This window comes from Astyanax mexicanus, chromosome 1, assembly GCF_023375975.1.
Source record: "Astyanax mexicanus isolate ESR-SI-001 chromosome 1, AstMex3_surface, whole genome shotgun sequence".
NCBI lineage: Eukaryota > Metazoa > Chordata > Actinopteri > Characiformes > Acestrorhamphidae > Astyanax > Astyanax mexicanus.
In genome coordinates, this window is record NC_064408.1 from 58592387 (window position 1) to 58695075 (window position 102689).

General features: G+C 39.0%; 1 protein-coding gene across 6 annotated transcripts; it reads left to right on the top strand.

The window, feature by feature from the left end:
* The first annotated feature begins 28856 nt into the window (after window positions 1-28856).
* Window positions 28857-95742, top strand: enah (ENAH actin regulator). 6 transcript variants are annotated; one of them, XM_015604835.3, is made up of 15 exons: window positions 28857-29294; window positions 45046-45211; window positions 52625-52802; window positions 69642-69714; window positions 80188-80543; window positions 84138-84869; window positions 86940-87274; window positions 87477-87613; window positions 87719-87767; window positions 88349-88400; window positions 88807-88873; window positions 89678-89737; window positions 92457-92541; window positions 92632-92689; window positions 92987-95742. In XM_015604835.3, exons 1-15 carry the CDS (start codon window positions 29206-29208, stop codon window positions 93022-93024), a joined length of 2475 nt encoding a protein of 824 aa, XP_015460321.2. In that variant the 5' UTR covers window positions 28857-29205; the 3' UTR covers window positions 93025-95742. The 6 variants fall into 6 exon arrangements, with proteins under 6 accessions (XP_015460321.2, XP_022522022.1, XP_049336708.1 ...); XM_049480751.1 differs by having other exon boundaries at window positions 29083-29294; window positions 84768-84869; XM_022666301.2 differs by lacking the exon at window positions 89678-89737 and having other exon boundaries at window positions 29065-29294.
* Window positions 95743-102689: the final 6947 nt, after the last annotated feature.

Here is a 102689-nt window from a genome sequence, read left to right on the forward strand (position 1 = left end):
CCTTCGAGCACGAGAGGTTTGCAGGTGGGAAGTGTGTTTGTGTATCTTGTTGTTTTTGCTCTGAAATGCAACATTTATTTTATTATTTTGTTTTTTTGTTCTTACTAAGCAAAATATTTTTATACATAAAGCAGCTAGACATTTGAAGCTTCAACAGCCTGTTTCTTGGTATTTTCATCAAAGTAAAGTTCCATAAAGCAATGGTTACCAAAATATCTAATTAATACTTTTTTGTATTATTATTATTTTTTTTACTTATCTTGGATGCTGATAATTATTAGCAAAACATGTCGAGTAATGACATGTGCTTCTCTAGTTTAGAACAAGAGATGCTAGGTTAATCTTGCGAACAAACTCTGTCACATTTGCTGTATTTTACCAGTCTTATCTCTTCGGTATATGGTATGATTTTTCATAGAAGACTGTGTTAGCTTGTTTAGCTTAGCATCTTTTTTTTTTAACTAATTAAGTATACTCAGATGTGAAACATGTCTTGTTGTATGTGGGGTCAGTGGTAGGGGTGAGCATTATTAATTTGATTTTATTATGAATTATTATTTAAATGTGATGCATTGCCAGTGGAGCATACTTCTTTTACATGTAAAATTTTGGAAGCATTGGCTATTTCAGAGTAATTATAAATGGTACCAATAACTGATTGTATGAAACACTGCATGTGTCCTGTAATGCTTCTATGCAAAGGTATTTCAATTCTGGTAGGAGTGATCTTACTAGAGGCCTTCAAATTATTTGCAAGGAATGAAAATGATGCAAACCATATGGTGTAGTACTCCCTGATCCCTCATTTTAGCCCAGCTGAAAGAAAAATAGAGAGAATCTGTCCCAACCACCAAAACAGTGTTTTCCATCATGATCAACAAACCGTCTAAAATATAATCTTCTGTGGTGAAGTATCTAGATTGTTTTTCTTGTACCAGTCTTTAAAAGCTCCATTGTTCCACAAGACATACTGTTATAAACAGTTGAATGACTGTGGAAAATAACATGCATTTAGCTTTGATGCCAGATGACAATAGCAGATATTTAAAATCCATTTTCATATGCATCAAGTCATTCAATCTTTGGTTTGAAGGCATAAACGGTAAATGACTAAAGTTTATCTCAATGCGATCCAATGGGTCGAGTTTAAATGGACAATTATTGGAATGTTTATTATTTACATGCATAATATGTTAAAAATATAACTAAAACCGAAATCCCAGTTCAGTTCTGATCGTCCTCTGGGTGCCTTTATCAGACATTATTCACAGACCAGTGTAGTAGTAAAATGTTTGAGTGGAATCAGGGAGGTTGGTCAGGCTATATTGATATTATTAAAATTTTTGTTGTGCAGTAAGTTGAATTATAAAAACAAATGAACAAAATTGTGCAGTGAAGACATGTATTGCTATATGTAACATCAGTCTGAGTGGTATTTAAAAAATCTTTAATTATGCGCTTCTCTAGTCTTTCCAAGGTGACTGTGTGGAAAAATGTATTTCTGTGGTTGATGAACTTGCTTGTGCTGAATTAGCCTTGTATCCCCCTAAGCCCTCGTTCTGTTGCTGGGCATTCTTGTGCTTGGTTTTTATATCTCAACTATAAGATCTTGGTCAGAGAAATGACTTCTGCTGCATTGTGGGAGTTTGAAGACAGATAAGAGCATGGCCTGTCTCAGAGGTATATCAAAGAGACTGAGAGAAAGATTGGGGTGTCCAGCTGACAGGTTCTGATTACCTTCCTAGGCTGCGTTGTCCAGAGCTCTACAGGTCAGGGGCAGTTTATGACCCCTGTATCCGATGAATCTGCTCAGACCATTGTTCTACAAACTTTCTCTTGTCTCATTACTCCTCTCCTGGCACTTTGCTGACTGCACATCATGGGCTGCTAGGTGTCAAGAAGAGTAAGCAAACTGTTAGCTGCCTTTACTTTGTTTCCACTCAATTTGCTCATTGCCAGTAGTGTTGCAGTCTTTATAATGGACACCTGTTTACTGTCAGGCTGAGCAAGACTTTTTTACATGGACTACTTATACCACCAGCATAGTTTATCATATTTTATGTGCTTTAAACCTGAAAATCTGTGAAATAAAATGTTTTTTTTTTTGTAACTGACAACTGCTGCAGCATGTCCATATACTACATTACTGTTAAGTTCCAACCTCACATTTTGATTTTTTAAAAAGGCTTTCTATAAGTGGAGTGCAGATTTCTATTTTTATTTTTTATTTGTTGTACTTATTTGCCTCTAACCAAGCAGAGACCACCAGCTGCTAAACAGTCACAGCCAAGTATAAATTAATAAGAACTGTAGCCTAACAAATCATTGCCTAAAAGAATGTAATGTGATGGAAAATAAAAACAGCATAGGAGCATAATTATTTGATGGGCATTCCATTATGCTGATGTTCCTAATGGTCAAAACTGCAGTTAAGCCGGCTGGGGATGAAGAGTAGTGATGTTTTTACAATCATTGAAAACTAAAATCTTAATCAAAACTAATTTAATTAACCATCCTATTTTATTTTTGACAATCCATGCAAAATAATTGCTTAATTGGAAGCACCTTTAGTTTTTTTTTTTGTCCATATAAACCAGAGAATGGTCCAAAGCAATAATGTTTTGATCAGTAATTGTGTAGCTGCAGCTTACTTAATGATGCAATAAGTAGATTTGGGCTACACATTTTAAAGACAATTGCTTGACCTTCAGTGAGCTCACTGTGGGAAAAAAACATCACCAAGTCAGTGCCCTATTGTCCCTCAAGCTAGATGCATACGCTCACTGCCCAGTGAATGCTGCCTGGCTAAATCTGCCCTGACAACTCATGAATGCAAATATTCAGGGTTTTGCTTTTGTTCTTTTTCATTTGAGACTTATTTAATAAAGAAATGTATCTTCTCTATTCAGATCTGTCAGTCTGCCATCAGTTGAGATAGACCGATCACAGATTTTCGAGCCGGTACCGATTGTAATTGATTGTTATGCAGGATATTATAAAAGTACTTCACTTTTTGAAATGAATCATCTTTTAAAAAGCTGTCAAACTCCAGCCACCAGTTAAGTTAATCTAGAAATCAAAGTGGAAACACAGTAAAAAAGATCTGCTTATCTAGTTCTATCACACAGTGTGCCATACCTAAGCTTTTTGTTGGTTGCTACTGTACTTTTGGTTGTGGTTGTTGTCTGCACTGTTTGCAGTTTTGTGTTGCTGTTTGGTGTTTGTTAGCTCTGCTGTGTTCCGATAGTCACTGTATTGGTTCAGTGATACACTCTTCAGAGGGGAGAGTGTTAAAAGCTTTTATTCTGCCTTCTCCACGAGGCATGTTGGTTTTACATACTCTACAAATATTTGAAATATTTACAACCAAAAATGTAGCGGCATCATGGCAGAGTACAACACTAGTCATAATGAGTGTCTTTAGCCATGCGCTATCTTTGCAGTACCATCTAGGTGTTGAACAAGAAACTCTAGTCTCATACAAACAAGTAACCTGATTGGGAGCTGCTGTAATCCTTAACTCACAAGTATGATTCTTTTTGGCTCTTAGGATCACATATTTTAGGTGAAAATGGGCGGATACTGATACGTGGTTTTAGGCTGGTGTGTGGCTGGTACATTCAGTGTGGCAGTTCAATAAACCACATTTTGAGTAGGTTAATTTGAGCACTGTTGAAAACTAATTGTCTTCAAGTGTAATTCTATGAACTTCATTATGTATTCTCCCTTTTCCCTTTTCACATGCTAAATCTGTGTTGATTTCCCAGAAAAGGCAGTAGGCATAACCCAGGCTGTAAAAAAAAAAAAAAAAAAAAAAAAAAGCGCACACAAAGTTTGCATTTAATCTTGCTTAATTGAAACCTGTAATGGTGAATCATGGTAAAGAAGAGATGCTAAGGATGATTTAGCCTTTTTTCTGTTTTTGCTTTCTTACTGTAGATATAACTGTTTGCAGATGAGGTTGGTTTGTACCACCTTGTGTTAGGACCTATTTAATCTCTCTTGTATTCAGTAAATCTCCAGTTTCAGAGGACCTTGTCTTGTTTGCGTCACGTGAGCAGTACTGCTCCGTGCCTGTTGGGAGTAAAGCTGGCCTACCATGTGCTGCTGCTGTGCTGCCCCACTGCTGCGCTGGGACAGATGTGCACGTGAATCTGCAATGGGATTATCCAGCAGTGATCTGTTTTGGTTGAGCCCTGTCAGAGTGAACTGATGGACAGGAAAATTGCAGCCCTGCAACATAACATGGAGGAAACACTGGCAGTGTGTCTAAAAGGTTGTGGCTCATTCATGGTGTCTTATTTGCAAGCACAAGGTCAGTAGCCCTTATGTCTTCAAGACACGTACCCCTGCAGGTGTGGGTCTGCAGGAGGTCTCTGATATCCCACACTCTTTTTATCCCACACTCCTCCTTTTTTTTTTTTTTTTTCCCTCACCAGCCATGACTCATCATTTCCAGGACTGAAAATTGATGAGTCGCTGCTCTGTGACTCAAAACAAAGCCAAGTCATTCTTCTTTTCCCAAGCATGAAATACATGTGTCAACAGACATGCACCAGCTCAGGGAATAGCCAGCAGGCCTAATTTTGGCTTTGCGCCCAGCCCCCTCAAAGAACCACCCCCTTCCTCAGTTAATGCCAGCAGTACTGGCGAGCTGCTACTGTTCGCCAGTATCTTCGGCTGCTTTTGGACGTGTCCCTCAGTCCACAGCCACGCACGCTGTTTGCCCAATTTGAGCTGGAGCTGATCCTGACTTACTTATCCCAGTGGTAATGCTTCTGCTTAATGTATAGTCTGTGACTAGGAAGGGTTAATGTGCGGATCCTGAGTAATTTCGTGTCACACGGCAAGTGCATGGAAACAATAAAAGATTGCAGCAATTGGTATTCCTTTGTATTTTTTTAATCACCCCCCCCCCACCCCCCCCCCCCCCCCCCCAATTTGTCCGCTAAGTTAATTATAATCCAGTAGTTTGGATTTCCTGCATCACATGATGCCACCAGTGCTGGAACAGTGAAGGCTATGCACATTCAGACACTGTGCATATGGCGCTGCCCATACTGTTACATGCAAAGTGACACTAGAGTACAGTTTGCAGTAGCATCATAAGGGATTGAACTGTTGCTCCAAATCATGGTAACGCTACTTAAGACTGTGGTCTCACTAAAATACACACAGGCATTAGGGATGTAATTGTGACCATGTTGAAATTCAGCTTTTAGTTATTCCAGAATCAGAATTGGCTGAATTGTCCATAACATATATCTTTTATTTGTTTAGAAGAATCCGTAAATGCACAGGAACAGACAATGAACAAATTGTATAATTGTCTCATATATATTCTTAATATAAGAATGTTTCTGTATATGTACTAAGTTTGTACAGATATTCAGAATTATAGCATATTGATTATATAAATTATGTGTTTTATGAGGTGAACAGTAAAATAAGCTTAAATCTAAATAGACATATGTAAAACCACATTGCAAAAAGGCAATGGTTGATGTAACTGGCTGGTTGATTAGAAAATATGGTATTTTTGCATTGTTGAAGACCATCACCTAGACTTCTTGCTCTGCATTTCAGCAGCATCTGCATTAAGAACAAACTGTTTAATCAGTGTAAGTGCGCACCATCAAGGGTGCTGGCAAGGCTTGTTCTGCAACGGATGTGAAAAACGGCGGATGCTTCGCTGCCTTCCCGCCTCCATCCCTGCAAACGCGTGAAGCCGCTCCTGCAGCTGGACTCGCAGCGCAGTAGTCAGCCTCCCTTAAGGCTGCTGTCACTATATAAGGCTGTGTTTTCAATGCCCGATCGCTCATTGCTAAGAAGCTTAAGGGCAGTGCGTGGGGCTTGCGTTGTGCTGGATGAAGGAGGATATGGATAATTGTCACCATGAGTGTGTATATATACAGGGCATGTAGAGCCCTACATATGATCACAGCAGATTGTGTTTAGTTGCATTTGTGCAGTGTACGTCTCAGGAGACCCATATCTTTTAAAACCAAACCGATAATACAAAAGCCTTGTTGGATAACATTTTGGTTCTTGCATCTATTGCCTTGCAGAAACTGCCACAATGGCGAATACCATGTTCTTCCTTGCTATTGCTTTGTTGCCTTGGCAACAAAACGTGAAAGGAAATCACAGTTCTGTGATAGATTTACGTTTGCTAATGCAAAAAAGAAGTGCATCTAAAGCCCCAGCTCTGGTAAAATCTTTGAAGTTAGTGAGGCAGTGAGACAGCATTCCTTGTGGAGCCCCCAGTGCCCTAGATAATAAACTGTTCTGAATAAACATCTCCCCTTTGTCTCTGCAACAATGGAGCTGGACCCTGAAAGTGGATCATTTGACACTGGTTTCAAAACCTTTCCTGACTGAGAAAAACGCTGCTTTTGTGTCCATTCAGTGCACTGACCCAAACCTTGTGTAGAAAAAGAAGAGCAGGACTAAATCAATGTGGTGGAGACCAGAACAGACCTTCAAAAAGCCACATATTCCTAAAAATATGCATCTACTAGCTCTCAACAGTATTCATTTACTTATTTTCTGCCTGCTTTTTATTATTTGCTTGTTTGCTTCTAAGCAAAGTGCCTGATTAACAGGTCACCATCCATGTTTGTTATAAAATGGCGGTTAAAACCATATTGAAGTCAGGGTTCCTGCAAAAGAATGGAAAGTATGTGATTTGATTTGATAAGTTTCCTGAAGTATGGAAACTGGAAAAAGAATATTTACATTTCCAAGACCACTAGTAGATCAATATGGTTCCTCAAAGCACAAGTGGAGTGCCCAGCCCCCTCCTCCAACCCACTTTAAGCTTCACTGCTGCTTTGACAGACAGGTGATGTTCACACTGTTCTCACTTTCGCAAATTTCAATTTTCTACAGAGATGTCTGGAATTTAGGGTCTGAAAAATGGTAGAATTTTGAAATTTCAGATGTGTAGAAACTCTCTGTAAAAACTCTCTATAAAGCTGTAGCCATTAGCAGGTTAGTAATATGCCACAAAGCTGATTGCTGTCTGACTATAGTGAATGTAAATGACAGACTGAAGCAAGAAAGCCTGCCTGCTGAGAATTTTTCTCTTTGTTGAGAGGATTGGGCATGGGTTTCCAGATTACTCTTGTTTTTGTTATGTTTTATTTTGCCCTTTGTAAAAATATGACCAGTCCCTTATAATATAAAGGCTCTACCAACATGGTAGAACAAATGTAGCCTTATGCATAGAATTATGGACACAAATACTGCAAGAGAACCGCTCTGCTGTTATCGCTGTGCTTTAATGTAAAAAATGTGTTAGAAAGAAGAATAGGCCTGAAAAGTGTTGAGTCCAGCAAACCTGTCATCAGTTGGTGGATGGGAATGCTGACCACTGATTTCCTCTCAGCTCTGGCACGACTTGCACTGGATACAGTCTGGCAGGAAAAAGGTCTGCTTTGTAATTTGATCTGCAAATTAAATGTCTATAACAAATTGCACTGAAAATGCTTGATCTACAAATACAATAGAAGAATGTTGCCTTTGTGTTGTGTGTTGTAGTAAGCCCTCACTTTTTGGTTTAGAACTGTGTGCATTAGTATCCTTTTGAGCAGGGGCAGAATACATGGTACCGTATAGTCAAGCTTTTTTTATTGTGATGTTGGTTGTCCCAATGTCTTAACATCTTTTTATATATCCACACCTTACATCTCAAAATCCTGTTTAAATCATTCGGAAGGCATCAACAGGGGTTATCATATGTCTTGTTTTCAACCAAAAAAGTTGATGGATATATTTCAGGCTTAGTTACCTTGAAATACTTCAGTTCTTTTGGGATCTGTAACCAGTTGCTGTCTCACTGGACTGCTGATCATTCACAGCGGTTCATGATTGTCTGTTTCTGTAGTCTTTCTACAGAAACACCCAGTCTACCACCCAGGATGCCCTAGTTTTAAACAAAAAATAGGTGCATTCATATTCAAGCTGAAGTGTGAGATTTTAGTACTTAAGCCCTAAATATTTAATCTGAACAGCATTTCTTAGTGGGCTTTCAGTTAAAAGGTGCATTTGTAAGTTGCCAGAATTTGTCCAGAAAGATTTCTTTCTTTGTGAGATCTTTCAGTTGTTAACAGCTTGGCCTTTTATGTTCGGAGTGGGTTTTAGTGCTAAGCTAATACCTTGAAGTGTCCTTTCTCATGTGATTGGGCCTGCATGTTTTTATAGCTTGTTTAACGGATGTGGCACAGTTTATATAGGCTTGTAGCAATTAGACAAGTCAATTATGGGAAAGGGGTATTTACTTAAGAGTGCAGTAATGTTTGTTACCACAATGATCAGTGGTGTGAAATAAAATCTATTGATTTTCATTGCACCATAAAAAAACACCATGCCTGCCTCACATAGAATCTTAAACTGCGGTGGTGCTGTGATGAAGCCGAGTAAAGGGAAATGGCAGAGGTTATAATGGTTCAATTATTTGAATATACACATTACATTCTAGGTTTTAATAAACTGAAATGCACCAATATATGAAATTGTGAACACAGTTGGTTTGGTTTAGATATCTATTGCAATACATAAACATTCTTAGAATTTTTAAGGCAGATATCTTCTCATTTAATAATTATTATGTGTTTCTATACAATGTTTTTTCTACCTAATGTGTCCGCAATGTCTTTCTATTTGCAGTAAGTCCTCTAAAGGGGGCTATTATAGTTACTGGTCTTGTATTTTGGTTGTTGTGGTTTCTATGTACAGTTTTGTCTGACTTTTAATTATTTGCTTTCCCTTTGGCTTTATCGCCTTCTCTACAACCCCCAACTGCCTCCTGAGGAGGGGAAAACCTTGCTCCTTTTGGTCTGTTCCGCTAGGGTCTCGAACAGGTGGTGACTGTGTCGTCCCATATGTCTGGAGAACAGCTGCCCTCTGTTTACTGCCTGTGTTCCCTTCTAACGTCTTTATCCTACACCCTGTGGCTCTCATTACGTTACTGCTGGAGCAGGGCTTTCCTTGCTTTTTACTGCTGATTGCTGAGCTCACAATCATGCGTTAGATAGGGGATTATTAACTCTAACCCTCCTTATCTCCAACAGAGGAAATCTTAATTTCTCAACTCTGAACATCAGTGAAAGTCTCTAGTTGTTACATCTGCGGAAAAGCTAACTAATAAAATAGATGTGTAGTTAAAAACAAAGCACTTACAGGTTGTGAATAATCCTTACATTTTTGGTTTGAGTATTTTGTAGGTGGTTATATTGGATTATCTGCCAATATGATTCAGGATTTTGTCCTAATCTACCGGGTTTCCTTTTTCTGCTAACTGTACACAGAGAAAATGACATTTGGCGTTTCAGCTGTCCTTGTCCTTTTAAGCTTTATCACAGTTGCTGGCTGTAAGGAGGGGATGAACAGGTGAGCATCAGTAAACACAATCCATCATGGTCCTGTTTTTTCGCATGCTGGTAATACAGTCATGGGCACACCTGCCTGACTATTTTACCCTGCTGTGGCAGCGACTGTCTCTTGGCCACTTGACGCGTCATGTCTCCTAAATACTTGCAGCACTTAGTTACAACCTAACAGTCTAATTGGCTGAAAAGCATTCTAACTATCCTATCACATGCTTTGTGTTTTTTATTTTATGTTATGTTGGTTCCTTTGTCAGGCTTGTCATTTAATGTGTTACAGGTTCTCATTGTTGCTTGGCAAATGTATCCATGTAGTAATTAAGTGCTGTTATGGGATATTGGCTTTTATAAGAATGCATCACATCCAGTCACATTGCGAGATCTGAAGTATTTAGGGTTTAATGTGCACTGACAGTACTTCCTGCTGTGGTAGTATTTACATCATGGCCACTTTTAAATCAGTGTTTTCTCATGCTTCTCTGAGCTTTGTGTGCATTTTAAACCGGACCTCAGGGACTGCAGTAAGGTCACTGCAGCTCCTTTCCTCCTCTTTGGTTGGTGACAGCATACTAAACACTCGTTCACAGCATCCAGCCTGACTTTGCTGTGCTTTCAGAATACTAACAAAGAGCCTCTCCTCTTTCTATTGCTCCCTCTCTCCTCCCATCTTCCTCCTGGTCATGTGCTGAAAGGGCCTCAGGGCTGGTTTCATGGCCTAATGCCAACCAAAGAGTGCATGTTAAGAATCTCCTGTCTCTCTCTTGCTCCGACATCCTTTTTTTGTGCTGTGTCACAAAGTGACTAGTTCTAGCTGATAACTCTGTCTATGTTTATTTCTAATCATTCCTCTGTTCTTAAGGGCCTATACTGCCTCGCAAAAGCAGTTCTATTTACTACATTCCTAGAGCCAGAGGGTGGCATGACCTATGGATTCACATCCTCTTTGCTTAAAGTGGACCCACACTTAATACCACCATGGTCATGTGTGGCACTGCTCAGCCTAAAAGGTGTGTTCACACTGGAATCGTCCCTTTTTAGATTAAAGCAGCTGCACAGATTATCTGTTGGGTATAAAACTTTGGAACTTTGATCTAGCAAATCTGCATGGCACTCTGGTTTGGTAGCAGTGTGTATGACTGCAAATGTGTCATTCTTAGGCAAGGTGTGACAACACATGGCGATTCATTGCTCAGGAGGACCACCACATTTTTTCCAAGCACATATCTCTTGTAGATTACAGGGTTGCCATGTCCGTTTATTTGGCAAAATGTTAGTGGTATACAGCTTCATCCACCAGGACAGGACCCGTTCCCTGCCAGCTCTGCACCTTTCATGCCAGCTGTTGAAGTGGACATTTCCCAGGTTTGCTGAGGGCAGTTCATCTGTTAGGAGAACTCTTCTCAAATCTTTGTAGCAGACTCCTTTTCATGGCAGATGCTTGACCTCAGAAAGTGGAGGCTGCCCCTTAAAAAGTTTTTCTCTATGATCAACAGGGCAAACACATTGTGACATGCTCTTTTCCACCACCTCCTTTTCAAGTGGAACCCTGGCATTTATCATGCAAGGCAGATTTTATTTTGTAGCCGAGGAAAGATGACTTGAAGTGTGTTTTTTCCTTATTTTTAGACACTATTTCGGCAAAGCAAGTTGACAAGAGTGCTACTTACATTATGCCACCCTGTGGAACCCTGTATAACCCTGTGGGATCAGTCCATAAAAGACAATCTTACTACCAAGAAAAGAACATACCTTTTTGAAAACAAAAAAAAAAAAAACGCCTGGGAAGTTCATATCGCATCGTAACCTCAAACACTTAATTAAATACATATTTAACTAAATATAATTCCCTTATTGTGCCAAAACTTTTGAACAACTTTGCTCTGTCTGGACATATAAAACCACAAATAGCCAAATATGTGCTGAAGTGGCTGAAATTTTCTTTTTCATATTTTTAGATGAGCATCTGTCACATTTGTGCCCCTTTCGAATGTTTAGGTATAGTGTTCATGCCTGAACTTTTTGCCACATTGACCAGCCCTTTCTGTGATGCAAATGCACATAGCTTTGCTCTCAATTCAGCTTTACTTCTCTGATTGAATAGTATGTATTATTTTGGTTTAACCATTTGCTAAGCTTAAACAGCTGTCACAAGGCATTTCACAACTAGACCAGGTTATTGAATGGTAATTCATAAATGCACTTTCAAGTCCTTAAATAAAAATCTTTAAATTGGCTGGAAAGTGTAGTGGAAAATGGTTCAGTTTCATACCAGCTTTACCAATGAGATTCTTGCTGCAAACTGTTTCATTCTGCCTGTTTTTTTTTAACCAAACATGTTCCCAAGTGAACCTTTTATTATATACTTGCTAATTCTGACGTTCATTCATTTAGTTCATCATTAGTTAATTTTGTAGCTCTAGTCAAAGACTTGTGAAAGATTGAAGGATTGCTACAAACTATCATTTAAAAAAACGCAGTATTGATGTATAAAATGGGCATATAGAAAACCTCAGCCTTATGAGGTGGCAGAGGACTTTTTGTGGTGTCCGATATCAGCTGCTGGAACAAGGCTTGAGTGTAAGTGCTCATTTGTAAGTAAATACAGATTCTGAATTGGGTTGCCCACGCTTCACCAGGGACTCGCATTTTAATGACTCAAAACTCAGTCTTGATTAATACCCTCAAGCTGACTCTTTGGCTGACTTCAGTGTCTTGGCCGACTTTTAAGAGCCTTGCAACTCGCGGCTTGATTAACTGCGTCTTGCCTGCCATAGGAGCAGAGTTGGAGCGAGACTGCATGCTCTGGGTGTTTCCCAAATAAACAACTCAAAGAGAAGTTTTACCTGCTCCTTATTTACAGCATCAGTGGTTGTCAGGTAAGGCTTTGGTAACTCAGAGGCTACTGGCAAGTAAATAGTCAACATGGCAAAAAACATTTATTATTTATGAATTAGTCTTTTGTCTGAAAGTTGTATACATTTTTAGGTAATAGTCAGAGTGTGAAAAATATGGTAGAGTGAGATCCCTTTGAGATGTCTTACCAGTTTACTACTTTCATAAATTACATTGTGATCTGCTCTTGTCCAGTTTGTATCCACTTATAATTATGCTTTGCTGTTAATACTAAGTGATCAATTTTAAATAGCATACTTTAACTTCAGTTGTGTTTGTTGCTCATCTTTAGTCTCTTTTGTGCGTCCAGGGTGCTACACTTCCACATTTCTGAATTAGGCCTTTTGGCTCCAGTGATTGTTTTCAGTTAAAGTCTAGAAAATAGATTTGTCATTTGTAAATTGATTTAGAATTGTCCACATCCGAATCGAGATTAATCTAAGAATTGAAAAATCTACAGCAGGAATGGCTCAAACTTGAAACATGCTAGATTTCAGCACTAATGACCTGATGCAGAAAGTGCAGCGCTGAGCAGTCGGGGCTGTGTAGCTTCCCGCTGAGAGATTATGAGTTGCTGGGTGAGTGCAGAATTCTGCTCTCCCTGGGGACTGCTGCAGCGCATTCAGCGCAGGGCCAAGTTGAGGTCACATGGCCTCTACTGGCTATTGTTTTGTAACAAATCCTACAGTCGGCTAACTGCTTTGAAGATATACAGGCTGCTAGTCCCTATAGAGGATTGGCTCTTGTATCCCTAACCTGACAGTCCTACCTTGCCTCCCTGTGGTCACCTTCTTAATAGGCGCTCTTTGACTTCCGTGCAGCAGGTTAAAGTAAACAAAAACATCATTCCACACTTGCTGCTCTGTGAAGCACTTTGCTGCTGAGAGGTTGTGTGTGTAAGTAGGCCAAACAGTAATGTACATTACTGTAATTAAAACCACAGTATATTTGGTGCTTTTAAATTAGTTTTGGAACCAAGGAAGAGGCTGGTCACAACAAGTGGATATCTTCAGTCAGTGGCAATGAAGTTTTGAAGAATGTGTGGGTTTTTGAGTTTTCCTTATTATATTTTCCTGCCTCAGACCTTGGCCTCACTGACTGATGGTCTGATGGTCTGGAAAGAATGTGGTGATGTTGGGGGTGAAGGGAGGGTTAGAGAAAAATCCACATAAGATCTAATATGGAAAGTGGCTTGCTGTATTCAGTTCTGTGACGAGCTGAGTGGAATTTAGACAGCACACATTTACGCTCAGACACGAAGGATAGAGGCCTCTGTGCCAAGTGGCACGGGTCCACTCAGAAAGCAGAGAAAGAGGGAGAAAAAGTTGGGAAGGACTGAACCTGAGGGGTTAAGGCAGCTTAACCGAGAGCATGACTCATCACACACTGATTGCCATGTTTGGTACCGAAGCTCTGTTTCACCTCCATGTGGACTTAATTAGCTCAGAAAAGGCAGGAGAGCAGGACACATCTCTGGAATCTGAGGCATAAAACAGACATTTGAAAGTGTGAAGTCATTGTTTCCAGTCATTCCTCATATAGTGTTCTCTTGTCATTGTAATTCGAGACTTCTCTTCATACTTGGTATGATAGTGCCTGTATGTATTCTTATTGAGTATTTTTATCATAAAAATAAGTGTTTTGATCCGTTGAGGGTAAATTGTTTAAGTGTTTAGCATTCCAGAGGTGTACCATAAACATCTGAAATCTCAGCTGGGGTTCTGACTTGGATCTCAATGTGTGCCTTGCTGTTTCTTTGATCTTTTAAAAATGTTAAATATGGCCCTTTTCCTTTACTCTAGCCGTTTTTTAAGTAGTTGAGTTTTTCATGACTTTAGATTTGGTGAATACTTTCAGCCAGTAGGTGTACTAGAAACATCTACAGGCCATAATGTGTGCAGAATGTTATGTTTTTTTAAGTATTTTATTTATTAACTACAATTAATTACATTTTCTGGAAAAACATCTCTTTTGGGATGCTCTGCTGGAGAGTTCACACAAGCTCTGTGAATGCTATTATCTGTTAACTAAATACAAAGGAAGAGGTTTAATGTAAATCATGTCTTAATGGCTCAGTGTATGTCAATTCATATGGAACTGGCAGAAAAGCATTCTCTTGAGGAGAAAAATGCCCAGATTTGATTTTACAGGCATTTAGTATGAAAGGCATTTAGAATGAAATTATACATTAAATTTATTATTTAAAACTGGCATTTTTAAAACACAGTAAAACAACTAATTTTGGGCATTTATTTTCAGAAAATGAGAAATGACTGAAATAAAAAAAAGATGCAGAGCTTTCAGACTTCAAATAGTGCAAAGAAAATAAGTTTTAAGAGTTCAGAAATCAATATTGGGTGAAATAGTTATTAATCACAGTTTTCATGTGTCTTGTCCTGTTCTCCTCCACCAGTCTTATACACTGCTTTTGGATAACTTTATGCCACTCCTGCTGCAAAAATTAAAGCAGTTCAGTTTGGTTTAATGGCTTGTGATCTTCAATCTTCTTCTTGATTATATTCTAAAGGTTTTCAATTTGGTAAAATCAAAGAAACTCACCAATTTTAGGTAGTCTCTTTTTTTTTTTCCAGAGCTGTATATGCAAAACATGAAGTGTGTTTTTATATCTGTAGCTTATGCTATGGTTATCTGCTCATGTATCAACCATTGTCTCAAATGATTAAGGACAGTGCACGTAAAGACCATGCATTTATTATTATTTTTTTTTGTCATGTAGCTGCATTTTTCTCATAATGTACCGTTTACATAAAAAGCACAGTAACAGCACATAGGGTTTGGCGTAGGGGTGAGCATTTATCTTGTTTTGTGAATATTATATCCTGAAATATTTTGACACATCACTCACCCCTAATTATCACATCAGGGTACTACTTTTTTTACTTTTTTTTTTGTTGTTTTTAGCAAAATGAAAATTCCCACTCTTCTCATTTGCCATTATATATCTACTAGAGACAGATTATATCTGTCCAGTATCGTTTATTTTATTTTAATCCGGGATATTTGGAGAAATTTGCAGTGCATTATTACAACTAACTTCACAAGTAACTTCTGTTACCAATCTGAAAATTTTCTTGTATTTTATTTTTAATATTTCAGTTAGGGGTGTGCCATATCATATCGTATGCAACAATAGAAATAAAATTTTTATTTTGTTGCGGTAGTGTATCTTTTGAAATACTTTTTTTAATTCAGTGTTTTGTCATATCGCCAAGAGTATTGTTATCACGAAAATAGCATGAAATATTCTAATATTATTTTGTCCACCCCTAGTTGGGCAGTATTAACTTTTTTTAAAGCCATACCTATAGATCAGTGTTTTTCGGGAGCAATACAGATCTTGGGCCACATTAATTTATGTCTAAGCCGACATAAATAAATGGAAGTGCTTTACTCATCAAAATAAACTGTTTTCAGGAGATGTTATATGGGTAAATAGCTTTATATATATATATATATATATGTGTGTGTATGTATGTTTTCGTTTATTTAGACGCCAATACCGCAAGAACGCCATTTTACTGCTTAAAATAACCTGTATTGACAGTTAGAAATATATAAATACGTTATCCATCCCTGACCAGAATTGCAATCAAAAATCAAAAAAGTTCTGCTCATCACGCACTAAAAACTGTTTAAATGGGATTCTTTTAGCTTTCTGGTAGCTGGTGCTGCTGTATTTTAGTTGGGTTGTTGGGTTAAATGTGCTGTGCAGTGTTTAGTGAGTGAGGGGCTGCTGACTAACAGGTCAAGATGGCAGGTTTCTTGTGTGAGTATCTGCAGCTGTGCTCCAGCTCTAGAGTTCCGTCTAGAGGTTGGACGATGAACCTGCAGTTTCCTGGGAGCGAGCAGCTTCAACATGGATTTAGCCAATCCGATACATGATGCGGCTTCAGAGAAATATCGGTCTAACGCTGATTTGCATATTTTGGCTGAAAATCGGCTGATACTGATACTGATACATATCAATCTTACCATCTCTAGTTGTATTATCTGGCAGCCTGTCCGGTGTCTGTCAAATACTGAAAATGTTCAAAGTTTTGTTAACAGAATAACTGCATATAATGCACACAATTAAGTCTGATAATTAAAAAATGTTTAGCACTGCTAATCAGAGCACTTCACCTAGCTACATGATCACTAGCATTCTGTTCCCCACAGAATATACTAACATCTGTGTGACTGAAACTTTAGAGGAGAATGATGAGCCATCCTCTAGTACAGATACAGAATTACACAGAGCTCAGTACAGTTGTTTTTAACTGAGTACTGATGATAAAAACCTGTCTGAGAGTGAAGTCTTAGCCTTTCAGCTACTAATTATCTAACTAACCAACAGCTAACACCACAACACAGACTGTGTTCAAATCATGCACGTTCAGAAGATAAAGGTCCAAACCTGCGCAGTGCGCACACAGTCTTCTTTAGAGTCAGGTTGTCATCGTCTCTCATGGCTGATTCCTCCATTCGGTGGGACCTCATCTTTTTTGGTTCCCTGGATGAACATTTTCAGCATGATATTAAAAGATTTAGGGATTATAGTCTCAGCGTTAGTGAGCAGTAGATCCAGCTTGTGCCTGTTGAAAGCTGCTGATAAATTGAACCCGAATGGAACCCAAAAAAGCAGTCTAATTTCTTCTTTTTTTATGTATTTACTTTGTTTATTTTTACTTACTGGGGCAGGTCTTACTAGCTGAAAGAATAATGAATGCCTGTATATCTTTTGATGTCAGGATGCCAACTCATAGGAATTGTAATTGAGTGGTTTCCCTTAAATTTAACTTGATTTTAGTAAAGGTAAAATCGAAAAACAGTCAGTATGATTTAAGAATTTACTCTTTCAATAGCAAACATACAAACACACAGATACACATACACACACATTTTGTATAACTTTGCTAAAGATATTGTGTATATATTATTTATTGCCGTTTTACAGCCTGTTAAGTTAAAATAATCCTCCTTCCTTTTCTCATCACAGTAAGTATCACCTGTAAAGCTGTTTCCTTAATTGTCAATCAGTGGCCATGTCCAGTTACTTAGCCCTGTCTTTCACGCTTATTTGCTGCATGAATGATTGACAATATACAAATAAAGAATGCCACTTTATGTATTCAAAAATAGTAAAAGTAAATTGCATGTGTCCTGAACTTACATTTCTATTTTTAACTGATTGCACCAGCAATGATTGAATGTTGTTGAGGATCTTCTGATGATTGCAGCATATTTCCTATGAGAGATGTTCGTCTTTGATAATCCATACACAAAGCCAAGTCAAAATAAAAGCCCTGCCCAGAGGCTGTTCCCATTTTCGGGAGATAAGACTAAAGGCCAGAGGGTGTTTTTGCAGTGTGGAATCCAGTGCACTCAACAAGTGTTCACAACAAGAGGGGATTTTGAAAGATTCTTTTAAAAGATTTTGTGAATACCATTCTCTTCAACGTGTCAAAATAAGCTGAAATGACCTTTCTTTGTGCTCATTTTATTAGGTCTTTCACTTCGACTGTCTAATTGGGGGAGTATTAAACTGGTTTAGCTACATTCACAAGCCCAGAGAAACCAAACTGCATCTCCCAGTGCTTGCTTGTGACACGCTGTTGCTACAACAGGTTAAAAACAAATGAAAGTTTCCCATGGTTGAAACTTGGACTGATTTATTTAAAAATTTAAGCCACTGATGTGCTGAACTACTGACTCTGGGTGAGGGGACCATGTTGTTGCTCCTTGGCAATCGAAACTTGCAATTTTCTCCCCTTCGTGATCTGCAAGGCTCAATGCCTCGATTAAGTATCATCTGGTGCTGCTTTGGGACTTGGCCCCTCAGTTGAGTTTAGCTGACTGCCCAGACCACTAAATTATACAGTGGTCCAAACCAGAACTGAGGGAGAACTAGCTTGGCTTCTGCAGTGTTTTGGCTCGGCTGAATTTGTCTGGGAACTCCGTTCTCTTCCCTTGTCCTGCTAATCCTGTGAATCCACTGGCCCATGTCTCTCCACCAAACTGCTAGAGCCAGGTCACCATAGAGACTAGATCAACAAAAGCTGTGGATGTAAGGTGAGCTGCAGCGAGACAGAAGAGGCCTCTGTTTGGATCCTGGTTTTGTTTGGTGTTACTGCTTTGTTTTTGTGGCTCTTCAGTTGTCTTTCAAGGATAGACTTTCCCCACTGTGCTCCTCTCCATAGTTACTAAAGAAAATCCTCCACAGACCAAAGCACAAACTGGACAACGCTTCTCTCTTGCTTCTCTCTCTCTTTTCTCCACAGCCTATATTGATGGTGAAAAAGTAGTTATGTGACGAAGGTAAGAGTTTTTTTTTTCCCCGTCCCCTCAATTTTTAACATTTGGGCACTGTAGTGGTTTGCTTATTTTAGAGGTGATTTCGAAACTGGCAGGGCCTGTAATGTAGTCCATGAGACAGGGGCCTTCTAATTGTCAGATTTTACAAATTATGAATGCCGTGCATCACAAAAAGGCTGGGTATTTAATGTGGCTGACATCTAAAATCTTATACACTGCATGATGCCCAGTCATGTCAGTGTTTATTTATAATATAAATTTATTTCTCCCCATTTTCTTCCAATTTGGTTATCCAATTGTCCCACCCATTTGTGCGTCCCCATCACCAGTGGCACCTGCGACTCTTTGAGGATGCGGACGAGCACACGCCTCCTCCGACACGTGTGAAGTCAATCACCCCTTTTTTTTGAGCTGCTGCTGATGAATCATTGCCTTAGCAGCTAGCGCGCTCGGAGAAAACACAGCGGCCAGGTTCCGATTCCTTTAAGCGTGATGGGAAGAGAGCGCCATCTACCCACCCCAGAGAACCATGGTTCATATGGTTATTAAATTGTATAAATTTTGTCTGTTTAGTTTTGGTTTTATGCTGTAGTATAGCAAGTGGACTAAAGAACTTTTGTATATCATCTGTGTGGACTGTGTCCCTATACTTGATACTGATTGATTAACCTGTAGAATGTTGTCTGTTCAGCATGTTGATTTTCTTGGTGGTGTGCTTGGTGTTCTTTTATGCAATGGTTGATGGACCAATTACAATAAGTTGAGGCAATTGATCAACATACGAACCATATGAAAATGTGCTTTCACCACCTCGATTGGTTTGACCAAAAGTTGGTCCTTTAGTGCAGGCTTCACTTTGAGGCACCTTTCACAACTGCTATTTTGTTTTTGACCAGTCTGAGATGTCTGAAAAAAATCCCAAACAAGGTAAGAAAACACTGAGTCAATATAAGAGAAAGGGAGAGATTTTCTAAATTTGTGCCCCAGCTGTCATTCATGCTCTTTTCTTTCAACACACAGTCCTTCAACTGGGTTGTCTTCAGCAGGCAGTGGCTGAACTCTTTGACTGTTGCATTGGCCCAGTTGGGAAATGGATGAGATGTGGTGACAGGCAGAGTGATCCTGAGACTCCCCCAAAAATAAAATGAGCTCATGACGCCTTTTGGTCAGCAGGTTTATTCTGGTGCGAGGGGACATTCTTTAGGGGACTGCCCAGGCTGCCAGATTTAGCCCTGAAGGGTGGGGTTCTACTGGGGCGCTTGGAGACTCGTTCAGGAGCTCGTTCACAGATCTAGCTGGGAGCCTTTTGGAGACACAGGAGACGGCAACGTAGAACGAGGACGGGAGCAGACTGTCTCCTCACAGGTGGAGATTGGGAACACGCAGCAATGACGCGTGATGTGTAAGTTGACAGCGATAGACAGATCAGCTGTGCTGTTAGATGTTCAGAGGTCACTGTTTTCATTATGCTCTTTCATACAAACCGTGCTCTCCCATTCATGATTGTCCTTTTAAACCAGTTTCTTTATTAACAGTAGTTTAATTCTTAAATAGTTAATTAATTCTTCGTTAGATTCTGTCTGTGGCTAGGCCTATTTTTTTGCACATATGTTGTTTGATCCCAGAGCATTTTATTTTTTTGTGTGTGTGTGTGTGTGTGTGTGTGTGTGTGTGTGTGTGTGTGTGTATGTGTGTGTGTATGTGTGTGTGTGTATAAACAACCTGTTCCCTTTGCAGCAATGTGGCTTATAAGTGTGTGACCAATAAAAAAAAAAGCTTTATTGGTCTACGTGCTTTATTTATATGTTAAGTTTAAAAAAAACTAAGCTGGGCTGAAGCCAAACATAGTGGAATGTTGTTCTCATTAGATAGTCCTAACTGTTTGGAGACTATAACTATATTCCAGCACTTACAAAAAATATCAAGACCATATGCCTGTAGCATAAACACAGGGAATCAAGTGATTAGGATGCTGCCTTGAAGTTTCTGCGATGCCCATGGCTGTAGTTAAGGAAAGACATTTGTAATAAATTGATCTGTAACAAAACACCACAACTTAATACACAATGTCTTAATCATGTTTGAGACCTCTTGATCTCGGATTTTGTCTTTTTTTATTTCAGTTGTTGAAAGCATTGTTGTTGACTCCTAGTAAAGAAATGAAGATATTAAATAAATAGATGTGTGGTGGAGACTGTCTCCTCTACCACTATCTTTCTGTGATTCATCTGGATCAGGTTACTCTCAAACCTTAAGCCCCATGAAAGCTAAGCTGTTGGCCTCCTTGATGATGACTGACACCCTAATGTCGCTTAAAAAATAAGGTCTGGCCGGTCTCGAATTGTTGATTGTATGTGACCAATCAAGACAAAATCAACTTCAAAGTTGTCTTGAAGCTCAAACATAATATAACATTTATGTGTCTGGACATTAGTTTGCTTAATTATTTGGTGCAGATTGAGTTTAATGTTGAGAAGTTGCCTTTTGATCCTCATACACCTTTCTGGTAGTACAACTTGCATTCATTTGTAGTAGACATTCGAGTAAAACATCTGTTTTGGATAAGAATTTTTGTGGAGTGAGGTGAGCAGCAAAGCTTATGTTTGAGCATGCGCATACGCATGCATGTTTCAGGGTCATATTTTCACGTTCATTGTTCTTAGAAATTACACCCTACACATACTTTAAACAGTTAAACTTTAAACTTAAAAGTAGTAAAATGTACTTTATTTAGACATATGTCTTAATTCAAGCTATAATTCAAATAAAAACTGAATTATCTTAATAATAAAAACAAAAAGAGAGAAATATAAAAAAAATTTTGAATGGCTGTATAAATGCAATATTTCACATTTTAACAGTTTATATATTGTGACCTTTTGTCTTGACTATAACATGGACAGACTTCATGTTTAGAGTGTTCTAAACACAGAGGACAGTTCAAAATTCAGAGACAGTTTTAAAAGTCATATTGCTGAGCAGAGCAGTTTGAATTAGGCAATACTTTTGCATTGCAGTTTCCAGTAAATGTGATTTTGAAGAAGTAATCTGTATTAAGCTGTGATTCAAATCAGTCATGTAAGCAGTCATGCAAAGTTCATGGCTGTCGTTTTAGGAAAATGTGACCCTTTGCATTTTTAAGGGGAACATTAGCTAATCAAGTGAATGGACTGTTGAGCAGAAAAATATTCAGTTTATGTCTTACTTTAATAAAATATACGTTTAATATTTTTGCTTCCGATTCAACTTACTTGACACTTAATGGGGTTTTTCTTCCAAGAGATTTGACATAATAGAGAGAGGTGGTATTTTTCTTTACAGCCAACAGCCAAGTTTCTGCAGGTGATACTGGTCTAGGCTGTGGCACCAGTGTGACTAGTTTCTGTAATTTTGTAACTTGAAGTGATACAGGGAGACCAGTCACTTGGACTGGTTTTAGGTATTGTTTTCATCATCTCTGCTGACTACTTGATCAAACATCATGTGCTGCTTTGTAGAGAAATTAATTATTTACTAAAAGAAATTGAAAAGTTAATCATAGGTCATTAATTCTGACACGCTGGTGTTGTTTGCTTTAGTTCAGCATAAATCAGATGCTATTTTAAAATATGAAATATTTTTGATTAAAACTCTATTCTGGACAGATCACTCTATGCAACATAGTTTTATCCATCAAGATTTGATTGTGCTGTGTGAAGTGGGTGTTTCAAAACAGACAGAAATTCTCTAACTCCTCTGATCAGACAGGAGAAGGATAAGATGAGAAAATATGCTGTGGTGATTATCATTTTTGTGCACAGACCACTTGGAGGACAGCACTTGCAGAATAATTGTTGGATATAGTGTCTAATGTATCCTCTGCTCAACTTTACTTGTGCTATCTATGCTCTAAATAGTATGAAATTGTGTGTGTGTGTGTGTGTGTGTGTGTGTGTGTGTGTGTGTGTGTGTGTGTGTGTGTGTGTGTTTGTGTGTTTGTGTGTTTGTGTGTGTGTGTGTGTGTGTGTGTGTGTGTGTGTGTGTGTGTGTGTGTGTGTGTGTGTGTGTGTGTGTGTGTGTGTGTGTGTGTGTGTGTGTGTGTGTGTGTGTGTGTACATATTTATAGTTCTCTATAGCTTTATCTTTTGTTAAGACTAACATTCTAGCATTACCTACCATGCAGTTAGTCTGTAAAATCTTTTAGATAGAATCATTAAACTACATTAAAAAAATCAATTGTAGCTGGTTTAGTTAAATGCTTCAGAAATTGATTCTGGCAACTTACTCTGCTTTCTTCATGCCCATTGAAGAGGTCACAAGTGTAAAAGCACTTTGTTACTAGTTGATTATAAAAAAAAATAATAATAATAAAAAAAATAAGTTCAATTTTTTTTAATACCAGGAAATAGAAGGCACAGAAGTGTAATCTCAAATATATGGAAAAATATGAAAAAAATAAAAAGTAGCAAAATATGCTACTTACCTGTAATCTGTGCATTTTATAATGCAGCAACAAATACGCTTTGAATTATGGTTTAAAGAATGTACATTGCTGCCAGCTGTGATAACCTAATGCATCCTAATTTTAATATTAACATATTAAGTATTACATTTACATTAAAAATCTAGTTAAACATTTATTTTGTTTGGTGATATTTACCTGAAAGCCTTGCTGTAATTAGAGGGGAGGGTTAATTTTGTTCTAGTAACACACATTTGACCTGTACTGTAGCTTTGAATAAAGTACCAGTAGGGAAGACCTGACCTATTGGCCCTGGACACAAACATTATGTGTTGGCCAGTAAACGTGCAGGTGCTGTGTAGGGAGTATTTTGGGGGTAATGCTGATATCTGATATTGCACATATATCTGCTGATATAAAAAAAACAATAACTTAAAGAGAGACTACACACCTGGTATAACTTTAAAACTTTGATTATAAAGTTTTATGAAAAATCTAACTAATGTAAGTAAACAAAAATTAACTTAACTTAAAACTTAACTTTTATATTATAGTGGCACAACCATTGGCTGGTTCTTTTCTGGCATGCAATAGATACATAAGCAAATGTTTGAAATATTGGCCGAATCTCTAATAACCTAAAAGTTTCTTTAAAAAAAAGTTACTGTAAACAATAGACCTTAAAAATAGATACGCTTACAAAATTAACACTGCTCCCTTTACAAAATTAAATATTTAAATACTCAATGTTTAAGTGTTCAAAGAGATATTTCTCAAAAGTTCTATTGCACAAGTTAGATACAAGTTTAATAACAATTTACTATGTAATTCCTAAAGCCATTATAGGCATTACAGTATTAAAATCAGCTATAGTTCCTTTCTTTTTTCCAGTTAACAAATACATTCAGTTCAGTGTGCATTAAAATGATCCTTCAAGCTACAGTTTTAATATATTTAAACAGAGGTTTAGTTACTGCTCACCTTGTATCCTTGAGTTATAGGAAGTTTTATCTCCTGCTGAATAAATGATTCTATCCTTCTACACGGCGCTTCACTGCGCCTCTAGCGGTATGACTGTATGTGAAAAATCCACACCGGGTTTAAACTGATGCACCGTATGAACTGGTATACTGCCCTGCACTGAAATCATGCATTCCTAGTTTTGTGACTTGTGCAACCACCTGCTTTTTACTTCCTCACTTTTTGTTCCCTGTTTGGTCAGAACTATGTCCATATAATCAGATTTTGTAGCAGTTCATTAATTGTAACCACTCAATGTTATGATGTGCTATGGTAGTCCCCTCTGTCAAGCTGGTCTTTCTGACATAACAGAATCTCTTCTATTGGCTGAAGGTTGAGACCATTCTAAGAAATAAGTCTGTAAGAAAATAAGGTGTTCTATAAAGAGGATGTAGTTTGCAGCTATACAGTATAATGCAGTAACGTAGTTCAGTAGTTCCAGACTTGATCTTTAAATTTGGTCACAAGATAGAGTAGTTTGAGTGGCCAGTGGTATATTCCTGCTCTGAGCACTTTACTGTATGGAGTGGTGTAAATATCCCTCTGAGGAGAAATGCATCTGTTCCATGTGGCAGCTCTCCATTACCAAAGTCTCAGCCAGTTACAGCTCTAGGGTAATTCTCCTTACAGATTTGGATTCCACAGCCAGTTACCGTCTTTTCCCTCTTTCTTGGTCTGTCTGTCTGTCTGTCTGTCTATACAGCATGTCTGTATGTCACTCCTGTCCTGCTGGCTATGATATACGGATACACTTGTGACATTAAGTGACTGAGCAGCCGCCTGGCACCAGCAGTCACTGTGATTTACAAAGCTGATTTGGTTAGGGCTAAATTTAGTCTCTCTAGAGTTGTGTGCATGAGAGCATGGGATGTGGACTCTGGGATATAAATGTGTGTGCCCGAGTTTGATGCTGCAGTGGATCACTGTTGCCACTCACTAAACAGCTTGCTGTAATCCATGCAAGTCTCCCGGGCATGGCTGCTGATGGTTTGTGTTACATATGGTCGAACATCTCTTTGCCTTGTTGCTATGAAGTTAAAAAGAAAAGTGTCGGGTGTTGACGTTGAGCTTGTACTGCTTTGTTCTGTTCTGATACACAAATTCAAATAAAGGCTGTTTTTTTTCCTCTGGCTGTAGGTGTAGCCGGGATGAAATGACATCAGTTTTTTCTATTTTAGATTTAACAGATAACTTTTTTCGTAACCTGTGGTTTAATGCTTAAGATCTAAATGCGGACCACCGTTGCTCATTAAGCAGAGATGCTCTTTTATGTTTTGCTACATATTTGGTTTGAGGGAGGACGTGCAGTGTTTGGCACACAAGCTTGATGTATATCCTTTTAGCAGCTCGGGATAAGGGGCCATCTCAGAGTGATATTGGTTTCCCTGAAGTTTTAGGACTATAATGGAAATGACCTTTCCCATGTGAGATTAGATGATGCCATCTCTTTTGGCAGACCGTGATCTAATCACCCCCCACTCAACGCTTCCAAAAAAGCTGTTTTCATATGAACAGCAGTTCTGGCTAGACACCGGTTGAAATATGAATGGGAGCACTTATTACGCTCACCATGGCATCTGTTTACATCATTTATGAAAAAGAGCCAATCAGCGTGCAAGGAGGGTCAGCGTGTTAATGTGAACTCCCTTCAATGTGGAGATAAGTGAAAGCACAGTAGCCGCAAGCTTTTTTTAGTGTATATTGAGCCAAACGCTATAAAGCTTTTGATATTTATCAGTTTTAAGACTATTAGCAAATGTTTATTTACCCTTCAGTGTTCAGTCAGTGTTGTGGTCTCTTCCCATTTCTACAGTTTTAGAGGTCCCAAAACAGCTATGACCAGTCGAGCCATGGACTCTATAAAAAGGCCAGCATTAACATATTTAGTAAATCATGCTACATGAATCCTTTTGGGATCAGAACAGGCAGGATATTTACTCCCGTCATACATTGGACAGTGAGCCATCACCTTGTTATGGGTTCACTGGTTATTCCTTATTCTGTTAGATACTGACAGTTGTATACCAGAAATACTAGCTGGTTTTCAGGAACAGGGAATGGGAATGTAAGGATTATAGTTTTTTTAAACAGTTCTTGTTAAAAACCTTGGTTTTGACCAGTTTTTTGGACTCGTTTAAAAACCTATTTTGATTGCTGTTTGCTTGTAAACACAGGTCATTCTGATGTTTAAACCACATCAATCACTCTCTGGAGTTACAGTCTGGTACTCCGGACAGAGACAGCCAGATAGCCAGACAGACCGACAGACACTCATATGCTTCCAAATATGGCAGGGCACTGTGGAGTTGGTGAGATGATCTGTGGAATCTATCACAGTTGCTTCACAGTGGAGTGACAGAAGCTTTGTGGTTGTTGGACACAAGCAGGACATTGACTGATGGGCTCTTCATTTGAATCCCAAGAGCGTGTTTTGAACTGAGTTGCCAAGACGAGAAATACCATTACCCAATGAGTTATTAATAGGAAAGAGCAGATCCTGATCTATTCTAGATCCCATATTGTTTTCAAAAGAGGCTAGAACTGCTTTATGAATGAACAATTATAAAATACTTTAACTTTTGCCTATTTTGTACACAATGGTGACTTACCAAGACCTGAGTTTGTACAGAATACTTAATGTACTAATGTAACAAAATAAATGTACCACAAAAGTGCAGAATATATAATGGATGCTTTTAAACTGAAAACAGAAACAGTTACACCAAAAATACAGTGAAGCTTCACAGTAGATAGCAAAATCAATACCAAATAGACTGCTTTTAAGATAAAATACTACTATTATCACAACATGTACTTTTAGTGTTTCAAATCTTGTGATGTTATTGTGTATGATATGAGTTGGCTTCTGTAACAAATGTGCCCGCCTGTCCGCCCACTTCCTGAGATTCCAAAATTGTAGGTGTTGTTACCATCCTCCCATGCACCATGTGTGCTGCCGATGCTACGCTCCAGGTCTCAATCTCGCATGCTCCCTCTGACCTGCTGCTACTCCTTATTTACGAACTCCCTGATTGTGCAGGTGGCTTTCACTGCTTCCGGTAGGTCTTCCCTCTTCATGGGTGAAAGCTTTTTTTTGTTTTTCTCTTTCCTTGATTAATTTGTGCATTTATTGCACAGCACTTAAAACTTTGTCCTTCTAATTGTACTAACTGACTTGGGGAATCACATCATTTTTGATGATGAACAGTGCCTATGATGAATATGATAAAGTTGGCCCAGCCTGTGTTTTATAATTTAAATTAATCACTCATAGAGCTGTGATTTGGGCTGGGTCATAAGTAGGGCTGCCCCATTAGCCATACTGTTTTACACAGCGCCTGTGTTATTAATGGTGGTGTTTATAGCCTGGATCCATTTAGAGCGGCTGCTTTATTGCAAGGAAGCATCTGCAGAGTGAACTTCTTCTGCGGCCCGACAAACCCCTTGTCCCGCAGCTGACCTGTCACTCACGCCCATCTGTTCCCGTGGAGACGAAGCAAGCCACTTTCAGGCTACGGGAGCTGGACATGCTCCTAACTGCCTCCCACCACCCTGCATGAACCCAGAGTGCATCTGTCACATATATAATGCTCTGTAAGCATGAATTTGTAGGTCCTCTGAGAAGGAAAAAAGGCACACCAGTTTCCCTTAACACTCTGGTGCCACGGTTTATCTTGGATTTACCGGTTACCTTGTATTGGATGACTTAGAGGCTTGTCTACAGAGTTTGAAAGCCTGTTGCATTGTCCAAGTGCTGTTAACATTTCTGATGAAGTTGTTGGAGCGTGAGGTGTGTACATATCCTGTCATTTCATTTTGGTCTGTGTGTGTAAATATAACTTTTATTAGGGGACTCCTCTTCACCTGTGTGTTATCACAGTTACCTAATCAGCCAGTCTTTTGGCAGGAGTGCAGTTCTTACAATTATGGAGATATGGTCCAGCAGCATCAGCTAATGTTTACCCCAACTATCAGAATGAAAAAAGGTATGATTTCAGTGATTTTGCAAGTTACGTAATTGCTGATGCCAGACAACCTTGTTGAAGTGTTTGTGGACCTACTTATCTCCTGGGATTTTAATGAACAGTATAGTTTACTTAATGATACAATAAAAAGTATATGGCGGGTTCTATGGATGCTTTGTTAGGCGAGATCAACAGAGTGGCCCAACTGGTACAAACTGATATAAGGCTATAATAAAAAAATTTAGAACGCTAGAAAGTTAAAGACTATAGAAACGCAGCATGTGGTCTAATGAATCTGATAAGTCTGCTAAGGCACACATGGACATAACCTGCCATTACTAAACAGTGAGGCTGGAGGGTTTTACCTGTCTTCTAATGCTACTTAGCATATTGGTGAATATATGAAAGACAAGCTCCGCCTACAAGCTTACATGCTAGTCATGAAACCGCAATATAGTGCAATGTGTTGCGATAAAATATAATGGCAGCAAGTTAGAAGGTCAGAATGTCATCGAGTTATATTGCCTAACCTTAGCAAACTCTAAAGACCTTTTTTTGAATTGAAACCTGCAGCTTTTTACAGTAGCAGGTGCCACTAATTACAGACTCGTGTGTCTTTACCACCCCACCCTCCATTAGACGACACATGCCATGTGAAAAGCCCTGCCCAGAATAGTGCCTGGCTCAGGCTGTACTGAAACAAAGAGAATGCATCATAACGGGTAGAGATTTCTCTTTTCAAAACAGAGCAGCGGAGGAGACTGGGGAGAGCGCGGGTGGGAGAGAAAAAGAGCAAAGGAGGGAGAGATTGTTGGAAGGATGGTGTGTCTGTGTGTGAGGGAGAAAGAGAGAGGGAGAGAGAGGAGATTAGAAAAAAACTGCTTAGTTGAGCAGTAATAACACAGCGTAGCGATTTCATCTTCCCTGAACGTGATCTTCAACAACTGTGAGCGCTCAAATGCCTGTTGCCAGGTTACCGGCCGATACTGTGAAAAGCGGGATTGTGTACGCGAGCGGCATGGGGAAGCGCCATTGACTCGCGCCCGTCTCTAAATAATGAATCACTGATGCGTCCAGAGCCGGGCAAAGGCGATGAATAGGAGAGCGTGATCGGGATCGAAACCGCAGCGTCCGAGGAGTCGCCCTGGGGGGCTTCTGGTAAAAGGGGTGGGGGGTTTTGGCCATGCAGCTCCAGTCTGCGACGCATTGCAAGTTGTCTGGCTTCATCCTGGGTGAAAAATGCTCGGCATCTTCAAAAATGGAAGCGCACCGGTACGTAGGCACTGGGTTTCCGTGGGCTTCCGTCTGGCCGGGGGTGTGTGGATCAAAGCAATCTGTTGCATATTTGGAAGGGGGAGCATCTGGCTCATTGCATTCATAATGCTGCTCTAACGCTCAGGCTCCAGTGTTGCATAATGTGGTGTCGAAAATGGGGGGGGAAAAATCCGTCCATATGATACAGGGATTGGCACTGCTGCTGCTAACACTGGTTTGATTGTAGCTGTAGATTTGTTTAATAGTGCCACTGCTCTGTCATAACTGTGCTTTATGGAGGATGAGCTCACTAATGGAAGCAGAGCTGATGTCTTCAGTAAGATTATTGCATTTCCTCTAATAGCTCCTCGTGGCGTGATTGTAATTGGCCTTCGAACCATTAGGCGAGCTATAAACATTTGTGTACTGCGGAATTCTGCCATCAAACATTGATCAAGATTTCAGCAATTTGAACATGCTACGCTGCAATCCAGACTGGAACCTCCTTTCATTTGTTGATTTCCTTATTCTGTCTGTAAGAAGTGTTATAACCTAAAGTCAGTACATAAATGCTTTTATCCAGCAGGAACAGTGCTGCCAGTCACAGCCATGATTAACAGCAAACGCTTAAGATCATTTTCCTCAAGGCAGCCTCAAGTAATGAGTGTATAAGTGATGGATGTGTGCGTGTTGGGTGTAAAGTCGTGTGTGTGTGTGTGTGTGTGTATGGGATAGTGTGGAGGAGAAGAGTGTATGAATGGGTGCTCAATGGGAGGCTTCAGTAAAGTGCCGGCTCAGGGAGAACTGGTCTCAGTCAGCACTCACCTGCCACTTTCTCATTTCCCTGCCACTCTGTAAAAAGAGAAATTGAGCTGACTTCCACAAACAAGGTAGCATTGTCAAACCCATCGCAACCTCTGTGTTTGCCTCAGGCCTTGTCCACTGCTGCCATTTTCACTAGCCAACATGGCACTGAATGAGGACACTTTAAGAAGTGTGTGAAGGACCAGAGTTTTTTTTTTTTGTGTGTCTGTTTGTTTTGAAGTCTGAGCTCTTGTTTCGTGGATCCTGTTGAGAGAGACCTGTCAGACCAGACTTTTTAATGACCTACTTGCTGACTTAAGATAACTTAAGAAGTTTTTAGAAAATTGTGCATTCTTGTCTTCCACTGGTGTCTAAAAAGACTGCGAGCTCAGGCTGTATGGATTTCCAACACAACAAGCAGTCCAGTATGATTTACTCTATATTCCAAAATAATTTGCACATTTTTAATGTAAACATTATACTGTATCATGGAATAAAACTTTAAACAAGTGCTTTATTGGTTGTCTGTTTAATTTCCATCTTAACTCTTTTCATAGCATAAATATTAGTTACTAATCAGTTACAGTTACTCAGTTTAAAATTGTACACACTTTTAACTATTGCTTTCCTTATTTTCTTGATTCAGTGTAAAATGATAACTTCTCAAATGGTGCCAATAGACATAGACATCCTTCCAAGTTTTGTTAGCACTGCCCTAATCAGCTTTTTGGTATGTTACAATTATAGTAAGGTTAACAAAATATTACATCTTATAAACACATTTTTCTTTCTCTTTTTTCAGAACACAAGCTTTAGTCAAAAACAGAAGCTGTTTGGCTGTTTACTGCTAATTTGAGGGTGCTTTTGCTGTGGTGATGATGCTTGTCAAATAGTCCTCTCCTCTAGTCTGTGAGCTTGTAGACTGTAACAGTGTGGTTCCTAATGAACCCAGGAAAATGTGAGTGTGTGTGTGTGCAGTGGCAGCAGCAGTAGCAGTAGCTAGCGGCAGGTGGGAAGGTGCTTTTCTCAAGGGGTTTGTGGTTGCCATGCTACTGTCCTAGGTCAGACTAATTACTGTCAGTTGTAAGAGAGTGACCTGTTGATCGCAGTTAGGAAGCTCTCTAATGTGCTTTTGCACACGTGCTGTTTTTCCTGTGCAGTAGTTTATCTTTGTCATCTGAAAAAAGGCCAGTTTACACACAGCCATTAACCTACTTCCCTTTTTTAGACTTGTTTTTGTGAATCATTCATTCTTCAGTTTATCTTGCAGAGATATCTTGCAGAGATATTGCTCCCAAAGTCTTTTACATATCCAAATAAATGTAATAACAGCTCTCAATCCTCAGTTGTCTTCTTATTGTTATCAGACCAGATCAGAAAAAAATTACTACTCCTGTAGCAATTTATTTTTACCTCTGCTTAAACAAAATTGCAAATTAGAAACTGAATTGCAGTAACTATGTTAGAAGACAGTGATACTAGTATATGTATTTTTTACAATAAAACAATGAGACATTACATTCTACAGCAGCAGAATTTATTGGTATATTTGTCCACTTAGAGCCTACAAGGGAACCAAATTGTGATCGGTAGACTAGTAACACACCCACAACTTTACATTTAGTGGAATTATTATTATTATCTGAAATGTTTTCTTACTTTTTTCCTTCCATGACTTATTCTTTTAAATGTTAAATGCTGGGGGCTCTGAGTGGTCCAGGGGACTAAGCGCTACCACTATTATACCACAGTAGATCGTTGGGTCGAATCCTGTTTATGTAGCTTGCCATCAGCTACCTGAGAGAGCACAATTGGCCCTCTGGGTGGGTAGATGTCGCTCTCTATCCCCCATTACTCCAAAGGGTGATGTCTGCATCACAAGCTGTCTGTGAGCTGATGTATCAGAACTGAGTCGCTGCTCTTTCTTCCGGGTGCTCTGTGATGCTACTCAGCAATGCTGCATCAGCAGCAGTTTAAGAAGAGGTGGTGGCTGACTTCACATGTATCAAAGGAAGCATGTGCTAGTCTTCTGGTGTTGGCATCACTAGTGATAGCAGGATTCCTAATGTGTGGGTTGGGTAATTGTAATTGTAATAAGACACTTTTAGATTATTTTCACACCAGCACTTTTTGGTCTTATTTGGCATTGAGTATTAAAGCAGCTTTACACTGCACAGGTATATGTGCTAGTCTGAAAAATATAATTTTGATTTGCTAAGTTTACTTTCTTGCTCCCGCTTCAGACAGCTCTGACCAAGCAGAGTAGATGGCGTGCTCGCGTGGTTTGTTGATTGCGCATTTTTGTGCGTTTAGGTTTTTGCATGTGTGAAAACAAATCAAACCGAAGAGGAAAACGCTCAGTCAACACACTCATCAACTGATCCGGACCAGAGAAACAAACTACGGGTGTGAAAATGCCATTAATGTTATTAACATTATTTTAGACTTATTTTGATTTATTTAGTCTGGTTCAGAAGGTGAAAATTAAATTAAATTACCTAAGGTAGTTTTTACAATTTATTGGGCTTAAAGATGTAAGAGGTTTGTAATGTTAAATACAGTGACTAACTAAACCGCTAAATTATGATAATCAGGCAGTGTTCTTGTTCATGTTCAGCTGTGTTTCTTTGAAAAGGTTTCCTTATGTCCCTGCTGTGAGCTAAAAGTTACCAGGTCTGGCATGTAGAATGCGGTCACCAAAACTACTGTTGGAACAATGATGCATTGCCTTGTCCTGCAAAGCATAGCATGAAAAGAATGTGCTCAGCTTCTACTGTGTGTGTGTTGTGTTTGTGTGTGTGTTGGTCTGTGAGTGGAGTGTATTTTTGAGCCTTGTTTGCTGTTGCTGTGGAGGAGGTGAGGTGTTTGCAGTGTAGGGGACCCTCCAGCTCTCCTGTGGCATCATCCTCAGTCATAATAATTACTGCAAGATAGCCTCATGCTAACATAGTGGCATATTGGCACTGGGGTCTCCAAAAGCATGTAGAAGACACAGTGAAGTGTTGGCCTGAGAGTTTTCATCAACTGCTTGTGGTGTGCAGTGTATCGGTGGCCATGATACTCATGATGACTCCAGTCTCTAATCTCAGGCTCTGGCCCAGGTTTTTTGCATACAGCAGCATTAAAATGGGCAGTTCTCTCAAGTCGAAAACAGTAGCTGGCATCCATGCCCCACACTCAAAGCTGATGAATATGTTCCTGTTGCAGGCAATTATATCATAACCAGGTTTAAAAAAATATTTATGAACATTTATTTTTCATAGGAAATGCACAGCTAAAATCAATTAACTGTGGTTAGTTATGTGTTAAGATGCAAGCTGCACTGTCTGATGTTACCTAGATGTTTACTACTCTGGCTGATGTTACTTGGGTGTAAACTATTCTGTCTGATATTCTGTATGACCTTAACTGCTCTAGTTAATATTAGCTAGAAGTTGTTGCACTAGTTAAGTTTTTGCCTTTTGACACTTGTTAGTGCTGCCACATTAATGTTCATATTAGATGATTAATATATACAGTATATTTGTACAATATTATCTGCACAGTTTATGGCAGTGATTTATGGAGGTGATGTATAATGTGGCCTACTGTCATTCTCATCACCAACTATCTTTATTTGTTCATGAATGGCAGGCAGCTTGTCTGGATTGTGTGTAACATTTACATTTTGAACAGTTTGAGCTTTAGCCCAAGAGACAAGTCCCCCACAGTAACATTTTTTGTTGTGTGGAAATCACAAAGCACCTCCTGTCTATCATTTAAACTGATTTCTTATCCTGTGTGACTGAATCAGTCGTAAACATTTATAGACCTGCAGGAAAATTAGCTTGCCCTTCCTCCCTATGGAAAGCTGATCTCATCAGTACTTTATGCTCACTCTACTTGATGGATTATAACATAAACTTGTTTTAAAATAGTAATTCATTTGTTGTGCAGCAATGCTATATGAATGTGTCCCTGATCGTTACACACTTAGCAGCTTTTTTAAACCACCTCTTCTGGGACAGAGATTGTCTCAAGTAACACATGTGCCAGGTTCACGTCTACATCCACAATACGTGTTGGAGGTGTGGGAGGTGGACGAGCCACGAGGAGAAGGGTGATTGGCTTTTTCTTTTGTCCTTACACAATATCTCTCTCCCAGTATTACGGAGGAGCCACGCACAAAACCCGCCCACATACAGTGTTGCTAAGGTGATGGCTGTAATTCCTCAGCCTATAAAAAGACCAGAGGAGAGCGAGACTCACCAGTGAAGGCTTGTGACTTATGAGGATGCTTCTCTTGGCCTTCATGCGGGCGAATGCCTGGCATTGTCCAACTGTTACTACCGTAATTATGCTCTAAGGCTAATTTCAGCACATTGGTGTAATGTTGATATTTTTATTTATTTATTTATTTTTGGAGTTCTGAGTTAGACCCCACCAATCCCATCCTCATGATGAGCAGCACATGATGTCTCTGCAGGGTTATCAAAGCCTTAAAGCTTAACTAATGCAATATTCACACATTCCAGTCTTCTCCCTTCTGCATCCCAAGAGTGCCTGCACTTAAAAATGTCTGTAATTAAATTGTAGAATATAAGTCCCGGAGTTTTTCCTATTCTGATGGTTTCGGATCCAGTGACTGAGGAGAACAGTGAGTAGGCCGGTCACAATAACTGTTTTTAATGGGAGATACATTTTCCTAGTATTTATTGTGATAAATGTTTATACTGTAATTTTAAAATATTTTTATGCGACTAGTATATGAATGTATGTATATACATAGACCCATACAATTTAGCACTTTATTTGAAAAGTGTACATAGCTCATTCCAGTTAATGGGATCGCAAACTCAGCATTCAGAAAGGATCACTCTGGGGTTTGGGATCAGATCATAGAGTGATAGACTGGGGAGATAAGTCTACTCTGCTTCTCCGCACAAAGCTCATTTGAATGTTCAGCAGCAGCTCTGGTTGAGTTAGAGTCAGATAGGGTAAATAGCTGGCTGAGTGTAGCAGGTTCAGATTGAAGGTCTGGAACTTTCCTGTGCTGCTGTATAGCATATGCATTTTTGACTTAAGCGTTATGAAATTTGAGGTGGGGTGGGGTGGCCTTCTCTCCCTCTTCTCTCTGGTTAAACACATTGACAATATCAAGGTCATCAAAAACAATAAACATCATATTCATTTATTGTACGATAAGCGTAACAAAATAATCACAGCAGGTCTAACTGAGAAATCCTCATGGTCATGCTGGTGAACCAGATTGAGACAACATTGGATTGTAACGCTTTGCATTATGCTGCAGTAGCTGTTAGAAGGTGGCCAAAATGTGATCAATTCAGGTGACCACCTGAAGGTACTGTCTGAGCTTATACATTTAATTGCTGCCACTTGATTTGCAGATTACCTAATTGCACATATCAGTATCTAATGAAGATCTCTGAGAGTATACATTTTCACTGAGCAGTTGTGGATCAGCATGCATCTCACAGTGGGAGTCTGAGCCTATTTCAAGCTCCATGCAACACCTACACCATAGCCCAGACCCTCCTGTGAGCAGTCATCCTTCTGCTAGAGCCATCTCCATGTTACAGGAGTGTGGTTTTAAAATAGCTCTTGTCTTCTTTCTCACGCTCCCAAAGGCTAGTGGAGTAGGTAAAAAGCTCTGTTAGTGTTCATTCAAAAGTCCCAAATCATTGCTAAGAGCATTTTCAGATCACCTCGGATGGAAGAAATGCATTTTTAGATCCTCTGTTGGAGTTCCACTGCTTGTTAATTCTCTGCCTTGCAGTAAAATACGGCTTTTTTTGTCTTTAACATTTTCCTAAGTGTGTGATTTCTGGGCCAGTATATGTCCTGCAGAAGTCCTCTGATAATAAATGGCTGAGGAGTTGCAGCCCCCACTCTGATATTAGCTTGTTTCTATCCAGTTTTACTTTCCCCCAATGAACATGTGCCTAACATGCATTTGTGTCAAACAATATATTGAGAAGAAAATCGATAATTCATTATCTAAACAGTTACGGAGCTTGCATTTCCATTAAATCTTAAATTTCCATCTTAAATTAAAGGTGGATTTCTGGTTTCTGTTTAATTACACTCAATGTGAACACTCAGCAGAACCTTTACCCATTCCTCTTCCCTCATAGTTCGTGATTGTGAATAAACTTATTTTTTAATGTCCATCCAAGCAGCATAGTTTTATTGCCTTATTTAGGGCATTTAAATATATTTTTTATTTGTATATTTTTGTCACACTATCCTTGGCTTAAAATGAGCAACTAAGGTACTTTGTATGTTGCTACTTTACGTAGTTATTTCATTTGATGCAGTAATATGCAGGTATTTGTGGCGTTTAATGGTAGCCTTCCATCATAACATTTTAGAGCAATCAGATTTTAGTTGAAGCTAGTTAGTCAGTTCAGGTATTATATACTTTTTTTTATATTTCTTTATTGTATTATTCTTTTATTATTCTTTTTCGAAACTAGTTATCCAGGATGCTAACTGCTAAATTGCCACTGCCTCAACAATGGCAGTTATGTAAAGTTTTATGCTAAAGCTAAATTGTGCACAATTTTGCTATTCATTTTTCCTTCTCAGCTAAGAGGATCTGGCACATATCACCAGCCGTGGCATTTATATACACTGTCTAACACATCTAATTTAAGAGCTTTTATGAACTGACTATAGATAAAAAACCCTGTATCATGAATTGAATGAATTTCTGCACCGTACATGATATATCTTGTTACAATGATCAACCTACCATACATAGAAGTTAATAAATACTTTAGCCTTGATCCTGAGCGCTAGCTACTGTTAAATTAGGCTTCTTAGAAAATGTTTGGTTTTGATATTTGTTTTACAGATCTATGTTTTACTCCTGCTGAAATGTTCTCCTGCTAATTGATAAAAGTTTAACTACTCTAGTTATTCCAATCTTTTAGTGGCACCTAAAAGATTCTGCTGTATTTTGTGCATAGTAAATCTGTTCATGAGCAGGCAGTAAAAGTAGGAGGATTTGGCTACGTCCCTGCTGGTCTCCAAACCCACAGAGGGACAGGATTAATGTGGCCTTCATGGCTTCCTGTCTCGGGCTCGGGCTCTTGCCGAAAAAACCACATTGTCGTCCATGGAAATACCATCTCCTCCTCAGTGCTGACTCACCAACTTAAATGAGTGTTCTTCGTGGACCTCGCAAAACATGGGTTTGCAGGAATGCTGAGTTAGATCCCATTTCTTGTTCTTGTTTTTCACATAGTCAGATGTTTCCACCAAAGTTTAGAAAGCAGCTTCGCTTGTGGTAAGAAAACACAGCACATAAAGATTTAGAATAGCTTCAGCCTGACCTCTTTACTTTATCCATTCAAGACTTGTTTTCCTTAGCTAAGTCTGCTTTTGTGAACAGCAATGGAAAGTAGTCATTTTGTTGTTTGCAAAGCTTGGTGGATCTCGCTTATTTACAAACAGATAAGCCGGCTGAAGAGAGAGAAAAAAAGGAATTATTCTGATTCTGACTGCATGCAGTGTGAATAACTTTTCCTGTAGCATTTTGCTTCTTCCTAGCCTAAGCCTAGACTAATGAGTATTGATGGCAGTCATTCTGACCATGTAATATACTTACTTAGAAGATCCATAACTAATTGCTTAAATAATGAGCTATTCACTGCGTCTTTGGGTGTTATTGTAATATGGTAGGATTGGGCAGTGTTTCATAAAGGAAAGCTAACAATATAATTTTCCCATACTGCATGAAGTATATTTTAAAGATTACCATTTTTTTATTTGATGCACAACAATGAAATAATGAAAATAACTAGTGTGCAATTAGAGGCCACATGAATAATTGGCTTAGCGTAATAGTGGGAAATAATAATTACCTAAGAGGCTAGATCATGTAAATTTTGCTCATTGAAAAATGATGAGTTTTTTGTTTACATTATCATCCATGTTGATCAAAATGGGAGAATACTAAACAACAGTTTCTGTAGAGTTTCTGTAGTATATGAATAATTTTGTGTGTGTGTGTATATATAAATATATGCATTTAAAGTGGCCTATAACATCGAGAACAAATATGTATGTTCAAACGTTTACCAACTCTAAGTAGGGCTGTCCCTAACGATTATTTTTTAAACGATTATTCTAACGATTATTTTTTTCGATTAGTCGACTAATCTACTCATTGAGAAACATATTTAAATAATTATTTTACGTTTTAAAGCAAACGATAAATTACTATATTTATATATAATAACAACAACAACAACAACACAAGCCTACTAAACCAAACCCCACACTTATAATCACTTACATGTACAGCACGTTGTTTAGATCTATAACGCTAAAAATGGATAAGCTCCCATACACCACAACCGAGTGTTGCACTGTTTTCTGTGACCGCTAGATTTTGTGACCACTGGCAAGTAGTTCTCAGCAGACCGGTGCACTGGCCGATTCGAAACGTGTTCGTTTCTAATGTTTACCCCGACTGGCCAAAACGGTTCAGTTTAGGGCTGAGGGTAAGGTGTAGGTATAGAAAGCTTCCGTTTTGCCAATGAATGCTCATAACCGTGAGCACTGGTCACAAAATTCCGACGGTGACAGAAAACGGTGTGACACCGCAGCGCCGACGGCGCTAGCTAAAATAACTTAAGGCAGCTAGCTTAGCTAAACACCTGAACCTATGAATAATGCTACTGTTTCTGGAAACTGCGAAATGCCATGCACAAATATAAACCAAAAATGTATAATTTCTGCCTGTGGCAGGTTTAAAACCTTTGGTAGACAGCCTTAAGTCTTTTTAAGGACACCCGCGGAGACCCTGATGTAAACGGTAACTTACTGTGTGACCCTGTTGACATAGTGCTCCTGGATGTTTGCGCTTCAAGTGCTCCTTTTGCACGTATGGCAGAGGACCACATTGTTGCCCTTTTGCGTGAAATGCTCCCAAACTTTAGATGCCCGCTGGCGTTTTTTTGTAGCTGGAGATTGCTCTCCGGAGTCCAAGCTCTCTAGAGCTTAGATTCTCTGCCCGAACCCGACATGACCCGAGGCCCGCCCGTAAATCCGACCCGGGCTCCAGAAAATAGTCCGAGATGTAGGCGTCTGTTTTTTAATTATATTTTTATTTTTAAAAAAATAACGAAAACTGAAAGTGAAACTAAACTAATTTATTTATAAGCGCTGTTTTCACTACCGCAGTTCTACAGCGGGGGTGTTGTGCCGATTCTGTCCGCGAAGCGGGAGTCAGATTCAGCAGAGAGTCGGATTCGGCACAAACGCGGCGGCACCTCGCGGTCCGCGGTGTCAGTTGTAAGCGCTCGCGCTCGCTCATTAAAACGCTCATTAAAACGCTCATTAAAACAGCCCGAAAACAGCCAGTTGGAATTTTTGGGCCCGATCTAACCTCTAATGCTCTCCACAGGCGCCGCCATGTTTACGACGCGCCGACGCACGTTATGCAAATCGATGTATTTTTGTAATCGATGACGTCGATTATGTCGACGCGTCACCCCAGCCCTAACTCTAAGGCAAATTTATACTTCTGCGTGCACATATCGGTGGTTCTGTGTCGCTCTGCAGTTTAAACCACGAAGGCAGGAATGTGTGGGCAGGAACGCGAGGCCTAGCGGACCAATCATAGCTAAGACAGTCCACATCTCACAACACGTAGTTACATTTTCAGGGAGGTGCGCGCTGAGCTACAGTATATAGGCTACATAGACTATGGTGTAGGTTTGATGCAGAAGTATAAATTGTCTTTTACAGCTGTCTGTGTAGCTTCTGGATGCATGAGACTCTGCAGTCATGTTAGTAGGCTGCATCCAGTCATATTTCAAAAAGGCTGGTATGGAGAGTTGAGAGGCTTTTATTCTCAGTAATATTTGATTGTGTTATTGAAATATATATGGGTTTTTGTTAAATAATGTAAAATGTCAGTTCAGCCCTGAAACCTTTAACTGAATATGAAAATTCATGGTCATTGCATGGTCACTGAAAAATCAAAGGTGCAAACAAATGACAATTTTGAGAAATAGGGGAGTCTAGTTACGTTTTACTAAGTTATTGTTTGTTTGAATGTATTTTAACGTTACCTAGTGAGTTTTAAAGCATTTGCGCACTTTTTATTTCCCAGATAATGGATTCTTTATTTACAAATGTAGACAACTAAAACTATATCTGCATGATCTAAAAATCTAAATATATATATATAGGATTATAATAATTGTTGAGCTGGTACTTTAACACAGTAATCCAGCATCACCTAAATGCTCTGCTCTTCTGACATACAATAAATCCGTTGAATTTTAACAAATATTTGTCTTAATTTGTTCATTTATTTTTTTGTTTAAAGCCGTTATCTGCTGATACTAACATGTTTACATGGTGTGATTGTTCAGCCTCTTTCTGAGGGGTTGTATTTTTGGTCATGATCCATTTAGGCCAACTCCCCCTCCCTTTATCCCTCTGCAGTGAGGAAGGACTTATCACACAATCTCCAGCCTGCAGGAATTGGTATTCATGAACTCATGCTGGTGTGTCCAATTTGCCACTGATGTCACTCTCCATGGTAATGTCATGGTTACCTTATCAGCTGATCATGTGATTTGCCTCGACTTTATTCTGAGACATCTTTTAAAACACTTTTATGACTATGTTTAATTCTCTTTTTATCTCTTTTTATCAGTGGATAATGCAAAGGTCTTAAAATTTGCACCTTGATTCAGTAACACACTGTCACCCCTACCATGGGCATTTTGGGCAGGAAGCCATGCTTGGGGTCTGAATTTTATAACTTCTAGTCTGTGATGATTGGTTAATGCCTAAATTTTTCTGTATGTATTTACCATGCTGTGGCTTTTGTTAACAGATTACATTTGCAGCCAGGTATGTTAGATACATTAGAGAGTTTACCTGCCTTTTTTGTCAAGTGTTCTGTTTTTAAGACTAAAATACATGTATTTGTGTCAACAGTGCTAAATAGAGCCCCGTAACATTTTCAGTTTTCTTTGGTAAGCTTTACTCATAGGTTTTGCAATTTATCTCTGTGACAAAAAAAGTGCTTAATCATTTACGTTGGACATTCATTATCCTTCACTGTTGCAAGAGAGCAAATACCCGAAGTACTGGGAACATCGCTGTGATTGAACGTTTGTTTGCTTGAGGATCATGCATATTCAGCATTATAATCAGCATAATCTGCTGATTTATTCAGCATATTTATCTCTGGGAAAATCATATATTTTAATCTTACCTCTAGTAGCAAAGCACTTTGTCATTCTGTATTTAATCTATTTTTCATAGGCCTAACAAAGAACCAGCAGAAAGATGGATGCAGAGGCTGCAAATGTTCTGGCAGCGGGCCTAAGCCTATAGTTTTGTAAATGTTGATTTGGTTTAGTAATTACACAACATAAACCAGTATAGGACTTATTCCGTGGGTTTTGCTGATAGTATCAGTGTAAAATTGTGTAAGATTCATCCTTTTTCCAGAAAGCCTTTGCTAATGAGTAGCCTTAAAGAAAACACGACAAGCTAAGCATTGACATATATTGACTTTTGGGATAGATATTTTTAAATGATGATTAATTAACTGTTATGTTTTTGAAGGAAGATTGCTGCCAGGGAAAAGCTACTAGTTATCTCACTATATTATCACATGTGGCCATGCTGTCATAAGTTTTTAATATTGAGATGTATGTGGGCTCTGTTCTGCAGTTTGCTGAGTCAAGATCCTGCCCTCCTGATTTCTGGAAGAATTTTTTGCTGAAGTGCCATTTTTTTTTTTTTTTTTTTTTTTGTAATGAGGGAAGATTTAGAGCTATGCTTGTTCATGTTGGTAAGGATCTGCAGCAAATCTATGCTATTACCCCTTTAAAGTAAACAAATGCCATACCCTTCAATTCCTAGATATATATCTACATAGCCATATATCTGCCGCCCTGCAGAGTTTAGCTCACCCTCATCGACCAAACTTGATACAGGTATTGAAGTCCTTTAGGAAAATCTAAATGTGTCGAATCTGACGTGATGGGACCCTGTGTTTCCTTTGTTTTTGCCATTCCATTTATATTGCAGGAAACTTGCAGAACCGTCTGTCCACAAAAATATATATAATGGACTGTATAGTAAACATATAATGATTATACAATGATTGTTTAATGGAAAATACCCCTTGGTAAATTTTGGCGTAGTTGTGTGCCTGTACTGTTAAACCTGGGTATCAAAAACAAGCATAAATCTTTCATAAGATTAGTGCAAATATTATTCTCACTATGATACTTCAGTTGAATGTTAATTTAAATACTAGTATTTTAGTCACTTACACTTCAAAAATGACTAAAATACTGCTTTAACCCCTTTTAAAACTGTGCTTCTTATGAAAAACACAAAAGCTGAGCTCTCTCTTTCCAAAATGTTTTTTGTCAGTCACTCGGTCAAGGATTTTCTTTTTGTTGTTTTCTATTTAAACATCCAACCAAATTAATTAATGACAAAAATATATATTTAAATATGTTTTAAATAATATTTTTATCTTTTATATAGAGATTTTCTGTACTTTTGTATGATCTGTTCGTGATACTAAGGCTTGTTCTTGCCATCAGTCTGGCTTGAAAAGACAGCAGTGTCTTCTTGAGCAGCTATGTCCTCAGTTTCTGTGTGATATGACTCTTAGATAGCGAAGGTCCAACAGTCTCCGTCTGTACGTCTGCTCCTTAATTAAAGTGCAGGGATTGGTGTCGGTGGACAATCCTGTTAGATTAGCCCTTATCTGCCAGGCGGCTGATCCAAAGATCTCATCATGGCATTTGATGAATTTTGTGATTAACATCTGTGACATCCACATATTCTGGAATCTTTTATCATGTTTAATCATAAGGCTATAACTACACTACATGCATGCTTGTGTATGTATTTTCCCTATTAAAAAGGTTAGCTGTTGCTGTTCTCTTTGCTGTTGCTGTTGCTGATCTGTTAATTTTGAATTCCGCTGGATAGTAAATGGTATTGAAGCTAATGGTCTCCTGTGAAAAATTGTTGTCAGTCTGAATCAGGCTGCAGCATAGACTGTATATAAAGATGGACGCCGTGTCGCCGTTCCCATTCATTCAATGAAAATGAAGCCAAAATCTTCCGCCATTTTGGCGATTCAGAGACCAGAGTCTGCGCAGTAGAGAGGAGGGAGAAGGAGAGGAGCGGAGCTGACGGTCTGTTATTGGTCCCGCCCATAAGCAGCCCTTTTACCATAACCACACCTTTTTTGAATAGAGCCGAATAAAGTTTTAAAAACCGAATTCTGTGAGGATATAAAAATTTGACAATATACAGTCTATGGGCTGCAGATATTTCAAACTCGTACTGTCTTTTGTCTCAGGCAGCAGGAGGGCAGTAATTAAATTGTGGCACATTTTATCAAAACTGGTCAAGGTGATTTAAGACTGGAATAAGCTCATGTTTTGTTTTGGTCTTTTAAATCAGGAACAGTAAAGTGGTTCAGGTGGTTGTGACCAATAATATAACTCAGTAAATACTGTGAAATAGACATACATTGTTCAGTCATAACAATAAAACCTCTGACTGATAAAGGGAATAACAGTGATTCTGTCAAGGGGTTAGATCTAAATATGAGGCAGCATGTGAACAATTATTTTTTGAAGCTGGTTACAAGCTGGTTATACGGTCAAGAGTAATAAGCTAAGCAACATTGACGAGCCAAATTGTAATGTTTAGATGACCATCTCAAAAACAGCAGGTCTTGTGGGTTGCAGTAATCAATATATACTGAAATTGTTTCAAAGGAGCTAATGCAGGGAACCAGCCACAGGGCTTATTGATGCGTGTGGGGAAGGAAAACTAGCCTGTCTGGTCCAATCCCACAAAAGAGCTACTCTTTTGTTTTCTGCACTGACTGCAGAAAGACAGAACTGCTTAGTGGCACGAGGGGGACCTACACAGTGCCATAGAGGTAGAATTTGTGTTAAGTCTGATCAGAATACAGAACTATCACTCTGTAGTTTAAGTGTCTGTATCCAAATAAACTTTGGTCATCATTTCATCATGCATCAATTAATGTGCAATGGGAGACAGTGCTGGGCAGTTATGGCCTAAAAAAATAATCTTAGATTTTTTTTTCACAATTTTTGATTATAAAAAATAAAATCAAACTACTAATGGTTCAAAACTAGGTTCACCTGTAAGTAAAAAGAAATTCTGTTGAGAAATGTAATTGACTGAAAATTGAGAAATAATAACGCACTAAACGAGTCACAGAAGAAACTTTGAAGGAGAGATTATTATTGTTTTCCACAATTAATCACAGATCCTCACCAGAGAGCTATGATGCTGCAATTTTTAGAAATGTTAGGAATATTTTTAGCTAAATATTCGCTTTATCCCACCGCCTGTTTGTGTCAAAAGTGCTAGAACAGTGCTGGAACTCAGACTGAGGATAATGTTTAAAATGTTTAAAATGTATAAAATATTTGTGCGTTAGTCTGTGGGAGGCGCCGGTAACCAGTGTGACACTTCAAAAATAAGTGGCTTTTTCAGATGTTTTAGGTTAAAAAGATAAAATGTCTGTATGTAAAGATGCAAAAACGCAATTACTCCATTTTTAAAAAACGCATTAAAACTGTAATTTGAATTAACCAAATTAATTGTGCCAGCACTACTGTGAGAGATGAAAAATAAATTACTCAGTCATTTCTGCCATCAAATTTTGATGACCTGTGCATGCTACTGTTCTGTGTGGCTTTCGTATCTTTTTCCTTACATGTCTTTGTGAGATGAGCTACACAACAGAAACCAATAGTGTTCTCATCCTCAGTGTACCTGTTGTAAAAGCTTTTAAATTATTATTGGATGATTCTAGTATGCGTTGGGTTTACCAGTTAAATTTATTGCAACTGAAATGTTTCCTGTATTCAGTTTACTGATTTGTTCTGTTTTCTTTCTTTTTATTGTTATTTTGCAGTGAGCAGAGCATATGTCAGGCGCGGGCTGCTGTCATGGTGTACGACGACGCCAACAAGAAATGGGTTCCGGCTGGTGGTTCCACAGGTTTCAGCAGAGTCCACATCTATCACCATACCGGCAACAACGCCTTCCGGGTGGTGGGCCGTAAAATTCAGGACCACCAAGTAAGAAAGACCAACTTTTACATTGGTGGAACGCTGAATTTCTGCTTTGTCAGCTTCACTGTGTGTGTGTGTAGAGTCGCAAATGGTTTTCACACCTACTTGAAAATCCTCTTATCTATTTTTGACAGTGCTGGACAGATAGCCCCACCATGCTGCCATGCTCATGTCATTTCAGAACGTATTTGTTTAAAGGTCAGAGTGGAGTAAAAATGTTTTTGTGAAATGTTCAGATGTTCCACAGAAGGGAGAAGAGATCTGTACAGAGTTGTGTATAAATGTTAGGGGTGGGAATCGTTTACTATCTCACGATTCGATTCGATTCCGATTTTGGGGGCCACGATTCGATTCAAAATCGATTTTTGATTCAAAACGATTTGAATTATAAAAAATTCTGCTTCTGGCTTATGAATCTTATTGAAAAAAAACCCTCCATAATATACACTGGTCCTGGAGCAGGTAATGTGTTACAAAAACAATAAAATGTGCAGGAATGTGGGTCCTCAGTGACAGAGGAATCACTGGGATATCACAATGACGTTAATGAACAATAAATAAATAATAAATAACACTGCTTTATTACCAGGCTACTAGCGGTGGTGTGTAGGTGACGCTGCTGGGCTGATGTGATGATAGCAGTGGAGCGCTAAAGTTCAGGAGCAGCTGCTGATTAACTAGTTAACTTTAAGGTCGTTGTATTTCTTCAGAAAGGGGGCAGGAGGTGGAGAAATTAATTCATATGGTCCATTCCTTAATTCCTCTGTGATGAGGAGCTGAAATTAGCTCTGATTAGCTTATTGTATTTTTCCGTTCCGCCTTAAATGCTGCAGCCCGCTGCCACCTGTAGCGTTATTTAAGGTGGAACTGGAAAGTTAGCTAGTTAGCTAGCTAACAGTTACTGAAACTAACTACTAGCGATCTTTTTTATGCTTGTTATGAAGCATTCTGCCATAAAACATTGAAACTACACGTTAATCTAATGTAATATAGTGCTTGTTCTGCCATCTTACCGGTGATTCTCAAACACCTACGCTCTGTGTGTGTCTGGAAGATCTCCGTTTGAAAGGACAAGCGCTATCCCCAGGGTTGCCAGGTCCAACAAAAATACCCAGCCCAAAATCAGTCTAAAACCCGCCCCTCAGAATCGATTTTGGGACATTTTAAATCGATTCTGAATCGTAGTAAATGAGAATCAAGATTCTTATGTGAATCGATTTTTTGGCACACCTCTAATAAATGTGTTATTTATTTAGGGAACAAAATGAATTGTCTTTTGGTTCCTAGGGGAAATATGAAGGCTTTAGAGAAGTAATGGCAACAGTTAGCCAGGTGTTTTCATGTTTCTGATTTGCGTAAGTTACTTTCATAGTTTTTAGTCAATGTGAACTACTGCCTTTTCCAGTTTAGTGTTGTCATTGGCATGTGTTATAAAAACAGTATTCTGAAAGAGAGACATGTTGACGTTTCCATGATGTGGCTCTTTGATTAGTTGACAACCAGTCCCACCTGTTCCATTCTTTGTTACTAGATTTATCCTGTGATGCTGACATCTGGCTGGGTAATGAGGAAGTGTACTGCTTTTGTAGTGTCTAGATCTTAGATGTTCAGACTTAATGACAGATAAGATGACCCCAGCATGAACCGTGTTAATAAAAAAACCCTGCTTTAGATGTTTTAGCTGTAGAACAATTTACAAGCATATATGCTATCTACATGCTGCTGTGAAATGTCACAAAATGAAAATACTTGCCTGAAGATATTGCAGTAGATGTACTGCTGCAGTGCTGGGTTGTGAACACAATTCAGAACCCCCACGGTGGCAAATGCCCTCTAGATCCAGTCTGTCATGGACCTTGTCAGGAAAGCCACGTATAACAGCAGTGGTGTTGATTTGTAACTCTCTAGGCTCTGAAGTGGTGAGCAGTGCTGCTTTCTTATTCCTCTGCAGTGAATAGTCGTATTGCACTGTAGGGGTGTGGCATAGCGTATTGTACCTAATATCACAAAAAATTCAAATGTTAAAAAAAGGTGTTATTATTGAAAACGAGAATAAGAGCTGGGCAGTTAATCTTTTTTTATCGATTAATTAAAATTTACAGTTAAGGACGATGTGTTTTTATGAAAATCGATTTTCTCTGAGTTTAAATTTTCACCACCAACGCTCCTCTGTGGGCTCCAGCTTGGCCCCGCCCCTGTATGCACAACAGTTTATGATTTTTTGCATATTAATGAGAAAAAATTATCTAATTTTATAGAACACCGGCACTTATTTAAAAGCTTTGTTTTGCAATTCAAACCCAATGGGGAAAACACTTTACTTAATAGCATATTAAATTGTACTTGTTTTCTATTTTGTACGTTTTGTCAGAAAGGGCACCATTTTATTTCTTTCTATTTGTTTTTTGAGGGTGCGTTTATTTATTTAATTTTTAAGTTTGAGGGTGCATTGTGTAAGTACCTAAACTATGTTGGAGAAAACTTTCTAAAAGTTACTAGATGTTCTTACTGTTTACAATTGTTATTTGCTTGTTTCCGGTTGCACTTTAACCACAAAGGGGACATTAAAGTGAAAACTAAAGGTATAGGAACTAGTTTTTAACCATTTCTTTATCATCTTTAATTTGATTTTTAGTAGAGAAAAAAAATCTATTTAAATCGAAAATCGGATTTATTTAAAAAAAAAATCGAAGATATCGCCCAATGTTTTTTTTTTTTTTTTTTTCTAAATATGCTATACTTTTGGTTTGTAATAGATTTTTCTTGCTAAATTATTTTTTAATTTTGTTACACTATTGTTATTTTATAAAAAAATCTTGGTAGGTTACAGTTTGCAAAACATTTGCAACAAAAAGTTTGCAGGTTAATGCTTTTGGTTGTCATCCTCAAACTTCCAGCTGAACTCTGGTTGGAATTTAAACCGCTGTTCTTAGCAGATTGACACAGTTAAATTAGTTTGTTTCTTGGCATAGCCATTAAAGCACAGTCCACATTTAGGGTTTTTGGGTAGGTCATTCTAAAACCTTATGTTTGCTTGTTGTTGTTTCATCCGTCTGGCTTATGGTTTATGGTCATGCTAAAGAATTGTCCTAAAATACAGCTGGTCACAATGTCTAATCTCCTTAGAAAATCCTAAAAATCGTCTCCTTAACAAAACACTTCCTTCCAAAAGGATTTTTCTTTGTCCATGTGGTCAGTGGTGAACTGTAGTGGAGCTTGGAGGTGTTGATTTTGAAGCAGCGAGCTGCTTGCCCATAAGACAGTCTCTCAGTCAATGGTTGTGTAAAACATACATGACCGTAGATATCAACACTGGTGTTCCAGCAACACCCAGTTTTTAGTGGTTTGCTGACTATCATAATCAATTTTCTTTAAGTTACTTTAAAGGCTGCTGTTATTTAAACCTAAATGTATTTTTCTTCCTCAGGTTGGTCAGTCCAGCGAGTGCTGTCAAACAAACCCTTTTAATTCAGGCACAGGCTGATATCATCTATACACAAAAAATCTTAATAAATAACTTCTGGACTTTAACTCTAAAATAATAAATAATTTTGACATACTGAAGTGTCTTAAAATTTAGGCACAAACTAGGTTCTTGTCACACAAACATATGGGTGTCGTTCCATTGGAGGAATAGCTTTGTAACTAGTTTTATCTAATGTTTTGGTTCTGTTTTGTTTGTTAATTTGATAGCTATATGTGCACTCCAAACACCCTTTTAAGCACAATCTAATGATCCGAGACTATTGAAAGGCTCATTTAACCTGCTTAGTTAGTGTTGTCATCTTTTACAGAAGGTTTGTGAGTGTGTTTAGCTGTGTAGCCCTCTGTTAGAGTATATTTTTAGGTCTCAGGATTACATTGCACAGAGTCATGTGCTGCAGCAGAATTAGGTGAAAAAAAAATTTCAAAGCTCAATGTCTTGAAAATTTTAGCTTGTATTTCTGAAGGGTCTAACTTAATTTTCCAAGAGTTTAATTGGGTACAGCAGCAGCACATGAGGTCTGTCTACCTGTTTCTGTCTGGAGGATTTCCAGTAAGGTCTTTGAGTTACTAATGGAGGGAGATTGGGTCTCTAAGTGTGTGTGATCTTTGCACTGTCTTTGTGCAGCTTGTGTTGATTGCTGTTGGATTAACTCTCTGTATGTTGATGCCTCTCTTTCAAAGTTGCACACTGGTGTTTAAATTTCCTTGAGTCTCATAAGTTAATCATGGTGTTTACTGAATGTGTCCTTTTTTGTACCTTTACTTTATTGATTGTGTGAACCATGATCATGTGTAGAGTTTATAAATCACATTGGCATTTATTGAACATACATAATATTTAGAATTACAGGGGTTGGACAATGAAACTGAAACACCTGGTTTTAGATCACAATAACTTATTGTGATGACGGACAGTTCTGGTGGAAACAGGAGAGTTGAGGTGCACATTGAATTCTGCCGTGATTTGGGCAGCCGTGTTTTATGTTTTTTGGATACAATCCAAAACATCCCTTTCAGACAGATTCCTCTTACAGCGTCCACAGTTAATCCTGTTGGATGTGGTTGGTTCTTCTTGGTGGTATGCTGACATTACCCTGGATACCGTGGCTCTTGATACATCACAAAGACCTGCTGTCTTGGTCACAGATGCGCCAGCAAGAAGTGCACCAACAATTTGTCCTCTTTTGAACTCTGGTATGTCACCCATAATGTTGTGTGCATTGAAATATTTTGGAGCAAAACTGTGCTCTTACCCTGCTAATTGAACCTTCACACTCTGCTCTTACTGGTACAATGTGCAATTAATGAAGATTGGCCACCAGGCTGCTCCAATTTAGCCATGAAACCTCCCACACTAAAATGACAGGTATTTCAGTTTCATTGTCCAACCCCTGTATCTTTTACTTGAAATATTTGTCCACTGTCCATATTGAGTCCACTGTAACATACAAAGTCAGCAGGGAGATTTTCACAGTGCGATAACAGTCTCAGAAAGTATCACAGTATCATAGTTTTTTACATTTATACTAAAGCAAAATAAAAATGTCATAAAATTATAAAATGTATAATGTCAGTTAGATTCAGTCACCCTTTTTGCCTTGCTTCTAATATGAGCCATGAAAATAACCTCAGGTTATATTAATACCTTGCAAAATGGTGTATTTAATAAAAACTCCATTATATCATGTGGAAAAGTTTTTTTTTGTGTGTTTGTGTTTGGAGACATGCATTTAGTTTTGTTGTGAATGGCACAGATCACTCAAATTCAGAAGATTATCCACAGAGCTACTCAGTGTTATGAACACGTAGTTATATTTAACTAAAAATGTGTTGTTGCCGTGTTATAATTAAATTTTTAACTTAAGTTGCAGTCTTTTTTTTTTTTAGTTGATGGCAGAGTGTAAATCGCGTAGCCACTACCATCTCAGTTTTTATTTATGCTGAGATTTCTTGGGTCTTGGTAAGTGACACAAGACGTTTAGATACAAAAACATTTAGCATTTGTTTTAAATGACAATGGCAGGTGTTTCTTTCTTTTTTTTTGCTCATTTTATTACAAAATCCTTTAAAGTTCTACTATATAAAACATTGTTAGGGAACTCTGTTAACTGACAGAAGGATAAATGCTTTAAGGACTTAAAGACGCCGCGCTGCACTTGACACGTCTTAATAATTCAGAATTGTCTAACGTCACTGTGGCGACAACACTACCCGTGAGTCTCTGGTATGTTTTGTGTGCTTAGGGCTATGTTGATCCCTCTTGGTTTACAAAAAGCTTTATTTTCTTTGCCTTTCAGGCACTCGTGGCCTAATAATATGCAAATGAAATGCACATTCATCATGTTGCTGTGACAGGGAGAAGTGTATCAAAACCACGGGAAGCCTGCTGACATGTTACTTGATAAGGCATCCCAGGCGCAGTTTATTAGCTAAAAAGAGTGAGGTGTTGAAGCGCGGCAAAGCATACGTGCACGCACACATGCGCGCGCACACACACACACAAACACACACACACGCACACCAGATGGTGACACATATTTCATGTTTGACACCACAATGGGGTAGTCAGTTGACTGATAAATTACCTGACATACCTGCATTGTGTGAAATGATCTATTTGAAAATATCACAGGTCATTCACAAAATGACTGGACCTTAGGATTTGCTATGTAACCAACTGGCTTCAATTGGACGGTGTTGTGATGGGCAAATACACACACTGTTTAAATCCCAAACAAAACATAAAGCTGTTGAGGCCTAAAGGATGGGGAATGGGCTTATGTTAAGACAAGTGCCCTGCTCTTGTGATAGGATGATGTCCAGTGTCTCATTAATAACACGCCATAATCACTTTCACTGCTCCTGTCAAAGGCTGGGGGAATGGCTGGGACAGCAGCCAAGCAGTGAAAGAGGTTCGTAATGATGTCGCCATGAGACTCAGGCAAAGTTCATAAAGTGTTCTTGGATAATTAAGCCAGGGCCTGTAGCTCCGTCACTGTTACTACCTAAACCGTGATTGATGATGCTGCTGTTGTGTTGAGAGGACCACTGTTGCTCATGTTGTTGTTAAAGTGTTCAGGAAAAAAAAAAAACACTTTTGTTACTGTCTGTGAGAATCCTTCCTAGAGGTGGTATAGAGCAGAATGTTTTGGGCTGTTCATTTATAGACAGCAGCTTTTAATCTCTGTGGGTCATGCTTAGGGAGTGTTTCTGCTGTGTGTATGAAGGATAAAGGGAGGTATGGTGTGGGAGCATCACAAACTGCACAGTGCTTTGTTTCTGTGGTGAAATGCAGAGTCCTCTTTCATGGCTTGTTCCTGTTTGACCCTTCTACTCTTACAGTCACAAAATCTGTACTGACCATGACAGCCATGAGGCTTCAGAGAATGACAAAAGCCTCTCACTCTGAGGACACTGGTTTAACATTTGTCTCCTAAAGCACCTTTGTAAAAGATGAGTTGTTTTTGCATGGAGCTGAAGTTTTGTAAGTAGTTGAATTTGTAAGTAGCAGATGATGATACCGGATTTCATTGTTAATACTGAATACTGGGGTTATTAATCTGCAAATGTATTTATTCCTATTGTAAAATAATATTCTGCTTTAAAATAAAATACAAAATTAAAATCTCTTCACTTTTAATGGCTACCTGAAGTACCATACTCTTCACGCAGTCATCTTGCTGGTGGAATTATTTTTAAGATATATAATGTATATCTTTATATATAAAGACAACTATCTAACAACTATGGATACTTTGTCAACATATAATTGCTTAATGAAAATAATTCATGATTAGAAAAGTTATTTATAGATATGATAATAGATATATTTCTGTAATTTTCTATAAAGTAGTCAGTAGCTTTGAGGAGTAGTGGTCTAATCTTGGAAAAAGTCCATACAGTGTTTCTCATGTTCTTCTCCTTTATCGGCAGGTGGTGATAAACTGTGCCATTCCCAAGGGGCTGAAATATAACCAGGCCACGCAGACCTTCCACCAGTGGCGCGACGCCCGGCAGGTGTACGGCCTTAACTTCGGCAGCAAGGAGGACGCTAATGTGTTTGCCAGTGCCATGATGCACGCCCTGGAGGTGCTGAACTCTCAGGATGCAGGTGAGGTGGAGCTGTTTTAGCTCCGGCAGTAGCTGAAGGATTCATACTGAGTGTTACTTGTCGAGAGTCATTTTGGGCTGTCTGAAAGCTTAGCGGAGGCTTTTTAAAAATGTTAGAAGTGAAATTACTAAAATTATTGTTCAGTTCTAAATCTGTTAAGGTCTTCTGTGTTCACTGCTTAGTAATGGAGCAAAGTAGGCCTTTTCATTGTGATTTGTGCATTTATTCTACTGCTGGAAAGTAATTAGTTTACTTTGAAAATAATCTGCAGTTGTTTGTGTTTCGTGGTGGTGTGCTCTGCAGAGCAGAATTGCACTTTTGTTTTCACTCAGTTAGTGAGGTCATATGTTTAGTTTGAGCCTGGCTCAGCCTTTTGTGCTCAATTAACTGTAATTAGGCTGACTGGGACCGGTCACTGGGACTGGGTTGCTGTTTATGTGCATGTGTGGGCTCCTTGTGCAAGTGTGTGCGTGTGTGGGGACCATGCCTGTGGTCCTCATTACCACTTCAATAACGAGAAACGGCATTTTAATGTGTGCGGTATTTAAAATCTAGAAAATTTGGTGAAATCCTTTAATTATGGCGTGTGTATGTTGCTGCATGTGTTACTGCCTGAGACAGTGCAGTGCCCACTGTTTTCGACAGGCTGACTGAGCTCATTGCTGGAAGTGCTGCTCTATCAGGAACAGAATGAGGCTTTGTTTTGGTCCAGGGCGCTCCCTGTCTGCCAAGATAGGCTTCATCAGTGAATCCTGAGCCGTAGTGTATTGCTCCGTTTTGGTGTCTCCCACATTAGCAGGCTAACGGCACAATGCAGCCGCTGCAGGAAGGCGTGTGTTGAGGCTTCTGAGCTGTGCTTAGTGTGAGATGAGCAGGGCATTATTGAATGCAAATTACTGTCGAAGTTGTTAAAATAGTGCTAGTTCACGCCCACAGCTCTACTGCTATCAATATCAAAAGGTGTTGCAGGGTTTTCTGAACAAAATTAATTAATGGAGCATTAAAACCTCTTTTTTTTCTTATTTGTCTTGTGCAATGCTGTTTTATAGCAGCATTTTTTTTTTTACCAAATACACTGCCTATTAAAAGAGGGGCACCTTTCAAAATCTTACAGCTTTAGAAAGCTGTTTGCATGTGTCAGAGGAGGTGCTCCCTCCTAGTGTCTCAGACACCACTGGTGATGGGGATGCACAAAGGAGTGGGACAATTGCCTAGCCAAATTGGAAAGTGAAAAATGTGGGGGTTGCTGCGTTTTTTGCTGTTTTTGGTCTGCACAAAAAAGGGTTAAACTGACGCACAGTGTCTCATCAGTCAAATGTAGAGCCAGACAGATACTTTTGTGTTTTTTCATGGTTACTTTATCATTTGTAAATTGTTCACTGATCAGTTACTTCAGTCTTTTAAAGAAATGTGGAGGTTTGTTTAATGGATTGTGGAGAACTTACTGGCTTTTGCACCCCTATATGACTTTTTTATAGCCTATGAAACATTAACAAGATTTATACAGTAGTTAAAGTTGTGAGCTACCAATACTGACCACTACTGATGAACCAGTAGCTAAAGGTTTGCAGTTCTCATTAACAGAGCAGTTTAATAGCAGCTCTGTATCGATTTTGAATAACACTGTGGATTCATTATGGTTTACATGTTAAGATTGGTGTCGGTGGTTCTTTTAGTGTTGTGTTTAAACCTTCACCGCTAGATAGCAGTGTTGTTCTCTGGCTTCTGATCTCACAGTTCTGGTTGCATAAAAAGTACACTTTCCTTTTACTCAGATTTTATAATAATTATACTATAGCAGTTTTTTTTCCAAAAAAAAAAAAATCACAATTTCACATTTCTTACAGTATGTTGCAATATATTAAACTAACCGCTATATTATGATACATAACATACTGTCAAGTTCTTCCCAATACACAGCCTATTTTAAGGATTTTGTAGTCATAATCTGCATACAGGTTCTAAAGTCACTTTGCTGAAAGTATGACTCTAGTCTCCTCCCATAGTGCTTCTTCACCTCTCTCACTGCATTGCTCGCTTTGTATCTGTATCTGTGATACTGTGGAGGAGTCCTTCATTGTAGGCAGCAGTGTTTTTCCCCCATCTGCAGCTTTTGGTTTGCAAATGTCATGACTGTCCTTTTAGGGACTGTATCATCCACCACTTTCACAAGTGGTTGGAACTGTTCAAGTACCAAGCAGTGAGTGCAGGGTCCCTTTGCTTTGTCTGAAACTGTGACTAGATTTAGTGGACAGTAACCGTAGCCTTTTTCAGCATTAATAAAAAAAATCTAAAAAAAAAATCCTGATTGTTTTTTTTTATTTATTTATTTGGATATTTAAAATTGAGTCAATGAAGGAAATACGGCCATCCACATGCAGCATCTCCTTCTTAGTGCCCTTTAGCTCTTCGTCACTGTTCTCTGCATGGAGAGTGATCCGTTCACTCTGCTGGGCTCCTGTTATCGCCCCAGGAAGCTGCAGATCCACACTCTGTATTACCATCTATTAATTACCTGATAGTGATGTGCTTAATTATGCAAAGTGGTGTTAATTATGCTTTCTTCATTGATGTGCTGATTATCACACAATTGAAGCCTACAGACAGAAGACATTTCTGTGGCTGTGGTAGAGTGAAGTGAGATGCTTAGCTTCATCCTGTTCTTATCTACAGCTGTCACTTAATGAGTGTGAGCCTTGGGCTGTTTTCTTTCTGTATTTCCTACTCTTGATATGTTTTCTCTCGCTCTGTTTTTCAGTGGGTGGCATGCAGCATCAGCTCTGCTGAGTTAGCAAATTGCCTTTGACTCTCTGGCATGAAGTACCCCCCTCATCCCCCCCCCCCCCGCCCCCCCCTGCAAAAAAACATTGTTTAACTAGCCTAACCAGGCAGCAGGACACTCCCAGGTGGTTCAGCCTTTGCTGGATGGCCTAATTGGCTCTCTCCCACTCGTGCGCCATTGTCTGCATTATTAAGCTGTTTACAGGCAGCTGGAGTTGGATAAAGCTCTGAGCTGGAATTAAAAAAAAAGGTTTGGAAGACCCACACTATAAGCACAATATTTTGTGACAAACTATATGGTCAAAATTGTTGGGACACCTTTTTATGTGTTTGTCACATTCCCAAAACTGGAATTGTGTCTTAGTTGCATTGCATACAATATTAACTAGCTCCAACTAGGGCTAAGTGCAGCTTCCTAAGCTAAAATGTATTTAGCAAATTAAATAATATATAGCATAACCTGTATGAGGTAGTTTATATTATGTAAATGTTTTTATAGAGCATCTTCAGTGATTTTGTATGTCTATTTATTATTTTGCTCTTGTTTGCTTATTTCTGATTCTCTTAAAACTGTCTATACATTCTATTTGAGACATTCTTAACCATAACACTTTTAACATAACACTTTTTGCAATATCCAGCAGCAGGGTGATCAATCTCCCCAATGATTGGTTTGGTGTCAGACAAAAGCTTAGCTTATGAATAAATGAAATACTCATACCACAATACCGCTATAGGCCAAAAAAGCACACTGGCAGAGCTCGCTAGCTTACGCTAGCCAGTTAGTATAACATGCTAACATACTGGAGGCTCAGCGATGTGAAACAAAACGCTCATCTCGCTTTGTCCTGTCTGAAGAGAAATAAGAACAGCACTTTATTTGAAGAGCTCCTGATGCTGTTCCTCACTGTATTAGTGTTTTTCAGTCACTCAGAAAAGTGACCCTTTTAAATATATTAATACTGTAACTTGATGGATAGTTTTAATGCACACTGAATTGAATTTATTTGTTAGCTGGCTAAAGAAGGGAATTGTAGCTGATTTTAATACTGTACTGCCTCTAATGGCTTCAGAAATAACATGTTGTAAACTGATACTAATAGGTTTGTCTTACTTGTTTGATGCTTTTGAGAAATATCTTGTTGAATACTTAGACTGATTATTTTAGGACCATTTATAGTGTTTATGGAACTATTTAAAATATTTAGTTTTGTCAAGGAGGCGGTGTTAGAGTTGTTTTTAAGGACTATTGTTTGCATTCTTTAGCTGTTTTTCTGCTAAAAAAAAAGTCTAATTCCTTCATATATTGAGTAATTTTGTTGGACACAGTTAACCCAATAATAATAAGTGCCTTACTTTCTTTATGCCTTAATTATTATATAATATGTACCCCTAGCATTAGAGCCCAGTCTTGCAAAAAATATAAAATAAAAATACTTTGAATTACCATGAAACCATCAGAATCTTGAAAAATTCTGTGATACACATTTTTGGTCATACTGTTTCAGCTGTTGGATATTCACAGAATTGCATTGTTGACTGGAGTATTTGTCCAGTGTTGTTTGTGTGGTTGGTCACCTGAGGCAGAGCCCTGAAATACTTCGGTTACACACACAAGAAGATATTTTTATTCTAGTCTGTCTAAACCCAGAGACCAGCTTGGTTAATGCTAGTAATCCGTTTCTGCAGTGGTCTCCATGCTGTGATCTGTCTCTGCAGTAGAAAAGGGAGGGGGTAAAAAGGTTACATTCATTTATTGTATCTGTGCAGCATTTATCATCCCTCCCCTGAGGGCAGAGTCTGCATGTGTGTGCCAGACTGGGGGATGAAAGGTATGTCGTGGCACTTCTTCCCAAATCCTGTTTGTGTTTGTTGGTAAGTTTAGCGAAGTCACATGCGTGGTGTGACACCAGAGATGCAAGCGTGAAACTGAGTGTGATATTTGGTGGAGATTTTAAAATAACTGCTGTTGCCAGCAGGACACAGAACCTTCTTCAAAACAAGACCCTATTTATGGTTGTTTATCACGGTGGTTTAAATAAAACACCTGAGCTGGATATGAATGTACCTCAGGTACGATGAATCATTCGATTAGTTGGTGTAGTTGAACAGGTGTTTGTGGTCTACCAACAGGATAGGAAGTTCCATGTAGTGCTGGAGGCAGATACAGGTGTATGTATACTGCAGCACACTGTGGAATGTCTTTAAAAACACCACATTTTTATATACTCCTACACAATCTCACATACTGAAAAGGAGGAAAGTGCAGCGGCTCGGTTCTGATACATCAGCCCACAGATGCCCTGTGCTGTGGATATCACCCTAGGAATGATGTGGGGAGAGAGCAGGGCAAATTGTGCTCCCTCCTGAGCGCCGGCAGCTTGATGGCAAAGCTGCATGATCGGGTGTTTAAACCTGCGACCCCCCGCTCATAGTGGCAGCACTTTAGACCGCTGGACCACTCGATGCCCCCTCCACCCGTTCTCTTTTTACCGCCCATTCTCGGGCTCCCTTTCTCCATATAAAGCTTTTTTTTCCCACCTGTATCTCAATTCACTAGCTGGGGCAGCAGTAGTTTAAAGGGCCGCGATCCTAACAACTCAGGTTCGATCCGCGCGTGAGGATCATTGTGTATTTATTTTTTCCTATTTTTTCCTACATTATTTTCCAAAACCAGATTTTTTTTGTGGCCTGCCACGTAATGGCTTGGAAAATATCTGGCCCAGGGCCAAAACTAATTGCCAATCCTTGATATAGAAGGTGTACAATTTTCAAATTTACACTGCCAATTACAACTCTATTTTATGGTGGTTTCAGGAATAATTTGAATAATATTTATGGTTGGTTTACAGCTTTGTACATTAATGACCCATGCAGAAGCAAAATTGTGCTAAGTTTAGCCTTTTACTATCATGGATTCCCTTTTGCTCCCCTGTGCCCCACTTTTGACTTTCTCTTTCCTCTACCGGGCCTCAGGCGAAGCCACTGTCCGTGTTCCAGAATCTGTCATATCTTTATCTTGAGTCTGGAGGTGCTGTGCTCTTGTGTTACCCTTGCACAGTTTTGACAACTATTTTGGCAGAATATTGACAAGTAAACACCATGGCTTCCAGTGTGGCCATTGTGGTTTACCACGTCTTAGCTTTGACTACGGCTAGCAGGGCTTCTGCTAGTGTACTGAACATGTGTACTATTTTTGGCTTGAATATAATGAGTCAGTGTTAATCATTTTGGAGATTTTAAATAGTCCTATATATATACATGATATACTCATGCTCCTGTTTGAGGCTCATTGTATGCAATAAGTGGGCGATACGGCCCTAAAATAATATCAAGATATTTCATGGTATTTGCACGATAACAATACTGTTAGTTATATGACAAAACACTGAATTAAAAAAATGTTTTAAGAATACACTACTGAAACTGTAAAATTAAATATTATTGCATATGATATGATATAGCACATCCTTAACTGAGATGTTAAAAAAAAACATTTGATCAGATTTGTAACAGAAGTCAATGATCCACAATGACATAATATAGCCAAAAAGTTGTACCCTGTTGTGGTATTTAGGGGTGGGTGATATAACACGATATTTCAGGGTATAAATCGTTCACAATATTCAAAAATGGCACATCCCTATGTCTGAGCATCTTTAGGACAAATCTTAATGTGATTTTGTTATCTCTGTGGTTCTCCCTTCAGTTCTAAAATTGTTGAATGTTGCTTAGGTGTGAGGTTAAAAATCTTTCAGCTGAACATCAGCACCTTCCTGGGATGTTTATTTTTAGGTACTGGTCACTGGCTTGCATATAGCCTCCTGCCTCAACACAAGCCACCATACACACGGACCATCATATGTCAGGAGTTAGATGTATGTGCCACTTTTGGAGATATAAATACTCTGTTGTGACGGTCTGTTGACAGCGGAGAATAAGGGTCAAGTATGTGGCATGGCATGACTTCATCTGTGTCGGGACAAAGCGGTCAGTTACAGGAGCTTCAGAGTCCCGCTGTGTCTCGAGGTCTAAGAAAAGGTCATCTTACAGTTCGAGTCTTCACAGCATCTGAGGACAGGTGTCTGACCAGTTTCTCATCTTGTGGGAAACTTAGACGTGCCATTCCTTTTAGAACAGTCTGATGGGCTGTCTCCTGGAGACTCGTAGCATTCCTGAACCAAAAAGAGTTTTTTTTTTTTTTGTCTTGGCTGCCTAATTCAGGGCATGAAACGGGAGTGGGTGTAGAGTACCCCGTGTCTGGTATGTGTTTGTTTCTTGACTTGGGACAGCACATGATCTCAGTTGCAGCAACATACCATTTTAAGATTGTGATGACGGGAAGTGACATCATGTGGTAAAGGTTTTATTGATGAGCTCATGCTTCTTGGACCCAGAGACTCTCATCACCGCGCGCTGCCCAGTCCTTTCTCTGTGTCAAAGCAACTGAGTGTCAGAACTAAGTGTGAGTTTAGCAAGGCTGCATCTCCCACCGAACTGGAGGTGGTCTTGTTTTGGTAGAACAGGGCTTAATTATAGCAGTCCTCAGATCAGCTTGAGGTGTTCGCCTGCAAAACTGCCCATTTTCTACCTTTTTGAAGAAGAACTGGAGGCAGGTTTTTACAGAGCGTGAACCAGAGCTGAAGCAGCTGGCAGTCATGCCTGCCCCCCGAGTGTGCCGCTTCCAGCAGCAGAAGATCAGCCACGCTAAGATCATCTTAAGAAGTGAGTCTGGATCAGGGGCTGAGATGAGGAACTGTGAGAATCTAATAATTTTTTTATTAAGTGCATGAAAAAAGATACTCAGGTTAATTTAGGTATCTTGGGTCTAAAAAGACCTTCTTAAAGTAATTTCATAAAAGGTATAACAGAGCTGAGTTTGGTAGACATTATCACAGTTTGAGTTGAAGTGTGACGTTAATGACCACGTACCGCGATCGTCATCAGCCTGCACAGTGGTTTCAGCGTTGTACTGTACGGATGTAAGGAATATATTTAAATGCTGATGGACCTTTTTCCTCATCATACTGGTTATCTATTACTCTTACATTTGTCCATTCTTTTTCTTTTTTTTGCCAAACTAACTTCTGTTTAAAAGGCTAAACAAAACTTTGTCTGTTTTTGTTATTTCGTGCTTTTCTCCTCCTCTATTCACTTTCTCTCTTTCACTGTCTCTCTAGCTGTATCTCTACTTTGGATGTTTGTTTGATTTAACTGTGTGCTGAGTCAGATGTTCTGAATGGGCACTCTCACACAATCTTGCTTATGCCATGCATTTTAGTCCCTGTTGAAATTCTGTTTTTTCAGAATCCCACGGCCCTAGAACCCTAGAAAATATATACTGTGCACTTTCCTGTCTGGTATTTCTTTTCTTTTCTTTTCTTTTTTTCTTTTTTTTTTTTTGAGCAAAAATACTTTTTTTTTTTTTTTTTGAGACACTCTTCTCCAAAACTAGCTTTAGGAAAAACTGTTACTCTGTGTTTAGTCTTAATAAGCCTAGCTTATATAAATATACTAAGGATAATTTCAAAGCATATTAAAATCAAATTTGAATCTGTGAATTAAAATGCAGAAGGATTTCACCAGTATGCCTCTTTGTTCTCCAGGGTCTAATTTTAAAATTAATATTACATATTAATATTTTATTATCTTTAATGGGAGTCAGTAGGGATATCTGGGTATAGTTTAATGGGTGTTGGATATTTTGGGACTGATGCAGTTCTGATCATATGATTCTGCTGTTCTGAGCAGAGTGCTCTCTGGTGGCCTCTAGGCTCCATTAACAGACATTATTTACAAAACACAGAAGTGAGGGCGGTTGTAAGAGTCTACATTATTGAATTATTATCATTGAAACAGAAATGTGACCTACTGTATGCGGTTCTAGTGCAATTGACATTTTTAAGCTTTAATTATAGTTGTTTAGAAAATACAGAACAGTAAAACTTTGGCCAGAATGGTACTTTACATAAACTGGTTACTAAAATGTGAAAAAAAATATTGGACTGCTGTTAATTAGCAGCACTTGTGACTGTATTATTTATGAAAATCAGGTCTGAAGATGTCCTATCAAATTAAATTACAAACCCGTGTTGAAAATATGATCTTTGCAAGACAGGCCACCTACTCAGGTCTGAATGCACTGAAAAAATTTCTTCAAGACGCCACCCTGTTCTCAAAATCCTGAAATGTTGGACCTGGCCTAGCATGCATGCAGGAATGGAGAGGAGTGGTTGTTTTCTGTTCTCTGTAGACAGCCTGCCATGGGGCACCTTTGACCCACAAAATAGAATGTTTTCTTTTCTTGGGGGCAGTTTTCAACCGTGCAGTCTCTAAGCAGAGCTTCTTTTATTAGGTGACTGTGCATCAGCACCCCTCCTCCCCTATGGTTTACCCTCCCTGGAGCAGAGGCAGGATCAGGTTGGTGCCTTATTTGTGGTCTCCGTGGTCTGGTCTGGAGACCACAATGGTACCTATTGGCTGCAGCAGCTGACCTTGGCGCAGGTTTTGTTGACTTGTCCTGAGTGGTCATGGTCAGGGGTGGGAATGGATGAAGTGATCCTGGATAAGTCGTGTGGGGCAGTAATTGGAACCTTGTCAGATTTTTCAGTGGTGGATGACCTCAGTTCTGGTGCTTGCTAGACTCTGTGTCTCCCCCTGTAGCCCAGAAAAGGATCAGAGTTATGTGAGGTGTTGAGGTATAGAATGTGTACCTCCTGATTCTTCCTCCACCGTATGAGATTCTTTAGACGTTTCTGATGCTGAGTGTCTCAAAAAGCAGACAGTCTGTCTCTTCAGACTTAGTAGCATTCACCACACATGCAGACACATCCTCACATATTGAGGGAGGGTTTAAGCAGGTAGTTCAACTGGATTTTCTCACAAATCAGAACAAACCATTTTTGGAATATACCTTCTAGATTATGTAGAAAAAAGAACTGCATAATTTAATTGATTTTATATTATATATTGTTTTTTGAATTGTAATAGTTTTTTTTGTTATTTTTTGTTGTTTTTTTCCCAGCGTTTCTTTTTATTAAACGATCATTATTAGATTAAGTTAAGAGAGATACCAAAATATGTATTAAACAAAATCAATTAAACAGAATCTTGTTTTTGATTTAAATTAGTTTTCAGTCTATTAATGTGCTGCAGTTTTAATTTTAATTATTCATTTTGTTTATTTATATATTTCATATATATTTTGTTGCTTTATTTTTTTATGTTTTTAGCTAAAACTAGGTTATTTAATTCATATTAAATATATTAAATAAAATTAAAGATGATTCTGACTAAATACCCTTTCATTAAATCCTAGATACTCAGATTCATTCTATACATCCAAAGAAACCATAGTAAGACCATAATAATTCAGTTCTTTGTATTTTGTGGTGCTTTGGTAAGATGGAGCACTCCAGGCTTGTGAGTAGTTCAAGAAATAAAGAAATTGTGTGAGCTGAATAGACACTTAGTTACAATCATGTTTTTTTTATGGAGAATTGTGCAAGTTGAAGGTATGGTGACTTTGAGACCTTAAATAATGGTGATGTGACTGATATTGAAGTAATGAAAACCTGAACATTGCAAATTTTTCGGTATGGTTAATGTGGCTCGATCAGTATTTGCCCCAAAAGCACTGCAGTTGCCTGAAGTACCCTAAGAATGAACTAAGCTTTAGATATAAATTAAAGTGAATGTTCTCTTTTCATGATTTGCTGTCAGCTGTTAAAGTCCTGGATTTATTCATTTGCACCAGCAGCTCACCTGATTTACTGTAATGGAGATCCTTTTGGATAAACTCTGTACTGGATGGTCTTTGTAAACACTGTGCTTTGTAAATTCCTCCAAGAGTTTTATTTATACTAATGTTGGTGTTTAGGAGTGAATAAACACTTATTGTCCACGCCTATGTACTCATAAATGCTCACTTTTATGCGCAAGCACACTCACAAAAGGCCTTCAGACTAACGTCTTGGTCTGAGCCGAATGAGATACATTTTGAGACATCATACTACAGGGATGTCAACCAGGCCTCCTCATCGCCTTATAGTAGCTGTTCATTCACGCCCCTATCACTGAATTAATGGTGAAATAAATCAGAGGACACAACAGTCAGTTTCGAGTGCCAAGATGAGAGATTCATACCAGCAATTTGGGACTCATTTTCATGTCGTACTTGCTGTGTGACAGCCTAAGGGTGTGGTAATGAGACAGTGTGCCAGAAGGTGTTACTGTCTCCCTGATTTGTTGTGTAACACTTGGGAGAATTAACACTCTTCTCGTAATTGTCAAATCAGTCTTACACAGCCCACCATATGAGCCTTGAATACAGGATTCCGACCAGAGACATTGGCATTTAATCTGACACATTCACCAGCAGGCCACAAGAGGCTTAACTGAAGTATCTCTGAGACCCATTCTGCACTAGGTGCAGGAATTTCAGTCATCGTTACAGCAAAGTCTGATAAAAGGTCTGAACTTCTTTAGTTGAATTTTTCATTTTTACTTTTCAAGGGTCTTCATCTTCATTTGTATAGGATGTAATTTAAGATGCTGTAGTCTTGGAAGTGTAGATAATGGACCATTTAAAGTTGACACATGCTCAGTTATGACTGCTTTTTGGAAGTCCAGGATAAAAGTGCTCTTTCAGGGTGATGTGAGTACATGTCTCTCAAAATCGCTATGTTGCTGCCTTTCCTAGGCTTATAATCGGCCGCTTCTGACAGCCTATCAAATGGCCCCCTGTCCATTTACTCTAACCGTAAGTGAGGCTCTGCTGACTGGTGAGGAAAGTTAATGGATGAAGGACTTCACTTCATCCTTTGACGCTCTGAAACTGCTTTTTCCCCAGAGACACAAATTCTCTTCTATGTTTGTGGTTAACTTGCACAATTCCAAGTTCATCTTTTGGCTGTGTTGTTTTTAGCTGCTCTTTGTGCACACACACAACTGTGCCAGATAAAACCACAATGTTTTTGGCTGGAAGAGTTTTTTTTTTGTTTTTGTTTGCTGGAAACAACTTATCTAATAGAATACCCCCCAGAAATAATGTGGTGATTAGTCTACTTAGTGTTGCATAAAATTGTTTGTTAGTTCACGGTTTAGTTCGTTGAAACGTCAATCTTACTTCATACATTAACAACACTTGTATAATTTTCACTGTAAAATACAGCTTGAGAGTCATTGTAATGCTTCACTTGCCTGTAATAGAGAGAGTAGTGTGTCTTTTGCTACTCTGGGGTTGGTGCACACCTGAGAACCTCAGGATGCTGCCTAAGTCATATTTATGTAACGTAGAGATGGAAAAAACTTATTATTTTGTATCAGGCTGATTTTGAGCCAGAACATGCAGTCAGCCAATGTTTTTTTTTTCTAAGTAGCTAATTTTGAGAAAAGATCAAATCATGTTTGCAAGTTAAAGGATACAACAGCTCTGTGTGAGGTACCTTGGTCTTGGTAGATGTTGGATAGTCACCACACCAACTCATCCCCAATTCCTCAACTCAGTCCAGCTAACTAAACTAAGTCCTATTGATATTACTTGACTTGATTTTATACGGTTCCAGTGGCTTGCAAAAGTATTCATACCCCTTGAACTTTTCTATATTTTGTCACATTACAACCACAAACATAAATAAATTGCATTGAAATTTAACGTGGAAGACCAACACAAAGTGGTATAAATTGTGAAATGGAAAGAAAACCTATGCATGATTTAAAATATATAAAAAATATAGATAGAGAGAGAGGGAGACAGAGCAAGAGGGGGAGAGGGAGAGGGAGACAGAGAAAGAGAGAGAGAGGGAGAGAGAGAGGGAGAGAGAGTGGTTGCTTTTCTGACTGTATATTTTTCTCTGTGCATTACTCTTTCACTGGCCATGAAGGGGTTAACCTCTCTTACAAACACATGACCTACCATCAGCCGAAGGCAGCACGGCTGATCTGATTTGAAGGGCGGCACTATTTTGCCCTTCGCCCATCCAGCCATGAATAATTGATCAGGGCCGGAAAGTGCGATGAGCAGTCTGCATCCTGCTCAGTAAACGCTGGACGTCACGGCACAAAGCCTGCTTTACTTGCCTTGCTTTACCAGGACAGGCTAGTTTGGACACCATGCTGCTGTCCCTGAGGTCGCTTAATGCCATTGAGGGTGGTTTGGGGGCTAATGCTAGTGCTGCTAGCACACTTGCTAATGGGACTTCCAAAGGCTGCCAGGATGGACTGCTACGCTACATCTGCTGTCAGAAGAGGCTTGGAATCTCCCTTCGCTCATGTATGGCAGACTTTGTTCCTTCCAAGGAACTGGATATTGAGTACATATTTCATGTGATTTGATGAGCGTTTTATCTGTGTTTTATCTTATGCTTGTTCATGGTCTTCTATAATGAGCTTGAGGGGGACTTGGGGAATGTAGGTTCTCTTGTGATGCAATTTTGTGAGTTAATGTGATTCAAACCTTTTTAATGTTTGTTTTCTAAGCCTTTATTTATAGATTACATGAAGAAAAATAAGATATAGTGATGTGTGTGATCCAGGAGTAGGGTACCACACTGATGCGATGGATTAGCAGTACCCATCTGAGATGAGGCTGAGTGCTTTTTGGATCAGAGCCATTCTCTGAGTGCTGTTGTCTCATTTGTCTGTGTTGAGTGCGTCAATTATCTAGCAGTACAGTGTAGATGTCCATTACAATCTGCTGGCTTTATAAAAGGGTTAAAATACCAAGTCGCTATTTGTCCTTGGTATTCAGGGAAAGAGTGACTGACTCATTAGCTGTCTGGCTTGGTAATTAGTGGTTACCTTGACATGGGAGTAATGCTTTGTTTTTGTGCCACGAAAGGCTGAAAAAAAAATGCACAGAAATGTATTTGTACTACAAAACAAATGAAATATTGATGTTAGCAGGTGTGTTTTAGTGTAACTGCATTTTTCTGTGCACAGATTTCATCCCATTATGACCGTGGCCTTCAGTGTGCATGGAATTCATGAGATGTGGGACTGAACAGAGCATGCTCAGGTCAAATGTGGCAACTGAGCTGATTAGTGTGCAGCTTATCCAGATGGCTCAGTTCTAACTTAATATTCTCATGTAGAGTCTTGAGTTTGAGAACTGATTTTACATCCAAGTCCACTTAATCCAATAAATGTGTATAACAGTACATCATGGACATCATGTTTGTAAGTAACAGCCCATTGACTGACTGTTCTTGTTGCTTTGGTACTCAGAATTAGATTAAAAAAAGGTTTGCTGCAGTATAAGAATTGCAATCCTTTTATAGAGTAACTCCGTTTTAGGGGGCCAAAGGTCGTTGGACATTTGGTTGCCCAGCTCTGTCATTTTGTCATTAAGTTCCTGCTTAACAACATAGCTGTTTAACAGATCAAGAACTTGTTACAGGATGTATCATCTTCCATTATGTACCGTAAGGGGGACAAACACCAGCTTTTCATCAGAGGCTTTAGAAAAAGACAGGGCCCATTGATTAGCCTGAAAAGCAGAAAGTTACAGTTTACTGAAAAGCTATTATAAAGGTCCTTCTCCGTGCATCAGGGCCACAATCTCAAACACTATGCTGCAGCAGCTGTGGAGTTTATCAGGGCTCAAAAGTGAACTTGACTGCCAAGTGACTCACCCAGACTGAGCTCCATTGAGCTTGCATTTCACATACAGCAGGCAAGCCTGAAGGCAAAAAGCCCTGAAAGCAATCAGAAACTGAAAATGGCCTCACGGGACTTGGCAGAGCATCACCACGGAAGATCTCCAGAGCATGGGGATGTCTGTCAGTCACAGGGTCTTGGATGGGAAGCATTTGCAAGGGGTTTCCAACCAAGTTCTCATATTCATTTATTTTTTTATTTTTTTTGTGTCATTCCTGTGGTTGTGAGTTTGTAGTCCTTTGTTTTTGGGTGCTGGTGGTAACAAGGACCACTGCATTGCATATATCCATATTTTTTGTTCTAATATGCTGTGCAGATGTGGCTACTTCTGTAGCGGTCTGCATTGTCTGTGAGATGTTGGCCCCCTCTCATTGGTCATTGATGAGCATATCCAGATTCTCTTTCTCTGGTCCAGTGAAGGGCTGCAGTTAAATGATCAAACACAGGCTTGTTGTGCTGGTGATGTTGGGCCATGTTTGTTTTTCTGTTGACTGGTATAAAGGCCTTGCAGGTCTTTTTCTCACAGAGGCCTTGTCCGTACCTTGTGAGGAGACCAAACAGGAAAAGGCAGAGGTTGCTGGTACTCTGGTAATGAAGTGCGGAGAAAGTCTCACCTCCACACTGGGTAAACAGACCTCTCTCACCTGTTCAATACAGCATTGATCCGGTGTTGGGGGTACAAGGCCAGCCTGTAGTTGTGTTCAGCTTTTTATTAGTCCTGCTCCCCTTACGCCTTAAGCTTTGCTTTCCAAAATGCTCCAAACACCAGCTGTTCAGCAGTGTTTAGTGGTGAACCGTCTATGTGAAATGAACGTGTCAGCTTTTTCTTATATATGCTTGTGTATGTGTGCACATGATTTAGACAGTCTATAAATATCTACATAGTGACACACACACACAAATATATATAAGAATGTCAAACTATTTTTCTGCTGGTGTCTTGTAGGGTAATTCCTCACAAATTTGCATAGGCGTCCTCCTACTTAACTGAACTAAGCTGATAATATTTTCATCAAATGCCTTCATGGTAAATCATTACAAAAGTTTTCTGTTGTGGGACGGTTAATTACATAATCTACAGAAAATACTGAGTAGTGTGCAAAACCATAACATTGAGTAACCGTAGTGCCAAGTCACATAACATTGAGTAGTCATACAGTCCGTTATTTGTAGCATGTGCTAAATCAGAACTCATGCAAATTAACTTTTTTCTTTTAAACGCAGTTTTTCTTTCTAGTTAATTTCTAGAAGAAAACTAACATTAGTTAACACTCAGGGTTTTTAGCCAAATAAATTTGGTCCTATGTAGTTTACTTGAAGTGGCTGTGAAACTTTAAAAAGGAATTCATTATGAATCTCAATCAAAATCTGTTTGAATGAATGATATTAAGTTCTTTTAAAAAAAACATTTATTTAAAGCCAAACTCGTCATTGGTGGAGCCTTCTAGCTTCTTATCTATCTTCCAAGCTAGTTCTATTTTTGTACAAAATATTTTATGCTGTTCTGTGTTGTAAGAAGTGACGTTTATTAAAACATAGTTAAAACTAAAATAAATAATAAAGATTAAGATGACATTTTTATACAAGATGAGTAATCATATGTGATTTTTTTTATTATGCCATTTTTAGTAGGTGATGTCCTTGCAGAATCATAAATGCTAGTTCTGCTAGGCTTTACAGTACTGCTGTGCTTATAACATATAAAAATAGACTATGAATCTTAAACTCGGATGCAATTAATACATTTGTTTCCACATCTGCTTCAGAGTTCAGAGTGTTACTATTATAATCCCCGCAAGAACAATCTGCTGAGCATCACTCATGATGTGTCAAAGCAGCAGCTGATGCACATAAAGACACATTGCTGCTGCTACTACAAATACGCAGTGATTGTGGGAACACTAGAACAATAGATTTCAGTGGTATATTGTAATCTTTTAGCCCAAAAAATAATTAAAATTTACTGACCACCACCGTCACCAGGCACAGGATTAGAGACAATATTTTGGAAAAATGTTTAAAATTCATTCCTGGAAAAAAAACGAGTGCAATGTTTCATCTTTGAAATTTTATCAGTTTATCAGTTTTTTTTTGGAGGGGGGGGGGGTATATTTTTCTCTATATGCAAGCATATTGTTAACCATAAGATGAGAACAAGTAAGCAGTCCAACTCTCAGGATTCTTCTTACAGAAGGTCTAGCTCCTTCAGAGTTTGGTGTGAGAACTCTGGATTCTTCTGTTCCTCTGTTTAGGTGTCATCATGTCAGGTCTGGACGGGCACATTTACGTGTCAGTGTTGCAGAAACCACTCGCTCTGCATAATTAATAGGTTTATAGTACTCTTAGTTCTAGTACTCTTAGCTAATGTTTAATGCAGATTTGTTCTGTTCTTCTGTGCAGGTCCCACGTTGCCAAGACAGAACCCTCAGGTGCAGAATGGCCCTTCGCCAGAGGAGCTGGAAATGCAAAGAAGGTGAGTGTTAGACAGTAGAGTAGAAGTTCGAACCAAATATTTATCCAACAAGACAGCTGCATTATTTGTTGTTTGCAATATTGATGGTTATTTTATTAATGATGTCAGTAATTTATTTTACAATCCCATGCTTTTCCTTTTGGTTTACTCAGCTCCAATTCTAATAGCTAGTTAGGTCTCTCCCATCAAACATGATTTTACCAAGAATGTGAAGTGGCCACATACTTGCAGGAGAACACTAACTGTTGGCAGGCATCTCAATTAGTGAGAGCCATTCTTCCTGTTTAGAGAGCATCCCACATTTTTAGGCATAGCACATGATATATCACATGATACAGTCACCTACATGATGCAGTGTTGACGATTTGATGATAATTTGCAGATGCATTGATTAGGGCTGAAGGGAAGGCTATTGCTGGCAATAAATATGATTCTCTTTTGTTAATAGCTTTGATATTATTGTTCGGTAAATCCATGCAGCTACTGAGCTGTAAAAAATATCACACTCTGATAGAAATGAATAGCTACTTATTATCTGCTTCCTGCAGAATAAAGTTTTAGCTACATCTCTCCCTTCTTGAACTGCAGTGTCACACAAGAGCGTTTAGAATGTACTTTATGTTAGCCAAAAAAAAAATCTGAAGTTACATAAAACACAATGTTTTGACATGGACTAGATTTTACTTTTTCGAATAGTGAAGTAAATTTGCAGTGTTCCACTAAGTTTTAATGACCTCCCACAGATGGCCAGCAGTGGGAGGACATTTATCTCTGTAAGACCAAATGGTTTTTAAAGTAATTTAAAACTGGTGTTTTTATCAGGGCATCAGATAGGACCTTTGCTGGCCATCCCTTGCAAGACTCTAGTCAATGTGCTGGAGCTTGTCTTGATAAAACTGATCTGCTTTCAGAGTAAAAAATTATTGAAATATATACATAAAAACTATAGAAGAGAGAGAAAAAAATAGTAAACCTGACCATTTTGTGACATCACCTGTCACAAGTAACATAAAACTAAACATGAGAGGATAAACTGGTGAAAACATGTGAGCCAGCTGCCGTCTTTTAATAAAAGAGACTGTGCTAAAGCTGAAAGAAATTCGTGTACATTGCCCCTTGTTCAGAAGTACCACCTCTTTGAAGCCCCGTCTTTCCTTCCCCTTCTTTGGGCTTCAAAGCAAAAGAAAGCCCGATACTCGCTGAGGTCTTGTTAACGAAAAATAATTCCTGCAATGAGCTCCCCAAGGAGACCACAGTCAAGGGCTGGTGCTGAATGCTTAAATTGCACAACTGATGCTGATTACGGCATCCACACGAAGAAGATGTGCATACCAGTCTGCTACATTTTATTACTGCACTTGATATGGCTCAAAAGGCCTAAATGGAAATGTAACCATGTTTAGAGACTCCATGTGGAGAGAGGTTCTTGATGCTTTGCAGTTGCATCAAAAAGCATGTTTACTGAAACCTTTAGGGATTCGTCATCTCTGCGCTTTAGATTTTATTTCTTTAATTATTTGCAGTCTTCATTTCAAGTGTTTTTCTTCCATTACAGTGCAGTCCTGTCAACGTAATAAAGCCAGTGCTGCTTTTGCTGAGGTCACATAAAGGAGCGAAATCAATGTCAGCCCTTTCTCTAAATGTCTTAACATATAGTCTCCTTCTCCATCACAGAATGCAGGTCAGAACATAGACTTTTCCTCCCCTTCAATCAATCACAAACCTAAGTTTACTGAGCTGTTAGATGAGAGGCATGCAAGGACAGGCAGCCTTGGGCAGGAGTGCTCAATTAACGATGAGGGTCTAGGATCATCATCTTCAAATACAGTAGAACGGCTCTGGCAGAGGAGCACTTAGCATCATGGTCCTCCCACTTACACATAAGACTCAATCAGGCTAATTGACCTTTGTGTGTTTACCGATTGCTCACAGCGGTGGCCTTGCGGTGGTTGAGTTTACAATAGCAAAAGGGAGAGGAATAGCTTTGTGTAACAGTCCATGTCCTTCATAGTGAGATCATGTGGAAAACAGAATAGCCCTATCCTTGTTTCCCCACAGTCGTTTTAGAATGGCTATGCCCTTTACTGGTCCTCTTGTGTTCTTTATTTTTAGTGTTTTAGACAAAGCATTATTTTATCTAGTAGCTGTCACAGCTGTGACGACTAGATGCAGGAAATAGAAGTCTGTTGTCGCAGTGGTTTCTATCAAATGGAATTCATGTCAAGCGTTACAAAAAAAAATGCCCATGGAGTTAAGTTTAATGTAAGACTGCGTGTTTTGTGTTTTGGGAATCTAACAGACCAAAGATGTGACAGCTGTTAATTTCTGATAGCTTATCTCAGCATCTGGTGTTTTAGCAGTAGCAGTTGGCAAAATATTTGATGTGGCTAGTCACAGTAGTTCAACACATTTCAACACGGTATCAGTAGCTGCCAATCTGGAAACAAGAAGACATTCACATTTCCTCTGTAATTCCTGTCCTTGCTGATGCATTAAACCAGCCGTTGCATATTTTTAACTTCTGTTCATACAGCAGGGTAGGACAGCCGAATGCACTTGAAGACTGCTGACTGCCTTTGCTTGTGACATAAGCTGTCAGTACACTGTAAATGAATATATTTTAAAGCATAATGAAGTGTGTTTTAGCCAGTGGTGTGGTACACACCACCTGCTGACATTTTAACATTTTGAGGCCTTCCCCTGATGGTCAGTGGAGCAGATCACAACCTGCTTTGTTCTGAATCCTCCCCTTCAGTATCAGTAAACCTATTCACCACCTAGGTTGTTCTGCAACCTCACCTTGTCTCAGTAATCCTAGTCACCACCTGGTTATTCGGGTACCTCCCACTGCCCTAGATAGTTTTGATCCCCTAATAGTCCTGGTTTGTTCTGAGGCTTTCTTCCTGACTGTCAGTAGTCCTGATCACCACCTTGTTTGTTCTGAGACCTCCTTTTGACTCTCAGTAGTCCTGACCATTACCTGGTTTGTTCTGAAATCTCCCACTAAGTGTGATGGTTTCTCATCAAAACTTCATTTGTTTTGAGACCTCCTTTTGACTACAATTATACCTAATCACTACCTGATCACTGCCTAGATCTCCCTCGACTGCTGTTGGTCTTAATCACTGCCTTGTTTCCACTGAGTCCGCCCTCTGTCCGCTGTCTGTAATTTGTCTGCGTCACCTGGTTGACTGCATTACAGAACAGGCCTCAAGCATGCCCGAATATCAAAGACATACACACCGAGCTCTTTTTAAGCAAACTAACTACAGCGAGTCCAGCTGTAATTAGATTTTATGATTCATACTGCCAACTTTAATAGACGTTCACTATTGTTAGATAAAGACAAGATGCCTTTTGACTGCATCTTCTGACTTTTCTACCCAGAGTGACTCAGTGTAGTTCCTGAATCACTGTGTACATTTTGATGTGATTTAACTTGTGTGCTGATTACAGACTAAACAGTAGTGCGTGCAAGACACTGTCCTGTTATGGAAGCGAAACGCTCCTCGCAGTCTTCAGCAACAGCTTGTGCTCATCAGCCATGTCATGTTCTAGAGTGTAAACGTTCCGAATAAGGATCCCTCACTTAATCTACGGAGCATCTCCAAAAATGTGGCGAGCTTGGATTCTCTGAAAGAATGTCTTTGAGTGTGTGTAATGGAGCTGGCCTCGAGCCTCCCACTCAGCCACACTCCCCCCACGGCCCACTGCCATATTTAGCTATTGCAGTCAATGGAACTGGCTGGATGCTTGAGGCCTGATGTCATTCCGTGATGCAAACCCGATACAATGCCGGCCGGTGAAGAGAAGCGAAAAGGAATGGCGGGCAGGTTGCTCACATGTGGTTATAAATGGCTGTCAAGGGCCCTGCTTACTATCAGGGGAAGGCTGAGTTTGAGGACTCTTAACATTAATAACTTTTGTCAGTATGCTATAATCAGATGCCTGGTCGAGACCGAAGGTCAGCTCTATCTCTAGTGTTGTGAGATGCTTTTAATAGAACAATACCCTTTTGGAAAATATACACCAACTTTATTAAAATCATTCTTTTCATAATACTCCTGAGAAAGAATTTATTTATCCAGGACTAAAGGAAAAGTGCAAGGATGGTAAAATCAGTTGAGACAGTGCTCGCACACTCATTCTCTCAGGACCAATTAAAATATTTTAAAATATCTTAGCTGTTGCATTGTTTATCGTAATGGAAAAAACTGGTATATTGAAAGATAAATAGACAGTGACAGGTTGTTTGACATTCTTCTTACATGTTCAGTCCTCAGAGTGTAAATAGTCTCAGTTCCATCTAGTAATGGAATGTATTTCTTTCACAGTGGACTGTGTTTTAGATTTAGCATAGAAACTATTTTCTGCTCTTGGGCACCCACTTTAACTCACTGAGGGCTTAAAAAATGTTTAAAGTGGAATTCATATTTTAAACTATATAAAACTATATACTGTATAACCTTATAAAACCACACAAATCTTTAAATACTGGTTATAGACAATAATTATATTAGTTATTTAAGAAACTTTTTTAAAGCCATAAATGATTTGCCTATTTGTTGCAGTAAATAACTGAGTATTTGCAGAGACAAGAAAATTTGTCTATTGGTACTGTTTTGAGTTACATCTTCTTGCTCTCTACCATAATACAGTGGATCATCAGGTTTATGGAACCCAATGCTGATGTTCCAAATACTGAAGAATTTATACTAGCCTTTTCATTTATCAACCCTAGGTGAATGGCTTTTGTGTGATATATAGAACAAAGACTCAAGGAGTCCAGTGAGAACTGTGCACTGCTGACTCATGCTTTTGGGTCCCGGCAGCCAACAGTGTTCTCAGTGTTAAGGCATGTGCACAGTCATAGTGGTGGAAAAGATTTTCTTGACTGGAAGGACAAAGAGATTGCTGAGGTACAGTATTTACTGTGCCCCTTTATTCCGCTGGTGAAGCTGTGGGCTTGTGGTTATGGTGAATCATGGCAGGCATTCTTCATCACATGCATCACATGTGATACTGACGAGTGGAGACACGGTTCTTGAAAGATCTGAAGAAAAGGTCTTGTGTTGAGGGGTTTTCTTTGGTAGTTTGGTAGATGGCATATATACGTTGCTGTTTCTTGTGTTCATCATCAGAAAAATCTATGTTTGTATTTCTATCTCTGGGATGTTACCGATCATGCTTTGCAGAGGATTATGTGGACAAAGGCAGGGATTTAATTTTTTTTTTTTTGCTTTTTATTCTCCCTGGCTCTTCTCTCTGCTTCTGTACTCTCCCAAATCCCACTCTCTTCATATCCTAACAGGGCAGCCATGGCTCTGAGCAGAGACAGCATGGGGGATAGACTATTTTTCGGTGTGCCAAAAATACCGTATTGGTGTTTGATTAAAAAGACATGAAGCGGCATAATGGGAGGGTAAAAATAGCGGGTTGGACGCTAATACAGGTTTGCTGCTCTGCTTGCCTCCAGCACATCTGTCAGGTGGAGAGACCAAAGCCCATTTCCTCACCATTTTTCCTGAGCAGGCAGAAAGACTTTAGAGACACGGCTTCCTTTGCAGCCAGCTAACTAATCATTTAAAGATTGTTGCTGCATTTTGGAGGCACAGGATTGCAGCACTTCACAGCTCCAACCGCATGTGTCTTTTAATTTTGTTGAGGGAGATTACATCCTGTTCTCAGAACTCCTATGGGACATAACGACATCTTTGCTCCGTCTAATGGGTGTCTCTTTTCTGTGGAAGGAGGAGAATGCAAGCTGGGTCTGAGATCTGCTAGAATTAAGAGTCAGAGACTCCATATGGGCAGCCTTGGCCGGCATCCACAGAGACAGAAACACTGGGCCTTTACAGCCAGGAGCAAAACCACACTGACCAGAGCAGCCCTCAGTCTACACTCACTTCACAGCAGTTACCAGTATTTCCTGTCCATTCTTGCCTCCACCATGTGAAAAAAAAAAAAAAAAACAAGTTATGATCTCCTTTTAATCTTCCTCCTGACATGGTTCATTCTTATTTAAGACCGGTGTAAGATTTAAGCAGTTTTCTCATGCTCATGATATTTGGCTCCTATGAAACAACTCTCTGATTTTCGCACTTTAATCAAAATAATGTCTCGCAGATGGTTTAATTTTTTAGGTCATACTGATCTTGCATCTGCTGAATAAGATTCATAGCAGACTAGGGTAACTTCTCATTTCTTATACTCCCCTCTGCTGCATCTCAGAAATATTTCAGCTGTCTTATCAGTACACAAGGAGAACTCGTGCTTTTCTCATGTGTAATTAAATTCCTCCACTATTTAGCACTGATTGTTGACATGTTGTTCTTCTATATATTGTTTTAGAAATCAGTGTAACAATATTGAGATCTGTTTTATTCATCTTCAGACGAAGATAAGAAAAGATTTTTTTAGGACAGACTGTCTGTAATGGCTTTTCGTGTTAAGCTTGTACCAAATAATTATAGCTTGTACAAGTTAGTGTGAAAGCACACAAGGGTTCACTTTTTCTTCAATTATTAAATAACATTTTTTAAATAAATACATTTTAATTTTGACTTTATTGTAGTAAGTTGTTGGAAGATTCCAAGTCAGGCTGTGTGCCGCCTACACTCCCATAGCTACTGTTTCCTTGGCAACGGATAGCAGGAATTGAGACGCCAGCAAATGGATTTGCTGCATGTTTCACATCTTTGAAGTCCTTTCTCCCGGTTGGGAAAATGAAATATAAGCAAATGCTTATGCTTATTTCTTGTTTCGTAATACTAAAGTAGAGAATTTTATTCAGAGAAAATACCTTTCCGTACTGGATGCTATAGCTGCTGACCTCCTCACTTGGTAATGGGTACAAAGCTGGTGTCAAAGTGTGTGTTAATGTACTATTTTTTTTTTCTCCTTTAAAAAATATATTTGATATGTGTTGGCAACTACCTCAAATATATCTTGTTTGTTGAACATGCCTCTGCCTTCGAAACTACTTATTTTATACTATATACTGATTTTGAGGTCTCGATGTCCATGTGTCTTTTCCAAGAATAAAAAAGATGTGCAGGGAGATGACCTACTTAATTGGTGCCTACTAGGTTAAATAAAACAATAGATCTAGTTAAACTAATCAAAATATATTAAAAGTAGCATAAATCAATGTATTTTAAAGTAGTACGGCCAGTGTTGGCCAATTGTAGTATTGCGGCCAGCGTTGGTTAGTCCTTTTCCAGTAGACAATAAATACATTAGCAAGTATTGGTTTAAAATATCTGCCAAAGCATCCAATACAGATAATTATATTAAAAAAAAGCAATTGTCGGCCAATACGATATCATTCCGATATGATCCTGCATCCTGATACAATACCATTCTGATATCATCCTGCATCCATAGCGTGTATACATTATACAAAAATGCTGTAAAATGTAATAATGTAAAATAATACAGTAATACAGATTTAAAAAACAGAAATTATTCTGGCATCTGTGCTGGAATGTATGGCATTAGTTTGTGATGTAATGTTCTTGTTATGCCAGCATAAGGGGCAAATAGCATGATGATAGCAGTGGATCTTATAACCAGGTTTTACCGGTTTGTTGCTCAGAACAAACGTAGAAGCAGTAACTCAGCCGTTCAGTGATGATGGACTTCTGGATAGGCTGGAGATTTTTAACTCATAAGAAATAAAAACTAGAACAGGTAGCGTATTTCAGTTGCTTATGTTGTCTTGCTCATATCTGTTAAGACAGGAGGATAGAAAATGTGGGCTGCCTTGAGGAGGCCCTGAGCACTGGCTTTACTGCTGTAAAATGAGCCTGTAGATACATTTAATTAGGTTGAATTAATGTGACTATTTCCCCTTCCTCCTTTGATCATTTTACTAATTGCTGTTGGACGAACATATGGATTGCACCAGGGTTGCATCATAACCCTGCTACCCTTCCTTGACCTGTATGCGGGGGGCATTTAGGCACTCCATCTGCGTTCAACACCATCCATCTAAAATTAAACATGGCCCCACTAATATCAAATGTCCCTTTCGGCTCATGCAAAGGGTTTTTTTTATTCCAGTGTTCTGTCAGCACTCTCCCCTGTGGTTAGCAAGCTCTAATACCCGACTAAGGATGACTTATGGCTGGCTCCACCATGGCTGTCATGGTCTTTGGGGGGTAGCACATTCGCCGATGATATCTGCAAGGCTTCCTCTTCTCTTCTCTTTAATTACTTCTCTGAGCGTGTCTTGGAGTTAACAAGGATTTGGGACACTGGGATGCTTTCTCAGCACTGCTAGTCACAACTGTTTTATAACAGAGCTTTGCAGGAATAAGAAGATCTCTTGGGAGCGCAGGTACAGGGACAGCTCTGCAGTGTAAAAATGTGGAGAACTGGGGCAGTAGACTAGGCTACAGAATGTCTGTTTTAAGGCCATGGGGAGGACCTTGCTATGTCTGGCCATGGAGCACCCCTGATTAAATGTTCAGTGACTGAAGGCTCAGTAAAGGCTTCTAAATTACCATAGCTAATTAGGTAAAAATAACAAAAAAAAAATGCAAACCAGGTGTGCAGTAGAAACAGGCTGGACTGCATGGATGTATATTTGTAACCTTGTAAGATGGACTTCAGCACGATTTTTGAAGGTGGTTCAAGATTGCCACCTTTTGAAGTAGAAGTTAGCAGTGTTTTGCTGTAAACAGTCTCGCTTATGTAAGCTGGCTGCAGTAGTTTCGGTACCAGAGAAACAGGTGCAGTCAGGTTTTTAGAAATTTAGTGTTGAATTGCTACTGAAGTATGTGTTTGCGTTACATTCCTAGTAATAATTAAAGAAGAATATGTTTGGGCTTTAGTCTTAGATCCTTAATCAGGTCAGCCTTTATTTTGGAGCTAATAATGTTCTACTTAAGCTTAATTCTTAAGCGTTTTGACTGGTGTTTGATATGAAATGAGCTGTGCAAGGGCTTTGTATGTTCTAGCAGGTGCATCACTCAACGTACAAAGAGTAAATCAGTCTTATTGGCCTCAGGCCTCATGAGCTCATTCTCCCTCAGGGCAGATTTGATGTAGGAGGGTGTTTTTCCCATCTTGCTCAGTTCCTGGGAGCGTGTGGAGGCATGGTGGTGCATCAACACCTTACCTGGGAAAGTTGTTGAATGGGTGGTGATGAATAGGAATAGTGAAGGCATGGTGGGTGTGTCTGGCACAGTCCCAAAGTATGACATCAAGGGAATCATGACCTTCTTGAAGAGACAGGTGTGTTGTGTTATTCATATTGAATGAAATGTTTGATAAATGTGTCTCTTCCCACAGATTGGTGCTGTGCACCACACATTTCTCTGCATTTAGCTAGAACATGCTTGGCTTTAATTAAGCTGATCAAGATGAATTGGTTATAAATGAAATGGGAAAATATTAACTGGGGAAATGTATGAAATCTGGGGCCTGTATAACAGTAAACCAAAACCTACATTTCTCCCACAAAATATCAGCTTCATCATTATCAGAAAATAGTAGCTTGTGCATCACCTTTGTTCTCTGTATATTCTTTGAATGTATTTCAATATCAGATTAAACATACATGTACAAGCTTTGGAACAAATAAAGGAATATTCACCCCGGTTTCCCCCCTAAGCTCTGAACTTTGGTGACAGTTTTATATACATTTTAAATTCAGACACATCTACGTCATCTACATCGTATCATGTGTTGCACATGTAATAATCTCTAGCAATAAAATAAATTAATTGTAGGAGAGAAGAAATAACAGACATCTTTTATACAATCAAAAACAGGCAAACACTAAGTCAGGATTTTGTTCAGATGCTGAAGGAGGCTTGAATAGATGTGAGGCTGCTGCCCTCTAGTGTTTTGCTCAGCAACTGATGTCTTTATTTACAATGAGGCTTTTGGTCCTCAGTTCCTTTTAGCACAGATTGTAAATGGCATACAGTATCTGCATATGTTTAAATTTAGAATTGTAGCAAAATCTGAGAAAGTTTGTGTAAAGATGGATAGAATATTCCCCTACTTCTCATAATATTAATCACTTGATATACACACAGACTATGCACACATTAAGCATTACAGAGTATTATTTTTTATTGAACCAAATCTCAGTTTAAGCCATTTCAGTTGTAAACTGGATCCACACAGTCCTTTCTTCTTACTTGCTAGTGTTTTCTTTATCAGTACAACCATAATAATTAGTTTCCATCCTATCAGAATCATAATTGATGTGGATGTAGCCTTGATCACATATATTTCAGCTCACTGAAATACAGATTTTCCTTTCTTGTTTGAGAGTTGCTTCTAAAACAAATAGCAATACATCCTGAGTGCGTGGTTATGTAAGTGGATTATGTAAGAAAAGTGCTTCACCTGCCTAATTGGTCTTTGAGTGGTCATGGTTCCATCTGTTGTGTGTGATTTAATAGTGTTTGGCTGTTTGCGCTCATTCCGTCCTCTCTTCATGCTTCTGTTCCTCAGGCAGCTGCAGGAGCTGCAGCGTCAGAAGGAGTTGGAGCGCGAGCGGCTGGAGCGTGAGCGTCAAGAGCGAGAGCGGTTGGAGCGCGAACGACAGGAGCGCATGGAGAGAGAGATGCTGGAACGCGAGCGCTTGGACCGTGAGCGCCAGGAACGTGAGCGGCTGGAACGGGAGCGTGCTGAGCAGGAGCGAGTGGAGCGCGAGCGGCAGGAACAGGAGCAGCTGGAGCGCGAGCGCAGCGAACGGGAGCTGCTGGAGCGTGAGCGAGCGGAGAGGGAGAAGCAAGAGAGGGATCACCAGGAGCAGCTGGAGAGAGAGCAGATGGACTGGGAGAGAGGGCGACGCATCTCCAACGCTGGTGAGCATCCTCGCTCTTCCTTTCCTGGCATTTTAGCACGTGCAGAACTGACAGCCAAGATGGGAGACTGAACCCAACAGGTGACAGAGAGGGCTTAATGATAGCACTGGAGGGTAGCACACTTTTGAGCGCTGGGAGTTTGATGTGTGGATTGGAAAATCAGGGGCTGGAAATGTGGAAATGGACTAATATGAAAAGAAAATAAGGTTTCAGGGTTACCGTAGGCTACAGATTTTTCCTGATTGTTATGTAGTGTTAGAAAATTGAACTTTAAGACAAATGTTTGATCATTTAGGCATGCATCATATGCACTAGTAAACAAGTAAAATGTGATATAAGCTCACATTGCTTAATAGACAGCTCCTTTTCCAAAGCTTTATAAATTTGTAAATTGTAGATTTAAATGTAATCCACTATAATGAATTGAAAGAACCGTCGTTTCTCTAGTAGTCTTGATATAACAGTCAGTCTCCTCCCGACATCCCCATCTGCTCATATGTTGGAACAGCGCATGCAAACAGCTTGAAACATGACAAAGCTTGGAGACTGTGGCGCAGGCTGACCGCATTTTTTTTCCTTCCCCAAGCTGTGCTGTTTGACCCGCTGTGTCTGAGTAGTCTTCCAGGCTGGGGTTACAAAGTGAGGTTAGGAAGCGGCTGAAAAGATGCTTTTTGTTGTTTTTTGTTGCTTATTGCTGCTGCCATTAGTTAAAGCCTCAAGTGGCTGACATGCCTGAGAGCTTCTTTCATCACATTAGATGCCTTGGTAAAAAATATACCCAAGATTTGGGGGAAGGGATGTGTTTATTCCACACAGTGTGTATGAGGGGTCAGACCTCAGGCTCAGATATACATGATTTGAAGTGGATAACCTTGCTCTGTACTTGAAGATGTTGTGTTATTTGCAGTTGAATGTCAGACGTTGTAATAAAAATATATTAACTATTGTGACAAAATGTGATAACTATTTATATCTTTCTCTTTAAAAGTACGAGTGGTCGTGGTGGATTAATGTTTTGAAGTTGCCTACGTGAGACTAGTCTAAAACGTAGCCAAAATCATCAACTCTTGAATGCTGAATCAGAAGTTTCTAACTCTACTTCTCAGGAGCTAGTTTCATGGTTTAAACTCCAAGCCAAATACTAATCAGTCAATCAGGCACTTGTAAACGCAGTGATTAGTTGGATTAGGTGGGCTGAATTAAATCTAAGTTGGATCTAAATCTAATAGGTAAAAAAAGTGTGGAGACCAATGGTCAAAGTTATATACTAAGTTCCATACTTAAATTTCACCATGGTTTTATTTAGTTTACCTAAATACCTCTTGCTAGGATAAATGTAAAAATTTGTTAATATGTTTCACTCCAGTTCACTAAATGTTCTTTAGGTGTACAAAATGCTCATAAGCTCTGTCTGTATTAAGTATTAACTTTGTAAGATACCTAATGTCCCTTCGCATCTCTTCCACCAAATGATAGATTTTTTCATCCAGCATTCAGAGTTTTCTCAGTGGACAAATGCCTCAGACCATCTGATTTCCAGTATTTTCCTGTTGGTTGAACAGAATCAGCTGGCACAATGTAACTGATCTTAGTAACATTTGGAGTTCTACACCAAACACTCATCTGGTCAGTTTCCATATGCATCAGAAACCGGTTTCCTGCTTTAAAATTCTGCTGTATTTCTTTTTTTACGTAGCAAATCTTTATTTACTTCTGCTACCGTGGAAACAGCACTTCCACAGTCAAGTAGTGGAATTCATACTTTGAGCCACCTCTACAGAACACTTTACACATGCATTTCTGGACAGACTTGGACTGGTAATACAGAATTCTGGGAGACAAAGAAGTATGTGGACTGACTAAGTAGAGTAATATTTTTTATTTGCATGTGACTTTGGATCATGCAGCCGTACCTTGTTCTCTCAAGCGTGGTCCTGCATATCGAGACGAGTCTTGACTGGAGCAGCCCTGATGTATGATCTAGTGTCACAATAAAAATGTATATTTTAGTAGACCAAACCTACAACAAAAAGTCACTTTTCATTTATGCATCTTTGTCAGTAAAAGTCTCAGAATCTTGGCCTTGTTTTTTCTAATCTCTAGGTGTTCGGTCTGCAATCTCCAAATGTAGGCGTAGGCACCTACTGTCTCGCATTCTTTTTCCTCTTATAAAAACTAACTGTATTAATAGTATTTTTTTCTCTCTATTGCTTCAGCACCTGCTTCTGGTCTACTTTCCACTGGCACAATGTTGGAGGTTAAAATAACCCTTGCTCTTATCAGTAGTGACTTTAGAGCATTCCGCTCTGTGCTTTGCTTATATTGCTATTGGGTTTGCCATGTGAGCAATGGAAGTATCTGGTTGAAGTCTTTCTGAGAACAAGAATATTGACAAATTTCCCCTATTTTGAGATTTATAAGTGCTAGCCTTCCCTTGTCACTTATCCATACCATTGGTACTTGGTACCCAGGGACATACATGAAACCAAGTCAGAGCAATTGGACCCTCATAGCATTGTAACCCTCTTATTGTTTAACTGGATGTTTAAGCTCTTGTTTAGCTCTTGTTCATGAATTGTCCCACATCTGGTGAAAGATGTGAACACTACATACACCTTAAATATGTGAGAATGTCTGTGGATGCCTGGTTGTGTTGGAGAGCTTTATGCAGGCATTGCGTCCCTCCTGCTACTGTGTCTAGAGGCAGTATGCACGGGTTACTGGAGCAGAAAGATGCAGGCTCTTGGTCAGCATATGTGTACACACATGCACACCCTGCAGGCTGTCAGCGTTAATGCGAATGCTTGTTTTAAAATAGAAAGCTTTTGCAACGCATTAAGCTTGAGTTTACAAAATATGTACGTATTATATTTGATGGTTATTTTTTTTTTATTTTTGTATTGTTGGGGTTATAGAAGGTAAAGATTGAAGTGGTTTGCATATTTTCTTCGTAAGCTGTTACTTATCTTTATTCATTATATAGTACATCTAATACACATTGATTTTGCTACATTTTTGAGACAGTGAATACTTTAAGAAATAGTTTTACAAAACCTTATAGCTGTAGATGTCTTCTGCATTCTTACATTTATAAAGCTCCAAGTTCACAGTCTCCTGTACGTTTGTGGTTTTGATTGAGTGTTGATGGCATGGAGTGAGTGGTGAACTGACACATAACCAGTGTGTGTTGATAATAATGTTAGCTCCACAGACACTAATATAGTCCGAGGAGTGCCTTCAGGAGCCGACGCCACCGTTCCCTTCAGGCCCTGGCTCCTGAAAGTACTGAATAGGAAACCACATCTTTCAGTAACTTGTCCATTCGTGTGTGCTGGGATTGACCCATTGTTCACAAAAACCATCATGACTTTATATACAGCTAACTGATTGTACTAATTGTAGTGTGTCCCATGTTATTGATAGGCGTAGAACAGCTTTAGGGAGTCGTAGGTCTGTGCTGGTTTTCCTGCTTCATTTGCCCCTTTCTGTCTTCTTCCTTTTTCCTCCCCTTTCTCTCTCTGTCTTTCGTGTTTCTTTCCCTCTGCACGGTCGCTGCTTCTTCCCTACTGTCCTCCTGTCATCTGGCGTGCTCAGCATTTGAAAGCACACTCCACACCCCTCCACCTCCTGACTACAAGACCACCACCACCTCCTCTTCCTCCTCACCGGTTTCCCCCTCTACACCCAACTACCCTCCACCCTCTACGTCACCATCCATAGCCACACCCCCAACCCCTCCCCTCCGCCACTCTGCCTCCCGATTTGCCACCTCCCTGGGCTCCGCCTTCCACCCAGTGCTGCCCCACTACGCCACCGTCCCCCGACGACAGCCGGCCCCACCCCCTGCTCCGGCTCCTCCTCCAGTCCCTGCGTCCAAACCGTTCTTCTGCCCAGCCAACTTCACCCCCTTGCCACCCTCTCCTCCAGTCATGATTAGCAGCCCACCTGGAAAGGCCACAGGCCCACGACCAGTCATCGCCATCCCAGCCACTAGCCCGCTCTGTCAAAAACCACCTTCACCCACAGGGCTCCCAGGCCCCGCCCACTTCCACACATCTTGTTCCTCCTCCCCAGTCTCATGCCAGCCTCTTCCCTCACCTCCAACTCCACCCCCTCCTCCACCTCCACCTTTGCCCCCCTTTTCCCTGTCTCAGTCGCCCACCATCGCCCCCTTCGTGTCCTGTCCCTCACCCCAGCCTCCTGTTTTCCCTTCTCCTTCCACAGCCTCCCCCGTCTCAGCCGAGCACTATGTAAACTCTGTGCTGGGATACCCCTCTGCTCCAGAGCCAGCCTATCAGCCTGCTGCTGACCCCCCCAGCCAGCCGGGTAAGGCCTCTTCTCTCTGTCTCTCTGCCTCCACTAACCTACTAAATGAGAAGGGGGTGGGGGGGTGGGTGAGCTCTACGTAGGGGCGGCGCTGGCTGCACTGTACCCGGGCCGAGTTGGCTGCGGCTGTTTTTTTTCTCGCTGGTCAAGAATGCTTCTTTAATAAAGTTTTAGGAAAGCTCAATGCCTTGCGTATGTCCACTTCTCCTGTCCTATTCATCTGTGAATGTGCTGGGCTTAAGATGTTTGAAGCCAATTTGAATGGTTTGGCATGGCATGAATGTTTGTTCTCATGAATGCGTCCTCTTTTCACTCTCCACAGTGGATTAGAATAAGTCTCTGAAGTCCCACCTGCATCCAGTACTCTTTTTTTAAATTGTGGTCTTTCATGGTCCAACATCTCATTTATCTCCACCTGCTGTGTATCAATGGTCATGTACACACAAGGGTGACTGATTTGGCACAGTAGCCTGGGATACATGATGAATATGATCATTGGAAATCACCACACATCTTTCTGTTAGTCTTTTTGTCCTGTGCTACATGTTACTCATATCTTTAGTTTGAAATATGCTTTCAAACATTCAACACTGTTATACATGTATGAAAACAGCTATTATTGACATTGTTGTCATAATGCAAAAAATCTACTGCTTGCAATAGATGATGTGTAGGGATGCACAGCAATGGAAATAGTGGACATTTTCATGTGTATATTACATTACATTTCATTACATTTGGCAGACGCTTTTGTCCAATGCAACTTACAATAGTGAAGTAATACAGATGCATAGACTAAAGTAGTTATCTGCAGATACTAATGAATTCAATATAATTGTGCATCCTTAATGCTGTGTTTTGCCTCACACAAAGTTGTTAAAATATTTTTAGCAGTATTTTTTTTTATCAGTTAGCTCACTTTTATCAGTGAGACTTGTGGGGAATATAGGTATGAGAACACTTTCAAGTTTGAGCTTACTTTTTTTTGCAAACTAAATGCAGTGTAGCTGATTGTTTGCCAATCAAGTCTTGTACATTTCATGCGGATCTATTAGGCCAGTGAAGTTTATTGTTTGTAACAGTTAATGTGATACGAATTTCTGTGATCTGTCACATGAGGTTAGCAGTAGTGAAAATTACAGTTTCAGAGAGGTGAAGATGCATTAACATGACCTTAAAGTAGCTAAGCTGTAAAAGTGAGTCCTGCCTGGCCAATATTATAAATGAGGAAGTTAGGAAGTTATGTATACAGTTGTACAATGTAACTTTGGGTGGACAGTCTATAGACAGAAACTTGTTGATTTAGTTACAATTAATTATGTTAAAAGTTTTAAAGATAATCTTTAAAGCAGTTTGATTAATACACAAGATTACACCCAGTTTTTTTTTTTTTTTTAATGTTCATTTATTTGTTTTCATTATGATCACATTCCATTGTCAATGTTTTCTGTGTTCGGCATTCAGAATGAGCTTTCACTGTTCTTTCTTTTCCTTTAAAACTTTTAATTGGTTTTTGCCAATGCAAATTCAGAAGGCACCTGTGAATATTTTTTTAGCTATTGTAATTGTATTTAGTATTCATTAGTAAATTAGTCATTTATGTAAAATTGTTTATTTTGTATTGTATTGATCAGCCCTGGTCAAATGCCACATTTTGTTGAATTCTAGGTATTATATTATATATTATATTAATTGTACAGCAGTGCATCTCTGTAAAGCATGTGAACTTCAAAACTTAAAAAAAAAATGTACAACATGTAATTTGATCAGGGGTTTCCAGATTTTGCATAGAGCATGTTAAAATGTTTAACTGTAGTTTTTTTTTTTTTTTTTTTTTTTTTACCTGCTTTTACCTGCTAATGTTCTCATGATAAAATAGACTAGTGAACAGAGGAGCTGAAGTGCATTGTTAAGCGTGCTGTGTTAGAATAGAGCAGTGATGTTATTGATAGTGACAGTGACTTTAAAGGAAGAGCCGTCTTTACGGATAGGAAGACGTTGTGTAAACCTGTGACTCACGCTTCATCGAGATGCGTTCTGACCACGGCTTCTTTTCTCCCCATCCCACAGATGCAGCACAGGGCCTGCCCACCCCACCTCCCGCACCACCCCTTCCACCCGGCTCCACTGTGACCCCCACTTCTGCCGGTCCCCCGCCCCCTCCCGGTCCACCTCCCCCTCCTCCTCCTCCACTCCCTACCGCACTCACTCCTACAGGACCTCCTCCTCCTCCCGGGCCACCGCCTCCCCCCTCAGGCCAGGCCCCTCCTCCTGCACCACCTCCTCCTCCGGCACCACCTCTACCCTCTGGACTCCTCACTCCTTCACCTACCACTGACGAGAACAAACACCTGTCTGGCCTCGCGGCAGCCCTCGCTGGAGCCAAGCTACGGAAAGTGCCAAGGGTAAGAATGATCTTAGTGCATCATTTACATAAGGGTGCACCCCCTTGCTTCCGTCAAGCTTAATTATATAACACCTAACCCTGATGCTTCAATCTTGTTTAACCTGTACCCACTGATTTCTTCTGGAGAATTTTTATCCTTGCTGAAAGCTTTGCACATCCCCTGTGTTTATTAGATGCACTCTATTTGTCTTGTACCATAGAATGAGGAGCCCGCTAGCACGACTGCTGCAAATGCGGTGGCCCCCGGAGCTGCTAAGCCGGAACCTGCCCGTGGGAATGGCCCTCTGTCAGGAGGAGGAGGACTCATGGAGGAGATGAGTGCCCTGCTGGCCAGGAGGTATTTTCTTACTCTCTTTATAAATACTCCAATAACCCAGGCCTGTACACAGATTTTAAATGCATTAATATATGTGTTGTTTTGCTCTTTATTTTCCTAATGCAGAAGAAGAATTGCAGAAAAGGGATCATCACCGGAGCCTGAACAGAAAACAGTGAGTCAACATACCAGCATGTTACGTCGACTTGCCAGTCCTCAGCCCACCTGCTGTCTGTATCTCATGTTAAATTGGTCAGAAATAGAAATAGAGGAGTCCCACCGGTTCTTGTCCAATATCACAACTCAGAGAATAGCAATGTTAGCCATTAGGGCCTTTTTCTAGTCATGACTGCTTGTGCTGCTGTCCTATGCAACAGCAGTGCTGCTAATGGCACTGATTGAAATGAAAGTTCAGAATGACAATTGTTATTTTCATCGACTCATCCATGCACTGTTGAAACAAAGAAACATAGAATTAAAGCTGAAGAGAGCTAGCATGAAAAAAAAAATCGCAACAAAGTAAACATAAAAATGATCAGATTCTTCAACTCTGAAAAGGGCCTGCGCCACAATGACCATTTTAAAAGTACTTTTTTTTTTTTTTTTTAGCAAACTCAATTACAAGGTGCAATTACACCCTCTCATCAAAGACTTACAGACTGTCGCTTTAAAGTTCACACAGTTTTACATTTTCTGTTTACATTAGAGTAAAACTGAGACCCATCCTTAACAAACATGTCTCGTTTCTTCTTACAGGATGAAATTGAAATGACCACAACTCCAAAAGTGTCAGCCTGTAGCACACCAGGTAAGGTTGATGCTAGTGTGAAAGCTGTTCTTTGAGAAGAATTATTGGTCAGTGTATTTGTGAGTTTTTTTTTTTTTGTTTTTTTTTTTTGGGTTGTAAACCCAAAATGTTTTACCACTGGTCCTGGAGGCACCCTGCCCTGGACATTTTAGTGCTTTTTCTGCTCCCAGCACACCTGATTAAACTAGCTTGCTCATTAACGAGCTTTTTCAGAGTTGCAGGAGTGTGATAAAGCACAGAATACACTAACATGAGTAGGGTGAGTTGCCCCCAGGACCAGGATTGAAAAAACACTGTGCAAATCTAGACAAATATTGTTTAAAAACATGTTTAGAAAACATTCGGCCCCACCTCTACTGCTTTGGTTTGGCTATAGAACTAATTTGTGTTTTGTTTTCTTCTGCAGATATGCCCAGAAAGCCTTGGGAGAGAACAAACACCATGAATGGTAGCAAATCACCAGTTATTGGAAGGTAATTTCATGAAAGATGCAGACTACAATCTTTCTTGTATTTTATTTCAGTATTTTAGTCTTCAGGGAATTATAATGCACATGTTCATGCCTAATGGAATGTACAGTTAAAAGCCTTTACAGGTCTTATATTCTCATTCCTCGTGTGAAACACTGATTGCATCTACTGCTTTGTCTCGTGTGCTTTAAGCAGAAGGATTACCAGACAGCATGGCAGAACGTGGGGTGGGATAGGCTTGCTTTATTAGGGGTCTTTTAACAGTACTAAAGCAAAGTGCTGTTGCTTATTGCAGGCCTGTCTGTCCATTCCCATACGCACCTTCATTCCACTCAGATGTGGCAGTCATTTCTTGGAATGTTAAATACAAGTACATTAATTATACTGTTCCTAAAAAAAAACGTGTTCTGGTGAGGGAGTGTCAAAATAAATGCCTAATTGAAGAACGTTTTAAGCAAAAATTGCACAATGCAAGACTGGTCTCCAGTTTGCAATAACTAACTTATTTAGAGATATTTAGGAAACTTCAGTGGGGGGAAAAATGAAGGAAACTTCTTCTTGTTTCTGTTGACTGATTTGCTTTCCTGAGCATTTTACTGAAACTGTGTTTTATGCATTAATGATCATCTTTAATATTGAAGTTGTTTAAATGCAGTTTGCTGTTTGCTCTGTATGTAGGAGGTGATATTAATATAGGGAGATTTTACTGATATACCATTCAGGTCCAGCAGTGTGGATCTTTTTGTGGTGTATAGTCATTCCAGTACACTGTCTGTGGTGTATTCTGACCAGTTAGTCTCTTCACAGACGGGACGTGCCGTGGAGAAATCAGATGAGTACTGACAAGTACTATGATTCCTTAAACAGGTATAAGAGCCTGTCGAGTTTGGGAGCTCTTAATTGTTTTGCGTTTTTTTTTTAGTCTTTGCTGTGCTACAAACGTCCTTGATAGGTTAAAAGTTGGTGCTGAGTGTCTGTCTACAACCGTTTCCACTGAAACATACAAAGCTGTCTCATTTTGTCAACAAGGTAATCACCCTACAGAAAGCGTTACAGCTAAAATACACTTTTAGCTTTTGAATGTTTAATTTGGCTATTTAAAACCAGTATCAATTTTTTGTGTGCATTGACACCATTAGCAGTACGCCATTGTGCCTAAATATTCCTTGAAGTTTCACTCTACTTTCCTCTCAGGCCAGAAACTCCTTTAAATGTTAAAATAAGTGGAATTCCTCTATGTCGTCACATGGCAGTGACGCCAGAGCAGGTGTTTCCTGATAAAATGTGCTGCATATGTAAGTCAGGCTGTACACTATCGAAGACGGCGCATCTGTCATCGGCCCGTCTATGCCAGCTTTCCCAGCCGGTCCCAGAGATAAGGCTACATTCACTGCCCCCACCACCACTATGCTTGTGCATTTGGGTGTGTTTTAATTTCTACTCATTAAAGAAGGCTTAAAGTCAGCTTCACTGGAGAGCAGCTTATCCTGCCTCCAGCCATTTTGGGCAATTGAGTTCATAGCAAAAGCTCAGGTCAGTATCCAACACATTGCTCAAAAAATACCTGAATATTGAATAAATCTAAAAAGAGGAAATGAGCACCAGAAAAAAACATAATAGATTTGACCTCAGATAGCTTTTACCATGTTCTCAGACCTCAGACCACAAATATATAATTAGAATTCTTTAATATATCCAGCAAAAATACACTTTGTGCATTGTAATCAGTATTAAAAATATTATTAATAGTGTATTCAGTCCAAATTGAATGTAAAGACTTACACTGAACAATACAAAACACTGTGCTCTATTGCAAATTTCTCTTACTACATATAGTGCAAAACTACAGTATTTCTGTTGTCACTTCCACCCCTGGTGATTACCTTTTTGGCAGTGTGTGGCAGTAAAGCATGGGAGTGAAAAGGCTGCTGTGTGTGTGTGTGAGAGGGTCTGAGCATGCCTTCGCTACTCTCCCAGCATTGCCCCACCTCCCCCCCCCCTCTATTAGAACATTCCATTACAGGGTGATATCAGCTTTGTTGTGTCTGGGTTGTTGTGTATAAATATGAGGTAGTCATTTTGTAAATTGTGTTAATTGTGAAGTTCAGTGATATGACCAAATAGAATGTACACTCTCCAAGCACTTTAATAAGAACACTTGGGTTGCCTGGGATGAAATCTCCTGTTCTGACACTTTCCTTCTGGATCTGATCCACTGACCTGGAGAGCTACTAAAGAACAGAGGCTTTGAGACCATGGTTTGAGACCATGTTTATTCAAACATGGGGAATTCTCACACTGGAAGTAGCAATTACAATATAAATCGGAAGTTGGTGTTGAATTTACCTGTCAGCAACAATATTTTTTCAGTATTGTGGTATTGAAGCCTCAGCTTTCTGTTCACTTCACTTACAGAAGTGGAATTTATTATGCCAGTCTGCTGTTGTAGCCTATTTTACCATAAGATTGGATGTGTTGTGTATTCTCAGCACAATTTTAAAGAGTGGGTATCTGAATTACTGTAGTTTTTCTGTCAACTATGATATCCATATATTAGAGTAGCATAAATGTACAGTATATATAAAGTGCTTGTTTAGTGTATATGTTTAAATTTGTCCATCTAAATCCACCTTAGATTAATCATCTTGTAATAGTTTTACTTTATTAACTAAAACAACAGTAAAGGGAGAAAAAAAACTACACATTGTTTAGATTCCTGATTGTTTCGGGCTCTTATTGCTACAGTACAGGAAATGTTTTATTTAATTTATTTTATACTGTGTGCACTGATCAGCCATAACATTAAAACCACCTCCCTGTACATGCACTCTCTATTTTATCAGCTCTATTAAGCATATTATAGTTCTATAATAACAGACTACAGTCCTTCTGTTTGTCTGCATTCACCCAATTCTTCGATAGTCGGACCCCACAGGACCACTACAGGTTGGTCATTCTTAGCACTACAGTCACACTGACATGGTTATGGTGTGTTTGTGTTGTTCTGGTACGAGTGGATCAGACACAGTAGTGCTGCTGGAGTTTTTAAACACCTCAGTGTCACTGTTGGACTAAAAGTAGGTCACCAACCAAATTCCATATCTAGTCAACAGTGTCCTGTGGGCAGCACCCCATGACCAGCGTTCTGTGGGCAGCGTCCTGTGACTGAGGAAGGACTAGATGATGATATGCACTAACTAACTGTGCAGAAACAGATGAGACGACAGTCTGTAATCATAAAACGACAAGCGGCTCCTATATTATTAGTGGTGTTGTAAAAATGGACAATAGATGTAAAAGAAGGAAAGGGTGGTAATGTTATAACTGATTGCTGTTTATATATTATTACATGTATGTCTGTTCTTTCTAGCTTTGCATGTAAAGTGCCTGAAATCTCCTAAAATGTTGAGATTTCAATGCATTTTCTTCCAGTTTCAGCTGACAGTGATGTGTGGATACTCCTTACAGTTTCAGCAGTGCTTTACCACTGATGTGGTTACTGTCAAATAGTTGCTATCTTACACACTTTGTGTTGCTTTTGGCATATTGGCTGGCTTTCATCGTTACATATCTCATTCCTCTTCAGACCAAGGTCTACACCCACTCCTACTGGATCCCTAAGTGCCAATGGAGTGCCAACAGAAGCTCTTGACTATGACAGATTGAAACAGGTAAAATAGTTTGTAAAATAAAAATAATGTTTGTGTTTTGTTTCTGTTGTGGATGCAAAAAAAGGGATTATTTTACATTTTATATTGCAGGACATTCTGGAGGAGATGAGGAAAGAACTATCAAAGTTGAAAGAAGAACTTATTGATGGTAATATTCTGATATGCACATAAACTAATTTCTCATCTATGTTCTAATAAGAATGCAGCACTGCAATGTTAGCAACCAGAGCATTAAAGAGATCTGGATATGTTGTATGTCCCACTGTTTCACAGCTCAATGTTAGGGCAGTGTTAAGCCTGGCATTAAGCATGGTGCCAATAGGTTCATATTTATCTGCTCCATAGCTAGCTTATTGACTGTTCTTTCATTATTCAGGATCCTAATGTTCTGACATTCTCCTTTGGATTTTTGGTTTTCTGATTTCTTTTTTTCTCTCTGTTTCAGCAATTAGGGAGGAGTTGGGCAAGTCCAACTCTGCGTAAAGATTGCAACATCCCTGCATTTTCCAACCATGGCCCATAACTCGAGGCCAGCTCCAAGTTCTGACACTTAAAAGCAACAAAAATGGAAATTTTACAAAAGAGTTTAAAACCAGTGGCAATCACAATAACCATATTAATTATGAGGAAGCGATTTGAAGGCAATGCCGTTTGGGGCAAACGGACACACAGCATGAGCGCGTGAGAGAACGGGAGGTGTGTGACTGTAGGCTGGGGACAACTCCTGTATTTCTCACTGATGCTCCACCCACTTGGCAGGATGCTGACTTTAAGAGAAATGACTGTCAATATGCAATGGATGACTATATTAGAACAACAGGAGAAATCGCAAAGTGGGAGAAGAAAAAAAAAAAGAACACAAACTATTACTGAACTACATACTGTATTAACCATTGAAGAGTGACGCTGTATATCCAGCAGATGACATTCATTCTTTGGCACATTGCTTAGCAAAGGGCAGGCTTATTTGATCAGATGGCACTGACAGGAGTCGGTAGAGTGAAGTAGGGCTTAGGTTTGCCTTGCACAGTTGAGAAAGAAATGTTAGCATCAGGCCAAACAACTTGACTGAAGGACTGGGTAGAGTTAATTGCTGCAGGACTTTGTAAAGCTTGTCTTCCTGATACTATTTTAACCTGAAGATGTACAATAAAGACAAAAAAGATACCTGCAACTCATCTAATTATGTTTGATCTAATGTACGCCATGGCCATATCGAGTAGCTTAGTCGTGTAATCTTGGGATGAAGTCTCAGTCAGTTATTTTTTTTTGTTTTCTTGTTTTGATTTGATTTGATTTTTTTTTTCGCCCCAAAGTCAGTTACCTGGATACCTTTTTCTTTTTGTAGGCAAATGCTCAAAATCCTGTCTTTTATGAGCCACTGTACTATGTATATTTTCTCTGTCGTATGTTTGCGAGCCGTTTGAGAAGATCAGGTGGGACAATGCCTTTCTACTGTAATTCATTGTAGCTCTTTACCAAAATCCACTCAGTCTAAATAATGGTTAACGCCAATATCAACAAGACCGCATCTGTAGATAGTGCTATTGAGAACTACTTTTTCATTGCAGACTTTTCTCTTATTTCTTTGATTTTAGTGCATGTCTTGTTCTGAATGAAATGGGAAACATTGCTGCCACGAAAAATAAATTGACTATTCTTTTCAGTTTATAAGCAATAAGTGTAGCACTGACACTCCGTTTCCCCAGGTGTTTCCCTGTTGTAATCACCCACTCTACCCTTAGTCTGTGGATGAGTGATTATTTTCACACTGCATACACTTTTTTCCCCTTTCTTTTTCTTAAATTGCTGGGTTCCGTTTTTGACAGACATCTCTCTTTATAGCCATAATTAAATTATAGAGGTACATCATTATGCTCAGCAGTCTCTTGTAATGTGTTTTTATTTTCAAAATCAAGGGTGCAAAACATCTTGGACTGTAAATTACTGTGTTCTTTTATTGAACTTTCACCAATGCTAGACAAGATCAGAACAAATTAATGAGGGATATAGAAGTGAGATATTTACAGAAAGCATTGTGCCATGTAGAGTGCTTGTTTTTCCTCAGTGTTGCTTTTTTTTTGGTTTTCCACATTTGCCCTTTTGATTTTCTTAGAACAGTTTTTATGGAAAGCTCTTTAAAGCCTAAAAGCTGTATGCACAATCATTGATGGGGAAAACAGTTGAACGTGATTATGATCATGGTAAGGTATTTGTGAGCTTGAAAGTTGGCATTTTTCTCTAAGCAGGTTTTTATTTCTTCATGGTGACTACAGTTTGGTTACCAATCTATCACCTGAAAGCCCTTCATACAGCCTAATGGAAATAAATCTCTTTTTACTCATTCTCCGTCATCCAACATAAACTCTCAAGGAATCAGAAAGCTTGTATAGAGTGTTTACAGCATTGATTGCACTTTAAAACTCCATAGAAATTCAAATCGCAACACTACTGCTGGCAAGCTGACGCCATCACCTTTGTGTGCGTGGCAATCTCACCAAAGTTCAACAGTAACAATCTCCTGAAAGTCACACTGTCCTGAGCCGCCTTCGTTTTCTCATCAGGAATGAATCAGTGGTTGGGGGTCCTTCGGTTAGGGAGGAAAAGTGTTACGGTTTGAGGTTGTTTTCATACATGGATAACTCTGTTTGTGATCTTCATGGTTTGTGCCTTGTTCTGAAGTTGCATTTATTATGTCAAAGGTTTTAAAAAAAGAAAAATGACTAGTAATAATAATTATACGGCCTGTCACAACCTCATTTATGTTTTGCATCCTGCTTTAGTAAATACGAAAGGGAGATTTTAGGATGTTAGTTTGAAAACAAATGTGCATTTATTCATCATGCCATTTTTCTTTTTTGTTACAGTACGGTTTGTGTTAAATGGCTAATCATTGATGTTTGCGAGGTCTGAAGATGGGAGATGTTTTGCAGGGGGGGTTCGGTTGAATTAACAATACTGGAGCGTTCTGTCTCTTGACATATCCATCTTCAGGAGTGGCTGTGATAAGTGGACTATTCAAGTGTGTGCTGGATGAAATTCAACTCAATGTCCCTGAAATGCATTTATCAGTCTCTTTTCTCCTTTTTTTTCTATTTTATCATTCACAATGTACCATACTTGTTTTCATGTTAATTAGAAGTTTCTTACATGCTAACATTGTTTTGTTTGAGCAAATGAAATAAAACTTGCAATACATTATTTTGATTGAATCTCTCAATGAAGGCTGTTGTTGATGCAAATGGTTAAGATGGGAATTCCAGCTTTTTATAAAATGTTCAGACTACAAAATAAAAGTCTAAAGGTTGTGGTCAACTCAAATGCAAATATTACAGCTATCTTAGAGATTACATAGTGGTGTGATTTTGTAAAGTTTCTTTTATTGGATTTGTATGTTTTATTTTCTGTTGGAGGTTGGACTGTCTGCATCTAAAACATAAATGCTTCTCACATTTAGGGCAAAAATTCAACCAGTCATATTTAAACTAAATGTCTCAGTACACCTTTTTTATTAATCATGGGTCTGTGATGTTTTTTAAATGTTTTTTTAAAGAGAGCTTGGTTTTTGAGGGTGGGACTTCAGAGAAGCTTCTGATGAAAACTCATAGAGGTCATATGACATCATCTCTTTCCTATGTGCTCTTTTTAAAGCTGAAATTACCAAAACTGACCTTTTGTTTGAGTCAGCATAACAATCATGCAGAAAATACAATATATAACGCGCTAGTCCCACTTAAATCTGTACATTCAGCTTCACACTAAAGATTAATATAAAAGTATCTTTTCATAGTTATTAAAACTGCAGCATATACCCCTAAAAGCTCCAACTTGTCCATGTGATGCACATTTTCACTAAAGCTCTTCACATGAATCTCCTGTTGCATGACATCACCCTTCTTTCACACCTCATCTGCTGCTGCTGCTGCTGCTTATTTTTGCTTCAGCTACAGTTCAAATGAGGTAAACAGGAAAGAGGCTGGGCTTAACTGCAACAGTCGACAAACTTGACTGCTTGCAGCTACACTTTACTGAAGACACTCATTCACCTCATGTTCTATTTAAGACACATTAAACAAGTATTTTTTTTATTACTAAGCGTGCAAGTACTGGCCAGGTGTAATTATAAAATTTGCACTAGTTATTGGTATAGCGAGTTGAATACTAGCTGTAGATCACTTATGATTCAAATGCAGCTTGCCAAATGTGCAGCACTTGCATGAGAGGAAGTCAGAAGCTGTTGCTTCATTACCTCATGCAGATGGTGGCTGGGGGATCAAGTTCACAGCACCTTTTTGAGAATGAGGCTGCACTTTTGAATTCCTCTGCACTGATCTTACACCATTTTTTTTATATATATGACTTTTATTTTTGTTGGGGAATAACTCCTACACAAAAGCTCCTACGATAAATTGATTGTATGCTTAACTGAGCAACAAAAACAATACCACAGAAATATAACAGTATAGCAATGCATATGAAATTAACTCAGGAAGTGCCATCAGTTGAAACCTTAGCAGTGTTCCTAGCTCAGACAAGAAAATATTGCCTTGTGCTTTAACTGGTCTCTGGCTAGGGGAACTATTAGAGTTGATCTATTAATAATTACATTCCACATTTTGCAATATGTTGCAATATTGCCGAACATCCTCTGTTTCATATGCCATGAATTCCACAAGACATTAGAAATGTTCACTTGAGGTGGGTCTTATAGTGTTAAATGAATTATATTGTCAGGATGCCTTATGTAAACCTCACTTATTATGAGACGTTTAAATGCACTACCAGTACACATCAACATATCTGATACAACATTTTATATTAGACTTTTAATAATACATTACTGTTGAACAATCTAGTTTAAAAATGTTTTGTTGGTGTCAGATTGAAACTGGTGTTTAATGGTCAAAAATGTTCAAAACATGGTCATCCAGGTGAAAATATTAACATATACTGGCAAATAAGCTGGTTAACCAATTTGATTGGAGTGGTCTTGTCAGTCATGCTGGTTGGTTAGCTTGGTCAGATTAATCATGCTTGTAGATGGGCAAAAAATTCAAACTTAAATAAAAGTATACCCAATATGCTGTTTAAGAGTTAAATTGATCAACCTGCTTTACCATTTTAAACTGGCCAGGCTATTTTCCAGCAATGATGGCAAAAGAAAGTAATTTGTTAAACTTTATTAATATGCTTCTTCTGTTCACAGCAAAATGAAAATTAAGAATGTTAATTAATTTTGAGGTCACAGGGCAAGAACTGTAGCTATGTGGCTGTCCATGACTCTCCAATTTATAATCTATTGACTTTAGAAATGTTTTGCATTGACTTTACTCTGTTTTGCATGTATACTACTGTGCATAATTATGTGGGGCTCACCTGGGTGGAAGGTGGGCTTGGTGGATTTCAGCTGGGTGTGGGCTCTAAGTGGGTTTGTACATGTGTTTTTAGTGGGAACCAACCAGAGGGGGCCCATGTTTAACCTCTCCATGTCCCATTCATCACTGGCCGATTGAAATCCATATATAGAGCAATTGTGTAGGCTGCGGACAACATATTCTGTTTTTTTTTTAGCTAAGATGGGTAGAGTTATGCAGACATAATCGGTTTCGATTTTTATAGGTCTATAATATAGCAGAGTAAAAAAATTAGGACACCCTCATTTTAGAGCAGATTTTTAAATTATTTGTTAAAACAAGGTGTTTGCTGTGTTTTATATATTAAAGCTGGGAAATATCGGTGATAGCCAGCACTCCTCATTTAATGTTTATGTAATTGGCGAGGTAGGAGTCTGTTGTTAGGTGAGCAAAGCGATTAATTTCTGACCAAGATCTTAGGCCCAATCCCCCTTGGCCCTACCACTTAGCCCTATATTTTGCGAGTGCATGCTTAGGGGTAGGGGTGTCCCGATTTTTGCTAGGCTGGAGGGGTAGGGGGAGTGTTAGGGCTAAATGGCCTTCAAACAGAGATTTTTCAGGGGAACACCCAAAACAGAGAGCAGTGAGAATCACTGGCAAGATGGTGGCACACGCAACCAAAGAAACTGCCCATTTTTGCAGCAAGCATAAAAAACTGTTAGTCGCTTGTCTCAGTAGCTAGTTAGCTATCTCAGCTAAATTTCTCGTTTCACCCTAAATGGTGCAACAGACAACAGAGGAAAGAAAATAAAATTTAATCAAAGCTTATTTTAGCTCCTTATCAAAGAGAAATTAGAAAATGAACATTAATAATGAATTGCTGCACCACCTGACCCTTTCTGAGGACATATAATGCCCTAAAGTTTACTAGTTAACCAACATATGTTGCTGAACTTGCTATATATCTGTATGGGGTTCTTGAGGGGATAGGAGTTCACCCTCTAACTCTGTTCCAGAGGGAAGGGTTACACCTAAAAACAAGAGGTAGGGGTCCAAAAAAAAGGGACTTTGCCTTAAGAGTGCAAAGGTATGGATTAAATAGGTACAGGCATTTATTTCTATCTGCATATACCACATTTCTTATTTCTAACAGATAAGTAAGGTCATTAATTAATGATTTGTTTATTTAAATGTATTATATGTTCATTGTATTGTATTGAGTTTGTATCTAGTCATAATTTAATTGTGCCAGTCTATGTTATGCTGACTTTACACCTATCAATTTTGTAGAGCTTTTACTGTTGCAGACAAATTTCTAGTTTCAGGATAAAATCATGGGAGTCTTGCTATAGTCAAGTTGCGGTCACGTCATCTCTTAGTCTCATCTTTTCAGTCTGCGGTGGTTAGGATTGAAAGTTTTAGTCAGTCTTTTTTTCTTGTCCTGCGTTCAGATAAAATCAACCGTGTTTAATAATATTGTAAGTCTTGGGACTTGGCTCATGCAAATAGTGACGTAAACAATGTAAACAACCAATAGAAGAAGAGCTACGGAAAGGATTTTACCTTTATTTGAACTGTTAACAAACAATTTGTTTGAGGGCACATTTTACAGTTAACATGCCTTATATGGTTCTTACATTAATATGTTCCGTATATAAAACAAATGTAGCACTTTAAAGTTATTTTAAAAATCATTATTTTTTTTTGCACTAGTTTGTCTTATTGTGCAGTGTTCTTTTTGATACAAACAAGGTTAATAAAGACACATTTTGCATGAATGATGTTCTTTATTGTGTTAATTCTAAATAAAAAGGCAAATGTATAACAGTGAAACTGTGATTCTTTGCTATACAAGGTTGTAGCATAAAAAGGGGGGATAGAAGCTTATAGGCAGAGTTGAACACAAAATGTATTCTATTAAAAAAATATTAAGAACAGTGTGTCAGAAAAAAAAAAAAAACTGTTGATGGGGACAAATGTTGTGAATCTCTGATAAATCACAGTATTGATATACACATTTTTGTAACTTAATATGTAATATGAATTGTATGTTAACTCTACCAGAAGCAGTTAGTGACCCCCCAGTCTTTGCAAAATCTTAGTCTGTGACTACCCTGTGACTAAAAAGTCTGAGGAGTCTTTAGATGTGAGAGGGTGTCAGATTTCAGTCTGTTAAAGGTATTTTCAGAGTCTTTTCAAAGTCATGCAGTGTATGGACAGCTTAAAAAGTCTGTGACTGGTCTTTAGGTGTGGGAGGGTACCAGACATTAAGCTGTCCATACAATACACGACTTTGAAAAGACTCTGAAAAGACTTTTAACAGACTGAAGTCTGACACCCGCTCACATCTAAAGACTCCTCAGACTTTTTAATCACAGAATAATCACAGACTAAGATTTTACAAAGACTGGGGATCACTAACTGCAAGACTGCAACTAGATTCTTTCTGAGGTTATTTTCCATCAAGCTTCTGGTGGAGTTTACATACAATATATACAGTGTTGGGCACGTTACTTTGAAAAAGTAATTAGTTATAGTTACTCGTTACTTCTCCAAAAAAGTAACTGAGTTACTAACGGAGTTACTCCACTATAAAAGTAATTAGTTACCAGTAAAAGTAACTATCGCGTTACTTTTTATTATTCGCCCGTCAAAAAAAGGAAATCAATTATGCATTTACTATTATTATTAGAAAAATAACAAAAAATAACAAACGAAAATAAACCCAAAATGTTGACAAAAATATAATCTAACGAATTTCAAAAAAATAAAACGAAATTCTCCACACAACCAAAGAAAATTACTAAAACTTGTAATACTGAAAAAAGCGGAAAAACGCGTCTGGGGATGAAATTTAACAAACCAAGCCACACTCAAAAGAAATATGTATATATAAAACAAAATAATGGACAAAAACAACAATTTAATGCCCGTTAAAATGGTATTAATATAACAGCTTCACCAAAAGAGAATAGAGCTTAGATCGTGCCCAAAAAATCCGACCCAGCCGGAGCCCGTGCACATTCTGCCCAAGCCCGAACCATAAACTGTCATTATGAGCCTGACCCGATCCGCCCCATAAACTGTCTGTTTTCGGGCTGATTGAATGAGCGAAATATAATCAGAATTATGTTAATTAACACTGTAACATAGAAGCATAGAACTATTATTTAATTTAAATGATTTTTAAGAACAGCTACACACAATGCAAGTCAAACGCGGAGGCGTTCACGTGCGCCCAGAGCTACGTGATTACAGTTTTCATTTTTATTATAGTTTAATTTTATTTTGTTTTTATTTTTTCTGTTCATTTTAGGGTGGGCTTGCTAGCGCGAGCGCTTTACACAAGAACTAACAGACCACGAGTGCCGCGCGCTCGGCACAACAACTCCCGCTGTACAACTCCGCTGTACAACAGCGCTTATAAATAAATTAAACACAAAAATGAGGGTATTCTATCAGTAATTTCAGTTCGTTTTAGTTAGTTTTATAAACACAAAATACAGTTCGAGATAGTTATGTTTTTCCTTTTAATTACCGTTTTTATTAGATTCAGTTAACACAAATGTTTTTCACTTTCAATTTTCGCTATTTCGTTCGCTTTAGTGAACAATAATAATTGGTTACTTAGCAACATTGTGATTATCACACCAGAGCTTTATACAAAATAAAAATAGGAGCCCGATTTCGGGTCGGTCCTCAGGTCAGGTGGGATTCGGGCAGAGAATCTAAGCTCTAAAATAGAAAGCAGCAGCACCACAAAAACCGGAGCAGCTAAAAAGAGCTTAACGTCCTTAATTCGGAACTTGGGTTGTCCACGGCAATCACTGAATTGATTAGAGCACGCAAATCGTCACAATTGTGCCTCACTTCACCACGCCAAACCACAGGCACAGCGGCCAGAAGTTCACCGGACAGAGGAGGGGTTAACCAGGGCAAAGCGAAATAAAAAAAAAAGTTCATAGAGCTGCTAAAGTAACGTGCAGTAACGGGGTGTCGGAAATGGTAACGGCGTTATAGTTACAGTCATAGTAATTAGTTAGATTACTCGTTACTGAAAAAAAGTAAAGGCGTTAGTAACGCCGTTAGTTTTAACGCCGTTACTCCCAACACTGAATATATATTACATATTAAGTTACACATAATGTGTATAAATACTTTGATTTATCAGAGTATTTATAATGTTTGTTCCCATCAACAGTTTATTTTTCTGCCACACTGTTTGTTCTTGATATTTTTAATATAACATATTTGTGTTCAACTCTGCCTATAAGCTTCTTTCCCCCCCTTTTTTGCTACAACCTTGTATAGCAAAGAATTACTGTTTCACTGCTGTACTTTTGCCCTTTAGATAGAATTAATGCAATAAAGAACATCATTCTTGCCGAATGTGTATTTATTAAACTTGTTTGTATTAAAAATAACACTGCACAATAAGACAAAATAGTGCAAAATAAAATAACTTTAAACATAATGACTTTAAAGTGCTACCTGTGTTTAGGTACTGCACATAAAGTAAGAACCATATACGGTATGTTGTCTTAAAATGTATTATTTTTAAATAATAACAGTCACGTGAAATATATTCTAGCCTCTTCTCGTAACTCTTCTTCTATTGGTTGTTGACATTGTTCACGTCACTATTTGCGTGAGCCAAGTCTCAAGACTTACAATAATATTAAACACGGTTAATTTTATGGAGTGCCAGGACGCGAACCTGACTGAATCAGTAATAACCAGCATTACACTGAACTATCGAGATGACTCGGCCGCGACTCGACTGCAGCTCGACTC

What these genes read in the sequence shown, in the direction of transcription:
- enah (XM_015604835.3), top strand. Translation starts at nt 29,206, where the DNA reads ATGCAGCTCCAGTCTGCGACGCATTGCAAGTTGTCTGGCTTCATCCTG. An exon ending in TCAAAAATGGAAGCGCACCG is followed by an intron (nt 29,295 to 45,045) that starts GTACGTAGGCAC and finishes GTTATTTTGCAG; the next exon opens with TGAGCAGAGCATATGTCAGG. An exon ending in GAGCTGGAAATGCAAAGAAG is followed by an intron (nt 69,715 to 80,187) that starts GTGAGTGTTAGA and finishes TCTGTTCCTCAG; the next exon opens with GCAGCTGCAGGAGCTGCAGC.